Consider the following 144,179-nt stretch of genomic DNA (forward strand, 5'->3'; position numbering starts at 1 on the left):
CCCTCACAGATCAGGTACACAGTGAGCAGCCGTGCAAGCTTCCGTCCCTCACAGATCAGGTACACAGTGGGCAGAAGTGCAAGCGTCCATCCCTCACAGACCAGGTACGCAGTGGGCAGCAGCAGTGCAAGCGTCCATCCCTCACAGATCAGGTACACAATGGGCAGCAGCAGTGCAAGCGTCCGTCCCTCACAGATCAGGTACACAGTGAGCAGCAGTGCAAGCGTCCGTCCCTCACAGATCAGGTACACAGTGAGCAGCAGCAGTGCAAGCGTCCGTCCCTCACAGATCAGGTACACAGTGAGCAGCAGTGCAAGCGTCCATCCCTCACAGATCACGTACACAGTGAGCAGCAGCAGCAGTGCAAGTGTCCGTATCTCACAGATCAGGTACACAGTGAGCAGCAGTGCAAGCGTCCGTCCCTCACAGATCAGGTACACAGTGAGCAGCAGTGCAAGCGTCCGTCCCTTACAGACCAGGTACACACTGGGCAGCAGTGCAAGCATCTGTCCCTCACAGATCAGGTACACAGTGAGCAGCCGTGCAAGCATCCGTCCCTCACAGATCAGGTACACGGTGGGCAGAAGTGCAAACATCTATCCCTCACAGATAAGGTACACAGTGGGCAGCAGTGCAAGCGTCCGTCACTAACTGATGAGGTACACCGTGTGCAGCAGCAGTGCAAGTGTCCGTCCCTCACAGATCAGGTACACAGTGGTTAGCTTTGCAAGCATCTGTCCCTCACAGATCAGGTACACAGTGGGCAGCAGTGCAAGCATCCGTCCCTCACAGATCAGGTACACAGTGGGCAGCGGTGCAAGCGTCTGTCCCTCAAAGATCAGGTACACAGTGAGCAGCAGTGCAAGTGTCAGTCCCTCACAGATCAGGTACACAGTGGGCAGCAGTGCAAGCATCCGTCCCTCACAGATCAGGTACACAGTGAGCAGCAGCAATGCAAGCGTCCGTCCCTCACAGATCACGTACACAGTGAGCAGCAGCAGCAGTGCAAGCGTCCGTCCCTCACAGATCTCGTACACAGTGAGCAGCAGCAGCAGTGCAAGCGTCCGTCCCTCACAGATCAGGTACACAGTGAGCAGCAGTGCAGGCGTCTGTCCCTCACAAAGCAGGCACACAGTGGGCAGCAGTGCAAGCGTCTGTCCCTCACAGATCAGGTACACAGTGGCAGCAGTGCAAGCGTCCGTCCCTCACAGAGCAGGTACACAGTGAGCAGCAGTGCAAGCCTCCGTCCCTCACAGATCAGGTACGCAGTGAGCAGCAGCAGTGCAAGCGTCCGTCCCTCACAGATCAGGCACACAGTGGGCAGCAGTGCAAGCGTCCGTCCCTCACAGATCACGTACGCAGTGAGCAGCAGCAGTGCAAGCGTCCGTCCCTCACAGATCAGGCACACAGTGGGCAGCAGTGCAAGCGTCCGTCCCTCACAGATCAGGTACACAGTGAGCAGCAGTGCAGGCGTCTGTCCCTCACAGAGCAGGCACACAGTGGGCAGCAGTGCAAACGTCCGTCCCTCACAGAACAGGTACACAGTGACCAGCAGTGCAGGCATCTGTCCCTCACAGAGCAGGCACACAGTGGGCAGCAGTGCAAGCGTCTGTCCCTCACAGATCAGGTACACAGTGAGCAGCAGTGCCGGTGTCCTTCCCTCACAGAGCAGGCACACAGTGGGCAGCAGTGCAAGCATCCGTCCCTCACAGATCAGGTACACAGTGAGCAGCAGTGCAAGCGTCCGTCCCTCACAGAGCAGGTACACAGTGAGCAGCAGTGCAAGCGTCCGTCCCTCACAGAGCAGGTACACAGTGAGCAGCAGTGCAAGCATTCGTCCCTCACAGATCAGGTACGCAGTGAGCAGCAGCAGTGCAAGCGTCCATCCATCACAGATCAGGCACACAGTGGGCAGCAGTGCAAGCGTCCATCCCTCACAGATCAGGTACACAGTGGGCAGCAGTGCAAGTGTCTGTCCCTCACAGACCAGGTACACAGTGAGCAGCAGTGAAAGCGTCCGTCCCTCACAGATCAGGTACACAGTGGGCAGCAGTGCAAGCGTCCGTCCCTCACAGATCAGGGAAGCAGTGGGCAGCAGTTCAAGTGCCCGTCCCTCACAGACCAGGTACACATTGAGCAGCAGTGCAAGCGTCCATCGCTCACAGATCAGGTGCACAGTGAGCAGCAGTGCAAGCGTCCATCCCTCACAGATCAGGTACACAGTGAGCAGCAGTGCAAGCGTCCCAGATCAGGTACACAGTGAGCAACAGTGCAAGCGTCCGTCCCTCACAGATCAGGTACACAGTGGGCAGCAGTGCAAGCGTCCGTCCCTCACAGATCAGGTACACAGTGAGCAGCAGTGCAAGCGTCCGTCCCTCACAGATCAGGTACACAGTGGGCAGCAGCAGTGCAAGCATCCGTCCCTCACAGATCAGGTACACAGTGGGCAGCAGCAGTGCAAGCGTCCGTCCCTCACAGATCAGGTACACAGTGGGCAGCAGTGCAAGCGTCCGTCCCTCGCTGACCAGGTACACATTGAGCAACAGTGCAAGCGTCCGTCCCTCACAGATCAGGTACACAGTGAGCAGCAGTGCAAGCGTCTGTCCCTCACAGATCAGGTACAGAGTGGGCAGCAGTGCAAGCGTCCATCCCTCACAGATGAGGTACACAGTGGGCAGCAGTGAAAGCGTCCGTCCCTCACAGATCAGGTACACAGTGAGCAGCAGTGCAAGCGTCTGTCCCTCACAGACCAGGTACACAGTGAGCAGCAGTGCAAGAGTACATCCCTCACAGATCAGGTACACAGTGAGCAGCAGTGCAAGCGTCCGTCCCTCACAGACCAGGTAGACAGTGGGCAGCAGTGCAAGCGTCCGTCCCTCACAGATCAGGCACACAGTGGGCAGCAGTGCAAGCGTCCGTCCCTCACAGATCAGGTACGCAGTGAGCAGCAGCAGTGCAAGCGTCCATCCATCACAGATCAGGCACACAGTGGGCAGCAGTGCAAGCGTCCATCCCTCACAGATCAGGTACACAGTGAGCAGCAGTGCAAGCGTCCTTCCCTCACAGACCAGGTACACAGTGGGCAGCAGCAGTGCAAGTGTCTGTCCCTCACAGAGCAGGTACACAGTGAGCAGCAGTGCAAGCATCCGTCCCTCACAGATCAGGTACACAGTGAGCAGCAGTGCAAGTGTCCTTCCCTCACAGACCAGGTACACAGTGGGCAGCAGCAGTGCAAGTGTCCGTCCCTCACAGATCAGGTACACAGTGAGCAGCCGTGGAAGCGTCTGTGCCTCACAGAGCAGGTACACAGTGAGCAGCAGTGCAGGCGTCTGTCCCTCACAGATCAGGTACACAGTGAGCAGCAGTGCAAGCGTCCTTCCCTCACAGACCAGGTACACATTGAGCAGCATTGCAAGAGTCCATCGCTCACAGATCAGGTACACAGTGAGCAGCAGTGCAAGCGTCCGTCCCTCAAAGACCAGGTAGACAGTGGGCAGCAGTGCAAGCGTCCTTCCCTCACAGACCAGGTACACAGTGGGCAGCAGCCGTGCAAGCGTCCGTCCCTCACAGATCAGGTACACAGTGAGCTGCAGTACAAGCGTCCATCCCTCACAGATGAGGTACACAGTGGGCAGCAGTGCAAGCGTCCGTCCCTCACAGATCAGGTACACAGTGAGCAGCAGTGCAAGCGTCTGTCCCTCACAGACCAGGTACACAGTGAGCAGCAGTGCAAGAGTACATCCCTCACAGATCAGGTACACAGTGAGCAGCAGTGCAAGCGTCCGTCCCTCACAGACCAGGTAGACAGTGGGCAGCAGTGCAAGCGTCCGTCCCTCACAGATCAGGTACACAGTGAGCAGCAGTACAAGCGTCCGTCCCTCACAGTTCAGGTACACAGTGGGCAGCAGTGCAAGTGTCCGTACCTCACAGATCAGGTACACAGTGAGCAGCAGTGCAAGCGTCCGTCCCTTACAGGTCAGGTACACAGTGAGCAGCAGTGCAAGCGTCCGTCCCTCACACGTCAGGTACACAGTGGGCAGCAGTGCAAGTTTCCGTCCCTTACAGGTCAGGTACACAGTGAGCAGCAGTGCAAGCGTCCTTCCCTCACAGATCAGGTACACAGTGAGTAGCAGTAGCACTGCAAGCATCTGTCCCTCACAGATCAGGTACACAGTGGGCAGCAGTGCAAGTGTCTGTCCCTCACAGACCAGGTACACAGTGAGCAGCAGTGCAAGCGTCCGTCCCTCACAGATCAGGTACACAGAGGGCAGCAGTTCAAGTGCCCGTCCCTCACAGACCAGGTACACATTGAGCAGCAGTGCAAGCGTCCATCGCTCACAGATCAGGTGCACAGTGAGCAGCAATCCAAGCGTCCATCCCTCACAGATCAGGTACACAGTGAGCAGCAGTGCAAGCGTCCCAGATCAGGTACACAGTGAGCAACAGTGCAAGCGTCCGTCCCTCACAGATCAGGTACACAGTGGGCAGCAGTGCAAGCGTCCGTCCCTCACAGATCAGGTACACAGTGAGCAGCAGTGCAAGCGTCCGTCCCTCACAGATCAGGTACACAGTGGGCAGCAGCAGTGCAAGCGTCCGTCCCTCACAGATCAGGTACACAGTGGGCAGCAGCAGTGCAAGCGTCCGTCCCTCACAGATCAGGTACACAGTGGGCAGCAGTGCAAGCGTCCGTCCCTCGCTGACCAGGTACACATTGAGCAACAGTGCAAGGGTCTGTCCCTCACAGATCAGGTACACAGTGAGCAGCAGTGCAAGCGTCTGTCCCTCACAGATCAGGTACAGAGTGGGCAGCAGTGCAAGCGTCCATCCCTCACAGATGAGGTACACAGTGGGCAGCAGTGAAAGCGTCCGTCCCTCACAGATCAGGTACACAGTGAGCAGTAGTGCAAGCGTCTGTCCCTCACAGACCAGGTACACAGTGAGCAGCAGTGCAAGAGTACATCCCTCACAGATCAGGTACACAGTGAGCAGCAGTGCAAGCGTCCGTCCCTCACAGACCAGGTAGACAGTGGGCAGCAGTGCAAGCGTCCGTCCCTCACAGATCAGGTACACAGTGAGCAGCAGTACAAGCGTCCGTCCCTCACAGTTCAGGTACACAGTGGGCAGCAGTGCAAGTGTCCGTCCCTCACAGATCAGGTACACAGTGAGCAGCAGTGCAAGCGTCCGTCCCTTACAGGTCATGTACACAGTGAGCAGCAGTGCAAGCGTCCGTCCCTTACAGGTCAGGTACACAGTGGGCAGCAGTGCAAGTGTCCGCCCCTTACAGGTCAGGTACACAGTGAGCAGCAGTGCAAGCGTCCTTCCCTCACAGATCAGGTACACAGTGAGTAGCAGCAGCACTGCAAGCATCTGTCCCTCACAGATCAGGTACACAGTGGGCAGCAGTGCAAGTGTCTGTCCCTCACAGACCAGGTACACAGTGAGCAGCAGTGAAAGCGTCCGTCCCTCACAGATCAGGTACACAGTGGGCAGCAGTGCAAGCGTCCGTCCCTCACAGATCAGGGAAGCAGTGGGCAGCAGTTCAAGTGCCCGTCCCTCACAGACCAGGTACACATTAAGCAGCAGTGCAAGCGTCCATCGCTCACAGATCAGGTGCACAGTTAGCAGCAGTGCAAGCGTCCATCCCTCACAGATCAGGTACACAGTGAGCAGCAGTGCAAGCGTCCCAGATCAGGTACACAGTGAGCAACAGTGCAAGCGTCCGTCCCTCACAGATCAGGTACACAGTGGGCAGCAGTGGAAGCGTCCGTCCCTCACAGATCAGGTACACAGTGAGCAGCAGTGCAAGCGTCCGTCCCTCACAGATCAGGTACACAGTGGACAGCAGCAGTGCAAGCGTCCGTCCCTCACAGATCAGGTACACAGTGGGCAGCAGCAGTGCAAGCGTCCGTCCCTCACAGATCAGGTACACAGTGGGCAGCAGTGCAAGCGTCCGTCCCTCGCTGACCAGGTACACATTGAGCAGCAGTGCAAGCGTCCATCCCTCACAGATCAGGTACACAGTGAGCAGCAGTGCAAGCGTCCGTCCCTCACAGATCAGGTACACAGTGGGCAGCAGCAGTGCAAGCGTCCGTCCCTCACAGATCAGGTACACAGTGGGCAGCAGCAGTGCAAGCGTCCGTCCCTCACAGATCAGGTACACAGTGGGCAGCAGTGCAAGCGTCCGTCCCTCGCTGACCAGGTACACATTGAGCAACAGTGCAAGCGTCCGTCCCTCACAGATCAGGTACACAGTGAGCAGCAGTGCAAGCGTCTGTCCCTCACAGATCAGGTACAGAGTGGGCAGCAGTGCAAGCGTCCATCCCTCACAGATGAGGTACACAGTGGGCAGCAGTGAAAGCGTCCGTCCCTCACAGATCAGGTACACAGTGAGCAGCAGTGCAAGCGTCTGTCCCTCACAGACCAGGTACACAGTGAGCAGCAGTGCAAGAGTACATCCCTCACAGATCAGGTACACAGTGAGCAGCAGTGCAAGCGTCCGTCCCTCACAGACCAGGTAGACAGTGGGCAGCAGTGCAAGCGTCCGTCCCTCACAGATCAGGTACACAGTGAGCAGCAGTACAAGCGTCCGTCCCTCACAGTTCAGGTACACAGTGGGCAGCAGTGCAAGTGTCCGTCCCTCACAGATCAGGTACACAGTGAGCAGCAGTGCAAGCGTCCGTCCCTTACAGGTCAGGTACACAGTGAGCAGCAGTGCAAGCGTCCGTCCCTCACAGGTCAGGTACACAGTGGGCAGCAGTGCAAGTGTCCGTCCCTTACAGGTCAGGTACACAGTGAGCAGCAGTGCAAGCGTCCTTCCCTCACAGATCAGGTACACAGTGAGTAGCAGCAGCACTGCAAGCATCTGTCCCTCACAGATCAGGTACACAGTGGGCAGCAGTGCAAGTGTCTGTCCCTCACAGACCAGGTACACAGTGAGCAGCAGTGAAAGCGTCCGTCCCTCACAGATCAGGTACACAGTGGGCAGCAGTGCAAGCGTCCGTCCCTCACAGATCAGGGAAGCAGTGGGCAGCAGTTCAAGTGCCCGTCCTCACAGACCAGGTACACATTGAGCAGCAGTGCAAGCGTCCATCGCTCACAGATCAGGTGCACAGTGAGCAGCCGTGCAAGCGTCCATCCCTCACAGATCAGGTACACAGTGAGCAGCAGTGCAAGCGTCCCAGATCAGGTACACAGTGAGCAACAGTGCAAGCGTCCGTCCCTCACAGATCAGGTACACAGTGGGCAGCAGTGGAAGCGTCCGTCCCTCACAGATCAGGTACACAGTGAGCAGCAGTGCAAGCGTCCGTCCCTCACAGATCAGGTACACAGTGGACAGCAGCAGTGCAAGCGTCCGTCCCTCACAGATCAGGTACACAGTGGGCAGCAGCAGTGCAAGCGTCCGTCCCTCACAGATCAGGTACACAGTGGGCAGCAGTGCAAGCGTCCGTCCCTCGCTGACCAGGTACACATTGAGCAGCAGTGCAAGCGTCCGTCCCTCACAGATCAGGTACACAGTGAGCAGCAGTGCAAGCGTCCGTCCCTCACAGATCAGGTACAGAGTGGGCAGCAGTGCAAGCGTCCATCCCTCACAGATCAGGTGCACAGTGAGCAGCAGTGCAAGCATCCGTCCCTCAGAGATCAGGTACACAGTGGGTAGCAGTGCAAGCGTCCGTCCCTCACAGATCAGGTACACAGTGAGCAGCAGTGCAAGCGTCCGTCCCTCACAGATCAGGTACACAGTGAGCAGCAGCAGTGCAAGCGTCCGTCCCTCACAGATCAGGTACACAGTGAGCAGCAGTGCAAGCGTCCATCCCTCACAGATCACGTACACAGTGAGCAGCAGCAGCAGTGCAAGTGTCCGTATCTTACAGATCAGGTACACAGTGAGCAGCAGTGCAAGCGTCCGTCCCTCACAGACCAGGTACACAGTGAGCAGCAGTGCAAGCGTCCGTCCCTTACAGACCAGGTACACACTGGGCAGCAGTGCAAGCATCTGTCCCTCACAGATCAGGTACACAGTGAGCAGCCGTGCAAGCATCCGTCCCTCACAGATCAGGTACACTGTGGGCAGAAGTGCAAACATCTATCCCTCACAGATAAGGTACACAGTGGGCAGCAGTGCAAGCGTCCATCACTAACTGATGAGGTACACCGTGTGCAGCAGCAGTGCAAGTGTCCGTCCCTCACAGATCAGGTACACAGTGGTTAGCTTTGCAAGCATCTGTCCCTCACAGATCAGGTACACAGTGGGCAGCAGTGCAAGCATCCGTCCCTCACAGATCAGGTACACGGTGGGCAGAAGTGCAAGCGTCTATCCCTCAAAGACCAGGTACACAGTGGGCAGCAGTGCAAGCGTCCGTCCCTCACAGATCAGGTACACAGTGGGCAGCGGTGCAAGCGTCTGTCCCTCAAAGATCAGGTACACAGTGAGCAGCAGTGAAAGTGTCAGTCCCTCACAGATCAGGTACACAGTGGGCAGCAGTGCAAGCATCCGTCCCTCACAGATCAGGTACACAGTGAGCAGCAACAATGCAAGCGTCCGTCCCTCACAGATCACGTACACAGTGAGCAGCAGCAGCAGTGCAAGCGTCCGTCCCTCACAGATCTCGTACACAGTGAGCAGCAGCAGCAGTGCAAGCGTCCGTCCCTCACAGATCAGGTACACAGTGAGCAGCAGTGCAGGCGTCTGTCCCTCACAAAGCAGGCACACAGTGGGCAGCAGTGCAAGCGTCTGTCCCTCACAGATCAGGTACACAGTGGGCAGCAGTGCAAGCGTCCGTCCCTCACAGAGCAGGTACACAGTGAGCAGCAGTGCAAGCGTCCGTCCCTCACAGATCAGGTACGCAGTGAGCAGCAGCAGTGCAAGCGTCCGTCCCTCACAGATCAGGCACACAGTGGGCAGCAGTGCAAGCGTCCGTCCCTCACTGATCACGTACGCAGTGAGCAGCAGCAGTGCAAGCGTCCGTCCCTCACAGATCAGGCACACAGTGGGCAGCAGTGCAAGCGTCCGTCCATCACAGATCAGGTACACAGTGAGCAGCAGTGCAGGCGTCTGTCCCTCACAGAGCAGGCACACAGTGGGCAGCAGTGCAAACGTCCGTCCCTCACAGATCAGGTACACAGTGAGCAGCAGTGCAGGCATCTGTCCCTCACAGAGCAGGCACACAGTGGGCAGCAGTGCAAGCGTCCATCCCTCACAGATCAGGTGCACAGTGAGCAGCAGTGCAAGCATCCGTCCCTCAGAGATCAGGTACACAGTGGGTAGCAGTGCAAGCGTCCGTCCCTCACAGATCAGGTACACAGTGAGCAGCAGTGCAAGCGTCCGTCCCTCACAGATCAGGTACACAGTGAGCAGCAGCAGTGCAAGCGTCCGTCCCTCACAGATCAGGTACACAGTGAGCAGCAGTGCAAGCGTCCATCCCTCACAGATCACGTACACAGTGAGCAGCAGCAGCAGTGCAAGTGTCCGTATCTTACAGATCAGGTACACAGTGAGCAGCAGTGCAAGCGTCCGTCCCTCACAGACCAGGTACACAGTGAGCAGCAGTGCAAGCGTCCGTCCCTTACAGACCAGGTACACACTGGGCAGCAGTGCAAGCATCTGTCCCTCACAGATCAGGTACACAGTGAGCAGCCGTGCAAGCATCCGTCCCTCACAGATCAGGTACACTGTGGGCAGAAGTGCAAACATCTATCCCTCACAGATAAGGTACACAGTGGGCAGCAGTGCAAGCGTCCATCACTAACTGATGAGGTACACCGTGTGCAGCAGCAGTGCAAGTGTCCGTCCCTCACAGATCAGGTACACAGTGGTTAGCTTTGCAAGCATCTGTCCCTCACAGATCAGGTACACAGTGGGCAGCAGTGCAAGCATCCGTCCCTCACAGATCAGGTACACGGTGGGCAGAAGTGCAAGCGTCTATCCCTCAAAGACCAGGTACACAGTGGGCAGCAGTGCAAGCGTCCGTCCCTCACAGATCAGGTACACAGTGGGCAGCGGTGCAAGCGTCTGTCCCTCAAAGATCAGGTACACAGTGAGCAGCAGTGCAAGTGTCAGTCCCTCACAGATCAGGTACACAGTGGGCAGCAGTGCAAGCATCCGTCCCTCACAGATCAGGTACACAGTGAGCAGCAACAATGCAAGCGTCCGTCCCTCACAGATCACGTACACAGTGAGCAGCAGCAGCAGTGCAAGCGTCCGTCCCTCACAGATCTCGTACACAGTGAGCAGCAGCAGCAGTGCAAGCGTCCGTCCCTCACAGATCAGGTACACAGTGAGCAGCAGTGCAGGCGTCTGTCCCTCACAAAGCAGGCACACAGTGGGCAGCAGTGCAAGCGTCTGTCCCTCACAGATCAGGTACACAGTGGGCAGCAGTGCAAGCGTCCGTCCCTCACAGAGCAGGTACACAGTGAGCAGCAGTGCAAGCGTCCGTCCCTCACAGATCAGGTACGCAGTGAGCAGCAGCAGTGCAAGCGTCCGTCCCTCACAGATCAGGCACACAGTGGGCAGCAGTGCAAGCGTCCGTCCCTCACTGATCACATACGCAGTGAGCAGCAGCAGTGCAAGCGTCCGTCCCTCACAGATCAGGCACACAGTGGGCAGCAGTGCATGCGTCCGTCCATCACAGATCAGGTACACAGTGAGCAGCAGTGCAGGCGTCTGTCCCTCACAGAGCAGGCACACAGTGGGCAGCAGCGCAAACGTCCGTCCCTCACAGATCAGGTACACAGTGAGCAGCAGTGCAGGCATCTCTCCCTCACAGAGCAGGCACACAGTGGGCAGCAGTGCAAGCGTCTGTCCCTCACAGATCAGGTACACAGTGAGCAGCAGTGCAGGCGTCCTTCCCTCACAGAGCAGGCACACAGTGGGCAGCAGTGCAAGCGTCCGTCCCTCACAGATCAGGTACACAGTGAGCAGCAGTGCAAGCGTCCGTCCCTCACAGAGCAGGTACACAGTGAGCAGCAGTGCAAGCGTCCGTCCCTCACAGAGCAGGTACACAGTGAGCAGCAGTGCAAGCATTCGTCCCTCACAGAGCAGGTACACAGTGAGCAGCAGCAGTGCAAGCGTCCGTCCCTCACAGATCAGGCACACAGTGGGCAGCAGTGCAAGCGTCCGTCCCTCACAGATCAGGTACGCAGTGAGCAGCAGCAGTGCAAGCGTCCATCCATCACAGATCAGGCACACAGTGGGCAGCAGTGCAAGCGTCCATCCCTCACAGATAAGGTACACAGTGAGCAGCAGTGCAAGCGTCCTTCCCTCACAGACCAGGTACACAGTGGGCAGCAGCAGTGCAAGTGTCTGTCCCTCACAGAGCAGGTACACAGTGAGCAGCAGTGCAAGCGTCCGTCCCTCACAGATCAGGTACACAGTGAGCAGCAGTGCAAGTGTCCTTCCCTCACAGACCAGGTACACAGTGGGCAGCAGCAGTGCAAGTGTCCGTCCCTCACAGATCAGGTACACAGTGAGCAGCCGTGGAAGCGTCTGTGCCTCACAGAGCAGGTACACAGTGAGCAGCAGTGCAGGCGTCTGTCCCTCACAGATCAGGTACACAGTGAGCAGCAGTGCAAGCGTCCTTCCCTCACAGACCAGGTACACATTGAGCAGCATTGCAAGAGTCCATCCCTCACAGATCAGGTACACAGTGAGCAGCAGTGCAAGCGTCCGTCCCTCAAAGACCAGGTACACAGTGGGCAGCAGTGCAAGCGTCCGTCCCTCACAGAGCAGGTACACAGTGAGCAGCAGTGCAAGCGTCCGTCCCTCACAGATCAGGTACGCAGTGAGCAGCAGCAGTGCAAGCGTCCATCCCTCACAGATCAGGCACACAGTGGGCAGCAGTGCAAGCGTCCGTCCCTCACAGATCACGTACGCAGTGAGCAGCAGCAGTGCAAGCGTCCGTCCCTCACAGATCAGGCACACAGTGGGCAGCAGTGCAAGCGTCCGTCCCTCACAGATCAGGTACACAGTGAGCAGCAGTGCAGGCGTCTGTCCCTCACAGAGCAGGCACACAGTGGGCAGCAGTGCAAACGTCCGTCCCTCACAGATCAGGTACACAGTGAGCAGCAGTGCAGGCATCTGTCCCTCACAGAGTAGGCACACAGTGGGCAGCAGTGCAAGCGTCTGTCCCTCACAGATCAGGTACACAGTGAGCAGCAGTGCAGGCGTCCTTCCCTCACAGAGCAGGCACACAGTGGGCAGCAGTGCAAGCGTCCGTCCCTCACAGATCAGGTACACAGTGAGCAGCAGTGCAAGCGTCCGTCCCTCACAGAGCAGGTACACAGTGAGCAGCTGTGCAAGCGTCCGTCCCTCACAGAGCAGGTACACAGTGAGCAGCAGTGCAAGCATTCGTCCCTCACAGAGCAGGTACACAGTGAGCAGCAGCAGTGCAAGCGTCCGTCCCTCACAGATCAGGCACACAGTGGGCAGCAGTGCAAGCGTCCGTCCCTCACAGATCAGGTACGCAGTGAGCAGCAGCAGTGCAAGCGTCCATCCATCTCAGATCAGGCACACAGTGGGCAGCAGTGCTAGCGTCCATCCCTCACACATCAGGTACACAGTGAGCAGCAGTGCAAGCGTCCTTCCCTCACAGACCAGGTACACAGTGGGCAGCAGCAGTGCAAGTGTCTGTCCCTCACAGAGCAGGTACACAGTGAGCAGCAGTGCAAGCGTCCGTCCCTCACAGATCAGGTACACAGTGAGCAGCAGTGCAAGTGTCCTTCCCTCACAGACCAGGTACACAGTGGGCAGCAGCAGTGCAAGTGTCCGTCCCTCACAGATCAGGTACACAGTGAGCAGCCGTGGAAGCGTCTGTGCCTCACAGAGCAGGTACACAGTGAGCAGCAGTGCAGGCGTCTGTCCCTCACAGATCAGGTACACAGTGAGCAGCAGTGCAAGCGTCCTTCCTTCACAGACCAGGTACACATTGAGCAGCATTGCAAGAGTCCATCGCTCACAGATCAGGTACACAGTGAGCAGCAGTGCAAGCGTCCGTCCCTCAAAGACCAGGTACACAGTGGGCAGCAGTGCAAGCGTCCTTCCCTCACAGACCAGGTACACAGTGGGCAGCAGCCGTGCAAGCGTCCGTCCCTCACAGATCAGGTACACAGTGAGCTGCAGTACAAGCGTCCGTCCCTCACAGATGAGGTACACAGTGGGCAGCAGTGCAAGCGTCCGTCCCTCACAGATCAGGTACACAGTGAGCAGCACTGCAAGCGTCTGTCCCTCACAGACCAGGTACACAGTGAGCAGCAGTGCAAGAGTACATCCCTCACAGATCAGGTACACAGTGAGCAGCAGTGCAAGCGTCTGTCCCTCACAGACCAGGTAGACAGTGGGCAGCAGTGCAAGCGTCCGTCCCTCACAGATCAGGTACACAGTGAGCAGCAGTACAAGCGTCCGTCCCTCACAGTTCAGGTACACAGTGGGCAGCAGTGCAAGTGTCCGTCCCTCACAGATCAGGTACACAGTGAGCAGCAGTGCAAGCGTCCGTCCCTTACAGGTCAAGTACACAGTGAGCAGCAGTGCAAGCGTCCGTCCCTCACAGGTCAGGTACACAGTGGGCAGCAGTGCAAGTGTCCGTCCCTTACAGGTCAGGTACACAGTGAGCAGCAGTGCAAGCGTCCTTCCCTCACAGATCAGGTACACAGTGAGTAGCAGTAGCACTGCAAGCATCTGTCCCTCACAGATCAGGTACACAGTGGGCAGCAGTGCAAGTGTCTGTCCCTCACAGACCAGGTACACAGTGAGCAGCAGTGAAAGCGTCCGTCCCTCACAGATCAGGTACACAGTGGGCAGCAGTGCAAGCGTCCGTCCCTCACAGATCAGGGAAGCAGTGGGCAGCAGTTCAAGTGCCCGTCCCTCACAGACCAGGTACACATTGAGCAGCAGTGCAAGCGTCCATCGCTCACAGATCAGGTGCACAGTGAGCAGCAGTGCAAGCGTCCATCCCTCACAGATCAGGTACACAGTGAGCAGCAGTGCAAGCGTCCCAGATCAGGTACACAGTGAGCAACAGTGCAAGCGTCCGTCCCTCACAGATCAGGTACACAGTGGGCAGCAGTGCAAGCGTCCGTCCCTCACAGATCAGGTACACAGTGAGCAGCAGTGCAAGCGTCCGTCCCTCACAGATCAGGTACATAGTGGGCAGCAGCAGTGCAAGTGTCCGTCCCTCACAGGTCAGGTACACAGTGGGCAGCAGCAGTGCAAGCGTCCGTTCCTCACAGATCAGGTACACAGTGGGCAGCAGTGCAAGCGTCCGTCCCTCGCTGACCAGGTACACATTGAGCAACAGTGCAAGCGTCCGTCCCTCACAGATCAGGTACACAGTGAGCAGCAGTGCAAGCGTCCGTCCCTCACAGATCAGGTACAGAGTGGGCAGCAGTGCAAGCGTCCATCCCTCACAGATGAGGTACACAGTGGGCAGCAGTGCAAGCATCCGTCCCTCACAGATCAGGTACACAGTGAGCAGCAGTGCAAGCGTCTGTCCCTCACAGACCAGGTACACAGTGAGCAGCAGTGCAAGAGTACATCCCTCACAGATCAGGTACACAGTGAGCAGCAGTGCAAGCGTCCGTCCCTCACAGACCAGGTAGACAGTGGGCAGCAGTGCAAGCATCCGTCCCTCACAGATCAGGTACACAGTGAGCAGCAGTACAAGCGTCCGTCCCTCACAGTTCAGGTACACAGTGGGCAGCAGTGCAAGTGTCCGTCCCTCACAGATCAGGTACACAGTGAGCAGCAGTGCAAGCGTCCGTCCCTTACAGGTCAGGTACACAGTGAGCAGCAGTGCAAGCGTCCGTCCCTCACAGGTCAGGTACACAGTGGGCAGCAGTGCAAGTGTCCGTCCCTTACAGGTCAGGTACACAGTGAGCAGCAGTGCAAGCGTCCTTCCCTCACAGATCAGGTACACAGTGAGTAGCAGCAGCACTGCAAGCATCTGTCCCTCACAGATCAGGTACACAGTGGGCCGCAGTGCAAGTGTCTGTCCCTCATAGACCAGGTACACAGTGAGCAGCAGTGAAAGCGTCCGTCCCTCACAGGTCAGGTACACAGTGGGCAGCAGTGCAAGTGTCCGTCCCTTACAGGTCAGGTACACAGTGAGCAGCAGTGCAAGCGTCCTTCCCTCACAGATCAGGTACACATTGAGCAGCAGTGCAAGCGTCCATCGCTCACAGATCAGGTGCACAGTGAGCAGCAGTGCAAGCGTCCATCCCTCACAGATCAGGTACACAGTGAGCAGCAGTGCAGGCGTCTGTCCCTCACAGAGCAGGCACACAGTGGGCAGCAGCGCAAACGTCCGTCCCTCACAGATCAGGTACACAGTGAGCAGCAGTGCAGGCATCTGTCCCTCACAGAGCAGGCACACAGTGGGCAGCAGTGCAAGCGTCTGTCCCTCACAGATCAGGTACACAGTGAGCAGCAGTGCAGGCGTCCTTCCCTCACAGAGCAGGCACACAGTGGGCAGCAGTGCAAGCGTCCGTCCCTCACAGATCAGGTACACAGTGAGCAGCAGTGCAAGCGTCCGTCCCTCACAGAGCAGGTACACAGTGAGCAGCAGTGCAAGCGTCCGTCCCTCACAGAGCAGGTACACAGTGAGCAGCAGTGCAAGCATTCGTCCCTCACAGAGCAGGTACACAGTGAGCAGCAGCAGTGCAAGCGTCCGTCCCTCACAGATCAGGCACACAGTGGGCAGCAGTGCAAGCGTCCGTCCCTCACAGATCAGGTACGCAGTGAGCAGCAGCAGTGCAAGCGTCCATCCATCACAGATCAGGCACACAGTGGGCAGCAGTGCAAGCGTCCATCCCTCACAGATAAGGTACACAGTGAGCAGCAGTGCAAGCGTCCTTCCCTCACAGACCAGGTACACAGTGGGCAGCAGCAGTGCAAGTGTCTGTCCCTCACAGAGCAGGTACACAGTGAGCAGCAGTGCAAGCGTCCGTCCCTCACAGATCAGGTACACAGTGAGCAGCAGTGCAAGTGTCCTTCCCTCACAGACCAGGTACACAGTGGGCAGCAGCAGTGCAAGTGTCCGTCCCTCACAGATCAGGTACACAGTGAGCAGCCGTGGAAGCGTCTGTGCCTCACAGAGCAGGTACACAGTGAGCAGCAGTGCAGGCGTCTGTCCCTCACAGATCAGGTACACAGTGAGCAGCAGTGCAAGCGTCCTTCCCTCACAGACCAGGTACACATTGAGCAGCATTGCAAGAGTCCATCCCTCACAGATCAGGTACACAGTGAGCAGCAGTGCAAGCGTCCGTCCCTCAAAGACCAGGTACACAGTGGGCAGCAGTGCAAGCGTCCGTCCCTCACAGAGCAGGTACACAGTGAGCAGCAGTGCAAGCGTCCGTCCCTCACAGATCAGGTACGCAGTGAGCAGCAGCAGTGCAAGCGTCCATCCCTCACAGATCAGGCACACAGTGGGCAGCAGTGCAAGCGTCCGTCCCTCACAGATCACGTACGCAGTGAGCAGCAGCAGTGCAAGCGTCCGTCCCTCACAGATCAGGCACACAGTGGGCAGCAGTGCAAGCGTCCGTCCCTCACAATTCAGGTACACAGTGAGCAGCAGTGCAGGCGTCTGTCCCTCACAGAGCAGGCACACAGTGGGCAGCAGTGCAAACGTCCGTCCCTCACAGATCAGGTACACAGTGAGCAGCAGTGCAGGCATCTGTCCCTCACAGAGTAGGCACACAGTGGGCAGCAGTGCAAGCGTCTGTCCCTCACAGATCAGGTACACAGTGAGCAGCAGTGCAGGCGTCCTTCCCTCACAGAGCAGGCACACAGTGGGCAGCAGTGCAAGCGTCCGTCCCTCACAGATCAGGTACACAGTGAGCAGCAGTGCAAGCGTCCGTCCCTCACAGAGCAGGTACACAGTGAGCAGCAGTGCAAGCGTCCGTCCCTCACAGAGCAGGTACACAGTGAGCAGCAGTGCAAGCATTCGTCCCTCACAGAGCAGGTACACAGTGAGCAGCAGCAGTGCAAGCGTCCGTCCCTCACAGATCAGGCACACAGTGGGCAGCAGTGCAAGCGTCCGTCCCTCACAGATCAGGTACGCAGTGAGCAGCAGCAGTGCAAGCGTCCATCCATCTCAGATCAGGCACACAGTGGGCAGCAGTGCTAGCGTCCATCCCTCACACATCAGGTACACAGTGAGCAGCAGTGCAAGCGTCCTTCCCTCACAGACCAGGTACACAGTGGGCAGCAGCAGTGCAAGTGTCTGTCCCTCACAGAGCAGGTACACAGTGAGCAGCAGTGCAAGCGTCCGTCCCTCACAGATCAGGTACACAGTGAGCAGCAGTGCAAGTGTCCTTCCCTCACAGACCAGGTACACAGTGGGCAGCAGCAGTGCAAGTGTCCGTCCCTCACAGATCAGGTACACAGTGAGCAGCCGTGGAAGCGTCTGTGCCTCACAGAGCAGGTACACAGTGAGCAGCAGTGCAGGCGTCTGTCCCTCACAGATCAGGTACACAGTGAGCAGCAGTGCAAGCGTCCTTCCCTCACAGACCAGGTACACATTGAGCAGCATTGCAAGAGTCCATCGCTCACAGATCAGGTACACAGTGAGCAGCAGTGCAAGCGTCCGTCCCTCAAAGACCAGGTACACAGTGGGCAGCAGTGCAAGCGTCCTTCCCTCACAGACCAGGTACACAGTGGGCAGCAGCCGTGCAAGCGTCCGTCCCTCACAGATCAGGTACACAGTGAGCTGCAGTACAAGCGTCCGTCCCTCACAGATGAGGTACACAGTGGGCAGCAGTGCAAGCGTCCGTCCCTCACAGATCAGGTACACAGTGAGCAGCACTGCAAGCGTCTGTCCCTCACAGACCAGGTACACAGTGAGCAGCAGTGCAAGAGTACATCCCTCACAGATCAGGTACACAGTGAGCAGCAGTGCAAGCGTCTGTCCCTCACAGACCAGGTAGACAGTGGGCAGCAGTGCAAGCGTCCGTCCCTCACAGATCAGGTACACAGTGAGCAGCAGTACAAGCGTCCGTCCCTCACAGTTCAGGTACACAGTGGGCAGCAGTGCAAGTGTCCGTCCCTCACAGATCAGGTACACAGTGAGCAGCAGTGCAAGCGTCCGTCCCTTACAGGTCAAGTACACAGTGAGCAGCAGTGCAAGCGTCCGTCCCTCACAGGTCAGGTACACAGTGGGCAGCAGTGCAAGTGTCCGTCCCTTACAGGTCAGGTACACAGTGAGCAGCAGTGCAAGCGTCCTTCCCTCACAGATCAGGTACACAGTGAGTAGCAGTAGCACTGCAAGCATCTGTCCCTCACAGATCAGGTACACAGTGGGCAGCAGTGCAAGTGTCTGTCCCTCACAGACCAGGTACACAGTGAGCAGCAGTGAAAGCGTCCGTCCCTCACAGATCAGGTACACAGTGGGCAGCAGTGCAAGCGTCCGTCCCTCACAGATCAGGGAAGCAGTGGGCAGCAGTTCAAGTGCCCGTCCCTCACAGACCAGGTACACATTGAGCAGCAGTGCAAGCGTCCATCGCTCACAGATCAGGTGCACAGTGAGCAGCAGTGCAAGCGTCCATCCCTCACAGATCAGGTACACAGTGAGCAGCAGTGCAAGCGTCCCAGATCAGGTACACAGTGAGCAACAGTGCAAGCGTCCGTCCCTCACAGATCAGGTACACAGTGAGCAGCAGTGCAAGCGTCCGTCCCTCACAGATCAGGTACACAGTGAGCAGCAGTGCAAGCGTCCGTCCCTCACAGATCAGGTACATAGTGGGCAGCAGCAGTGCAAGTGTCCGTCCCTCACAGGTCAGGTACACAGTGGGCAGCAGCAGTGCAAGCGTCCGTTCCTCACAGATCAGGTACACAGTGGGCAGCAGTGCAAGCGTCCGTCCCTCGCTGACCAGGTACACATTGAGCAACAGTGCAAGCGTCCGTCCCTCACAGATCAGGTACACAGTGAGCAGCAGTGCAAGCGTCCGTCCCTCACAGATCAGGTACAGAGTGGGCAGCAGTGCAAGCGTCCATCCCTCACAGATGAGGTACACAGTGGGCAGCAGTGCAAGCATCCGTCCCTCACAGATCAGGTACACAGTGAGCAGCAGTGCAAGCGTCTGTCCCTCACAGACCAGGTACACAGTGAGCAGCAGTGCAAGAGTACATCCCTCACAGATCAGGTACACAGTGAGCAGCAGTGCAAGCGTCCGTCCCTCACAGACCAGGTAGACAGTGGGCAGCAGTGCAAGCATCCGTCCCTCACAGATCAGGTACACAGTGAGCAGCAGTACAAGCGTCCGTCCCTCACAGTTCAGGTACACAGTGGGCAGCAGTGCAAGTGTCCGTCCCTCACAGATCAGGTACACAGTGAGCAGCAGTGCAAGCGTCCGTCCCTTACAGGTCAGGTACACAGTGAGCAGCAGTGCAAGCGTCCGTCCCTTACAGGTCAGGTACACAGTGGGCAGCAGTGCAAGTGTCCGTCCCTTACAGGTCAGGTACACAGTGAGCAGCAGTGCAAGCGTCCTTCCCTCACAGATCAGGTACACAGTGAGTAGCAGCAGCACTGCAAGCATCTGTCCCTCACAGATCAGGTACACAGTGTGCCGCAGTGCAAGTGTCTGTCCCTCATAGACCAGGTACACAGTGAGCAGCAGTGAAAGCGTCCGTCCCTCACAGGTCAGGTACACAGTGGGCAGCAGTGCAAGTGTCCGTCCCTTACAGGTCAGGTACACAGTGAGCAGCAGTGCAAGCGTCCTTCCCTCACAGATCAGGTACACATTGAGCAGCAGTGCAAGCGTCCATCGCTCACAGATCAGGTGCACAGTGAGCAGCAGTGCAAGCGTCCATCCCTCACAGATCAGGTACACAGTGAGCAGCAGTGCAAGCGTCCCAGATCAGGTACACAGTGAGCAACAGTGCAAGCGTCCGTCCCTCACAGATCAGGTACACAGTGGGCAGCAGTGCAAGCGTCCGTCCCTCACAGATCAGGTACACAGTGAGCAGCAGTGCAAGCGTCCGTCCCTCACAGATCAGGTACACAGTGGGCAGCAGCAGTGCAAGCGTCCGTCCCTCACAGATCAGGTACACAGTGGGCAGCAGCAGTGCAAGCGTCCGTCCCTCACAGATCAGGTACACAGTGGGCAGCAGTGCAAGCGTCCGTCCCTCGCTGACCAGGTACACATTGAGCAGCAGTGCAAGCGTCCGTCCCTCACAGATCAGGTACACAGTGAGCAGCAGTGCAAGCGTCCGTCCCTCACAGATCAGGTACAGAGTGGGCAGCAGTGCAAGCATCCATCCCTCACAGATCAGGTGCACAGTGAGCAGCAGTGCAAGCGTCCGTCCCTCACAGATCAGGTACACAGTGGGTAGCAGCGCAAGCGTCCGTCCCTCACAGATCAGGTACACAGTGAGCAGCAGTGCAAGCGTCCATCCCTCACAGATCAGGTACACAGTGAGCAGCAGTGCAAGCGTCCGTCCCTTACAGACCAGGTACACACTGGGCAGCAGTGCAAGCATCTGTCCCTCACAGATCAGGTACACAGTGAGCAGCCGTGCAAGCATCCGTCCCTCAAAGATCAGGTACACGGTGGGCAGAAGTGCAAACATCTATCCCTCACAGATAAGGTACACAGTGGGCAGCAGTGCAAGCATCCGTCCCTCACAGATCAGGTACACGGTGGGCAGAAGTGCAAGCGTCTATCCCTCAAAGACCAGGTACACAGTGGGCAGCAGTGCAAGCGTCCGTCCCTCACAGATCAGGTACACAGTGGGCAGCGGTGCAAGCGTCTGTCCCTCAAAGATCAGGTACACAGTGAGCAGCAGTGCAAGTGTCTGTCCCTCACAGATCAGGTACACAGTGGGCAGCAGTGCAAGCGTCCGTCCCTCTAAGATCACGTACACAGTGAGCAGCAGCAGCAGTGCAAGCGTCCGTCCCTCACAGATCTCGTACACAGTGAGCAGCAGCAGCAGTGCAAGCGTCCGTCCCTCACAGATCAGGTACACAGTGAGCAGCAGTGCAGGCGTCTGTCCCTCACAAAGCAGGCACACAGTGGGCAGCAGTGCAAGCGTCTGTCCCTCACAGATCAGGTACACAGTGGGCAGCAGTGCAAGCGTCCGTCCCTCACAGAGCACGTACACAGTGAGTAGCAGTGCAAGCGTCCGTCCCTCACAGATCAGGTACGCAGTGAGCAGCAGCAGTGCAAGCGTCCGTCCCTCACAGATCAGGCACACAGTGGGCAGCAGTGCAAGCGTCCCTCCCTCACAGATCACGTACGCAGTGAGCAGCAGCAGTGCAAGCGTCCGTCCCTCACAGATCAGGCACACAGTGGGGAGCAGTGCAAGCGTCCGTCCCTCACAGATCAGGTACACAGTGAGCAGCAGTGCAGGCGTCTGTCCCTCACAGAGCAGGTACACAGTGAGCAGCAGTGCAGGCATCTGTCCCTCACAGAGCAGGCACACAGTGGGCAGCAGTGCAAGCGTCTGTCCCTCACAGATCAGGTACACAGTGAGCAGCAGTGCAGGCGTCCTTCCCTCACAGAGCAGGCACACAGTGGGCAGCAGTGCAAGCGTCCGTCCCTCACAGATCAGGTACACAGTGAGCAGCAGTGCAAGCATCCGTCCCTCACAGAGCAGGTACACAGTGAGCAGCAGTGCAAGCGTCCGTCCCTCACAGAGCAGGTAGACAGTGAGCAGCAGTGCAAGCATTCGTCCCTCACAGAGCAGGTACACAGTGAGCAGCAGCAGTGCAAGCGTCCGTCCCTCACAGATCAGGCACACAGTGGGCAGCAGTGCAAGCGTCCGTCCCTCACAGATCAGGTACGCAGTGAGCAGCAGCAGTGCAAGCGTCCATCCATCACAGATCAGGCACACATTGGGCAGCAGTGCAAGAGTCCATCCCTCACACATCAGGTACACAGTGAGCAGCAGTGCAAGCGTCCTTCGCTCACAGACCAGGTACACAGTGGGCAGCAGCAGTGCAAGTGTCTGTCCCTCACAGAGCAGGTACACAGTGAGCAGCAGTGCAAGCATCCGTTCCTCACAGATCAGGTACACAGTGAGCAGCAGTGCAAGTGTCCTTCCCTCACAGACCAGGTACACAGTGGGCAGCAGCAGTGCAAGTGTCCGTCCCTCACAGATCAGGTACACAGTGAGCAGCCGTGGAAGCGTCTGTGCCTCACAGAGCAGGTACACAGTGAGCAGCCGTGGAAGCGTCTGTGCCTCACAGAGCAGGTACACAGTGAGCAGCAGTGCAGGCGTCTGTCCCTCACAGATCAGGTACACAGTGAGCAGCAGTGCAAGCGTCCTTCCCTCACAGACCAGGTACACATTGAGCAGCATTGCAAGAGTCCATCCCTCACAGATCAGGTACACAGTGAGCAGCAGTGCAAGCGTCCGTCCCTCAAAGACCAGGTACACAGTGGGCAGCAGTGCAAGCGTCCGTCCCTCACAGATCAGGTACACAGTGAGCAGCAGTGCAAGCGTCCTTCCCTCACAGACCAGGTACACAGTGGGCAGCAGCCATGCAAGCGTCCGTCCCTCACAGATCAGGTACACAGTGAGCTGCAGTACAAGCGTCCGTCCCTCACAGATGAGGTAGACAGTGGGCAGCAGTGCAAGCGTCCGTCCCTCACAGATCAGGTCCACAGTGAGCAGCAGTGCAAGCGTCTGTCCCTCACAGACCAGGTACACAGTGAGCAGCAGTGCAAGAGTACATCCCTCACAGATCAGGTACACAGTGAGCAGCAGTGCAAGCGTCCGTCCCTCACAGACCAGGTAGACAGTGGGCAGCAGTGCAAGCGTCCGTCCCTCACAGATCAGGTACACAGTGAGCAGCAGTGCAAGCATCCGTCCCTCACAGAGCAGGTACACAGTGAGCAGCAGTGCAAGCGTCCGTCCCTCACAGAGCAGGTAGACAGTGAGCAGCAGTGCAAGCATTCGTCCCTCACAGAGCAGGTACACAGTGAGCAGCAGCAGTGCAAGCGTCCGTCCCTCACAGATCAGGCACACAGTGGGCAGCAGTGCAAGCGTCCGTCCCTCACAGATCAGGTACGCAGTGAGCAGCAGCAGTGCAAGCGTCCATCCATCACAGATCAGGCACACATTGGGCAGCAGTGCAAGAGTCCATCCCTCACACATCAGGTACACAGTGAGCAGCAGTGCAAGCGTCCTTCCCTCACAGACCAGGTACACAGTGGGCAGCAGCAGTGCAAGTGTCTGTCCCTCACAGAGCAGGTACACAGTGAGCAGCAGTGCAAGCATCCGTCCCTCACAGATCAGATACACAGTGAGCAGCAGTGCAAGTGTCCTTCCCTCACAGACCAGGTACACAGTGGGCAGCAGCAGTGCAAGTGTCCGTGCCTCACAGAGCAGGTACACAGTGAGCAGCCGTGGAAGCGTCTGTGCCTCACAGAGCAGGTACACAGTGAGCAGCAGTGCAGGCGTCTGTCCCTCACAGATCAGGTACACAGTGAGCAGCAGTGCAAGCGTCCTTCCCTCACAGACCAGGTACACATTGAGCAGCATTGCAAGAGTCCATCCCTCACAGATCAGGTACACAGTGAGCAGCAGTGCAAGCGTCCGTCCCTCAAAGACCAGGTACACAGTGGGCAGCAGTGCAAGCGTCCGTCCCTCACAGATCAGGTACACAGTGAGCAGCAGTGCAAGCGTCCTTCCCTCACAGACCAGGTACACAGTGGGCAGCAGCCATGCAAGCGTCCGTCCCTCACAGATCAGGTACACAGTGAGCTGCAGTACAAGCGTCCGTCCCTCACAGATGAGGTACACAGTGGGCAGCAGTGCAAGCGTCCGTCCCTCACAGATCAGGTACACAGTGAGCAGCAGTGCAAGCGTCTGTCCCTCACAGACCAGGTACACAGTGAGCAGCAGTGCAAGAGTACATCCCTCACAGATCAGGTACACAGTGAGCAGCAGTGCAAGCGTCCGTCCCTCACAGACCAGGTAGACAGTGGGCAGCAGTGCAAGCGTCCGTCCCTCACAGATCAGGTACACAGTGAGCAGCAGTACAAGCGTCCGTCCCTCACAGTTCAGGTACACAGTGGGCAGCAGTGCAAGTGTCCGTCCCTCACAGATCAGGTACACAGTGAGCAGCAGTGCAAGCGTCCGTCCCTTACAGGTAAGGTACACAGTGAGCAGCAGTGCAAGCGTCCGTCCCTCACAGGTCAGGTACACAGTGGGCAGCAGTGCAAGTGTCCGTCCTTTACAGGTCAGGTACACAGTGAGCAGCAGTGCAAGCGTCCTTCCCTCACAGATCAGGTACACAGTGAGTAGCAGCAGCACTGCAAGCATCTGTCCCTCACAGATCAGATACACAGTGGGCAGCAGTGCAAGTGTCTGTCCCTCACAGACCAGGTACACAGTGAGCAGCAGTGAAAGCGTCCGTCCCTCACAGATCAGGTACACAGTGGGCAGCAGTGCAAGCATCCGTCCCTCACAGATCAGGTACACAGTGAGCAGCAGTGCAAGTGTCCTTCCCTCACAGACCAGGTACACAGTGGGCAGCAGCAGTGCAAGTGTCCGTCCCTCACAGATCAGGTACACAGTGAGCAGCCGTGGAAGCGTCTGTGCCTCACAGAGCAGGTACACAGTGAGCAGCCGTGGAAGCGTCTGTGCCTCACAGAGCAGGTACACAGTGAGCAGCAGTGCAGGCGTCTGTCCCTCACAGATCAGGTACACAGTGAGCAGCAGTGCAAGCGTCCTTCCCTCACAGACCAGGTACACATTGAGCAGCATTGCAAGAGTCCATCCCTCACAGATCAGGTACACAGTGAGCAGCAGTGCAAGCGTCCGTCCCTCAAAGACCAGGTACACAGTGGGCAGCAGTGCAAGCGTCCGTCCCTCACAGATCAGGTACACAGTGAGCAGCAGTGCAAGCGTCCTTACCCTCACAGACCAGGTACACAGTGGGCAGCAGCCATGCAAGCGTCCGTCCCTCACAGATCAGGTACACAGTGAGCTGCAGTACAAGCGTCCGTCCCTCACAGATGAGGTACACAGTGGGCAGCAGTGCAAGCGTCCGTCCCTCACAGATCAGGTACACAGTGAGCAGCAGTGCAAGCGTCTGTCCCTCACAGACCAGGTACACAGTGAGCAGCAGTGCAAGAGTACATCCCTCACAGATCAGGTACACAGTGAGCAGCAGTGCAAGCGTCCGTCCCTCACAGACCAGGTAGACAGTGGGCAGCAGTGCAAGCGTCCGTCCCTCACAGATCAGGTACACAGTGAGCAGCAGTACAAGCGTCCGTCCCTCACAGTTCAGGTACACAGTGGGCAGCAGTGCAAGTGTCCGTCCCTCACAGATCAGGTACACAGTGAGCAGCAGTGCAAGCGTCCGTCCCTTACAGGTAAGGTACACAGTGAGCAGCAGTGCAAGCGTCCGTCCCTCACAGGTCAGGTACACAGTGGGCAGCAGTGCAAGTGTCCGTCCTTTACAGGTCAGGTACACAGTGAGCAGCAGTGCAAGCGTCCTTCCCTCACAGATCAGGTACACAGTGAGTAGCAGCAGCACTGCAAGCATCTGTCCCTCACAGATCAGATACACAGTGGGCAGCAGTGCAAGTGTCTGTCCCTCACAGACCAGGTACACAGTGAGCAGCAGTGAAAGCGTCCGTCCCTCACAGATCAGGTACACAGTGGGCAGCAGTGCAAGCATCCGTCCCTCACAGATCAGGTACACAGTGAGCAGCAGTGCAAGTGTCCTTCCCTCACAGACCAGGTACACAGTGGGCAGCAGCAGTGCAAGTGTCCGTCCCTCACAGATCAGGTACACAGTGAGCAGCCGTGGAAGCGTCTGTGCCTCACAGAGCAGGTACACAGTGAGCAGCCGTGGAAGCGTCTGTGCCTCACAGAGCAGGTACACAGTGAGCAGCAGTGCAGGCGTCTGTCCCTCACAGATCAGGTACACAGTGAGCAGCAGTGCAAGCGTCCTTCCCTCACAGACCAGGTACACATTGAGCAGCATTGCAAGAGTCCATCCCTCACAGATCAGGTACACAGTGAGCAGCAGTGCAAGCGTCCGTCCCTCAAAGACCAGGTACACAGTGGGCAGCAGTGCAAGCGTCCGTCCCTCACAGATCAGGTACACAGTGAGCAGCAGTGCAAGCGTCCTTACCCTCACAGACCAGGTACACAGTGGGCAGCAGCCATGCAAGCGTCCGTCCCTCACAGATCAGGTACACAGTGAGCTGCAGTACAAGCGTCCGTCCCTCACAGATGAGGTACACAGTGGGCAGCAGTGCAAGCGTCCGTCCCTCACAGATCAGGTACACAGTGAGCAGCAGTGCAAGCGTCTGTCCCTCACAGACCAGGTACACAGTGAGCAGCAGTGCAAGAGTACATCCCTCACAGATCAGGTACACAGTGAGCAGCAGTGCAAGCGTCCGTCCCTCACAGACCAGGTAGACAGTGGGCAGCAGTGCAAGCGTCCGTCCCTCACAGACCAGGTACACAGTGGGCAGCAGCCATGCAAGCGTCCGTCCCTCACAGATCAGGTACACAGTGAGCTGCAGTACAAGCGTCCGTCCCTCACAGATGAGGTACACAGTGGGCAGCAGTGCAAGCGTCCGTCCCTCACAGATCAGGTACACAGTGAGCAGCAGTACAAGCGTCCGTCCCTCACAGTTCAGGTACACAGTGGGCAGCAGTGCAAGTGTCCGTCCCTCACAGATCAGGTACACAGTGAGCAGCAGTGCAAGCGTCCGTCCCTTACAGGTAAGGTACACAGTGAGCAGCAGTGCAAGCGTCCGTCCCTCACAGGTCAGGTACACAGTGGGCAGCAGTGCAAGTGTCCGTCCTTTACAGGTCAGGTACACAGTGAGCAGCAGTGCAAGCGTCCTTCCCTCACAGATCAGGTACACAGTGAGTAGCAGCAGCACTGCAAGCATCTGTCCCTCACAGATCAGATACACAGTGGGCAGCAGTGCAAGTGTCTGTCCCTCACAGACCAGGTACACAGTGAGCAGCAGTGAAAGCGTCCGTCCCTCACAGATCAGGTACACAGTGGGCAGCAGTGCAAGCATCCGTCCCTCACAGATCAGGGAAGCAGTGGGCAGCAGTTCAAGTGCCCGTCCTTCACAGACCAGGTACACATTGAGCAGCAGTGCAAGCTTCCATCGCTCACAGATCAGGTGCACAGTGAGCAGCAGTGCAAGCATCCATCCCTCACAGATCAGGTACACAGTGAGCAGCAGTGCAAGCGTCCCAGATCAGGTACACAGTGAGCAACAGTGCAAGCGTCCGTCCCTCACAGATCAGGTACACAGTGGGCAGCAGTGCAAGCGTCCGTCCCTCACAGATCAGGTACACAGTGAGCAGCAGTGCAATCGTCCGTCCCTCACAGATCAGGTACACAGTGGTCAGCAGCAGTGCAAGCGTCCGTCCCTCACAGATCAGGTACACAGTGGGCAGCAGCAGTGCAAGCGTCCGTCCCTCACAGATCAGGTACACAGTGGGCAGCAGTGCAAGCGTCCGTCCCTCGCTGACCAGGTACACATTGAGCAGCAGTGCAAGTGTCCGTCCCTCACAGATCAGGTACACAGTGAGCAGCAGTGCAAGCGTCCGTCCCTTACAGGTAAGGTACACAGTGAGCAGCAGTGCAAGCGTCCGTCCCTCACAGGTCAGGTACACAGTGGGCAGCAGTGCAAGTGTCCGTCCTTTACAGGTCAGGTACACAGTGAGCAGCAGTGCAAGCGTCCTTCCCTCACAGATCAGGTACACAGTGAGTAGCAGCAGCACTGCAAGCATCTGTCCCTCACAGATCAGATACACAGTGGGCAGCAGTGCAAGTGTCTGTCCCTCACAGACCAGGTACACAGTGAGCAGCAGTGAAAGCGTCCGTCCCTCACAGATCAGGTACACAGTGGGCAGCAGTGCAAGCATCCGTCCCTCACAGATCAGGGAAGCAGTGGGCAGCAGTTCAAGTGCCCGTCCTTCACAGACCAGGTACACATTGAGCAGCAGTGCAAGCTTCCATCGCTCACAGATCAGGTGCACAGTGAGCAGCAGTGCAAGCGTCCATCCCTCACAGATCAGGTACACAGTGAGCAGCAGTGCAAGCGTCCCAGATCAGGTACACAGTGAGCAACAGTGCAAGCGTCCGTCCCTCACAGATCAGGTACACAGTGGGCAGCAGTGCAAGCGTCCGTCCCTCACAGATCAGGTACACAGTGAGCAGCAGTGCAAGCGTCCGTCCCTCGCTGACCAGGTACACATTGAGCAGCAGTGCAAGCGTCCGTCCCTCACAGATCAGGTACACAGTGGGCAGCAGTGCAAGCGTCCGTCCCTCACAGATCAGGTACACAGTGGGCAGCAGTGCAAGCGTCCGTCCCTCGCTGACCAGGTACACATTGAGCAGCAGTGCAAGCGTCCGTCCCTCACAGATCAGGTACACAGTGAGCAGCAGTGCAAGCGTCCGTCCCTCACAGATCAGGTACAGAGTGGGCAGCAGTGCAAGCGTCCATCCCTCACAGATCAGGTGCACAGTGAGCAGCAGTGCAAGCGTCCGTCCCTCACAGATCAGGTACACAGTGGGTAGCAGTGCAAGCGTCCGTCCCTCACAGATCAGGTACACAGTGAGCAGCAGTGCAAGCGTCCGTCCCTCACAGAGCAGGTACACAGTGAGCAGCAGTGCAAGCGTCCGTCCCTCACAGAGCAGGTACACAGTGGGCAGCAGTGCAAGCGTCCGTCCCTCACAGATCAGGTACACAGTGAGCAGCAGTGCAAGCGTCCGTCCCTCACAGAGCAGGTACACAGTGGGCAGCAGTGCAAGCGTCAGTCCCTCACAGATCAGGTACACAGTGGGCAGCTGCAGTGCAAGCGTCCGTCCCACACAGATCAGGTACACATTGAGCAGCAGTGCAAGCATCCATCCCTCACAGATCAGGTACACGGTGGGCAGAAGTGCAAGCGTCTATCCCTCACAGACCAGGTACACATTGAGCAGCAGTGCAAGCGTCCGTCCCTCACAGATCAGGTACACAGTGGGCAGCAGTGCAAGCGTCCGTCCCTCACAGATCAGGTACACAGTGGGCAGCAGTGCAAGCGTCCGTCCCTCGCAGACCAGGTACACATTGAGCAGCAGTGCAAGCGTCCGTCCCTCACAGATCAGGTACACAGTGAGCAGCAGTGCAAGCGTCCGTCCCTCACAGATCAGGTACAGAGTGGGCAGCAGTGCAAGCGTCCGTCCCTCACAGATCAGGTGCACAGTGAGCAGCAGTGCAAGCGTCCGTCCCTCACAGATCAGGTACACAGTGGGCAGCAGCAGTGGAAGCGTCCGTCCCTCACAGATCAGGTACACAGTGAGCAGCAGTGCAAGCGTCCGTCCCTCACAGATCAGGTACACAGTGAGCAGCAGCAGTGCAAGCGTCCGTCCCTCACAGAGCAGGTTTACAGTGGGCAGCAGTGCAAGCGTCCCTCACAGATCAGGTACACAGTGGGCAGCAGTGCAAGCGTCTGGTCCTCACAGATCAGGTACACTGTGAGCAGCAGTGCAAGCGTCCCTCCCTCACAGAACAGGTACACAGTGGTCAGCAGTGCAAGCGTCTGTCCCTCACAGATCAGGTACACAGTGAGCAGCAGTGCAAGAGTCTGTCCCTCACAGATGAGGTACACAGTGGGCAGCAGTGCAAGTGTCCTTCCCTCACAGACCAGGTACACAGTGGGCAGCAGTGCAAGCGTCCGTCCCTCACAGATCAGGTACACAGTGGGCAGCAGTGCAAGCGTCCATCCCTCACAGATCAGGTACACAGTGAGCAGCAGAGCAAGCGTCCGTCCCTCACAGAACAGGTACACAGTGGGCAGCAGTGCAAGCGTCCTTCCCTCACAGATCAGGTACACAGTTGGCAGCAGTGCAAGCGTCCTTCCCTCACAGATCAGGTACACGGTGGGCAGCAGTGCAAGCGTCCGTCCCTCACAGATCAGGTACACAGTGGGCAGCAGTGCAAGCGTCCGTCCCTCACAGAGCACGTACACAGTGAGTAGCAGTGCAAGCGTCCGTCCCTCACAGATCAGGTACGCAGTGAGCAGCAGCAGTGCAAGCGTCCGTCCCTCACAGATCAGGCACACAGTGGGCAGCAGTGCAAGCGTCCCTCCCTCACAGATCACGTACGCAGTGAGCAGCAGCAGTGCAAGTGTCCGTCCCTCACAGATCAGGCACACAGTGGGCAGCAGTGCAAGCGTCCGTCCCTCACAGATCAGGTACACAGTGAGCAGCAGTGCAGGCGTCTGTCCCTCACAGAGCAGGTACACAGTGAGCAGCAGTGCAGGCATCTGTCCCTCACAGAGCAGGCACACAGTGGGCAGCAGTGCAAGCGTCTGTCCCTCACAGATCAGGTACACAGTGAGCAGCAGTGCAGGCGTCCTTCCCTCACAGAGCAGGCACACAGTGGGCAGCAGTGCAAGCGTCCGTCCCTCACAGATCAGGTACACAGTGAGCAGCAGTGCAAGCATCCGTCCCTCACAGAGCAGGTACACAGTGAGCAGCAGTGCAAGCGTCCGTCCCTCACAGAGCAGGTAGACAGTGAGCAGCAGTGCAAGCATTCGTCCCTCACAGAGCAGGTACACAGTGAGCAGCAGCAGTGCAAGCGTCCGTCCCTCACAGATCAGGCACACAGTGGGCAGCAGTGCAAGCGTCCGTCCCTCACAGATCAGGTACGCAGTGAGCAGCAGCAGTGCAAGCGTCCATCCATCACAGATCAGGCACACATTGGGCAGCAGTGCAAGAGTCCATCCCTCACACATCAGGTACACAGTGAGCAGCAGTGCAAGCGTCCTTCGCTCACAGACCAGGTACACAGTGGGCAGCAGCAGTGCAAGTGTCTGTCCCTCACAGAGCAGGTACACAGTGAGCAGCAGTGCAAGCATCCGTTCCTCACAGATCAGGTACACAGTGAGCAGCAGTGCAAGTGTCCTTCCCTCACAGACCAGGTACACAGTGGGCAGCAGCAGTGCAAGTGTCCGTCCCTCACAGATCAGGTACACAGTGAGCAGCCGTGGAAGCGTCTGTGCCTCACAGAGCAGGTACACAGTGAGCAGCCGTGGAAGCGTCTGTGCCTCACAGAGCAGGTACACAGTGAGCAGCAGTGCAGGCGTCTGTCCCTCACAGATCAGGTACACAGTGAGCAGCAGTGCAAGCGTCCTTCCCTCACAGACCAGGTACACATTGAGCAGCATTGCAAGAGTCCATCCCTCACAGATCAGGTACACAGTGAGCAGCAGTGCAAGCGTCCGTCCCTCAAAGACCAGGTACACAGTGGGCAGCAGTGCAAGCGTCCGTCCCTCACAGATCAGGTACACAGTGAGCAGCAGTGCAAGCGTCCTTCCCTCACAGACCAGGTACACAGTGGGCAGCAGCCATGCAAGCGTCCGTCCCTCACAGATCAGGTACACAGTGAGCTGCAGTACAAGCGTCCGTCCCTCACAGATGAGGTAGACAGTGGGCAGCAGTGCAAGCGTCCGTCCCTCACAGATCAGGTCCACAGTGAGCAGCAGTGCAAGCGTCTGTCCCTCACAGACCAGGTACACAGTGAGCAGCAGTGCAAGAGTACATCCCTCACAGATCAGGTACACAGTGAGCAGCAGTGCAAGCGTCCGTCCCTCACAGACCAGGTAGACAGTGGGCAGCAGTGCAAGCGTCCGTCCCTCACAGATCAGGTACACAGTGAGCAGCAGTGCAAGCATCCGTCCCTCACAGAGCAGGTACACAGTGAGCAGCAGTGCAAGCGTCCGTCCCTCACAGAGCAGGTAGACAGTGAGCAGCAGTGCAAGCATTCGTCCCTCACAGAGCAGGTACACAGTGAGCAGCAGCAGTGCAAGCGTCCGTCCCTCACAGATCAGGCACACAGTGGGCAGCAGTGCAAGCGTCCGTCCCTCACAGATCAGGTACGCAGTGAGCAGCAGCAGTGCAAGCGTCCATCCATCACAGATCAGGCACACATTGGGCAGCAGTGCAAGAGTACATCCCTCACACATCAGGTACACAGTGAGCAGCAGTGCAAGCGTCCTTCCCTCACAGACCAGGTACACAGTGGGCAGCAGCAGTGCAAGTGTCTGTCCCTCACAGAGCAGGTACACAGTGAGCAGCAGTGCAAGCATCCGTCCCTCACAGATCAGATACACAGTGAGCAGCAGTGCAAGTGTCCTTCCCTCACAGACCAGGTACACAGTGGGCAGCAGCAGTGCAAGTGTCCGTGCCTCACAGAGCAGGTACACAGTGAGCAGCCGTGGAAGCGTCTGTGCCTCACAGAGCAGGTACACAGTGAGCAGCAGTGCAGGCGTCTGTCCCTCACAGATCAGGTACACAGTGAGCAGCAGTGCAAGCGTCCTTCCCTCACAGACCAGGTACACATTGAGCAGCATTGCAAGAGTCCATCCCTCACAGATCAGGTACACAGTGAGCAGCAGTGCAAGCGTCCGTCCCTCAAAGACCAGGTACACAGTGGGCAGCAGTGCAAGCGTCCGTCCCTCACAGATCAGGTACACAGTGAGCAGCAGTGCAAGCGTCCTTCCCTCACAGACCAGGTACACAGTGGGCAGCAGCCATGCAAGCGTCCGTCCCTCACAGATCAGGTACACAGTGAGCTGCAGTACAAGCGTCCGTCCCTCACAGATGAGGTACACAGTGGGCAGCAGTGCAAGCGTCCGTCCCTCACAGATCAGGTACACAGTGAGCAGCAGTGCAAGCGTCTGTCCCTCACAGACCAGGTACACAGTGAGCAGCAGTGCAAGAGTACATCCCTCACAGATCAGGTACACAGTGAGCAGCAGTGCAAGCGTCCGTCCCTCACAGACCAGGTAGACAGTGGGCAGCAGTGCAAGCGTCCGTCCCTCACAGATCAGGTACACAGTGAGCAGCAGTACAAGCGTCCGTCCCTCACAGTTCAGGTACACAGTGGGCAGCAGTGCAAGTGTCCGTCCCTCACAGATCAGGTACACAGTGAGCAGCAGTGCAAGCGTCCGTCCCTTACAGGTAAGGTACACAGTGAGCAGCAGTGCAAGCGTCCGTCCCTCACAGGTCAGGTACACAGTGGGCAGCAGTGCAAGTGTCCGTCCTTTACAGGTCAGGTACACAGTGAGCAGCAGTGCAAGCGTCCTTCCCTCACAGATCAGGTACACAGTGAGTAGCAGCAGCACTGCAAGCATCTGTCCCTCACAGATCAGATACACAGTGGGCAGCAGTGCAAGTGTCTGTCCCTCACAGACCAGGTACACAGTGAGCAGCAGTGAAAGCGTCCGTCCCTCACAGATCAGGTACACAGTGGGCAGCAGTGCAAGCATCCGTCCCTCACAGATCAGGTACACAGTGAGCAGCAGTGCAAGTGTCCTTCCCTCACAGACCAGGTACACAGTGGGCAGCAGCAGTGCAAGTGTCCGTCCCTCACAGATCAGGTACACAGTGAGCAGCCGTGGAAGCGTCTGTGCCTCACAGAGCAGGTACACAGTGAGCAGCCGTGGAAGCGTCTGTGCCTCACAGAGCAGGTACACAGTGAGCAGCAGTGCAGGCGTCTGTCCCTCACAGATCAGGTACACAGTGAGCAGCAGTGCAAGCGTCCTTCCCTCACAGACCAGGTACACATTGAGCAGCATTGCAAGAGTCCATCCCTCACAGATCAGGTACACAGTGAGCAGCAGTGCAAGCGTCCGTCCCTCAAAGACCAGGTACACAGTGGGCAGCAGTGCAAGCGTCCGTCCCTCACAGATCAGGTACACAGTGAGCAGCAGTGCAAGCGTCCTTACCCTCACAGACCAGGTACACAGTGGGCAGCAGCCATGCAAGCGTCCGTCCCTCACAGATCAGGTACACAGTGAGCTGCAGTACAAGCGTCCGTCCCTCACAGATGAGGTACACAGTGGGCAGCAGTGCAAGCGTCCGTCCCTCACAGATGAGGTACACAGTGAGCAGCAGTGCAAGCGTCTGTCCCTCACAGACCAGGTACACAGTGAGCAGCAGTGCAAGAGTACATCCCTCACAGATCAGGTACACAGTGAGCAGCAGTGCAAGCGTCCGTCCCTCACAGACCAGGTAGACAGTGGGCAGCAGTGCAAGCGTCCGTCCCTCACAGATCAGGTACACAGTGAGCAGCAGTACAAGCGTCCGTCCCTCACAGTTCAGGTACACAGTGGGCAGCAGTGCAAGTGTCCGTCCCTCACAGATCAGGTACACAGTGAGCAGCAGTGCAAGCGTCCGTCCCTTACAGGTAAGGTACACAGTGAGCAGCAGTGCAAGCGTCCGTCCCTCACAGGTCAGGTACACAGTGGGCAGCAGTGCAAGTGTCCGTCCTTTACAGGTCAGGTACACAGTGAGCAGCAGTGCAAGCGTCCTTCCCTCACAGATCAGGTACACAGTGAGTAGCAGCAGCACTGCAAGCATCTGTCCCTCACAGATCAGATACACAGTGGGCAGCAGTGCAAGTGTCTGTCCCTCACAGACCAGGTACACAGTGAGCAGCAGTGAAAGCGTCCGTCCCTCACAGATCAGGTACACAGTGGGCAGCAGTGCAAGCATCCGTCCCTCACAGATCAGGGAAGCAGTGGGCAGCAGTTCAAGTGCCCGTCCTTCACAGACCAGGTACACATTGAGCAGCAGTGCAAGCTTCCATCGCTCACAGATCAGGTGCACAGTGAGCAGCAGTGCAAGCATCCATCCCTCACAGATCAGGTACACAGTGAGCAGCAGTGCAAGCGTCCCAGATCAGGTACACAGTGAGCAACAGTGCAAGCGTCCGTCCCTCACAGATCAGGTACACAGTGGGCAGCAGTGCAAGCGTCCGTCCCTCACAGATCAGGTACACAGTGAGCAGCAGTGCAATCGTCCGTCCCTCACAGATCAGGTACACAGTGGTCAGCAGCAGTGCAAGCGTCCGTCCCTCACAGATCAGGTACACAGTGGGCAGCAGCAGTGCAAGCGTCCGTCCCTCACAGATCAGGTACACAGTGGGCAGCAGTGCAAGCGTCCGTCCCTCGCTGACCAGGTACACATTGAGCAGCAGTGATAGGTGTCCGTCCCTCACAGATCAGGTACACAGTGAGCAGCAGTGCAAGCGTCCGTCCCTTACAGGTAAGGTACACAGTGAGCAGCAGTGCAAGCGTCCGTCCCTCACAGGTCAGGTACACAGTGGGCAGCAGTGCAAGTGTCCGTCCTTTACAGGTCAGGTACACAGTGAGCAGCAGTGCAAGCGTCCTTCCCTCACAGATCAGGTACACAGTGAGTAGCAGCAGCACTGCAAGCATCTGTCCCTCACAGATCAGATACACAGTGGGCAGCAGTGCAAGTGTCTGTCCCTCACAGACCAGGTACACAGTGAGCAGCAGTGAAAGCGTCCGTCCCTCACAGATCAGGTACACAGTGGGCAGCAGTGCAAGCATCCGTCCCTCACAGATCAGGGAAGCAGTGGGCAGCAGTTCAAGTGCCCGTCCTTCACAGACCAGGTACACATTGAGCAGCAGTGCAAGCTTCCATCGCTCACAGATCAGGTGCACAGTGAGCAGCAGTGCAAGCGTCCATCCCTCACAGATCAGGTACACAGTGAGCAGCAGTGCAAGCGTCCCAGATCAGGTACACAGTGAGCAACAGTGCAAGCGTCCGTCCCTCACAGATCAGGTACACAGTGGGCAGCAGTGCAAGCGTCCGTCCCTCACAGATCAGGTACACAGTGAGCAGCAGTGCAAGCGTCCGTCCCTCACAGATCAGGTACACAGTGGGCAGCAGCAGTGCAAGCGTCCGTCCCTCACAGATCAGGTACACAGTGGGCAGTAGCAGTGCAAGCGTCCGTCCCTCACAGATCAGGTACACAGTGGGCAGCAGTGCAAGCGTCCATCCCTCGCTGACCAGGTACACATTGAGCAGCAGTGCAAGCGTCCGTCCCTCACAGATCAGGTACACAGTGAGCAGCAGTGCAAGCGTCCGTCCCTCACAGATCAGGTACAGAGTGGGCAGCAGTGCAAGCGTCCATCCCTCACAGATCAGGTGCACAGTGAGCAGCAGTGCAAGCGTCCGTCCCTCACAGATCAGGTACACAGTGGGTAGCAGTGCAAGCGTCCGTCCCTCACAGATCAGGTACACAGTGAGCAGCAGTGCAAGCGTCCGTCCCTCACAGAGCAGGTACACAGTGAGCAGCAGTGCAAGCGTCCGTCCCTCACAGAGCAGGTACACAGTGGGCAGCAGTGCAAGCGTCCGTCCCTCACAGATCAGGTACACAGTGAGCAGCAGTGCAAGCGTCCGTCCCTCACAGAGCAGGTACACAGTGGGCAGCAGTGCAAGCGTCAGTCCCTCACAGATCAGGTACACAGTGGGCAGCTGCAGTGCAAGCGTCCGTCCCACACAGATCAGGTACACATTGAGCAGCAGTGCAAGCATCCATCCCTCACAGATCAGGTACACGGTGGGCAGAAGTGCAAGCGTCTATCCCTCACAGACCAGGTACACATTGAGCAGCAGTGCAAGCGTCCGTCCCTCACAGATCAGGTACACAGTGGGCAGCAGTGCAAGCGTCCGTCCCTCACAGATCAGGTACACAGTGGGCAGCAGTGCAAGCGTCCGTCCCTCGCAGACCAGGTACACATTGAGCAGCAGTGCAAGCGTCCGTCCCTCACAGATCAGGTACACAGTGAGCAGCAGTGCAAGCGTCCGTCCCTCACAGATCAGGTACAGAGTGGGCAGCAGTGCAAGCGTCCGTCCCTCACAGATCAGGTGCACAGTGAGCAGCAGTGCAAGCGTCCGTCCCTCACAGATCAGGTACACAGTGGGCAGCAGCAGTGGAAGCGTCCGTCCCTCACAGATCAGGTACACAGTGAGCAGCAGTGCAAGCGTCCGTCCCTCACAGATCAGGTACACAGTGAGCAGCAGCAGTGCAAGCGTCCGTCCCTCACAGAGCAGGTTTACAGTGGGCAGCAGTGCAAGCGTCCCTCACAGATCAGGTACACAGTGGGCAGCAGTGCAAGCGTCTGGTCCTCACAGATCAGGTACACTGTGAGCAGCAGTGCAAGCGTCCCTCCCTCACAGAACAGGTACACAGTGGTCAGCAGTGCAAGCGTCTGTCCCTCACAGATCAGGTACACAGTGAGCAGCAGTGCAAGAGTCTGTCCCTCACAGATGAGGTACACAGTGGGCAGCAGTGCAAGTGTCCTTCCCTCACAGACCAGGTACACAGTGGGCAGCAGTGCAAGCGTCCGTCCCTCACAGATCAGGTACACAGTGGGCAGCAGTGCAAGCGTCCATCCCTCACAGATCAGGTACACAGTGAGCAGCAGAGCAAGCGTCCGTCCCTCACAGAACAGGTACACAGTGGGCAGCAGTGCAAGCGTCCTTCCCTCACAGATCAGGTACACAGTTGGCAGCAGTGCAAGCGTCCTTCCCTCACAGATCAGGTACACGGTGGGCAGCAGTGCAAGCGTCCGTCCCTCACAGATCAGGTACACAGTGGGCAGCAGTGCAAGCGTCCGTCCCTCACAGAGCACGTACACAGTGAGTAGCAGTGCAAGCGTCCGTCCCTCACAGATCAGGTACGCAGTGAGCAGCAGCAGTGCAAGCGTCCGTCCCTCACAGATCAGGCACACAGTGGGCAGCAGTGCAAGCGTCCCTCCCTCACAGATCACGTACGCAGTGAGCAGCAGCAGTGCAAGCGTCCGTCCCTCACAGATCAGGCACACAGTGGGCAGCAGTGCAAGCGTCCGTCCCTCACAGATCAGGTACACAGTGAGCAGCAGTGCAGGCGTCTGTCCCTCACAGAGCAGGTACACAGTGAGCAGCAGTGCAGGCATCTGTCCCTCACAGAGCAGGCACACAGTGGGCAGCAGTGCAAGCGTCTGTCCCTCACAGATCAGGTACACAGTGAGCAGCAGTGCAGGCGTCCTTCCCTCACAGAGCAGGCACACAGTGGGCAGCAGTGCAAGCGTCCGTCCCTCACAGATCAGGTACACAGTGAGCAGCAGTGCAAGCATCCGTCCCTCACAGAGCAGGTACACAGTGAGCAGCAGTGCAAGCGTCCGTCCCTCACAGAGCAGGTAGACAGTGAGCAGCAGTGCAAGCATTCGTCCCTCACAGAGCAGGTACACAGTGAGCAGCAGCAGTGCAAGCGTCCGTCCCTCACAGATCAGGCACACAGTGGGCAGCAGTGCAAGCGTCCGTCCCTCACAGATCAGGTACGCAGTGAGCAGCAGCAGTGCAAGCGTCCATCCATCACAGATCAGGCACACATTGGGCAGCAGTGCAAGAGTCCATCCCTCACACATCAGGTACACAGTGAGCAGCAGTGCAAGCGTCCTTCGCTCACAGACCAGGTACACAGTGGGCAGCAGCAGTGCAAGTGTCTGTCCCTCACAGAGCAGGTACACAGTGAGCAGCAGTGCAAGCATCCGTTCCTCACAGATCAGGTACACAGTGAGCAGCAGTGCAAGTGTCCTTCCCTCACAGACCAGGTACACAGTGGGCAGCAGCAGTGCAAGTGTCCGTCCCTCACAGATCAGGTACACAGTGAGCAGCCGTGGAAGCGTCTGTGCCTCACAGAGCAGGTACACAGTGAGCAGCCGTGGAAGCGTCTGTGCCTCACAGAGCAGGTACACAGTGAGCAGCAGTGCAGGCGTCTGTCCCTCACAGATCAGGTACACAGTGAGCAGCAGTGCAAGCGTCCTTCCCTCACAGACCAGGTACACATTGAGCAGCATTGCAAGAGTCCATCCCTCACAGATCAGGTACACAGTGAGCAGCAGTGCAAGCGTCCGTCCCTCAAAGACCAGGTACACAGTGGGCAGCAGTGCAAGCGTCCGTCCCTCACAGATCAGGTACACAGTGAGCAGCAGTGCAAGCGTCCTTCCCTCACAGACCAGGTACACAGTGGGCAGCAGCCATGCAAGCGTCCGTCCCTCACAGATCAGGTACACAGTGAGCTGCAGTACAAGCGTCCGTCCCTCACAGATGAGGTAGACAGTGGGCAGCAGTGCAAGCGTCCGTCCCTCACAGATCAGGTCCACAGTGAGCAGCAGTGCAAGCGTCTGTCCCTCACAGACCAGGTACACAGTGAGCAGCAGTGCAAGAGTACATCCCTCACAGATCAGGTACACAGTGAGCAGCAGTGCAAGCGTCCGTCCCTCACAGACCAGGTAGACAGTGGGCAGCAGTGCAAGCGTCCGTCCCTCACAGATCAGGTACACAGTGAGCAGCAGTGCAAGCATCCGTCCCTCACAGAGCAGGTACACAGTGAGCAGCAGTGCAAGCGTCCGTCCCTCACAGAGCAGGTAGACAGTGAGCAGCAGTGCAAGCATTCGTCCCTCACAGAGCAGGTACACAGTGAGCAGCAGCAGTGCAAGCGTCCGTCCCTCACAGATCAGGCACACAGTGGGCAGCAGTGCAAGCGTCCGTCCCTCACAGATCAGGTACGCAGTGAGCAGCAGCAGTGCAAGCGTCCATCCATCACAGATCAGGCACACATTGGGCAGCAGTGCAAGAGTCCATCCCTCACACATCAGGTACACAGTGAGCAGCAGTGCAAGCGTCCTTCCCTCACAGACCAGGTACACAGTGGGCAGCAGCAGTGCAAGTGTCTGTCCCTCACAGAGCAGGTACACAGTGAGCAGCAGTGCAAGCATCCGTCCCTCACAGATCAGATACACAGTGAGCAGCAGTGCAAGTGTCCTTCCCTCACAGACCAGGTACACAGTGGGCAGCAGCAGTGCAAGTGTCCGTGCCTCACAGAGCAGGTACACAGTGAGCAGCCGTGGAAGCGTCTGTGCCTCACAGAGCAGGTACACAGTGAGCAGCAGTGCAGGTGTCTGTCCCTCACAGATCAGGTACACAGTGAGCAGCAGTGCAAGCGTCCTTCCCTCACAGACCAGGTACACATTGAGCAGCATTGCAAGAGTCCATCCCTCACAGATCAGGTACACAGTGAGCAGCAGTGCAAGCGTCCGTCCCTCAAAGACCAGGTACACAGTGGGCAGCAGTGCAAGCGTCCGTCCCTCACAGATCAGGTACACAGTGAGCAGCAGTGCAAGCGTCCTTCCCTCACAGACCAGGTACACAGTGGGCAGCAGCCATGCAAGCGTCCGTCCCTCACAGATCAGGTACACAGTGAGCTGCAGTACAAGCGTCCGTCCCTCACAGATGAGGTACACAGTGGGCAGCAGTGCAAGCGTCCGTCCCTCACAGATCAGGTACACAGTGAGCAGCAGTGCAAGCGTCTGTCCCTCACAGACCAGGTACACAGTGAGCAGCAGTGCAAGAGTACATCCCTCACAGATCAGGTACACAGTGAGCAGCAGTGCAAGCGTCCGTCCCTCACAGACCAGGTAGACAGTGGGCAGCAGTGTAAGCGTCCGTCCCTCACAGATCAGGTACACAGTGAGCAGCAGTACAAGCGTCCGTCCCTCACAGTTCAGGTACACAGTGGGCAGCAGTGCAAGTGTCCGTCCCTCACAGATCAGGTACACAGTGAGCAGCAGTGCAAGCGTCCGTCCCTTACAGGTAAGGTACACAGTGAGCAGCAGTGCAAGCGTCCGTCCCTCACAGGTCAGGTACACAGTGGGCAGCAGTGCAAGTGTCCGTCCTTTACAGGTCAGGTACACAGTGAGCAGCAGTGCAAGCGTCCTTCCCTCACAGATCAGGTACACAGTGAGTAGCAGCAGCACTGCAAGCATCTGTCCCTCACAGATCAGATACACAGTGGGCAGCAGTGCAAGTGTCTGTCCCTCACAGACCAGGTACACAGTGAGCAGCAGTGAAAGCGTCCGTCCCTCACAGATCAGGTACACAGTGGGCAGCAGTGCAAGCATCCGTCCCTCACAGATCAGGTACACAGTGAGCAGCAGTGCAAGTGTCCTTCCCTCACAGACCAGGTACACAGTGGGCAGCAGCAGTGCAAGTGTCCGTCCCTCACAGATCAGGTACACAGTGAGAAGCCGTGGAAGCGTCTGTGCCTCACAGAGCAGGTACACAGTGAGCAGCCGTGGAAGCGTCTGTGCCTCACAGAGCAGGTACACAGTGAGCAGCAGTGCAGGCGTCTGTCCCTCACAGATCAGGTACACAGTGAGCAGCAGTGCAAGCGTCCTTCCCTCACAGACCAGGTACACATTGAGCAGCATTGCAAGAGTCCATCCCTCACAGATCAGGTACACAGTGAGCAGCAGTGCAAGCGTCCGTCCCTCAAAGACCAGGTACACAGTGGGCAGCAGTGCAAGCGTCCGTCCCTCACAGATCAGGTACACAGTGAGCAGCAGTGCAAGCGTCCTTACCCTCACAGACCAGGTACACAGTGGGCAGCAGCCATGCAAGCGTCCGTCCCTCACAGATCAGGTACACAGTGAGCTGCAGTACAAGCGTCCGTCCCTCACAGATGAGGTACACAGTGGGCAGCAGTGCAAGCGTCCGTCCCTCACAGATCAGGTACACAGTGAGCAGCAGTGCAAGCGTCTGTCCCTCACAGACCAGGTACACAGTGAGCAGCAGTGCAAGAGTACATCCCTCACAGATCAGGTACACAGTGAGCAGCAGTGCAAGCGTCCGTCCCTCACAGACCAGGTAGACAGTGGGCAGCAGTGCAAGCGTCCGTCCCTCACAGATCAGGTACACAGTGAGCAGCAGTACAAGCGTCCGTCCCTCACAGTTCAGGTACACAGTGGGCAGCAGTGCAAGTGTCCGTCCCTCACAGATCAGGTACACAGTGAGCAGCAGTGCAAGCGTCCGTCCCTTACAGGTAAGGTACACAGTGAGCAGCAGTGCAAGCGTCCGTCCCTCACAGGTCAGGTACACAGTGGGCAGCAGTGCAAGTGTCCGTCCTTTACAGGTCAGGTACACAGTGAGCAGCAGTGCAAGCGTCCTTCCCTCACAGATCAGGTACACAGTGAGTAGCAGCAGCACTGCAAGCATCTGTCCCTCACAGATCAGATACACAGTGGGCAGCAGTGCAAGTGTCTGTCCCTCACAGACCAGGTACACAGTGAGCAGCAGTGAAAGCGTCCGTCCCTCACAGATCAGGTACACAGTGGGCAGCAGTGCAAGCATCCGTCCCTCACAGATCAGGGAAGCAGTGGGCAGCAGTTCAAGTGCCCGTCCTTCACAGACCAGGTACACATTGAGCAGCAGTGCAAGCTTCCATCGCTCACAGATCAGGTGCACAGTGAGCAGCAGTGCAAGCATCCATCCCTCACAGATCAGGTACACAGTGAGCAGCAGTGCAAGCGTCCCAGATCAGGTACACAGTGAGCAACAGTGCAAGCGTCCGTCCCTCACAGATCAGGTACACAGTGGGCAGCAGTGCAAGCGTCCGTCCCTCACAGATCAGGTACACAGTGAGCAGCAGTGCAATCGTCCGTCCCTCACAGATCAGGTACACAGTGGTCAGCAGCAGTGCAAGCGTCCGTCCCTCACAGATCAGGTACACAGTGGGCAGCAGCAGTGCAAGCGTCCGTCCCTCACAGATCAGGTACACAGTGGGCAGCAGTGCAAGCGTCCGTCCCTCGCTGACCAGGTACACATTGAGCAGCAGTGCAAGTGTCCGTCCCTCACAGATCAGGTACACAGTGAGCAGCAGTGCAAGCGTCCGTCCCTTACAGGTAAGGTACACAGTGAGCAGCAGTGCAAGCGTCCGTCCCTCACAGGTCAGGTACACAGTGGGCAGCAGTGCAAGTGTCCGTCCTTTACAGGTCAGGTACACAGTGAGCAGCAGTGCAAGCGTCCTTCCCTCACAGATCAGGTACACAGTGAGTAGCAGCAGCACTGCAAGCATCTGTCCCTCACAGATCAGATACACAGTGGGCAGCAGTGCAAGTGTCTGTCCCTCACAGACCAGGTACACAGTGAGCAGCAGTGAAAGCGTCCGTCCCTCACAGATCAGGTACACAGTGGGCAGCAGTGCAAGCATCCGTCCCTCACAGATCAGGGAAGCAGTGGGCAGCAGTTCAAGTGCCCGTCCTTCACAGACCAGGTACACATTGAGCAGCAGTGCAAGCTTCCATCGCTCACAGATCAGGTGCACAGTGAGCAGCAGTGCAAGCGTCCATCCCTCACAGATCAGGTACACAGTGAGCAGCAGTGCAAGCGTCCCAGATCAGGTACACAGTGAGCAACAGTGCAAGCGTCCGTCCCTCACAGATCAGGTACACAGTGGGCAGCAGTGCAAGCGTCCGTCCCTCACAGATCAGGTACACAGTGAGCAGCAGTGCAAGCGTCCGTCCCTCACAGATCAGGTACACAGTGGGCAGCAGCAGTGCAAGCGTCCGTCCCTCACAGATCAGGTACACAGTGGGCAGCAGCAGTGCAAGCGTCCGTCCCTCACAGATCAGGTACACAGTGGGCAGCAGTGCAAGCGTCCGTCCCTCGCTGACCAGGTACACATTGAGCAGCAGTGCAAGCGTCCGTCCCTCACAGATCAGGTACACAGTGAGCAGCAGTGCAAGCGTCCGTCCCTCACAGATCAGGTACAGAGTGGGCAGCAGTGCAAGCGTCCATCCCTCACAGATCAGGTGCACAGTGAGCAGCAGTGCAAGCGTCCGTCCCTCACAGATCAGGTACACAGTGGGTAGCAGTGCAAGCGTCCGTCCCTCACAGATCAGGTACACAGTGAGCAGCAGTGCAAGCGTCCGTCCCTCACAGAGCAGGTACACAGTGAGCAGCAGTGCAAGCGTCCGTCCCTCACAGAGCAGGTACACAGTGGGCAGCAGTGCAAGCGTCCGTCCCTCACAGATCAGGTACACAGTGAGCAGCAGTGCAAGCGTCCGTCCCTCACAGAGCAGGTACACAGTGGGCAGCAGTGCAAGCGTCAGTCCCTCACAGATCAGGTACACAGTGGGCAGCTGCAGTGCAAGCGTCCGTCCCACACAGATCAGGTACACATTGAGCAGCAGTGCAAGCATCCATCCCTCACAGATCAAGTACACGGTGGGCAGAAGTGCAAGCGTCTATCCCTCACAGACCAGGTACACATTGAGCAGCAGTGCAAGCGTCCGTCCCTCACAGATCAGGTACACAGTGGGCAGCAGTGCAAGCGTCCGTCCCTCACAGATCAGGTACACAGTGGGCAGCAGTGCAAGCGTCCGTCCCTCGCAGACCAGGTACACATTGAGCAGCAGTGCAAGCGTCCGTCCCTCACAGATCAGGTACACAGTGAGCAGCAGTGCAAGCGTCCGTCCCTCACAGATCAGGTACAGAGTGGGCAGCAGTGCAAGCGTCCGTCCCTCACAGATCAGGTGCACAGTGAGCAGCAGTGCAAGCGTCCGTCCCTCACAGATCAGGTACACAGTGGGCAGCAGCAGTGGAAGCGTCCGTCCCTCACAGATCAGGTACACAGTGAGCAGCAGTGCAAGCGTCCGTCCCTCACAGATCAGGTACACAGTGAGCAGCAGCAGTGCAAGCGTCCGTCCCTCACAGAGCAGGTTTACAGTGGGCAGCAGTGCAAGCGTCCCTCACAGATCAGGTACACAGTGGGCAGCAGTGCAAGCGTCTGGTCCTCACAGATCAGGTACACTGTGAGCAGCAGTGCAAGCGTCCCTCCCTCACAGAACAGGTACACAGTGGTCAGCAGTGCAAGCGTCTGTCCCTCACAGATCAGGTACACAGTGAGCAGCAGTGCAAGAGTCTGTCCCTCACAGATGAGGTACACAGTGGGCAGCAGTGCAAGTGTCCTTCCCTCACAGACCAGGTACACAGTGGGCAGCAGTGCAAGCGTCCGTCCCTCACAGATCAGGTACACAGTGGGCAGCAGTGCAAGCGTCCATCCCTCACAGATCAGGTACACAGTGAGCAGCAGAGCAAGCGTCCGTCCCTCACAGAACAGGTACACAGTGGGCAGCAGTGCAAGCGTCCTTCCCTCACAGATCAGGTACACAGTTGGCAGCAGTGCAAGCGTCCTTCCCTCACAGATCAGGTACACGGTGGGCAGCAGTGCAAGCGTCCGTCCCTCACAGATCAGGTACACAGTGGGCAGCAGTGCAAGCGTCCGTCCCTCACAGAGCACGTACACAGTGAGTAGCAGTGCAAGCGTCCGTCCCTCACAGATCAGGTACGCAGTGAGCAGCAGCAGTGCAAGCGTCCGTCCCTCACAGATCAGGCACACAGTGGGCAGCAGTGCAAGCGTCCCTCCCTCACAGATCACGTACGCAGTGAGCAGCAGCAGTGCAAGCGTCCGTCCCTCACAGATCAGGCACACAGTGGGCAGCAGTGCAAGCGTCCGTCCCTCACAGATCAGGTACACAGTGAGCAGCAGTGCAGGCGTCTGTCCCTCACAGAGCAGGTACACAGTGAGCAGCAGTGCAGGCATCTGTCCCTCACAGAGCAGGCACACAGTGGGCAGCAGTGCAAGCGTCTGTCCCTCACAGATCAGGTACACAGTGAGCAGCAGTGCAGGCGTCCTTCCCTCACAGAGCAGGCACACAGTGGGCAGCAGTGCAAGCGTCCGTCCCTCACAGATCAGGTACACAGTGAGCAGCAGTGCAAGCATCCGTCCCTCACAGAGCAGGTACACAGTGAGCAGCAGTGCAAGCGTCCGTCCCTCACAGAGCAGGTAGACAGTGAGCAGCAGTGCAAGCATTCGTCCCTCACAGAGCAGGTACACAGTGAGCAGCAGCAGTGCAAGCGTCCGTCCCTCACAGATCAGGCACACAGTGGGCAGCAGTGCAAGCGTCCGTCCCTCACAGATCAGGTACGCAGTGAGCAGCAGCAGTGCAAGCGTCCATCCATCACAGATCAGGCACACATTGGGCAGCAGTGCAAGAGTCCATCCCTCACACATCAGGTACACAGTGAGCAGCAGTGCAAGCGTCCTTCGCTCACAGACCAGGTACACAGTGGGCAGCAGCAGTGCAAGTGTCTGTCCCTCACAGAGCAGGTACACAGTGAGTAGCAGTGCAAGCATCCGTTCCTCACAGATCAGGTACACAGTGAGCAGCAGTGCAAGTGTCCTTCCCTCACAGACCAGGTACACAGTGGGCAGCAGCAGTGCAAGTGTCCGTCCCTCACAGATCAGGTACACAGTGAGCAGCCGTGGAAGCGTCTGTGCCTCACAGAGCAGGTACACAGTGAGCAGCCGTGGAAGCGTCTGTGCCTCACAGAGCAGGTACACAGTGAGCAGCAGTGCAGGCGTCTGTCCCTCACAGATCAGGTACACAGTGAGCAGCAGTGCAAGCGTCCTTCCCTCACAGACCAGGTACACATTGAGCAGCATTGCAAGAGTCCATCCCTCACAGATCAGGTACACAGTGAGCAGCAGTGCAAGCGTCCGTCCCTCAAAGACCAGGTACACAGTGGGCAGCAGTGCAAGCGTCCGTCCCTCACAGATCAGGTACACAGTGAGCAGCAGTGCAAGCGTCCTTCCCTCACAGACCAGGTACACAGTGGGCAGCAGCCATGCAAGCGTCCGTCCCTCACAGATCAGGTACACAGTGAGCTGCAGTACAAGCGTCCGTCCCTCACAGATGAGGTAGACAGTGGGCAGCAGTGCAAGCGTCCGTCCCTCACAGATCAGGTCCACAGTGAGCAGCAGTGCAAGCGTCTGTCCCTCACAGACCAGGTACACAGTGAGCAGCAGTGCAAGAGTACATCCCTCACAGATCAGGTACACAGTGAGCAGCAGTGCAAGCGTCCGTCCCTCACAGACCAGGTAGACAGTGGGCAGCAGTGCAAGCGTCCGTCCCTCACAGATCAGGTACACAGTGAGCAGCAGTGCAAGCATCCGTCCCTCACAGAGCAGGTACACAGTGAGCAGCAGTGCAAGCGTCCGTCCCTCACAGAGCAGGTAGACAGTGAGCAGCAGTGCAAGCATTCGTCCCTCACAGAGCAGGTACACAGTGAGCAGCAGCAGTGCAAGCGTCCGTCCCTCACAGATCAGGCACACAGTGGGCAGCAGTGCAAGCGTCCGTCCCTCACAGATCAGGTACGCAGTGAGCAGCAGCAGTGCAAGCGTCCATCCATCACAGATCAGGCACACATTGGGCAGCAGTGCAAGAGTCCATCCCTCACACATCAGGTACACAGTGAGCAGCAGTGCAAGCGTCCTTCCCTCACAGACCAGGTACACAGTGGGCAGCAGCAGTGCAAGTGTCTGTCCCTCACAGAGCAGGTACACAGTGAGCAGCAGTGCAAGCATCCGTCCCTCACAGATCAGATACACAGTGAGCAGCAGTGCAAGTGTCCTTCCCTCACAGGCCAGGTACACAGTGGGCAGCAGCAGTGCAAGTGTCCGTGCCTCACAGAGCAGGTACACAGTGAGCAGCCGTGGAAGCGTCTGTGCCTCACAGAGCAGGTACACAGTGAGCAGCAGTGCAGGCGTCTGTCCCTCACAGATCAGGTACACAGTGAGCAGCAGTGCAAGCGTCCTTCCCTCACAGACCAGGTACACATTGAGCAGCATTGCAAGAGTCCATCCCTCACAGATCAGGTACACAGTGAGCAGCAGTGCAAGCGTCCGTCCCTCAAAGACCAGGTACACAGTGGGCAGCAGTGCAAGCGTCCGTCCCTCACAGATCAGGTACACAGTGAGCAGCAGTGCAAGCGTCCTTCCCTCACAGACCAGGTACACAGTGGGCAGCAGCCATGCAAGCGTCCGTCCCTCACAGATCAGGTACACAGTGAGCTGCAGTACAAGCGTCCGTCCCTCACAGATGAGGTACACAGTGGGCAGCAGTGCAAGCGTCCGTCCCTCACAGATCAGGTACACAGTGAGCAGCAGTGCAAGCGTCTGTCCCTCACAGACCAGGTACACAGTGAGCAGCAGTGCAAGAGTACATCCCTCACAGATCAGGTACACAGTGAGCAGCAGTGCAAGCGTCCGTCCCTCACAGACCAGGTAGACAGTGGGCAGCAGTGCAAGCGTCCGTCCCTCACAGATCAGGTACACAGTGAGCAGCAGTACAAGCGTCCGTCCCTCACAGTTCAGGTACACAGTGGGCAGCAGTGCAAGTGTCCGTCCCTCACAGATCAGGTACACAGTGAGCAGCAGTGCAAGCGTCCGTCCCTTACAGGTAAGGTACACAGTGAGCAGCAGTGCAAGCGTCCGTCCCTCACAGGTCAGGTACACAGTGGGCAGCAGTGCAAGTGTCCGTCCTTTACAGGTCAGGTACACAGTGAGCAGCAGTGCAAGCGTCCTTCCCTCACAGATCAGGTACACAGTGAGTAGCAGCAGCACTGCAAGCATCTGTCCCTCACAGATCAGATACACAGTGGGCAGCAGTGCAAGTGTCTGTCCCTCACAGACCAGGTACACAGTGAGCAGCAGTGAAAGAGTCCGTCCCTCACAGATCAGGTACACAGTGGGCAGCAGTGCAAGCATCCGTCCCTCACAGATCAGGTACACAGTGAGCAGCAGTGCAAGTGTCCTTCCCTCACAGACCAGGTACACAGTGGGCAGCAGCAGTGCAAGTGTCCGTCCCTCACAGATCAGGTACACAGTGAGCAGCCGTGGAAGCGTCTGTGCCTCACAGAGCAGATACACAGTGAGCAGCCGTGGAAGCGTCTGTGCCTCACAGAGCAGGTACACAGTGAGCAGCAGTGCAGGCGTCTGTCCCTCACAGATCAGGTACACAGTGAGCAGCAGTGCAAGCGTCCTTCCCTCACAGACCAGGTACACATTGAGCAGCATTGCAAGAGTCCATCCCTCACAGATCAGGTACACAGTGAGCAGCAGTGCAAGCGTCCGTCCCTCAAAGACCAGGTACACAGTGGGCAGCAGTGCAAGCGTCCGTCCCTCACAGATCAGGTACACAGTGAGCAGCAGTGCAAGCGTCCTTACCCTCACAGACCAGGTACACAGTGGGCAGCAGCCATGCAAGCGTCCGTCCCTCACAGATCAGGTACACAGTGAGCTGCAGTACAAGCGTCCGTCCCTCACAGATGAGGTACACAGTGGGCAGCAGTGCAAGCGTCCGTCCCTCACAGATCAGGTACACAGTGAGCAGCAGTGCAAGCGTCTGTCCCTCACAGACCAGGTACACAGTGAGCAGCAGTGCAAGAGTACATCCCTCACAGATCAGGTACACAGTGAGCAGCAGTGCAAGCGTCCGTCCCTCACAGACCAGGTAGACAGTGGGCAGCAGTGCAAGCGTCCGTCCCTCACAGATCAGGTACACAGTGAGCAGCAGTACAAGCGTCCGTCCCTCACAGTTCAGGTACACAGTGGGCAGCAGTGCAAGTGTCCGTCCCTCACAGATCAGGTACACAGTGAGCAGCAGTGCAAGCGTCCGTCCCTTACAGGTAAGGTACACAGTGAGCAGCAGTGCAAGCATCCGTCCCTCACAGGTCAGGTACACAGTGGGCAGCAGTGCAAGTGTCCGTCCTTTACAGGTCAGGTACACAGTGAGCAGCAGTGCAAGCGTCCTTCCTTCACAGATCAGGTACACAGTGAGTAGCAGCAGCACTGCAAGCATCTGTCCCTCACAGATCAGATACACAGTGGGCAGCAGTGCAAGTGTCTGTCCCTCACAGACCAGGTACACAGTGAGCAGCAGTGAAAGCGTCCGTCCCTCACAGATCAGGTACACAGTGGGCAGCAGTGCAAGCATCCGTCCCTCACAGATCAGGGAAGCAGTGGGCAGCAGTTCAAGTGCCCGTCCTTCACAGACCAGGTACACATTGGGCAGCAGTGCAAGCTTCCATCGCTCACAGATCAGGTGCACAGTGAGCAGCAGTGCAAGCATCCATCCCTCACAGATCAGGTACACAGTGAGCAGCAGTGCAAGCGTCCCAGATCAGGTACACAGTGAGCAACAGTGCAAGCGTCCGTCCCTCACAGATCAGGTACACAGTGGGCAGCAGTGCAAGCGTCCGTCCCTCACAGATCAGGTACACAGTGAGCAGCAGTGCAATCGTCCGTCCCTCACAGATCAGGTACACAGTGGTCAGCAGCAGTGCAAGCGTCCGTCCCTCACAGATCAGGTACACAGTGGGCAGCAGCAGTGCAAGCGTCCGTCCCTCACAGATCAGGTACACAGTGGGCAGCAGTGCAAGCGTCCGTCCCTCGCTGACCAGGTACACATTGAGCAGCAGTGCAAGTGTCCGTCCCTCACAGATCAGGTACACAGTGAGCAGCAGTGCAAGCGTCCGTCCCTTACAGGTAAGGTACACAGTGAGCAGCAGTGCAAGCGTCCGTCCCTCACAGGTCAGGTACACAGTGGGCAGCAGTGCAAGTGTCCGTCCTTTACAGGTCAGGTACACAGTGAGCAGCAGTGCAAGCGTCCTTCCCTCACAGATCAGGTACACAGTGAGTAGCAGCAGCACTGCAAGCATCTGTCCCTCACAGATCAGATACACAGTGGGCAGCAGTGCAAGTGTCTGTCCCTCACAGTCCAGGTACACAGTGAGCAGCAGTGAAAGCGTCCGTCCCTCACAGATCAGGTACACAGTGGGCAGCAGTGCAAGCATCCGTCCCTCACAGATCAGGGAAGCAGTGGGCAGCAGTTCAAGTGCCCGTCCTTCACAGACCAGGTACACATTGAGCAGCAGTGCAAGCTTCCATCGCTCACAGATCAGGTGCACAGTGAGCAGCAGTGCAAGCGTCCATCCCTCACAGATCAGGTACACAGTGAGCAGCAGTGCAAGCGTCCCAGATCAGGTACACAGTGAGCAACAGTGCAAGCGTCCGTCCCTCACAGATCAGGTACACAGTGGGCAGCAGTGCAAGCGTCCGTCCCTCACAGATCAGGTACACAGTGAGCAGCAGTGCAAGCGTCCGTCCCTCACAGATCAGGTACACAGTGGGCAGCAGCAGTGCAAGCGTCCGTCCCTCACAGATCAGGTACACAGTGGGCAGCAGCAGTGCAAGCGTCCGTCCCTCACAGATCAGGTACACAGTGGGCAGCAGTGCAAGCGTCCGTCCCTCGCTGACCAGGTACACATTGAGCAGCAGTGCAAGCGTCCGTCCCTCACAGATCAGGTACACAGTGAGCAGCAGTGCAAGCGTCCGTCCCTCACAGATCAGGTACAGAGTGGGCAGCAGTGCAAGCGTCCATCCCTCACAGATCAGGTGCACAGTGAGCAGCAGTGCAAGCGTCCGTCCCTCACAGATCAGGTACACAGTGGGTAGCAGTGCAAGCGTCCGTCCCTCACAGATCAGGTACACAGTGAGCAGCAGTGCAAGCGTCCGTCCCTCACAGAGCAGGTACACAGTGAGCAGCAGTGCAAGCGTCCGTCCCTCACAGAGCAGGTACACAGTGGGCAGCAGTGCAAGCGTCCGTTCCTTCACAGATCAGGTACACAGTGAGCAGCAGTGCAAGCGTCCGTCCCTCACAGAGCAGGTACACAGTGGGCAGCAGTGCAAGCGTCAGTCCCTCACAGATCAGGTACACAGTGGGCAGCTGCAGTGCAAGCGTCCGTCCCACACAGATCAGGTACACATTGAGCAGCAGTGCAAGCATCCATCCCTCACAGATCAGGTACACGGTGGGCAGAAGTGCAAGCGTCTATCCCTCACAGACCAGGTACACATTGAGCAGCAGTGCAAGCGTCCGTCCCTCACAGATCAGGTACACAGTGGGCAGCAGTGCAAGCGTCCGTCCCTCACAGATCAGGTACACAGTGGGCAGCAGTGCAAGCGTCCGTCCCTCGCAGACCAGGTACACATTGAGCAGCAGTGCGAGCGTCCGTCCCTCACAGATCAGGTACACAGTGAGCAGCAGTGCAAGCGTCCGTCCCTCACAGATCAGGTACAGAGTGGGCAGCAGTGCAAGCGTCCGTCCCTCACAGATCAGGTGCACAGTGAGCAGCAGTGCAAGCGTCCGTCCCTCACAGATCAGGTACACAGTGGGCAGCAGCAGTGGAAGCGTCCGTCCCTCACAGATCAGGTACACAGTGAGCAGCAGTGCAAGCGTCCGTCCCTCACAGATCAGGTACACAGTGAGCAGCAGCAGTGCAAGCGTCCGTCCCTCACAGAGCAGGTTTACAGTGGGCAGCAGTGCAAGCGTCCCTCACAGATCAGGTACACAGTGGGCAGCAGTGCAAGCGTCTGGTCCTCACAGATCAGGTACACTGTGAGCAGCAGTGCAAGCGTCCCTCCCTCACAGAACAGGTACACAGTGGTCAGCAGTGCAAGCGTCTGTCCCTCACAGATCAGGTACACAGTGAGCAGCAGTGCAAGAGTCTGTCCCTCACAGATGAGGTACACAGTGGGCAGCAGTGCAAGTGTCCTTCCCTCACAGACCAGGTACACAGTGGGCAGCAGTGCAAGCGTCCGTCCCTCACAGATCAGGTACACAGTGGGCAGCAGTGCAAGCGTCCATCCCTCACAGATCAGGTACACAGTGAGCAGCAGAGCAAGCGTCCGTCCCTCACAGAACAGGTACACAGTGGGCAGCAGTGCAAGCGTCCTTCCCTCACAGATCAGGTACACAGTTGGCAGCAGTGCAAGCGTCCTTCCCTCACAGATCAGGTACACGGTGGGCAGCAGTGCAAGCGTCCGTCCCTCACAGATCAGGTACTCAGAGAGCAGCAGTGCAAGCGTCCGTCCCTCACAGATCAGGTACACAGTGAGCAGCAGTGCAAGAGTCTGTGCCTCACAGATGAGGTACACAGTGAGCAGCAGAGCAAGCGTCCCAGATCAGGTACACAGTGAGCAGCAGTGCAAGCGTCCGTCCCTCACAGATCAGGTACAGAGTGGGCAGCAGTGCAAGCGTCTGTCCCTCACAGATCAGGTACACAGTGAGCAGCAGTGCAAGCGTCCGTCCCTCACAGATCAGGTATACAGTGAGCAGCAGTGCAAGCGTCCGTCCCTCACAGATCAGGTACACAGTGAGCAGCAGTGCAAGCGTCCGTCCCTCACAGATCAGGTATACAGTGAGCAGCAGTGCAAGCGTCTGTCCCTCAAAGATCAGGTACACAGTGGGCAGCAGTGCAAGCGTCTGTCCCTCACAGAACAGGTACACAGTGGTCAGCAGTGCAAGCGTCTGTCCCTCACAGATCAGGTACACAGTGAGCAGCAGTGCAAGAGTCTGTCCCTCACAGATGAGGTACACAGTGGGCAGCAGTGCAAGTGTCCTTCCCTCACAGACCAGGTACACAGTGGGCAGCAGTGCAAGCGTCCGTCCCTCACAGATCAGGTACACAGTGGGCAGCAGTGCAAGCGTCCATCCCTCACAGATCAGGTACACAGTGAGCAGCAGAGCAAGCGTCCGTCCCTCACAGAACAGGTACACAGTGGGCAGCAGTGCAAGCGTCCTTCCCTCACAGATCAGGTACACAGTTGGCAGCAGTGCAAGCGTCCTTCCCTCACAGATCAGGTACACGGTGGGCAGCAGTGCAAGCGTCCGTCCCTCACAGATCAGGTACTCAGAGAGCAGCAGTGCAAGCGTCCGTCCCTCACAGATCAGGTACACAGTGAGCAGCAGTGCAAGAGTCTGTGCCTCACAGATGAGGTACACAGTGAGCAGCAGAGCAAGCGTCCCAGATCAGGTACACAGTGAGCAGCAGTGCAAGCGTCCGTCCCTCACAGATCAGGTACAGAGTGGGCAGCAGTGCAAGCGTCTGTCCCTCATAGATCAGGTACACAGTGAGCAGCAGTGCAAGCGTCCGTCCCTCACAGATCAGGTATACAGTGAGCAGCAGTGCAAGCGTCCGTCCCTCACAGATCAGGTACACAGTGAGCAGCAGTGCAAGCGTCCGTCCCTCACAGATCAGGTATACAGTGAGCAGCAGTGCAAGCGTCTGTCCCTCAAAGATCAGGTACACAGTGGGCAGCAGTGCAAGCGTCTGTCCCTCAAAGATCAGGTACACAGTGGGCAGCAGTGCAAGCGTCTGTCCCACACAGATCAGGTACACAGTCAGTAGCAGTGCAAGCGTCCGTCCCTCACAGATCAGGTACACAGTGAGCAGCAGAGCAAGCGTCCGTCCCTCACATAACAGGTACACAGTGAGCAGCAGTGCAAGGGTCTGTCCCTCACAGATCAGGTTCACAGTGAGCAGCAGTGCAAGGGTCTGTCCCTCACAGATCAGGTACACAGTGAGCAGCAGAGCAAGCATCCGTCCCTCACAGAACAAGTACACAGTGGGCAGCAGTGCAAGCGTCCTTCCCTCACAGATCAGGTACACGGTGGGCAGCAGTGCAAGCGTCCGTCCCTCACAGATCAGGTACTCAGAGAGCAGCAGTGCAAGCGTCCGTCCCTCACAGATCAGGTACACAGTGAGCAGCAGTGCAAGAGTCTGTGCCTCACAGATGAGGTACACAGTGAGCAGCAGAGCAAGCGTCCCAGATCAGGTACACAGTGAGCAGCAGTGCAAGCGTCCGTCCCTCACAGATCAGGTACAGAGTGGGCAGCAGTGCAAGCGTCCGTCCCTCACAGATCAGGTACACAGTGAGCAGCAGTGCAAGCGTCCGTCCCTCACAGATCAGGTATACAGTGAGCAGCAGTGCAAGCGTCCGTCCCTCACAGATCAGGTACACAGTGAGCAGCAGTGCAAGCGTCCGTCCCTCACAGATCAGGTATACAGTGAGCAGCAGTGCAAGCGTCTGTCCCTCAAAGATCAGGTACACAGTGGGCAGCAGTGCAAGCGTCTGTCCCTCAAAGATCAGGTACACAGTGGGCAGCAGTGCAAGCGTCTGTCCCACACAGATCAGGTACACAGTCAGTAGCAGTGCAAGCGTCCGTCCCTCACAGATCAGGTACACAGTGAGCAGCAGAGCAAGCGTCCGTCCCTCACAGAACAGGTACACAGTGGGCAGCAGTGCAAGCGCCTGTCCCTCACATAACAGGTACACAGTGAGCAGCAGTGCAAGGGTCTGTCCCTCACAGATCAGGTACACAGTGAGCAGCAGAGCAAGCGTCTGTCCCTCACATAACAGGTACACAGTGAGCAGCCGTGCAAGCGTCCGTCCCTCACAGAACATGTACACAGTGGGCAGCAGTGCAAGCGCCCCTCCCTCACAGAGCAAGTCATACAGTGAGCGCTAGAAGCACCACGATGGACTGAGCCAGTGGTAGATCAAGATTTAACCAGGGGAGAAGTCAGGGTACACGTGGGTGGACGCCGTCCACCTACTAATTTCACAGGGGGCGCCGCCCACCCTGCTCAAAGGCTAGTCACTCTAGCGAGAGTGCACCCCGCGTCCGCTCCATTTTAGATGGATCCTGACATTGCTCGGAGAGGCAGTCACCACGCCCCCTGCACATAGCTCCTCGAGGTGGCGTTGCCTGGCCCACCCTCAGCCCCCCTACAGGGCTGCCACAGTCCATCTTGTGTGGTGCACGAAAGCGCTGCCATAAGATCCAGGCCTCGCCCTTTGAACGGCCCCCGCTGCCCCCGGGACCTCGCCCGCTGGTGCCAGTAAACGCCCTGAGACTGTGGGCAGTCGGTGGTCCCTGCTGGGGGCGTGTGTGCGCCTCTGTACTCCTGCCCCCCTGCTCTTTACTCCCTTCCTTCTGAGGTCTGTGACCTGACCCCGATGTCCCTGGGCCTCCTCCCGTGAGAAACAGGTGTGTTGCCCACCCTCGCCTCTGCCCGTCATGCCATCCGAGTGATAGCGCCGGGGGGTGTACAGTGGGGGGTGCAGTGGTAACCCTCGCTGCCCAGAACCCCCTCACCCAACCCCCGGGCTGGGCTCTCTTGCTAAAACAACGAACTATAGCTCCTCGAGTGCAGCGCTGCAAACAGAGGCGCTACACCTGCGCTGCCAGCTAGGAGCTGGAGAACCAGGCTTTGCTGCCAGTGTCGCCTTCACGTCCTGTGATTCTGGGCATGTGGGTAGGAAAGACTGCTCCGATCTTGTGTTGTAACTGCTGGCACCTCGCCAGCCGGGCTCACCTGGGCACTTTTAAAATGGGTGAACAGAACTTCCAAAGTGGTAGTTTCTGTTCATTAAGTGCCTTTCCTTGATTAAACTGTGACCATAAGAGCCCCCCGCCTGGGTATATGAGGGGAGCCAAGGCGGCTGCTTGAGGAACACAAGAGGGTTGCGGACCCCTCAGACAGGTTTGGAAACGGTGTGGGGCGCAACCTTATGCAGAAGGTTTCTGTGCCAGGGAGGTGCAGCGGGGTCTCCTGAACCCGTCCTGCAGGGGGCAGCTGTATACCTGCCCCCCGCCCTGTTGACATGTTACCGGGAGCAGTGGGGAGCATCTCTGTGCCCTGAGCGTCGCATGTACCCGAGGTTCGCTCTGTCATCTCCTCACTGACCTGGAAGTGCGCGCACGCTGGAGTGCTCAGTCCCTGCACGTCAGTCAGTCATGTCAGCCCATTGCGTGCAGCGCACAGCTGGACGAACGGGATCTGTGGCTTCGCTGCTGACCAGCTCTGCACCTCATGTGAGCAACATCCATTCTTGATGGCGGAGGTGGGCAGATCACTGACAGCTCGAGCCAGACGACTGGCTTCGGCTCATCTGGAGCGCCTGGGATGAGTTCCGGCTTTCCTGCATAACTAATCTGTGTGATCTTAGGCAAACATTGTACTTCACTTTACTTTCCTTATCGTCATTATCGCACATAAGGGCATCTTCTCATACATGAGATTAGAATGTGTGATGTGCAAGGTCCTTTTTAGGTCCAGGCTCAAGGCTTCGACCTGTTATAATGTATCTGTGGGCTTTTAACCACGCCCACCGCACGCCCATCACTATCTCTCATTCATGTGGTTGCCTTTCAAAAATCCTTTGTTATCATTGGTGAATGATTTAGGTTAGTCCTTGGGGCGGTTTCGTTACCGCCTTAGCCATTGACCCTGTACATGGATAATTGCACATTCGCCCATATGTTTGACTGTGAGAGAACTCTTTTTCCTTTTGTGTCTCTCCTTCGCGCTCATGGCGGTCATGGCGCTTTGAATTGACTCAACTGTTTTACTTTTCGTTTTCAATTTATGTGGCAAGAAAAGTCCAGTTAGGAATTTTACAACGCTAACAGCTCTAAGTGGAGCAAACGTGAGACCCATTGCATTGCAAATGCTTGTTGCTGTTTGGTTTAATAACCTACGAATTTGCCACGTGCATTTAAAGAATCCAGTCCAGGCGCTTGGTAGGCATGCCGAGGGATTTACCTCTTAGTTCATTAGAGGCATTCTTAGCAGGAGAGCACGGAGGCTTCTAAGCTCATGTTTACAAATGATCACTCTTACTAGGCCTCAACGCAGGGATATCTGACGGTGAAGGGTGAGAGGGTTTGACAAGTTACAGAAATGCATTTGTTTCGCATTTTTAAAGATGCTTTGCCGTGTGTGTGGATGATGACCCAGCCGGCCCGCTGGCTTGGGCCTAGCTGTGCTCCCCTGTTGATTTGTTGGCTCGGGGACCTTTGTTAATACCTCCTTCATTGGTAGTGGTGTGAGGAGTCTGTAGTGAGGCACTTCCAACACCCCCTCCGCTCCAAGAAGGACAGGACACTGATGCCATGGCCCCCCTGCTGGTGAGGAGAGGCCCTGGCTCCCTATGAGGCTTCTTTTCCTCCCAATAAGAAGCACATCCAAGCACTGACAATATCCGCTCTTGGGCTCCAGTTTAAGGCTGGGTTCAGCATTTCAGAAGCTCTTTAGGAGTGGAGCCTCCTGCAGAAGGGCTGTGCTTGGAACTCCTCGGTGGCGCAGTGCGGGCCCCGGGCCTTGGAGTGCACAAGGTGGTTTTCTGGCCTCCCCTAAGGATGCTCTTGAGATGCTGCCTCCCTCCTACAGCTCACATGCTTTGTACCACCTGGAGATCAGCATTAACCCTGGGCTCAGCAGATACCATGTGCCAGGTGGAGCTATTTAATGATGGAACTTGCATGAGGAAGTTGGGGACCCGGTACTTAGATGGTTTTTGCCCTTGATTAGCACAACGTACAGTAAGTACTGTTTGGGGATTGATGCAAAGGGCTGTTTTAAATGAACTCATTTTAAAAAGAAATGAACTCCAAGCTGCTCTTCATCCTGTATCTGCCCTCAGTCTGTGCACCATTTTCCTTAGAAATTACAAACATTTCCCAAGTGGTTGCCTTACTTTGGGAGGGCGAAAGGGGTTGCTTAATTTGAGCCGGAGGCTGCAGGCGGGGCTCTCTGACCCTCATTTTTGGCAACCAGCACTTTTCCCTCAACCGACTTTAATCCAGAAGAAAACCAGAGAAAAACACAAAAGGGGAAAGAAGGATGAAATGAAAGACGGAAAAACAGCGAAAAGGGACCCGGATGAATGAAATAAAGAGGCGGGGAGAGTCGGTGGTGGGTGGAAGAGGCGCGGTGGGCAGGAGCAGGCGGCCTCCACAGCTCCGGCCGCGGCTTCTGGGCAGAACTTTAAGCGCCAGCACTGATTGTTTCACAAATTAGGCACCGGCGAAGGGTGAACAGTACGCAGGGGGGGGGCATCCTTACCGAGCACTGGGCATGATCTTCCTGTGTGTAACTGAGAACCCCTGACACACTCATCCTCTTCTGACACACCACACAAGTGCGCCCCAACATACACAGGCACACATGCACACACCATGATATATATCTATTTCCTCTTTCTTGGTGGTGGCACTGTTTGACTTAGGTTCCCACCCCCTGGCATACACAGCGGTGCTGCTGTCTGGGTTGCACATGCCTTCTTCGAGAGAGTGGGGCCATTCATCTGGGGATGTAGACATGTTACAATCCATGAGGTTAACACGATCATACATGGGCACAGCACAGGGTACAGGCCCTGGGTGATGCTGGTCTGTGTGGCAGGTGGCATGGGCACAGCACAGGGTAGGTGGTCTGTGTGACAGCTGATGAGGTTAACACGATCAAACATGGGCACAGCACAGGGTAGGTGATCTGTGTGACAGCTGGCGAGGTTAACAAGATCACACATGGGCACAGCACAGGGTACAGGCCCTGGGTGATGCTGCTCTGTGTGGCAGGTGGCATGGGCACAGCACAGGGTAGGTGGTCTGTGTGACAGCTGATGAGGTTAACACGATCAAACATGGGCACAGCACAGGGTAGGTGATCTGTGTGACATCTGGCGAGGTTAACAAGATCACACATGGGCACAGCACAGGGTAGGTGGTCTGTGTGACAGCTGATGAGGTTAACACAATCATACATGCGCACAGCACAGGGTACAGGTCCTGGGTGATGCTGCTCTGTGTGACACCTGGCAAGGTTAACAAGACCACACATGGACACAGCACATGGTAGCAAGCCTTGGGTGATGCTGGTCTGTGTGGCAGGTGGCATGGGTTCAGCACTGGGTAGGTGGTCTGTGTGACAGCTGGCGAGGTTAACAAGATCACACATGGGCACAGCACAGGGCACAGGTCCTGGGTGATGCTGTTCTGTGTGACAATTGGCGAGGTTAACAAGATCACACATGGGCACAGCACAGGGTACAGGCCCTGGGTGATGCTGGTCTGTGTGGCAGGTGGCATGGGCGAAGCACAGGGTAGGTGGTCTGTGTGACAGCTGATGAGGTTAACAAGATCACACATGGGCACAGCACAGGGTACAGGTCCTGGGCGATGCTGCTCTGTGTGACAGCTGATGAGGTTAACAAGATCACACATGGGCACAGCACAGGGTACAGGCCCTGGGTGATGCTGATCTGTGTGACAGCTGGCAAGGTTAACAAGATCACACATGGGCACATCTCAGGGTACAGGCCCTGGGTGATGCTGGTCTGTGTGACAGCTGGCAAGGTGAACAAGATCACACATGGGCACATCTCAGGGTACAAGCCCCGGGTGATGCTGGTCTGTGTGACAGCTGGTTGTCATTCCTTCCATTGGCCTCAGTGGTAAACAGACTGAGTCAATCTGCGGCTACACATAGGTCTCTACAGCAGCAGACTTGTAATCAGCTAGTTCAATCATCAGTTCGTCACTCTGTTCAATATTTTATTTATAAATATTAGGATTATAGGGATTTAGAGATCCCCCAATGTTTTCTACGTCTTCCTTACTGATGCTACCTAGTCCATTATTGGATGCAGAGATGCGCTCTGTGTTTTCTGTATCAAAGCTCCTCCTGGCAGTGCAAGGTGCTGGGTGAAAGCTTCAGGGACCGGGTGTACTTGCTGCTCAGGTTATATCTGTCCTTCATGCAGCAGTGCCATCCTGGAAGGTCCCTCAGACAAATGAACAAGAGAGTCATTTCGAGTGGCTATACTTTGCGGTTGTTTACAAACTTATTTAGATGACATGGAAGGTTTGTGCAAAGCCTTGTTCTTGGTTGTGTGGGGGAGTGTGGCATTAATATGTTCATTCCTTTGGACACGAACCTCAAGTAACAGGATTAACTGCAGAGTGGCTTTCAACTGTAAACTTTCATAATACACTCAAACGATAAACCTGCTGAACACGTGATGTCACTTCATGTGATGTCACTTCTTGTGATGTCACATGCCATGATGTCACGTGTCATGATGTCGCTTGCTTTATACCTACCTTGGTGAGTCCCCCCACTTCCTTTTTAGGGTCAAGGTGCAAGCGCTCTAGCCTGCTGTAATCTCTGTGGTCCTTAACCACGCCCATGTCACGCCCATCAGTTTCATTGGTTCCTGGGCTTGCCTTTTAAAATTCGCTTGATTTCATTTCTGAAAGGCATGCATAGATCATGGCTTTTCCAGTGTTTAGCCCTCCTGGAGAGCACCGGTAAACTATTGAAAACATACCAGGCTCCAGGTTTTCAGCATGGCTCCTGGACTCCTTTTTATTTATTTCCTACAGAGCGCGATCTTGCTGGCCAGTAGTGGAGCACTTTGCATGACATTGACCCTGTTGCATGGATAATTGTACTTTTGCGATATGTTTGACTGCAAGAGAACTTCTGTTTCCTTTTGTATGATCCTACATGCTCATGGCGGCCATTGGGTCGATTATGAAATGGTATTACTTTTCATTTTCAGTTTATGTGGCAAGAAAAGTCCGGTTTGGAGTTTACAAGGCTAATAGCTCTAACTCGAGCAAATGCGAGACCCATTGCATTGCAAATGCTTGTTTAAGACTTGTGCCCTGGATTTAACCCGTACTCTGCTTGACTGCATACGAGTTGAAGTAAAACGTGTTGAATTATTCATTAAAGCATTAATAATTAAAGCACTAGACTATATAGACAAAACAATGCACAGAATCTTTTTAAATTGGAAGTCGACGGAGACCCGGAAGCGTTACATGTGGCTTATTCACCTCAAGCACTTCCGCCTCCGGCTGCTATTGCGACAGGGGACTGGCTGCCACACTCTGTCGAGCTCTGTCGGCCTTTCAGAGGCCCTGTCCTGACAGGTGAAGACCCAGCCCCAGTCTTTAACCATAAGAGACACTGGCCTAGCAGGTGACTGACCAGCGCCAACCAACCCTCAGCAGCAGTCTGTGACACGTGGGTGCCCAGGCCTCGATCCAGAGTGAGGGAGCCCTGACATGTGAGTGCCCTCTGCCTCGATCCAGAGTGAGGGAGCCCCGACATGTCAGTGCCCTCTGCCTCGATCCGGAGTGAGGGAGCCATGACATGTCAGTGTCCTCTGCCTCAATCCGGAGTGAGGGAGCCATGACATGACAGTGTCCTCTGCCTCGATCCGGAGTGAGGGAGCCATGACATGTCAGTGCCCTCTGCCTCGATCCGGAGTGAGGGAGCCATGACATGACAGTGTCCTCTGCCTCGATCCGGAGTGAGGGAGCCCTGACATGTCAGTGTCCTCTGCCTCGATCCAGAGTGAGGGAGCCCTGACATGTCAGTGTCCTCTGTCTCAGTCCAGAGTGAGGGAGCCCTGACATGTCAGTGCCCTCTGCCTCGATCCGGAGTGAGGGAGCCCTGACATGAGTGCCCTCTGCCTCGGTCCTGATGGAGCCCTGACATGTGAGTGCCCTCTGTCTCGGTCCTGATGGAGCCCTGACATGTGAGTGTCCTCTGTCTCAGTCCTGATGGAGCCCTGACATGTGAGTGCCCTCTGCCTTAATCCAGAGTGAGGGAGCCCTGACATGTCAGTGCCCTCTGCCTCGATCCAGAGTGAGGGAGCCCTGACATGTCAGTGCCCTCTGCCTCGATCCGGAGTGAGGGAGCCCTGACATGAGTGCCCTCTGCCTCGGTCCTGATGGAGCCCTGACATGTGATTGCCCTCTGTCTCAGTCCTGAGGGAGTCTTGACATGTGAGTGCACTCTGACTCATTCCTGAGGGGGCCCTGACATGTGAGTGCCCTCTGAGTCGGTCCTGAGGGAGCCCTGACATGTCAGTGTCCCCTGATTCGGTCCTGATGGAGCCCTGACATGGGTGCCCTCTGCCTCGGTCCTGATGGAGCCCTGGCATGTGAGTGCCCTCTGACTCGGTCCTGATGGAGCCCTGACATGAGTGCCCTCTGACTCAGTCCTGAGGGGGCCCTGACACGTCATTGTCCCCTGACTCGGTCCTGATGGAGCCCTGACATGAGTGCCCTCTGACTCGGTCCTGAGGGGGCACTGACATGTCAGTGTCCCCTGATTCGGTCCTGATGGAGCCCTGACATGGGTGCCCTCTGCCTCGGTCCTGATGGAGCCCTGGCATGTGAGTGCCCTCTGACTCGGTCCTGATGGAGCCCTGACATGAGTGCCCTCTGACTCAGTCCTGAGGGGGCCCTGACACGTCATTGTCCCCTGACTCGGTCCTGATGGAGCCCTGACATGAGTGCCCTCTGACTCGGTCCTGAGGGGGCCCTGACATGTCAGTGCCCTCTGCCTCGATCCGGAGTGAGGGGGCCCTGACATGTCAGTGTCCCCTGATTCGGTCCTGATGGAGCCCTGACATGTGATTGCCCTCTGACTCGGTCCTGAGGGAGCCCTGACATGTCAGTGTCCCCTGACTCGGTCCTGAGGGAGCCCTGACATGTCAGTGCCTTCTGACTCGGTCCTGAGGGAGCCCTGACATGTCAGTGTCCCCTCACTCGGTCCTGAGGGAGCCCTGACATGTCACTGTCCCCTGACATATGATTGCACTAGGTCCTGTCCTAAGTAACACTGAGGCGCAGAGTCCGCTGGGAGCGCTCCGGGTCCCCGGGGGCCACCCCTCTGCCCAGGCCGGGCCCCTGCACGCCCGCCATATTGCAGGCAGGCCGGAGTGTGCTGGGGCCCGGAGGCGCGTGCTGTTGGTAATTACTGTGTACAACTATTCTCAGCAGCAGCCTGGCAGCAGGCAGCTTGTGCTGCTCGGAGGAGATGAAAGCCTTTCCTTGCAGTAGCTGCAGGCGATGGACTCCTCTCTGTCCCAGCAGACCGGCCCCACCTCCTGCCCCGGGCCCCGGCAGATGAGGGGCGCAGGCCGCGCGCAGGCAGGAGGGCCCCGCCCGCTGCCAGCTGTCTGCCAGGCCTGAGGGATGGGCTCTGCGGTTACCTGCCTGGCACAGCCCCGCACGTTCAGTAGGAGGGCACCGGGCATGAACCGTGGAGAGGGCACCGGAGGCAGGACAGGCGGAGTGCACCAGAGGGGAGACAGACAGATGCCACCAGAGGGGAGACAAGCAGGGGGGCACCAGAGGGGAGGCAGGGAGACGGCACAAGAAGCAGGGCATGGCGAGGGCACCAGAGGCAGTGTATGGAGAGGGCACCAGAGGGGAGACAGGCAGGGGGGCACCGGGGGCAGGGCACGGAGGTGAGACAAGCAGCGGGCACCAGAGGCAGGACATGGAGGAGAGACAGGCAGAGGGCACCCGAGGCAGGGCAAGAAGGGGCACCAAAGAGGAGATAGGCAGAGGGCACCACAGGGGGTTCATGCAGAGGGCACCTGAGGCAGGACATGGAGAGGGCACCAGAAGGGAGACAGACAGAGGCCACCAGAGGGCAGACAGTCAGATGGTACCAGAGGGGAGACGGGTAGAGGGCACCGGAGGCAGGACATGGAGGGGGCACCGCAGGCAGGGCATGGAGGGGGCACCACAGGCAGGGAGGGGGCACCACAGGCATGGAGAGGGCACCACAGGCAGGGCATGGAGGGGGAACCGGAGGGAAGACAGGCAGAGGGCACCGGAGGTAGGACAGGCAGAGGGCGCCAGAGGGGAGACAGGCAGAGGGCACCCGATGGAAGGCAGGCAGAGGACACCCGAGGAGAGACAGGCAGAGGGCACCAGAGGGGAGGCAGGGAGAGGGCACCAGAAGCAGGGCATGGCGAGGGCACCAGATGCAGGGTATGGAGAGGGCACCAGAGGGGAGACAGGCAGAGGGCACCAGAGGGGAGACAGGCAGAGGGTACCAGAGAGGAGTCAGGCAGAGGGCACCAGAGACGAAACAGGCAGAGGACACCAGGGTAAAGACTGGCATAGGGCATCAGATACGAGATATGGAGGGGGCACCAGAAGGGAGACAGGCAGAGAGCACCAGAGGGGTGACAGGCAGTAGGTACCAGAGGCATGGCAAGAAGGGGCACCAAAGAGGAGATAGGCAGAGGGCACCAGAGGGGGATCATGCCGAGGGTACCTGAGGCAGGACATGGAGAGGGCACCAGAGGGGACATACACAGAGGGCACCATAGGCAGGGCGTTGAGGGAAGACGAGCAGAGGGTACCAGAGGCGGGACATGGAGGAGAGACAGGCAGAGGGCACCAGAGGCGAGACAGGCAGAGGGCACTAGAGGGGAGGCAGGGAGAGGGCACCAGAAGCAGGGCATGGCGAGGGCACCAGAGGCAGGGTATGGAGAGGGCACCAGAGGGGAGACAGGCAGTAGGTACCAGAGGCATGGCAAGAAGGGGCACCAAAGAGGAGCTAGGCAGAGGGTACCAGAGGGGGATCATGTCGATGGTACCTGAGGCAGTACATGGAGAGGGCACCAGAGGCGAGACAGGCAGAGGGCACCAGAGGGGAGACAGGCAGAGGGCACCAGAGAGAAGACAGGCAGAGGGCACTAGAGGCTGGACATGGAGGGGAGACAGGCAGAGGGCACCAGAGACGAAACGGGCAGAGACACCAGGGTAAAGACTGGCATAGGGCATCAGATGCGATATATGGAGGGGGCACCAGAAGGGAGACAGGCAGAGGGCACCAGAGGGGTGACAGGCAGTAGGTACCAGAGGCATGGCAAGAAGGGGCACCAAAGAGGAGCTAGGCAGAGGGTACCAGACGGGGATCATGTCGATGGTACCTGAGGCAGGACATGGAGAGGGCACCAGAGGGGACATACACAGAGGGCACCAGAGGCAGGGCGTTGATGGAAGACGAGCAGAGGGTACCAGAGGCAGGACATTGAGGAGGCACCAAAGGGGAGAGATGAAGAGGGTACCAGAGGGGAGACAGGCAGAGGGTACCAGAGGGGAGACAGGCAGAGGGCACCAGAGGATGACATGGAGAACCGACAGGCAGAGGGCACCGGAGGCGAGACAGATAGAGTGTACCAGACGGGAGACAGGCAGAGTGTACCAGAGGGGAGACAGGCAGAGGGCTCCAGAGGATGACATGGAGGAGAGACAGGCAGAGGGCACCGGAGGCGAGACAGATAGAGTGTACCAGAGGGGAGACGGCAGAGGGTACCAGAGGGGAGACAGGCAGAGGGCACCAGAGGATGACATGGAGAAGAGACAGGCAGAGGGCACCGGAGGCGAGACAGATAGAGTGTACCAGAGGGGAGACAGGCAGAGGGTACCAGAGGGGAGACAGGCAGAGGGCACCGGAGGCGAGACAGATAGAGTGTACCAGAGGGGAGACAGGCAGAGGGCACCAGAGGATGACATGGAGGGGACACCGTGGAGAAGGAAGGCTAAGAGCAGTCTAAGTCCAGCTGTCCTCTCAGAAGACACCCAAAGCCCTCTTCACATCCTATTCCAGCGACCTTTCTGTATCTTTGGTCAAGGTCACGGTATAACCCGGAAGTGATGCTAAGGGAAGCTGGAGTGAACCAGCACTCTACTGCCAGGAGATGTAAACCAAGTGCGGTAGATTGTAAATGTTATCCATAAAGCGCCTTTTGCATCTTATTGCCACCTCAAGGCACCAGGGAAAAACAAGCTGAAGGTGAGGAGTAGGCGAACTCCGCGAGCATTCATTACCAGGATGGCCGAAGCTGATGACATCATCTCCCCCCCCCACTCACATGTGCAGGAGAGGGCTTGGATGGCCATGTACCCATCATTTAAGGTGAATTGCACACAACCCATGCAGCAGGTCATTGCTCTCACATCTAACCAACAGAGCTGGACCAGAACAAGGTTTATGTTGGTGCCAGGTCTGAAAAGGCAGTTGTCTGAGAATTCTTGCAGCCTCTGTAGGTGACCCTGTGTCTGATGTGTAACCTCACCCCATGGTTCACAGCCTGGACCTCCTTCAGTCACTTCTGCACATCACCTCCTGCCTGTGGCCTCAGCCACATATAATCCTGCCTCCGACATGCCAAACCTTGCCTCCTCCAGACCTAACCCTGCCCACCGGGTACTGGGTGTCTTGTCAGTGAGGGAGAGAATGACCTGTACATCATCAGTGCCTGTGCCTCCTCCAGACCTAACCCTGCCGAGCGGGTACTGGGTGTCTTGTCAGTGAGGGAGAGAATGACTTGTACATCATCAGTATCTGTGCCTCCTCCACACCTAACCCTGCCCACCGGGCACTGGGTGTCTTGTCAGTGAGGGAGAGAATGACCTGTACATCATCAGTGCCTGTGCCTCCTCCAGACCTAACCCTGCCCACCGGGCACTGGGTGTCTTGTCAGTGAGGGAGAGAATGACCTGTACATCATCAGTGCCTGTGCCTCCTCCATACCTAACCCTGCCCACCGGGTACTGGGTGTCTTGTCAGTGAGGGAGAGAATGACCTGTACATCATCAGTGCCTGTGCCTCCTCCATACCTAACCCTGCCCACCGGGTACTGTGAGGGAGAGAATGACCTGTACATCATCAGTGCCTGTGCCTCCACCATACCTAACCCTGCCGACCGGGTACTGGGTGTCTTGTCAGTGAGGGAGAGAATGACCTGTACATCATCAGTGCCTGTGCCTCCTCCAGACCTAACCCTGCCCACCGGGCACTGGGTGTCTTGTCAGTGAGGGAGAGAATGACTTGTACATCATCAGTGCCTGTGCCTCCTCCAGACCTAACTCTGCCCACCGGGCAATGGGTGTCTTGTCAGTGAGGGAGAGAATGACCTGTACATCATCAGTGCCTGTGCCTCCTCCACACCTAACCCTGCCGACCGGGTACTGGGTGTCTTGTCAGTGAGGGAGAGAATGACTTGTACATCATCAGTTTGTGTGCCTCATCCACACCTAACCCTGCTTCCTCCACACTTGATCACTCTGGGCTCACTGCTGCCCGTCAGCACCTGTGATGCATAATTGTTCAGTGGCACTGAGCTTGGGGACGTGGGGGCTGAACACACCTGTTAGATAATCATTGTGGACCTGGCTGTGTGGGACGCACCACATGTCAAAGTCTTCCAGCCCCTCTCCTCTGCTCCTCCTCATACACTTCCACTGCCCCCACATACATCTCCAAAGAGAGAATTCAGACTCCTACTCCTCCACTGATCCTCATCCACTGATCCATATACACATCCAAACAAAGTCTTCACAGCCCCTCTCCTCTGCTGCTCCTCATCAACTGGTCCATATACATCTCCGAAAAAAGTCTTCACCGCCCCTCTCCTCTGCTGCTCCTCATTGAGTGGTCCATATACATCTCCAAACAAAGTCTTCACAGTCCCTCCAAACAAAGTCTTCACAGTCCCTCTCCTCCACTACTCCTCATCCACTGATCCATATACATCTCCAAACAAAGTCTTCACAGTCCCTCTCCTCCACTGCTCCTCATCCACTGGTCCATATACATCTCCAAACAAAGTCTTCACAGTCCCTCTCCTCCACTGCTCCTCATCCACTGGCCCATATACACCTCCAAACAAAGTCTTCACAGTCCCTCTCCTCTGCTGCTCCTCCTCAGTGGTGGCTGCCTCTCAGTGGGATCAGGTGGGGGTGGAATAAAAAATAAAAAGTAAAAAAACAAAACGCTTACATTCGGTGAGATGGGTTCATCTCCCCATCGTCCTCTTCCTCTTTCCGGCTGCACACAGGCTACCAGCCAATCATGACGCTGCTGTCACCAACACAACAGCCGCATCGTTGGTTGGTCTCAGCAGCCTGCTTCGCCGCTCAGACTGGGAGTGGAAGCCTGGGCATGTTCTCCACTCAGCTGTGCAATACAGCCGGGTAGAGAAATGCAAAGTGTGCATGTCTGGTTGGCCAGGCCAACACAGCCGGCCAAACAGAGGTGCACACTTTGTGCTGCCAAACCCCTCTTACAGCCCTCCTCCGGCCCCCTCCCTCCAGCCCAGCCCCACCTCTTACTGCCAAGAAAAATAAAATGATAATAACATCACATTATTATCATTTTATTTTCCTTCCCCCACAATCCAATGGAGAGATGCTCCTCTGCCTTAGTGTAGGAGCCACCGCTGCTCCTCATCCACATGGTTCATATATACCTCCCAAAAAAGTCTCCACAGTCCCTCTCCTCTGATGCTCCTCATTCACTGGTCCATTTATATCGCCAAAGAAAGTCTCCACAGTCACTCTCCTCTGATGCTCCTCACCCACTGGCCCATATATATCTCCAAACAAAGTCTCCACAGTCCTTCTCCTCTGATGCTCCTCATCCACTGGCCCATATACATCTTCAAACAAAGTCTTCTTAGTCCTTCTCCTCTGATGCTCCTCACCCACTGACCCATATACATTGCCAAACAAAGTCTCCACAGTCCCTCTCCTCTGATGCTCCTCACCCACTGACCCATATACATCTCCAAAGTCTCCACAGTCCCTCTCCTCTGATGCTTCTCACCCACTGACCCATATACATCTCCAAACAAAGTCTTCATAGTCCCTCTCCTTCACTGCTCCTCATCCTCTGGTCCATATACATCCTCCACCACCCTCCGAAAAAAAATACACTTGTCAAAGGAGGACTAATAAAAAAAAAACACTAAAGAAAGCAAAACAATGTGATCCCCAAAACACCCCCTCATGGTTTGTTATTAGAAATGTATAAAGAGAATCTACCTTCAGTATTGAAAACTGGAGACTCCGCCTCCACACTCTTTCAGCGTCATCAATAGAATATCTTACACTCACGAGAGATCTACACATAATATCTTCCCTTATGAATATTTGTTTATTCAGATTCTGTTGGTCATGTTTCCTTTATTTAATCATTTCAAAAAGAAAGGAGACATATTGAACTTCTATGTATATTCTAATTAACCTCTTGGGCCAAACACTCCTGACCATCCACATGTTCAGAGCCCTTCAGTGATGCTCGGACAGTGTCAGTTTTAGCATGCCAGTAAGGACAGTGGAGAAATGGGTAACATAGCACCAAAATAGTCTTGTGCTCTCGGGCCCATATTTATGGATTTTGCCTCAAAACTGCGCTAACACAGTTTTGCAGCAAAATCCATTGCGCCAGGCAGGCACCATATTAATGGAAGGACGATCAGTGGCACATAGGACAGGAGAGCGTCTAAAGAAAAGACGCTAGCCTGGGGGGATGGGGAGAGGGAAAAAGGCGTTAGTGGGTCAGAAATGACGCTAGGCTGGTTAGCAGCAATAAATATGCTGCTAACCAGCCTAGCGTCATGTTCTGACGCACTACCACCCAAGCATGACTCCTGTCTAAGTAAAGACAGGAGTCATGCCCACCACCCCAATGGCCAGCACAGGCCAGTGTCCCCTGGGCAAGGCCATAAGACCCAGTGGCAGGCAGGGGCCCCCAATGGCACAGAAAAAATAATAATACTTACCAATACTTACCCAGGATGGGGTCCCCAATCCTATGGCATCCCTCTGGTGTGGGTGGGGTGTTCCTGGGGCTTGGGGTGGGCATCTGTCTGCCCATTCCATGGTGTTTGGCCATGGAAATGGTTCCATAGGTACCCTAACGCCTGGTCTGACCCAGGCATAAAATAATGGTGCTAAGCACCATTATTTGGGTCTGCCTACTCCCTGTGTGTTGTTTCTTTGCTGGAGTGTAAATATGGCAGTAGCGGGTTAGCGTCATGCTGTGGACAGGAATGTCTACCTTGCATCTAATAGCGCAAGGTACTTTGCTGCATCCTCAACATGACGCTAACTCCAATATTTTGATGCTGGTTGGGTCTAGCATCAAAATATAAATATGGAGGTAAGTTTGCTTCATTTTAGCGTAAAAAAGGAGCTGAAACGGTGCAAGCAAAGTATAAATATGCACCTTGGCGTTTAGAAACACTCTTCCAACTGCCCACAACTTAGAACACAGGCAAGTAGCCAAAACAAAACATAATCTGTGTCTAACATGTCTCATTACTGAGAAACAATAGATACTTGAGTATAAAAACGTAAATGTTGCACATACTATATGACTAGCGAGTGGTAGTTTCCACCCTCAATGGGTAACAATGGAGCTGATGGCCAGGCCAGGTGCTAGGCTCCCTGAACAACACCGGTGTTAACCTTTCAAAGGATCAGAAGACATTTGATGAGGTGTCCCTGTCACAGACATCACTGGGTTCATCCTAGACCTCTGCCTCTTAAATGAATCCTTCATGACACCGTACTGAATCAATGGAATCTGCACATAACGCCGCGACACGTGTTTCGCTGCAACCTACACTTTCTCAAGGAGGTAACAGTTACACACATATGATGGATCAGTAATATTGAAGGATGTACATTAAATAGCAAAGCGATTGCTCCCTATAGCTGGTATACATATCAGAAAATACATTATGTACTTATTCACCAAACAAGCCTTTATGTACCCTAATATAATCAACTCCTTGTATAGTTCACAAATAGGTGGTATTTACTATATATATATATATATATATATATATATATATATATATATATATATATATATATATATAGTATATAGAGCTGAAGTGAGGAGACAGGGCAAGGAGTAAAGCGTCCTTATACAACAATGTGTATTTACATTCTTGGTAATTCCATCCAGTGACAGACGTCCCAGGTGAACTACCTGGTCCAGAATGCATTGCTGCTGAAACCCCTGATCCGATACTCTACACCCCCCTGCTGGTCTCCACTTGGGCACTGAATGAGTCATTATAGATACAACTCTGTCACTTGTCCTTGCACTCATATATCCATTCATCCGCCCTCTGGTTCAGTCTTACATTCACTCTAACACAGATGCACAAACTCAACAAACATGTGCAAGGCAAATAAAAAAAAAATAACAGTGACAGGGGCGGCTCATGACGAGTGTTTGGCAAAAGAAGGGGGAAAGAAATTAAAACTGATTTATAAACGCAAAAAAGGAAAGCTTTAACGCTGGGCACTAGTTTACACAACGAAACATCGCTCATGTTCAGGAGGAAGTGCACATGTGAGGAGGAAGAGTGCTGTCACTCATAGGGCAGTGCAGCCAATGGTGGAAGAGGGCTGAGCCAGTACCCCATGCAGTGAGCTGCCATTGGACACACAGAGGAGTGCTGACCCAACGACCTTCAATGTGCCTATGTAGAGTTTTTTGATTTTTTTAAATGTATGTTTTTATTACAAGGTCCTGGTAGACACCTACACCTGCCAGGCCGTACTAGGAGGGTTTACTAAGGATTACCCAGGTGCAAACCTTCAACCCGCAGGGTTTGTCAAACGTCCTTGCCTGCCACAGTGTCCTGAGAGGTCCTTGCCTGCCACAGTGTCCTGAGAGGTTCGCATAGCCTTCAGCACAGTGTAATGACAGTCCACTCTTAATAGCCTATGACCAGCGCCACTGGAATTATGCGGCCGTGGCAATTTTCATATGAATAAAGATTTGTTCCATTTGGCATGTAATCCATCATCTGTCACATAATCTGCAGATTTTAGCAAATATTTTGTTTCTCGCTCAGACGGTTCAAAAGTTACTAAAAATGCAGCAACACTTTTTGTGCAGTGTGAGGCCCTTTGCAAAGCTGGACTGGTCACCTTTCTGTCCCACTATATTTGGGCGGTAAACTTGTTCTAATGCATGCAGGAAATACCCAAACAGTGGTACCAAGTTTAACAAGCATTTACAATGCATCGGGTCTCGCGTTTGCTCATGTTAGAGCTGATCGCGTTGTAAACTCCTAACCTGACTTTTCACCTATCGGGCAAAAGTGCATTTATGCACGAAACCCGAAAAAGTGAAATCAAGTAGGTAAAGCGCTCGACTTCTGCCAAGCGAGATCGGGCTCGTAAATTAGAGAAAAAAAAGTCCCCGAGCCCGATGGAAAACAGCGAGCCTCGCATGTTTTCTGTACTTGGTCGCTGCCCTCGAGGAGGGCTAGCCACCGGAAAAGGCATGACGTATGCATGCCTTCGACTAATGAAAGCAAGCAGATTTTATTAGGGAAGCCCACGAACCACTAAAAAACACTGATGTGAAGTTGAAAGTGCTCCGAGCCCTTTTATAAATACAAAAGAGTCTCCCTGCGAAACGCATGCGCTAGCGCATGCAACGCAGGCTCGACCCTAAAAATGACGAAATAATGAATTAATACTATCACAAAATGTGCTGTATTAAACTGCATAATTTGCCTTTTCTTGCCACATATTTTACTCAACTCTGTCACAGAATTTGGCCCTCTCCTGATGCATAATTCTAGTGGTCCCGTCTATGAGTCTCAGAATTACTAAGTCAGGCCTACTCCCTTTATTGCCATTATTAATCATAAACAGATCAGACCTAGGGCACCTGATGTAACCTGTCCTAGAGAACCAATAATCTGCTTTAACCTTAATTTGCCCTAATCATAGCGCCAGCCCATGAACTACAAACCTGGCCCAGGGGACCTGAAACAGGCAATAACCCGTGCCACGCACTGACTTCTCAAACTAACCCATAGACACTGTCCCGGTGCCCCACAGGACAGTCCGTCCTGTCCATCCCTCTCTCTGAGACAGGCTGTGCCACGGAATTACTGCCCCACCGGACAGTCCGTCCCTGTCCACCCCTCTCTATGGCAGGGTGTGGCACGGACCCACATGACAGCCCGTCCCTTTCCACCTCTCTCTCTATGGCAGGTTGTGACACCCCCTCCCCCCACAGGACAGTCCGTCTCTGTCCACCTCTCTCTCTACGGCAGGTTGTGCCCTCCACCCCCCCCCCACACACACAGGACAGTCCATCCCTGTCCACCCATCTCTCTATGGCAGGTTGGGGCTCCCCCCTCCCCCCCCACGGGACAGTCCGTCCCTGTCCACCCCTCTCTATGGCAGGCTGTGGCACTGCCCCACAGGATAGTCCGTCCCTGTCCACCCCTCTCTCTATGGCAGGTTGTGCCCCCCACAACAGGACAGTCCGTCCCTGCCCACCACTCTCTCTATGGCAGGTTGTGGTACCCCCACTCCCCCCACAGGACAGTCCGTCCCTGTCCACCCCCTCTAAGGACAGGTTGTCCAGCCTGGACCCTCCCTGGTTTGAGTGTCGGTCGTGTCTCCGTCTCTAGGTGCGGGGACGGGGGTCTGCAATGCCCACAGCAAGTGACAGGGAACCCCCTCCTTCTGTACTGTCTACCGGCCCTGGCCCTTATGCAACCCCCAGTGGGTGGAGGACGAGGCACGATCCCCCCTCTGCCCCCACCCACCACAGGCTGCATCGGACTCAGTCACCCTTTATAGTCAGTCCTGGGGGGGCTGTCTGCCCGGGGGTAGAGGGAGTGGGGGAGCTCCGAGCCCCATTAGTGGCCACAGTGAACTGCGCCCCCGCCGCGTCGGAGCCGGGTTTATGAGGGCCTGCTCGGGGGCTCCCCGTGGCTTTACACCCCATAATGTCCACGCTCCTTTATTCTGCAGACCGGGGTCATCTGTTCCCTGCCTGGTAAAATGTCACGCTCTGTCCACCTCAGAAATCAATTGGAGTCTAAATGGGGGCCATATGGTGCGCCCAGAGACCCCCTACGACCCTGGAAGACCACTCTGTTCGAGCGATCTGCTGCGAGGCCCGGAGGCGCCGTGTGAGCGCGGGGAGAGGGAAGCGGGAGCTACGGAGACTTAGGGGCCACTGATACTATGAGGGTCCCCTGGGCCTGGAGGAGTCCCGGGGAGAGCCAAGAGGTGGGGACACTGCAACGTAGGGCGACTGGAAGCCAACCTGAAACTATTGGCAGTCTGGAGTCCACTTGAAACTACAGGCAGTCTGGGGACCACCTGAAACTATAGGCAGTCTGGAGTCCACTTGAAACTACAGGAAGTCTGGGGACCACCTGAAACTATAGGCAGTCTAGAGTCCACCTGAAACTACAGGCAGTCTGGAGCCCACCTGAAATTACGGGCAGTCTGAGGCCCACCTGAAACTATAGGCAGTCTGGAGCCCACCTGAAACTATAGGCAGTCTGGAGCCCACCTGAAACTACGGGCAGTCTGGAGCCCACCTGAAACTATGGGCAGTCTGAAGCCCACCTGAAACTATAGGCAGTCTGGAGCCCACCTAAAACTATAGGCAGTCTGGGGACCACCTGAAAATATAGGCAGTCTGGGGACCACCTGAAACTATGGGCAGTCTGGAGCCCACCTGAAGCTACAGGCAGTCTGTAGCTCACATGAAACTATGGGCAGTCTGGAACTATAGGCAGTCTGGAGCCCACCTGAAACTATAGGCAGTCTGGAGCCCACCTGAAACTATGTGCCGTCTGAAGCCCACATGAAACTATAGGCAATCTGAGGACCACCTGAAACTATAGGCAGTCTGGGGCCCACCTGAAACTACAGGCAGTCTGGGGACCATCTGAAACTATAGGCAGTCTGGAGTCCACCTGAAACTATAGGCAGTCTGGAGCCCACCTGAAACTACGGGCAGTCTGAAGCCCACCTGAAACTATAGGCAGTCTGGATCCCACCTAAAACTATAGGCAGTCTGGGGACCACCTGAAACTATAGGCAGTCTGGAGCCCACCTGAAACTACCTACGGGCAGTCTGGAGCTCACTTAAACTATAGGCAATCTGAGGACCACCTGAAACTATAGGAAGTCTGGAGCCCACCTGAAACTATGGGAAGTCTGGAACTATAGGCAGTCTGGAGCCCACCTGAAACTATGGGCAGTCTGGGGCCAACCTGAAACTATAGGCAGTCTGGAGCCCACCGGAAACTATAGGTAGTCTGGGGCCCACCTGAAGCTATAGGTAGTCTGGGGCCCACCTGAAACTACAGGCAGTCTGGGGACCACCTGAAACTACAGGGCAGTCTGGAGCCCATCTCAAACTACGGGCAGTCTAGAGCCCATCTGAAACTACGGGCAGTCTAGAGCCCAACTGAAACTACGGGCAGTCTAGAGCCCAACTGAAACTACGGGCAGTCTGGAGCCCACCTGGAACTACAGACAGTCTGGAGCCCACCTGAAACTACGGGCAGTCTGGAGCCCACCTGAAACTATAGGCAGTCTGGAGTCCACCTGAAACTAAAGGCAGTCTGGAGCCCACCTGAAACTATAGGCAGTCTGGGGACCACCTGAAACTATAGGCAGTCTGGAACTATGGGCAGTCTGGAGCCCACCTGAAACTATGGGCAGTCTGGAACTATAGGCAGTCTGGAGCCCACATGAAACTATGGGCACGTCTGGGGACAACCTGAAACTATAGGCAGTCTGGAACGCACCTGAAACTATAGATAGTCTGGGGCCCACCTGAAACTATGGTTAGTCTGGATATATGGGCAGTCTGGAGCCCACCTGAAACTATGGGCAGTCTGGAGCCCACCTGAAACTACAGGAAGTCTGGAGCCCACCTGAAACTATAGGCAACCTGGAGCCCACCTGAAGCTATAGGCAGTCTGCAGCCCACCTGAAACTACAGGCAGTCTGGGGCCCACCTGAAACTACAAGCAGTCTGGGGGCCACCTGAAACTATAGGCAGTCTGGAACTATGGGCAGTCTGGAGCCCACCTGAAACTATGGGCAGTCTGGAACTATAGGCAGTCTGGAGCCCACCTGAAACTATGGACAGTCTGGGGGCAACCTGAAACTATAGATAGTCTGGAGCCCACCTGAAACTGTATGCAGTCTGGAGCCCACCTGAAACTACAGGCAGTCTGGGGCCCACCTGAAACTACAGGCAGTCTGGGGACCACCTGAAACTACGGGCAGTCTAGAGCCCTCCTGAAACTACAGGCAGTATGGAGCCCAACTGAAACTATGGGCAGTCTGGAGCCCACCTGCAACTACGGGCAGTCTGGAGCCCACCTGAAACTATGGGGAGTCTGGAGCCCACCTGAAACTATGGACAGTCTGGAACTATGGGCAGTCTGGAGCCCACCTGAAACTATAGGCAGTCTGGGGACCATCTGAAAATATAGGCAATCTGGAGCCCACCTGAAACTATAAGCAGTCTGGGGCCAACCTGAAACTATAGGCAGTCTGGAGCCCACCTGAAACTATAGGTTGGCTGGGGCCTACCGGAAACTATAGGTAGTCTGGGGCCCATCTGAAACTACAGGCATTCTGGGGACCAACTGAAACTATGGGCAGTCTCGAGCCCACCTGAAACTACGGGCAGTCTGGAGCCCACCTGAAACTAGAGGTAGTCTGGGGCCCACCTGAAACTATGGGCAGTCTGGAACTATGGGCAGTCTGGGGCCCACCTGAAACTATAGGCAGTCTGGAACTATAGGCAGTCTGGAGCCCACCTGAAACTATGGGCAGTCTGGGGCCCACCTGAAACTATAGGAAGTCTGGAACTATAGGCAGTCTGGAGCCCACCTGAAACTATAGGCAGTCTGGAACTATAGGCAGTCTGGAGCCCACCTGAAGCTATAGGCATTCTGGAGCCCACCTGCAATTATAGGCAGTCTGGAGCCCACCTGAAACCATAGGCAGTCTGGAGCCCACCTGAAACTACGGGCAGTCTAGAGCCCACCTGAAACTACGGGCAGTCTGAAGCCCACCTGAAACTATAGGCAGTCTGGAGCCCACCTGAAACTGTAGGCAGTCTGGGGACCACCTGAAACTATAGGCAGTCAGGGACCACCTGAAACTATAGGCAGTCTGGGGACCACCTGAAACTATGGGCAGTCTGGAGCCCACCTGAAGCTACGGGCACTCTGGAGCTCACATGAATCTATGGGCAGTCTGGAACTATAGGCAGTCTGGAGCCCACCTGAAACTATAGGCAGTCTGGAGCCCACCTGAAACTACGGGCAGTCTGAAGCCCACCTGAAACTATAGGCAGTCTGGATCCCACCTAAAACTATAGGCAGTCTGGAGACCACCTGAAACTATAGGCAGTCTGGAGCCCACCTGAAACTACGGGCAGTCTGGAGCTCACTTAAACTATAGGCAATCTGAGGACCACCTGAAACTATAGGCAGTCTGGAGCCCACCTGAAACTATGGGCAGTCTGGAACTATAGGCAGTCTGGACCCCACCTGAAACTATGGGCAGTCCGGGGCCAACCTGAAACTATAGGCAGTCTGGAGCCCACCGGAAACTATAGGTAGTCTGGGGCCCACCTGAAGCTATAGGTAGTCTGGGGCCCACCTGAAACTACAGGCAGTCTGGGGACCACCTGAAACTACAGGGCAGTCTGGAGCCCATCTGAAACTATGGACAGTCTGGAGTCCACCTGAAACTACAGGCAGTCTGGAGCCCAACTGAAACTATGGGCAGTCTGGAGCCCACCTGAAACTATAGGCAGTCTGGAGCCCAACTGAAACTAAAGGCAGTCTGGAGCCCACCTCAAACTACGGGCAGTCTGAAGCCCACCTGAAACTATAGGCAGTCTGGAGCCCACCTGAAACTATAGGCAGTCTGAAGCCCACCTGAAACTAAAGACAGTCTGGAGCCCACCTGAAACTATGGGTAGTCTGGGGCCAACCTGAGACTATAGGCAGTCTGGAGCACACCTGAAACTATAGGTAGTCTGGGGCCCACCTGAAGCTATAGGTAGTCTGGGCCCACCTGAAACTACAGGCAGTCTGGGGACCACCTGTGAAATTACAGGCAGTCTGGAGCCCATCTGAAACTACGGGCAGTCTAGAGCCCAACTGAAACTACGGGCAGTCTAGAGCCCACCTGAAACTATGGGCAGTCTGGGGCCAACCTGAAACTATAGGCAGTCTGGAGCCCACCTGAAACTATAGGTAGTCTGGGGGCCACCTGAAACTATAGGCAGTCTGGAACTATGGGCAGTCTGGAGCCCACCTGAAACTATGGGCAGTCTGGAACTATAGGCAGTCTGGAGCCCACCTGAAACTATGGACAGTCTGGGGCCAACCTGAAACTATAGACAGTCTGGAGCCCACCTGAAACTATAGGCAGTCTAGAGCCCTCCTGAAACTACAGGCAGTCTGGAGCCCAACTGAAGCTATGGGCAGTCTGGAGCCCACCTGCAACTACGGGCAGTCTGGAGCCCACCTGAAACTATGGGCAGTCTGGAGCCCACCTGAAACTATGGGCAGTCAGGAACTATGGGCAATCTGGAGCCCACCTGAAGCTACGGGCAGTCTGGAGCTCACATGAAACTATGGGCAGTCTGGAACTATAGGCAGTCTGGAGCCCACCTGAAACTATAGGCAGTCTGGAGCCCACCTGAAACTATAGGCAGTCCGGAGCCCACCTGAAACTATAGGCCGTCTGGAGCCCACCTGAAACTATAGGCAGTCTGGGGACCATCTGAAACTATAGGCAGTCTGGAGCCCACCTGAAACTATGAGCAGTCTGGGGCCAACCTGAAACTATAGGCAGTCTGGAGCCCACCTGAAACTATAGGTAGGCTGGGGCCTACCGGAAACTATAGGTAGTCTGGGGCCCATCTGAAACTACAGGCAGTCTGGGGACCAACTGAAACTATGGGCAGTCTGGAGCCCACCTGAAACTACGGGCAGTCTGGAGCCCACCTGAAACTAGAGGTAGTCTGGGGCCCACCTGAAACTATGGGCAGTCTGGAACTATGGGCAGTCAGGAGCCCACCTGAAACTATGGGCAGTCTGGAACTATGGGCAGTCTGGGGCCCACCTGAAACTACGTGCAGTCTGGAGCCCACCTGAAACTAGAGGTAGTCTGGGGCCCACCTGAAACTATGGGCAGTCTGGAACTATAGGCAGTCTGGAGCCCACCTGAAACTATGGGCAGTCTGGGGCCCACCTGAAACTATAGGCAGTCTGGAACTATAGGCAGTCTGGAGCCCACCTGAAACTGTAGGCAGTCTGGAACTATAGGCAGTCTGGAGCCCACCTGAAGGTATAGGCATTCTGGAGCCCACCTGCAATTATAGGCAGTCTGGAGCCCACCTGAAACTACGTGCAGTCTGGAGCTCACTTAAACTATAGGCAATCTGAGGACCACCTGAAACTATAGGCAGTCAGGAGCCCACCTGAAACTATGGGCAGTCTGGAACTATAGGCAGTCTGGAGCCCACCTGAAACTATGGGCAGTCCGGGGCCAACCTGAAACTATAGGCAGTCTGGAGCCCACCGGAAACTATAGGTAGTCTGGGGCTCACCTGAAGCTATAGGTAGTCTGGGGCCCACCTGAAACTACAGGCAGTCTGGGGACCACCTGAAACTACAGGGCAGTCTGGAGCCCATCTGAAACTATGGACAGTCTGGAGTCCACCTGAAACTACAGGCAGTCTGGAGCCCAACTGAAACTATGGGCAGTCTGGAGCCCACCTGAAACTATAGGCAGTCTGGAGCCCAACTGAATCTAAAGGCAGTCTGGAGCCCACCTCAAACTACGGGCAGTCTGAAGCCCACCTGAAACTATAGGCAGTCTGGAGCCTACCTGAAACTATAGGCAGTCTGAAGCCCACCTGAAACTTAAGGCAGTCTGAAGCCCACCTGAAACTATGGGCAGTCCGGGGCCAACCTGAAACTATAGGCATTCTGGAGCCCACCTGAAACTATAGGTAGTCTGGGGCCCACCTGAAGCTATAGGTAGTCTGGGGCCCACCTGAAACTACAGGCAGTCTGGGGACCACCTGTGAAATTACAGGCACTCTGGAGCCCATCTGAAACTACGGGCAGTCTAGAGCCCAACTGAAACTACGGGCAGTGTAGAGCCCAACTGAAACTACGGGCAGTCTGGAGCCCACCTGGAACTAGAGGCAGTCTGGAGCCCACCTGAAACTACGGGCAGTCTGGAGCCCACCTGAAACTATAGGCAGTCTGGAGTCCACCTGAAACTAAAGGCAGTCTGGAGCCCACCTGAAACTATAGGCAGTCTGGGGACCACCTGAAACTATAGGCAGTCTGGAACTATGGGCAGTCTGGAGCCCACCTGAAACTATGGGCAGTCTGGAACTATAGGCAGTCTGGAGCCCACATGAAACAACGGGCAGTCTGGGGACAACCTGAAACTATAGGCAGTCTGGAACCCACCTGAAACTATAGATAGTCTGGGGCCGACCTGAAACTATGGTTAGTCTGGATATATGGGCAGTCTGGAGCCCACCTGAAACTATGGGCAGTCTGGAGCCCACCTGAAACTACGGGAAGTCTGGAGCCCACCTGAAACTATAGGCAGCCTGGAGCCCACCTGAAGCTATAGGCAGTCTGGAGCCCACCTGAAACTACAGGCAGTCTGGGGCCCACCTGAAACTACAAGCAGTCTGGGGGCCACCTTTACTATAGGCAGTCTGGAACTATGGGCAGTCTGGAGCCCACCTGAAACTATGGGCAGTCTGGAACTATAGGCAGTCTGGAGCCCACCTGAAACTATGGACAGTCTGGGGCCAACCTGAAACTATAGACAGTCTGGAGCCCACCTGAAACTATAGGCAGTCTGGACCCCACCTGAAACTACAGGCAGTCTGGGGCCTACCTGAAACTACAGGCAGTCTGGGGACCACCTGAAACTACGGGCAGTCTAGAGCCCTCCTGAAACTACAGGCAGTCTGGAGCCCAACTGAAACTATAGGCAGTCTGGAGCCCACCTGCAACTACGGGCAGTCTGGAGCCCACCTGAAACTATGGGCAGTCTGGAGCCCACCTGAAACTATGGGCAGTCTGGAACTATGGGCAGTCTGGAGCCCACCTGAAGCTACGGGCAGTCTGGAGCTCACATGAAACTATGGGCAGTCTGGAACTATAGGCAGTCTGGAGCCCACCTGAAACTATAGGCAGTCTGGAGACCACCTGAAACTACAGGCAGTCTGGAGCCCACCTGAAACTATAGGCAGTCCGGAGCCCACCTGAAACTATAAGCAGTCTGGAGCCCACCTGAAACTATAGGCAGTCTGGGAACCATCTGAAACTATAGGCAGTCTGGTGCCCACCTGAAACTATGAGCAGTCTAGGGCCAACCTGAAACTATAGGCAGTCTGGAGCCCACCTGAAACTATAGGTAGGCTGGGGCCTACCGGAAACCATAGGTAGTCTGGGGCCCATCTGAAACTACAGGCAGTCTGGGGACCAACTGAAACTATGGGCAGTCTGGAGCCCACCTGAAACTACGGTTAGTCTGGAGCCCACCTGAAACTAGAAGTAGTCTGGGGCCCACCTGAAACTATGGGCAGTCTGGAACTATGGGCAGTCTGGAGCCCACCTGAAACTATGGGCAGTCTGGAACTATGGGCAGTCTGGGGCCCACCTGAAACTATTGGCAGTCTGGAACTATAGGCAGTCTGGAGCCCACCTGAAACTATGGCAGTCTGGGGCCCACCTGAAACTATAGGCAGTCTGGAACTATAGGCAGTCTGGAGCCCACCTGAAACTATAGGCAGTCTGGAAATATAGGCAGTCTGGAGCCCACCTGAAGCTATAGGCATTCTGGAGCCCACCTGCAATTATAGACAGTCTAGAGCCCACCTGAAACTATAGGCAGTCTGGAGCCCACCTGAAACTACGGGCAGTCTAGAGCCCACCTGAAACTACGGGCAGTCTGAAGCCCACCTAAAACTATAGGCAGTCTGGAGCCCACCTGAAACTGTAGGCAGTCTGGGGACCACCTGAAAATATAGGCAGTCGTGGACCACCTGAAACTATAGGCAGTCTGGGGACCACCTGAAACTATGGGCAGTCTGGAGCCCACCTGAAGCTACGGGCAGTCTGGAGCTCACATGAAACTATGGGCAGTCTGGAACTATAGGCAGTCTGGAGCCCACCTGAAACTATAGGCAGTCTGGAGCCCACCTGAAACTATGGGCAGTCTGGAACCCACCTGAAACTATAGGCAATCTGAGTACCACCTGAAACTATAGGCAGTCAGGGGCCCACCTGAAACTACAGGCAGTTTGGGGACCACCTGAAACTATAGGCAGTCTGGAGCCCACCTGAAACTATGGGCAGTCTGGAGCCCACCTGAAACTACGGGCAGTCTGAAGCCCACCTGAAACTATAGGCAGTCTGGGGCCCACCTGAAACTATGGGCAGTCTGGAACTATAGGCAGTCTGGAGCCCACCTGAAACTATAGGCAGTATGGAGCCCACCTGAAACTACAGGCAGTCTGGAGCCCACCTGAAACTATAGGCAGTCCGGAGCCCACCTGAAACTATAGGCAGTCTGGATCCCACCTGAAACTATAGGCAGTCTGGGGACCATCTGAAACTATAGGCAGTCTGGAGCCCACCTGAAACTATGAGCAGTCTGGGGCCAACCTGAAACTATAGGCTGTCTGGAGCCCACCTGAAACTATAGGTAGGCTGGGGCCTACCGGAAACTATAGGTAGTCTGGGGCCCATCTGAAACTACAGGCAGTCTTGGGACCAACTGAAACTATGGGCAGTCTGGAGCCAACCTGAAACTACGGTTAGTCTGGAGCCCACCTGAAACTAGAAGTAGTCTGGGGCCCACCTGAAACTATGGGCAGTCTGGAACTATGGGCAGTCTGGAGCCCTCCTGAAACTATGGGCAGTCTGGAACTATGGGCAGTCTGGGGCCCACCTGAAACTATAGGCAGTCTGGAACTATAGGCAGTCTGGAGCCCACCTGAAACTATGGGCAGTCTGGGGCCCACCTGAAACTATAGGCAGTCTGGAACTATAGGCAGTCTGGAGCCCACCTGAAACTATAGGCAGTCTTGAACTATAGGCAGTCTGGAGCCCACCTGAAGCTATAGGCATTCTGGAGCCCACCTGCAATTATAGACAGTCTGGAGCCCACCTGAAACTATAGGCAGTCTGGAGCCCACCTGAAACTACGGGCAGTGTAGAGCCCACCTGAAACTACGGGCAGTCTGAAGCCCACCTAAAACTATAGGCAGTCTGGAGCCCACCTGAAATTGTAGGCAGTCTGGGGACCACCTGAAAATATAGGCAGTCGGGGACCACCTGAAACTATAGGCAGTCTGGGGACCACCTGAAACTATGGGCCGTCTGGAGCCCACCTGAAGCTACGGGCAGTCTGGAGCTCACATGAAACTATGGGCAGTCTGGAACTATAGGCAGTCTGGAGCCCACCTGAAACTATAGGCAGTCTGGAGCCCACCTGAAACTATGGGCAGTCTGGAACCCACCTGAAACTATAGGCAATCTGAGGACCACCTGAAACTATAGGCAGTCAGGGGCCCTCCTGAAACTACAGGCAGTCTGGGGACCAACTGAAACTATGGGCAGTCTGGAGCCAACCTGAAACTACGGTTAGTCTGGAGCCCACCTGAAACTAGAAGTAGTCTGGGGCCCACCTGAAACTATGGGCAGTCTGGAACTATGGGCAGTCTGGAGCCCTCCTGAAACTATGGGCAGTCTGGGGCCCACCTGAAACTATAGGCAGTCTGGAACTATAAGCAGTCTGGAGCCCACCTGAAACTATGGGCAGTCTGGGGCCCACCTGAAACTATAGGCAGTCTGGAACTATAGGCAGTCTGGAGCCCACCTGAAACTATAGGCAGTCTTGAACTATAGGCAGTCTGGAGCCCACCTGAAGCTATAGGCATTCTGGAGCCCACCTGCAATTATAGACAGTCTGGAGCCCACCTGAAACTATAGGCAGTCTGGAGGCCACCTGAAACTACGGGCAGTGTAGAGCCCACCTGAAACTACGGGCAGTCTGAAGCCCACCTAAAACTATAGGCAGTCTGGAGCCCACCTGAAATTGTAGGCAGTCTGGGGACCACCTGAAAATATAGGCAGTCGGGGACCACCTGAAACTATAGGCAGTCTGGGGACCACCTGAAACTATGGGCCGTCTGGAGCCCACCTGAAGCTACGGGCAGTCTGGAGCTCACATGAAACTATGGGCAGTCTGGAACTATAGGCAGTCTGGAGCCCACCTGAAACTATAGGCAGTCTGGAGCCCACCTGAAACTATGGGCAGTCTGGAACCCACCTGAAACTATAGGCAATCTGAGAACCACCTGAAACTATAGGCAGTCAGGGGCCCTCCTGAAACTACAGGCAGTCTGGGGACCACCTGAAACTATAGGCAGTCTGGAGCACACCTGAAACTATGGGCAGTCTGGAGCCCACCTGAAACTACGGGCAGTCTGAAGCCCACCTGAAACTATAGGCAGTCTGGGGCCCACCTGAAACTATAGGCAGTCTGGGGACCACCTGAAACTATAGGCAGTCTGGGGACCACCTGAAACTATGGAGAGTCTGGAGCCCACCTGAAACTACAGGCAGTCTGGAGCCCAACTGAAACTATCTGCAGTCTGGAGCCCACTTCAAACTACGGGCAGTCTGAAGCCCACCTGAAACTATAGGCAGTCTGGAGCCCACCTGAAACTATAGGCAGTCTGAAGCCCACCTGAAACTAAAGGCAGTCTGGAGCCCACCTGAAACTATGGGCAGTCTGGGGACCACCTGAAACTATAGGCATTCTGGAGCCCACCTGAAACTATGGGCAGTCTGGAGCCCACCTGAAACTACGGGCAGTCTGAAGCCCACCTGAAACTATAGGCAGTCTGGGGCCCACCTGAAACTATAGGCAGTCTGGAGCCCAACTGAAACTATCTGCAGTCTGGAGCCCACCTCAAACTACGGGCAGTCTGAAGCCCACCTCAAACTATAGGCAGTCTGGAGCCCACCTGAAACTATAGGCAGTCTGAAGCCCACCTGAAACTATAGGCAGTCAGGGGCCCACTTGAAACTACAGGCAGTCTGGGGACCACCTGAAACTATAGGCAGTCTGGAGCCCACCTGAAACTATGGGCAGTCTGGAGCCCACCTGAAACTACGGGCAGTCTGAAGCCCACCTGAAACTATAGGCAGTCTGGGGCCCACCTGAAACTATAGGCAGTCTTGGGACCACCTGAAACTATAGGCAGTCTGGGGACCACCTGAAACTATGGAGAGTCTGGAGCCCACCTGAAACTATAGGCAGTCTGGAGCCCACCTGAAACTAAAGGCAGTCTGGAGCCCACCTCAAACTACGGGCAGTCTGAAGCCCACCTGAAACTATAGGCAGTCTGGAGCCCACCTGAAACTATAGGCAGTCTGAAGCCCACCTGAAACTAAAGGCAGTCTGGAGCCCACCTGAAACTATGGGCAGTCTGGGGCCAACCAGAAACTATAGGCAGTCTGGAGCCCACCTGAAACTATAGGTAGTCTGGGGCCCACCTGAAGCTATAGGTAGTCTGGGGCCCACCTGAAACTACAGGCAGTCTGGGGACCACCTGTGAAATTACAGGCAGTCTGGAGCCCATCTGAAACTACGGGCAGTCTAGAGCCCACATGAAACCACGGGCAGTCTAGAGTCCTACTGAAACTACGGGCAGTCTGGAGCCCACCTGGAACTAGAGGCAGTCTGGAGCCCACCTGAAACTATAGGCAGTCTGGAGTCCACCTGAAACTATAGGCAGTCTGGAGCCCACCTGAAACTATAGGCAGTCTGGAGACCACCTGAAACTATAGGCAGTCTGGAACTATGGGCAGTCTGGAGCCCAACTGAAACTATGGGCAGTCTAGAACTATAGGCAGTCTGGAGCCCACATGAAACTATGGGCAGTCTGGGGACAACCTGAAACTATAGGCAGTCTGGAGCCCACCTGAAACTATAGATAGTCTGGGGCCCACCTGAAACTATGGTTAGTCTGGATATATGGGCAGTCTGGAGCCCACCTGAAACTATGGGCAGTCTGGAGCCCACCTGAAACTATAGATAGTCTGGGGCCCACCTGAAACTATGGTTAGTCTGGATATATGGGCAGTCTGGAGCCCACCTGAAACTATGGGCAGTCTGGAGCCCACCTGAAACTACTGGAAGTCTGGAGCCCACCTGAAACTATAGGCAGCCAGGATCCCACCTGAAGCTATAGGCAGTCTGGAGCCCACCTGAAACTACAGGCAGTCTGGGGCCCACCTGAAACTACAAGCAGTCTGGGGGCCACCTGAAACTATAGGCAGTCTGGAACTATGGGCAGTCAGGAGCCCACCTGAAACTATGGGCAGTCTGGAACTATAGGCAGTCTGGAGCCCACCTGAAACTATGGACAGTCTGGGGCCAACCTGAAACTATAGACAGTCTGGAGCACACCTGAAACTATAGGCAGTCTGGAGCCACCTGAAACTACAGGCAGTCTGGAGCCCAACTGAAACTACGGGCAGTGTGAAGCCCACCAGAAACTATAGGCAGTCTGGAGCCCACCTGAAACTGTAGGCAGTCTGGGTACCACCTGAAACCATAGGCAGTCGGGGACCACCTGAAACTATAGGCAGTCTGGGGACCACCTGAAACTATGGGCAGTCTGGAGCCCACCTGAAGCTACGGGCAGTCTGGAGCTCACATGAAACTATGGGCAGTATGGAGCCCACCTGAAACTATGGGCAGTCTGGAACTATGGGCAATCTGGAGCCCACCTGAAGCTATGGGCAGTCTGGAGCTCACATGAAACTATGGGCAGTCTGGAACTATAGGCAGTCTGGAGCCCACCTGAAACTATAGGCAGTCTGGAGCCCACCTGAAACTATGGGCAGTCTGGAGCCCACCTGAAACTATAGGCAATCTGAGGACCACCTGAAACTATAGGCAGTCTTGGGCCCACCTGAAACTACAGGCAGTCTGGGGACCACCTGAAACTATAGGCAATCTGGAGTCCACCTGAAACTATAGATAGTCTGGGGCCCACCTGAAACTATGGTTAGTCTGGATATATGGGCAGTCTGGAGCCCACCTGAAACTATGGGCAGTCTGGAGCCCACCTGAAACTATAGATAGTCTGGGGCCCACCTGAAACTATGGTTAGTCTGGATATATGGGCAGTCTGGAGCCCACCTGAAACTATGGGCAGTCTGGAGCCCACCTGAAACTACGGGAAGTCTGGAGCCCACCTGAAACTATAGGCAGCCAGGATCCCACCTGAAGCTATAGGCAGTCTGGAGCCCACCTGAAACTACAGGCAGTCTGGGGCCCACCTGAAACTACAAGCAGTCTGGGGGCCACCTGAAACTATAGGCAGTCTGGAACTATGGGCAGTCAGGAGCCCACCTGAAACTATGGGCAGTCTGGAACTATAGGCAGTCTGGAGCCCACCTGAAACTATGGACAGTCTGGGGCCAACCTGAAACTATAGACAGTCTGGAGCCCACCTGAAACTATAGGCAGTCTGGAGCCACCTGAAACTACAGGCAGTCTGGAGCCCAACTGAAACTACGGGCAGTGTGAAGCCCACCAGAAACTATAGGCAGTCTGGAGCCCACCTGAAACTGTAGGCAGTCTGGGGACCACCTGAAACCATAGGCAGTCGGGGACCACCTGAAACTATAGGCAGTCTGGGGACCACCTGAAACTATGGGCAGTCTGGAGCCCACCTGAAGCTACGGGCAGTCTGGAGCTCACATGAAACTATGGGCAGTATGGAGCCCACCTGAAACTATGGGCAGTCTGGAACTATGGGCAATCTGGAGCCCACCTGAAGCTACGGGCAGTCTGGAGCTCACATGAAACTATGGGCAGTCTGGAACTATAGGCAGTCTGGAGCCCACCTGAAACTATAGGCAGTCTGGAGCCCACCTGAAACTATGGGCAGTCTGGAGCCCACCTGAAACTATAGGCAATCTGAGGACCACCTGAAACTATAGGCAGTCTTGGGCCCACCTGAAACTACAGGCAGTCTGGGGACCACCTGAAACTATAGGCAATCTGGAGTCCACCTGAAACTATAGGCAGTCTGGAGCCCACCTGAAACTACGGGCAGTCTGGAGCCCACCTGAAACTACGGGCAGTCTGAAGCCCACCTGAAACTATAGGCAGTCTGGGGCCCACCTGAAACTATAGGCAGTCTGGGGACCACCTGAAACTATAGGCAGTGTGGGGACCACCTGAAACTATGGAGAGTCTGGAGCCCACCTGAAACTACAGGCAGTCTGGAGCCCAACTGAAACTATGGGCAGTCTGGAGCCCACCTGAAACTATAGGCAGTCTGGAGCCCACCTGAAACTAAAGGCAGTCTGGAGCCCACCTCAAACTACGGGCAGTCTGAAGCCCACCTGAAACTATAGGCAGTCTGGAGCCCACCTGAAACTATAGGCAGTCTGAAGCCCACCTGAAACTAAAGGCAGTCTGGAGCCCACCTGAAACTATGGGCAGTCTGGGGCCAACCTGAAACTATAGGCAGTCTGGAGCCCACCTGAAACTATAGATAGTCTGGGGCCCACCTGAAGCTATAGGTAGTCTGGGGCCCACCTGAAACTACAGGCAGTCTGGGGACCACCTGTGAAATTACAGGCAGTCTGGAGCCCATCTGAAACTACGGGCAGTCTAGAGCCCACCTGAAACTACGGGCAGTCTAGAGTCCAACTGAAACTACAGGCAGTCTGGAGCCTACCTGGAACTAGAGGCAGTCTGGAGCCCACCTGAAACTACTGGCAGTCTGGAGCCCACCTGAAACTATAGGCAGTCTGGAGTCCACCTGAAACTATAGGCAGTCTGGAGCCCACCTGAAACTATAGATAGTCTGGGGCCCACCTGAAACTATGGTTAGTCTGGATATATGGGCAGTCTGGAGCCCACCTGAAACTATGGGCAGTCTGGAGCCCACCTGAAACTATAGATAGTCTGGGGCCCACCTGAAACTATGGTTAGTCTGGATATATGGGCAGTCTGGAGCCCACCTGAAACTATGGGCAGTCTGGAGCCCACCTGAAACTACGGGAAGTCTGGAGCCCACCTGAAACTATAGGCAGCCAGGATCCCACCTGAAGCTATAGGCAGTCTGGAGCCCACCTGAAACTACAGGCAGTCTGGGGCCCACCTGAAACTACAAGCAGTCTGGGGGCCACCTGAAACTATAGGCAGTCTGGAACTATGGGCAGTCTGGAGCCCACCTGAAACTATGGGCAGTCTGGAACTATAGGCAGTCTGGAGCCCACCTGAAACTATGGACAGTCTGGGGCCAACCTGAAACTATAGACAGTCTGGAGCCCACCTGAAACTATAGGCAGTCTGGAGCCACCTGAATCTACAGGCAGTCTGGAGCCAAACTGAAACTACGGGCACTCTGAAGCACACCTGAAACTATAGGCAGTCTGGAGCCCACCTGAAACTGTAGGCAGTCTGGGGACCACCTGAAACTATAGGAAGTCGGGGACCACCTGAAACTATAGGCAGTCTGGGGACCACCTGAAACTATGGGCAGTCTGGAGCCCACCTGAAGCTACGGGCAGTCTGGAGCTCACATGAAACTATGGGCAGTCTGGAGCCCACCTGAAACTATGGGCAGTCTGGAACTATGGGCAATCTGGAGCCCACCTGAAGCTACGGGCAGTCTGGAGCTCACATGAAACTATGGGCAGTCTGGAACTATAGGCAGTCTGGAGCCCACCTGAAACTATAGGCAGCCAGGATCCCACCTGAAGCTATAGGCAGTCTGGAGCCCACCTGAAACTACAGGCAGTCTGGGGCCCACCTGAAACTACAAGCAGTCTGGGGGCCACCTGAAACTATAGGCAGTCTGGAACTATGGGCAGTCTGGAGCCCACCTGAAACTATGGGCAGTCTGGAACTATAGGCAGTCTGGAGCCCACCTGAAACTATGGACAGTCTGGGGCCAACCTGAAACTATAGACAGTCTGGAGCCCACCTGAAACTATAGGCAGTCTGGAGCCACCTGAAACTACAGGCAGTCTGGAGCCCAACTGAAACTACGGGCAGTCTGAAGCCCACCTGAAACTATAGGCAGTCTGGAGCCCACCTGAAACTGTAGGCAGTCTGGGGACCACCTGAAACTATAGGCAGTCGGGGACCACCTGAAACTATAGGCAGTCTGGGGACCACCTGAAACTATGGGCATTCTGGAGCCCACCTGAAGCTACGGGCAGTCTGGAGCTCACATGAAACTATGGGCAGTCTGGAGCCCACCTGAAACTATGGGCAGTCTGGAACTATGGGCAATCTGGAGCCCACCTGAAGCTACGGGCAGTCTGGAGCTCACATGAAACTATGGGCAGTCTGGAACTATAGGCAGTCTGGAGCCCACCTGAAACTATAGGCCGTCTGGAGCCCACCTGAAACTATGGGCAGTCTGGAGCCCACCTGAAACTATAGGCAATCTGAGGACCACCTGAAACTATAGGCAGTCTTGGGCCCACCTGAAACTACAGGCAGTCTGGGGACCACCTGAAACTATAGGCAGTCTGGAGTCCACCTGAAACTATAGGCAGTCTGGAGCCCACCTGAAACTACGGGCAGTCTGGAGCCCGCCTGAAACTACGGGCAGTCTGAAGCCCACCTGAAACTATAGGCAGTCTGGGGCCCACCTGAAACTATAGGCAGTCTGGGGACCACCTGAAACTATAGGCAGTCTGGGGACCACCTGAAACTATGAAGAGTCTGGAGCCCACCTGAAACTACAGGCAGTCTGGAGCCCAACTGAAACTATGGGCAGTCTGGAGCCCACCTGAAACTATAGGCAGTCTGGAGCCCACCTGAAACTAAAGGCAGTCTGGAGCCCACCTCAAACTACGGGCAGTCTGAAGCCCACCTGAAACTATAGGCAGTCTGGAGCCAACCTGAAACTATAGGCAGTCTGAAGCCCACCTGAAACTAAAGGCAGTCTGGAGCCCACCTGAAACTATGGGCAGTCTGGGGCCAACCTGAAACTATAGGCAGTCTGGAGCCCACCTGAAACTATAGATAGTCTGGGGCCCACCTGAAGCTATAGGTAGTCTGGGGCCCACCTGAAACTACAGGCAGTCTGGGGACCACCTGTGAAATTACAGGCAGTCTGGAGCCCATCTGAAACTACGGGCAGTCTAGAGCCCACCTGAAACTACGGGCAGTCTAGAGTCCAACTGAAACTACGGGCAGTCTGGAGCCCACCTGGAACTAGAGGCAGTCTGGAGCCCACCTGAAACTACTGGCAGTCTGGAGCCCACCTGAAACTATAGGCAGTCTGGAGTCCACCTGAAACTATAGGCAGTCTGGAGCCCACCTGAAACTATAGGCAATCTGGGGACCACCTGAAACCATAGGCAGTCTGGAACTATGGGCAGTCTGGAGCCCACCTGAAACTATGGGCAGTCTGGAACTATAGGCAGTCTGGAGCCCACATGAAACTATGGGCAGTCTGGGGACAACCTGAAACTATAGGCAGTCTGGAGCCCACCTGAAACTATAGATAGTCTGGGGCCCACCGAAAACTATGGGCAGTCTGGATATATGGGCAGTCTGGAGCCCACCTGAGACTATGGGCAGTCTGGAGCCCACCTGAATCTACGGGCAGTCTGGAGCCTACCTGAAACTAGAGGCAGCCTGGAGCCCACCTGAAGCTATAGGCAGTCTGGAGCCCACCTGAAACTACAGGCAGTCTGGGGCCCACCTGAAACTACAGGCAGTCTAAGGGCCAACTGAAACTATAGGCAGTCTGGAACTATGGGCAGTCTGGAGCCCACCTGAAACTATGGGCAGTCTGGAACTATAGGCAGTCTGGAGCCCACCTGAAACTATGGACAGTCTGGGGCCAACCTGAAACTATAGACAGTCTGGAGCCCACCTGAAACTATAGGCAGTCTGGATCCCACCTGAAACTACAATGCAGTCTGGGGACCACCTGAAACTACAGGCAGTCTGGGGACCACCTGAAACTACGGGCAGTCTAGAGCCCTCCTGAAACTACAGGCAGTCTGGAGCCCAACTGAAACTATGGGCAGTCTGGAGCCCACCTGCAACTACGGGCAGTCTGGAGCCCACCTGAAACTATGGGCAGTCTGGAGCCCACCTGAAACTATAGATAGTCTGGGGCCCACCTGAAACTATGGTTAGTCTGGATATATGGGCAGTCTGGAGCCCACCTGAAACTATGGGCAGTCTGGAGCCCACCTGAAACTACGGGAAGTCTGGAGCCCACCTGAAACTATAGGCAGCCAGGATCCCACCTGAAGCTATAGGCAGTCTGGAGCCCACCTGAAACTACAGGCAGTCTGGGGCCCACCTGAAACTACAAGCAGTCTGGGGGCCACCTGAAACTATAGGCAGTCTGGAACTATAGGCAGTCTGGAGCCCACCTGAAACTATGGACAGTCTGGGGCCAACCTGAAACTATAGACAGTCTGGAGCCCACCTGAAACTATAGGCAGTCTGGAGCCACCTGAAACTACAGGCAGTCTGGAGCCCAACTGAAACTACAGGAAGTCTGAAGCCCACCTGAAACTATAGGCAGTCTGGAGCCCACCTGAAACTGTAGGCAGTCTGGGGTCCACCTGAAACTATAGGCAGTTGGGGACCACCTGAAACTATAGGCAGTCTGGGGACCACCTGAAACTATGGGCAGTCTGGAGCCCACCTGAAGCTACGGGCAGTCTGGAGCTCACATGAAACTATGGGTAGTCTGGAGCCCACCTGAAACTATGGGCAGTCTGGAACTATGGGCAATCTGGAGCCCACCTGAAGCTACGGGCAGTCTGGAGCTCACATGAAACTATGGGCAGTCTGGAACTATAGGCAGTCTGGAGCCCACCTGAAACTATAGGCAGTCTGGAGCCCACCTGAAACTATGGGCAGTCTGGAGCCCACCTGAAACTATAGGCAATCTGAGGACCACCTGAAACTATAGGCAGTCTTGGGCCCACCTGAAACTACAGGCAGTCTGGGGACCACCTGAAACTATAGGCAGTCTGGAGTCCACCTGAAACTATAGGCAGTCTGGAGCCCACCTGAAACTACGGCAGTCTGGAGCCCACCTGAAACTACGGGCAGTCTGAAGCCCACCTGAAACTATAGGCAGTCTGGAGCCCACCTGAAACTATAGGCAGTCTGGAGCCACCTGAAACTACAGGCAGTCTGGAGCCCAACTGAAACTACGGGCAGTCTGAAGCCCACCTGAAACTATAGGCAGTCTGGAGCCCACCTGAAACTGTAGGCAGTTTGGGGACCACCTGAAACTATAGGCAGTCGGGGACCACCTGAAACTATAGGCAGTCTGGGGACCACCTGAAACTATGGGCAGTCTGGAGCCCACCTGAAGCTACGGGCAGTCTGGAGCTCACATGAAACTATGGGCAGTCTGGAGCCCACCTGAAACTATGGGCAGTCTGGAACTATGGGCAATCTGGAGCCCACCTGAAGCTACGGGCAGTCTGGAGCTCACATGAAACTATGGGCAGTCTGGAACTATAGGCAGTCTGGAGCCCACCTGAAACTATAGGCAGTCTGGAGCCCACCTTAAACTATGGGCAGTCTGAAGCCCACCTGAAACTATAGGCAATCTGAGGACCACCTGAAACTATAGGCAGTCTTGGGCCCACCTGAAACTACAGGCAGTCTGGGGACCACCTGAAACTATAGGCAGTCTGGAGTCCACCTGAAACTATAGGCAGTCTGGAGCCCACCTGAAACTACGGGCAGTCTGGAGCCCACCTGAAACTACGGGCAGTCTGAAGCCCACCTGAAACTATAGGCAGTCTGGGGCCCACCTGAAACTATAGGCAGTCTGGGGACCACCTGAAACTATAGGCAGTCTGGGGACCACCTGAAACTATGGAGAGTCTGGAGCCCACCTGAAACTACAGGCAGTCTGGAGCCCAACTGAAACTATGGGCAGTCTGGAGCCCACCTGAAACTATAGGCAGTCTGGAGCCCACCTGAAACTAAAGGCAGTCTGGAGCCCACCTCAAACTACGGGCAGTCTGAAGTCCACCTGAAACTATAGGCAGTCTGGAGCCCACCTGAAACTATAGGCAGTCTGAAGCCCACCTGAAACTAAAGGCAGTCTGGAGCCCACCTGAAACTATGGGCAGTCTGGGGCCAACCTGAAACTATAGGCAGTCTGGAGCCCACCTGAAACTATAGATAGTCTGGGGCCCACCTGAAGCTATAGGTAGTCTGGGGCCCACCTGAAACTACAGGCAGTCTGGGGACCACCTGTGAAATTACAGGCAGTCTGGAGCCCATCTGAAACTACGGGCAGTCTAGAGCCCACCTGAAACTACGGGCAGTCTAGAGTCCAACTGAAACTACGGGCAGTCTGGAGCCCACCTGGAACTAGAGGCAGTCTGGAGCCCACCTGAAACTACTGGCAGTCTGGAGCCCACCTGAAACTATAGGCAGTCTGGAGTCCACCTGAAACTATAGGCAGTCTGGAGCCCACCTGAAACTATAGGCAATCTGGGGACCACCTGAAACCATAGGCAGTCTGGAACTATGGGCAGTCTGGAGCCCACCTGAAACTATGGGCAGTCTGGAACTATAGGCAGTCTGGAGCCCACATGAAACTATGGGCAGTCTGGGGACAACCTGAAACTATAGGCAGTCTGGAGCCCACCTGAAACTATAGATAGTCTGGGGCCCACCGAAAACTATGGGCAGTCTGGATATATGGGCAGTCTGGAGCCCACCTGAGACTATGGGCAGTCTGGAGCCCACCTGAATATACGGGCAGTCTGGAGCCTACCTGAAACTAGAGGCAGCCTGGAGCCCACCTGAAGCTATAGGCAGTCTGGAGCCCACCTGAAACTACAGGCAGTCTGGGGCCCACCTGAAACTACAGGCAGTCTAAGGGCCAACTGAAACTATAGGCAGTCTGGAACTATGGGCAGTCTGGAGCCCACCTGAAACTATGGGCAGTCTGAAACTATAGGCAGTCTGGAGCCCACCTGAAACTATGGACAGTCTGGGGCCAACCTGAAACTATAGACAGTCTGGAGCCCACCTGAAACTATAGGCAGTCTGGAGCCCACCTGAAACTAAAGGCAGTCTGGGGACCACCTGAAACTACAGGCAGTCTGGGGACCACCTGAAACTACGGGCAGTCTAGAGCCCTCCTGAAACTACAGGCAGTCTGGAGCCCAACTGAAACTATGGGCAGTCTGGAGCCCACCTGCAACTACGGGCAGTCTGGAGCCCACCTGAAACTATGGGCAGTCTGGAGCCCACCTGAAACTATAGATAGTCTGGGGCCCACCTGAAACTATGGTTAGTCTGGATATATGGGCAGTCTGGAGCCCACCTGAAACTATGGGCAGTCTGGAGCCCACCTGAAACTACGGGAAGTCTGGAGCCCACCTGAAACTATAGGCAGCCAGGATCCCACCTGAAGCTATAGGCAGTCTGGAGCCCACCTGAAACTACAGGCAGTCTGGGGCCCACCTGAAACTACAAGCAGTCTGGGGGCCACCTGAAACTATAGGCAGTCTGGAACTATGGGCAGTCTGGAGCCCACCTGAAACTATGGGCAGTCTGGAACTATAGGCAGTCTGGAGCCCACCTGAAACTATGGACAGTCTGGGGCCAACTGAAACTATAGGCAGTCTGGAACTATGGGCAGTCTGGAGCCCACCTGAAACTATGGGCAGTCTGAAACTATAGGCAGTCTGGAGCCCACCTGAAACTATGGACAGTCTGGGGCCAACCTGAAACTATAGACAGTCTGGAGCCCACCTGAAACTATAGGCAGTCTGGAGCCACCTGAAACTACAGGCAGTCTGGAGCCCAACTGAAACTACGGGCAGTCTGAAGCCCACCTGAAACTATAGGCAGTCTGGAGCCCACCTGAAACTGTAGGCAGTCTGGGGACCACCTGAAACTATAGGCAGTCGGGGACCACCTGAAACTATAGGCAGTCTGGGGACCACCTGAAACTATGGGCAGTCTGGAGCCCACCTGAAGCTACGGGCAGTCTGGAGCTCACATGAAACTATGGGCAGTCTGGAGCCCACCTGAAACTATGGGCAGTCTGGAACTATGGGCAATCTGGAGCCCACCTGAAGCTACGGGCAGTCTGGAGCTCACATGAAACTATGGGCAGTCTGGAACTATAGGCAGTCTGGAGCCCACCTGAAACTATAGGCAGTCTGGAGCCCACCTGAAACTATGGGCAGTCTGGAGCCCACCTGAAACTATAGGCAATCTGAGGACCACCTGAAACTATAGGCAGTCTTGGGCCCACCTGAAACTACAGGCAGTCTGGGGACCACCTGAAACTATAGGCAGTCTGGAGTCCACCTGAAACTATAGGCAGTCTGGAGCCCACCTGAAACTACGGGCAGTCTGGAGCCCACCTGAAACTACGGGCAGTCTGAAGCCCACCTGAAACTATAGGCAGTCTGGGGCCCACCTGAAACTATAGGCAGTCTGGAGCCCACCTGAAACTACAGGCAGTCTGGGGACCACCTGAAACTACAGGCAGTCTGGGGACCACCTGAAACTACGGGCAGTCTAGAGCCCTCCTGAAACTACAGGCAGTCTGGAGCCCAACTGAAACTATGGGCAGTCTGGAGCCCACCTGCAACTACGGGCAGTCTGGAGCCCACCTGAAACTATGGGCAGTCTGGAGCCCACCTGAAACTATAGATAGTCTGGGGCCCACCTGAAACTATGGTTAGTCTGGATATATGGGCAGTCTGGAGCCCACCTGAAACTATGGGCAGTCTGGAGCCCACCTGAAACTACGGGAAGTATGGAGCCCACCTGAAACTATAGGCAGCCAGGATCCCACCTGAAGCTATAGGCAGTCTGGAGCCCACCTGAAACTACAGGCAGTCTGGGGCCCACCTGAAACTACAAGCAGTCTGGGGGCCACCTGAAACTATAGGCAGTCTGGAACTATGGGCAGTCTGGAGCCCACCTAAAACTATGGGCAGTCTGGAACTATAGGCAGTCTGGAGCCCACCTGAAACTATGGACAGTCTGGGGCCAACCTGAAACTATAGACAGTCTGGAGCCCACCTGAAACTATAGGCAGTCTGGAGCCACCTGAAACTACAGGCAGTCTGGAGCCCAACTGAAACTACGGGCAGTCTGAAGCCCACCTGAAACTATAGGCAGTCTGGAGCCCACCTGAAACTGTAGGCAGTTTGGGGACCACCTGAAACTATAGGCAGTCGGGGACCACCTGAAACTATAGGCAGTCTGGGGACCACCTGAAACTATGGGCAGTCTGGAGCCCACCTGAAGCTACGGGCAGTCTGGAGCTCACATGAAACTATGGGCAGTCTGGAGCCCACCTGAAACTATGGGCAGTCTGGAACTATGGGCAATCTGGAGCCCACCTGAAGCTACGGGCAGTCTGGAGCTCACATGAAACTATGGGCAGTCTGGAACTATAGGCAGTCTGGAGCCCACCTGAAACTATAGGCAGTCTGGAGCCCACCTGAAACTATGGGCAGTCTGGAGCCCACCTGAAACTATAGGCAATCTGAGGACCACCTGAAACTATAGGCAGTCTTGGGCCCACCTGAAACTACAGGCAGTCTGGGGACCACCTGAAACTATAGGCAGTCTGGAGTCCACCTGAAACTATAGGCAGTCTGGAGCCCACCTGAAACTACGGGCAGTCTGGAGCCCACCTGAAACTACGGGCAGTCTGAAGCCCACCTGAAACTATAGGCAGTCTGGGGCCCACCTGAAACTATAGGCAGTCTGGGGACCACCTGAAACTATAGGCAGTCTGGGGACCACCTGAAACTATGAAGAGTCTGGAGCCCACCTGAAACTACAGGCAGTCTGGAGCCCAACTGAAACTATGGGCAGTCTGGAGCCCACCTGAAACTATAGGCAGTCTGGAGCCCACCTGAAACTAAAGGCAGTCTGGAGCCCACCTCAAACTACGGGCAGTCTGAAGCCCACCTGAAACTATAGGCAGTCTGGAGCCAACCTGAAACTATAGGCAGTCTGAAGCCCACCTGAAACTAAAGGCAGTCTGGAGCCCACCTGAAACTATGGGCAGTCTGGGGCCAACCTGAAACTATAGGCAGTCTGGAGCCCACCTGAAACTATAGATAGTCTGGGGCCCACCTGAAGCTATAGGTAGTCTGGGGCCCACCTGAAACTATAGGCAGTCTGGGGACCACCTGTGAAATTACAGGCAGTCTGGAGCCCATCTGAAACTACGGGCAGTCTAGAGCCCACCTGAAACTACGGGCAGTCTAGAGTCCAACTGAAACTACGGGCAGTCTGGAGCCCACCTGGAACTAGAGGCAGTCTGGAGCCCACCTGAAACTACTGGCAGTCTGGAGCCCACCTGAAACTATAGGCAGTCTGGAGTCCACCTGAAACTATAGGCAGTCTGGAGCCCACCTGAAACTATAGGCAGTCTGGGGACCACCTGAAACCATAGGCAGTCTGGAGCCCACCTGAAACTATGGGCAGTCTGGAACTATAGGCAGTCTGGAGCCCACATGAAACTATGGGCAGTCTGGGGACAACCTGAAACTATAGGCAGTCTGGAGCCCACCTGAAACTATAGATAGTCTGGGGCCCACCTAAAACTATGGGCAGTCTGGATATATGGGCAGTCTGGAGCCCACCTGAGACTATGGGCAGTCTGGAGCCCACCTGAATCTACGGGCAGTCTGGAGCCTACCTGAAACTAGAGGCAGCCTGGAGCCCACCTGAAGCTATAGGCAGTCTGGAGCCCACCTGAAACTACAGGCAGTCTGGGGCCCACCTGAAACTACAGGCAGTCTAAGGGCCAACTGAAACTATAGGCAGTCTGGAACTATGGGCAGTCTGGAGCCCATCTGAAATTATGGGCAGTCTGGAACTATAGGCAGTCTGGAGCCCACCTGAAACTATGGACAGTCTGGGGCCAACCTGAAACTATAGACAGTCTGGAGCCCACCTGAAACTATAGGCAGTCTGGAGCCCACCTGAAACTACAGGCAGTCTGGGGACCACCTGAAACTACAGGCAGTCTGGGGACCACCTGAAACTACGGGCAGTCTAGAGCCCTCCTGAAACTACAGGCAGTCTGGAGCCCAACTGAAACTATGGGCAGTCTGGAGCCCACCTGCAACTACGGGCAGTCTGGAGCCCACCTGAAACTATGGGCAGTCTGGAGCCCACCTGAAACTATAGATAGTCTGGGGCCCACCTGAAACTATGGTTAGTCTGGATATATGGGCAGTCTGGAGCCCACCTGAAACTATGGGCAGTCTGGAGCCCACCTGAAACTACGGGAAGTATGGAGCCCACCTGAAACTATAGGCAGCCAGGATCCCACCTGAAGCTATAGGCAGTCTGGAGCCCACCTGAAACTACAGGCAGTCTGGGGCCCACCTGAAACTACAAGCAGTCTGGGGGCCACCTGAAACTATAGGCAGTCTGGAACTATGGGCAGTCTGGAGCCCACCTGAAACTATGGGCAGTCTGGAACTATAGGCAGTCTGGAGCCCACCTGAAACTATGGACAGTCTGGGGCCAACCTGAAACTATAGACAGTCTGGAGCCCACCTGAAACTATAGGCAGTCTGGAGCCACCTGAAACTACAGGCAGTCTGGAGCCCAACTGAAACTACGGGCAGTCTGAAGCCCACCTGAAACTATAGGCAGTCTGGAGCCCACCTGAAACTGTAGGCAGTTTGGGGACCACCTGAAACTATAGGCAGTCAGGGACCACCTGAAACTATAGGCAGTCTGGGGACCACCTGAAACTATGGGCAGTCTGGAGCCCACCTGAAGCTACGGGCAGTCTGGAGCTCACATGAAACTATGGGCAGTCTGGAGCCCACCTGAAACTATGGGCAGTCTGGAACTATGGGCAATCTGGAGCCCACCTGAAGCTACGGGCATTTTGGAGCTCACATGAAACTATGGGCAGTCTGGAACTATAGGCAGTCTGGAGCCCACCTGAAACTATAGGCAGTCTGGAGCCCACCTGAAACTATGGGCAGTCTGGAGCCCACCTGAAACTATAGGCAATCTGAGGACCACCTGAAACTATAGGCAGTCTTGGGCCCACCTGCAACTACAGGCAGTCTGGGGACCACCTGAAACTATAGGCAGTCTGGAGTCCACCTGAAACTATAGGCAGTCTGGAGCCCACCTGAAACTACGGGCAGTCTGGAGCCCACCTGAAACTACGGGCAGTCTGAAGCCCACCTGAAACTATAGGCAGTCTGGGGCCCACCTGAAACTATAGGCAGTCTGGGGACCACCTGAAACTATAGGCAGTCTGGGGACCACCTGGAACTATGGAGAGTCTGGAGCCCACCTGAAACTACAGGCAGTCTGGAGCCCAACTGAAACTATGGGCAGTCTGGAGCCCACCTGAAACTATAGGCAGTCTGGAGCCCACCTGAAATGAAAGGCAGTCTGGAGCCCACCTCAAACTACGGGCAGTCTGAAGCCCACCTGAAACTATAGGCAGTCTGGAGCCCACCTGAAACTATAGGCAGTCTGAAGCCCACCTGAAACTAAAGGCAGTCTGGAGCCCACCTGAAACTATGGGCAGTCTGGGGCCAACCTGAAACTATAGGCAGTCTGGAGCCCACCTGAAACTATAGATAGTCTGGGGCCCACCTGAAGCTATAGGTAGTCTGGGGCCCACCTGAAACTACAGGCAGTCTGGGGACCACCTGTGAAATTACAGGCAGTCTGGAGCCCATCTGAAACTACGGGCAGTCTAGAGCCCACCTGAAACTACGGGCAGTCTAGAGTCCAACTGAAACTACGGGCAGTCTGGAGCCCACCTGGAACTAGAGGCAGTCTGGAGCCCACCTGAAACTACTGGCAGTCTGGAGCCCACCTGAAACTATAGGCAGTCTGGAGTCCACCTGAAACTATAGGCAGTCTGGAGCCCACCTGAAACTATAGGCAGTCTGGGGACCACCTGAAACCATAGGCAGTCTGGAACTATGGGCAGTCTGGAGCCCACCTGAAACTATGGGCAGTCTGGAACTATAGGCAGTATGGAGCCCACATGAAACTATGGGCAGTCTGGGGACAACCTGAAACTATAGGCAGTCTGGAGCCCACCTGAAACTATAGATAGTCTGGGGCCCACCTAAAACTATGGGCAGTCTGGATATATGGGCAGTCTGGAGCCCACCTGAGACTATAGTCAGTCTGGAGCCCACCTGAAACTATGGGCAGTCTGGAGCCCACCTGAAACTATAGGCAGTCTGGAGCCCACCTGAAACTATGGGCAGTCTGGAGCCCACCTGAAACTATAGGCAATCTGAGGACCACCTGAAACTATAGGCAGTCTTGGGCCCACCTGAAACTACAGGCAGTCTGGGGACCACCTGAAACTATAGGCAGTCTGGAGTCCACCTGAAACTATAGGCAGTCTGGAGCCCACCTGAAACTACGGGCAGTCTGGAGCCCACCTGAAACTACGGGCAGTCTGAAGCCCACCTGAAACTATAGGCAGTCTGGGGCCCACCTGAAACTATAGGCAGTCTGGGGACCACCTGAAACTATAGGCAGTCTGGGGACCACCTGAAACTATGAAGAGTCTGGAGCCCACCTGAAACTACAGGCAGTCTGGAGCCCAACTGAAACTATGGGCAGTCTGGAGCCCACCTGAAACTAAAGGCAGTCTGGAGCCCACCTGAAACTATGGGCAGTCTGGGGCCAACCTAAAACTATAGGCAGTCTGGAGCCCACCTGAAACTATAGATAGTCTGGGGCCCACCTGAAGCTATAGGTAGTCTGGGGCCCACCTGAAACTACAGGCAGTCTGGGGACCACCTGTGAAATTACAGGCAGTCTGGAGCCCATCTGAAACTACTGGCAGTCTAGAGCCCACCTGAAACTACGGGCAGTCTAGAGTCCAACTGAAACTACGGGCAGTCTGGAGCCCACCTGAAACTATAGGCAGTCTGGAGCCCACCTGAAACTATGGGCAGTCTGGAGCCCACCTGAAACTATAGGCAATCTGAGGACCACCTGAAACTATAGGCAGTCTTGGGCCCACCTGAAACTACAGGCAGTCTGGGGACCACCTGAAACTATAGGCAGTCTGGAGTCCACCTGAAACTATAGGCAGTCTGGAGCCCACCTGAAACTACGGGCAGTCTGGAGCCCACCTGAAACTACGGGCAGTCTGAAGCCCACCTGAAACTATAGGCAGTCTGGGGCCCACCTGAAACTATAGGCAGTCTGGGGACCACCTGAAACTATAGGCAGTCTGGGGACCACCTGAAACTATGAAGAGTCTGGAGCCCACCTGAAACTACAGGCAGTCTGGAGCCCAACTGAAACTATGGGCAGTCTGGAGCCCACCTGAAACTAAAGGCAGTCTGGAGCCCACCTGAAACTATGGGCAGTCTGGGGCCAACCTAAAACTATAGGCAGTCTGGAGCCCACCTGAAACTATAGATAGTCTGGGGCCCACCTGAAGCTATAGGTAGTCTGGGGCCCACCTGAAACTACAGGCAGTCTGGGGACCACCTGTGAAATTACAGGCAGTCTGGAGCCCATCTGAAACTACTGGCAGTCTAGAGCCCACCTGAAACTACGGGCAGTCTAGAGTCCAACTGAAACTACGGGCAGTCTGGAGCCCACCTGGAACTAGAGGCAGTCTGGAGCCCACCTGAAACTACTGGCAGTCTGGAGCCCACCTGAAACTATAGGCAGTCTGGAGCCCACCTGAAACTATAGGCAGTCTGGGGACCACCTGAAACCATAGGCAGTCTGGAACTATGGGCAGTCTGGAGCCCACCTGAAACTATGGACAGTCTGGGGCCAACCTGAAACTATAGACAGTCTGGAGCCCACCTGAAACTATAGGCAGTCTGGAGCCCACCTGAAACTACAGGCAGTCTGGGGACCACCTGAAACTACAGGCAGTCTGGGGACCACCTTTAACTACGGGCAGTCTAGAGCCCTCCTGAAACTACAGGCAGTCTGGAGCCCAACTGAAACTATGGGCAGTCTGGAGCCCACCTGCAACTACGGGCAGTCTGGAGCCCACCTGAAACTATGGGCAGTCTGGAGCCCACCTGAAACTATAGATAGTCTGGGGCCCACCTGAAACTATGGTTAGTCTGGATATATGGGCAGTCTGGAGCCCTCCTGAAACTATGGGCAGTCTGGAGCCCACCTGAAACTACGGGAAGTATGGAGCCCACCTGAAACTATAGGCAGCCAGGATCCCACCTGAAGCTATAGGCAGTCTGGAGCCCACCTGAAACTACAGGCAGTCTGGGGCCCACCTGAAACTACAAGCAGTCTGGGGGCCACCTGAAACTATAGGCAGTCTGGAACTATGGGCAGTCTGGAGCCCACCTGAAACTATGGGCAGTCTGGAACTATAGGCAGTCTGGAGCCCACCTGAAACTATGGACAGTCTGGGGCCAACCTGAAACTATAGACAGTCTGGAGCCCACCTGAAACTATAGGCAGTCTGGAGCCACCTGAAACTACAGGCAGTCTGGAGCCCAACTGAAACTACGGGCAGTCTGAAGCCCACCTGAAACTATAGGCAGTCTGGAGCCCACCTGAAACTGTAGGCAGTTTGGGGACCACCTGAAACTATAGGCAGTCAGGGACCACCTGAAACTATAGGCAGTCTGGGGACCACCTGAAACTATGGGCAGTCTGGAGCCCACCTGAAGCTACGGGCAGTCTGGAGCTCACATGAAACTATGGGCAGTCTGGAGCCCACTTGAAACTATGGGCAGTCTGGAACTATGGGCAATCTGGAGCCCACCTGAAGCTACGGGCATTTTGGAGCTCACATGAAACTATGGGCAGTCTGGAACTATAGGCAGTCTGGAGCCCACCTGAAACTATAGGCAGTCTGGAGCCCACCTGAAACTATGGGCAGTCTGGAGCCCACCTGAAACTATAGGCAATCTGAGGACCACCTGAAACTATAGGCAGTCTTGGGCCCACCTGCAACTACAGGCAGTCTGGGGACCACCTGAAACTATAGGCAGTCTGGAGTCCACCTGAAACTATAGGCAGTCTGGAGCCCACCTGAAACTACGGGCAGTCTGGAGCCCACCTGAAACTACGGGCAGTCTGAAGCCCACCTGAAACTATAGGCAGTCTGGGGCCCACCTGAAACTATAGGCAGTCTGGGGACCACCTGAAACTATAGGCAGTCTGGGGACCACCTGGAACTATGGAGAGTCTGGAGCCCACCTGAAACTACAGGCAGTCTGGAGCCCAACTGAAACTATGGGCAGTCTGGAGCCCACCTGAAAGTATAGGCAGTCTGGAGCCCACCTGAAATGAAAGGCAGTCTGGAGCCCACCTCAAACTACGGGCAGTCTGAAGCCCACCTGAAACTATAGGCAGTCTGGAGCCCACCTGAAACTATAGGCAGTCTGAAGCCCACCTGAAACTAAAGGCAGTCTGGAGCCCACCTGAAACTATGGGCAGTCTGGGGCCAACCTGAAACTATAGGCAGTCTGGAGCCCACCTGAAACTATAGATAGTCTGGGGCCCACCTGAAGCTATAGGTAGTCTGGGGCCCACCTGAAACTACAGGCAGTCTGGGGACCACCTGTGAAATTACAGGCAGTCTGGAGCCCATCTGAAACTACGGGCAGTCTAGAGCCCACCTGAAACTACGGGCAGTCTAGAGTCCAACTGAAACTACGGGCAGTCTGGAGCCCACCTGAAACTATAGGCAGTCTGGAGTCCACCTGAAACTATAGGCAGTCTGGAGCCCTCCTGAAACTATAGGCAATCTGGGGACCACCTGAAACCATAGGCAGTCTGGAACTATGGGCAGTCTGGAGCCCACCTGAAACTATGGGCAGTCTGGAACTATAGGCAGTCTGGAGCCCACATGAAACTATTGGCAGTCTGGGGACAACCTGAAACTATAGGCAATCTGGAGCCCACCTGAAACTATAGATAGTCTGGGGCCCACCGAAAACTATGGGCAGTCTGGATATATGGGCAGTCTAGAGCCCACCTCAATCTACGGGCAGTCTGGAGCCTACCTGAAACTAGAGGCAGCCTGGAGCCCACCTGAAGCTATAGGCAGTCTGGAGCCCACCTGAAACTACAGGCAGTCTGGGGCCCACCTGAAACTACAGGCAGTCTAAGGGCCAACTGAAACTATAGGCAGTCTGGAACTATGGGCAGTCTGGAGCCCACCTGAAACTATGGGCAGTCTGGAACTATAGGCAGTCTGGAGCCCACCTGAAACTATGGACAGTCTGGGGCCAACCTGAAACTATAGACAGTCTGGAGCCCACCTGAAACTATAAGCAGTCTGGAGCCCACCTGAAACTACAGGCAGTCTGGGGACCACCTGAAACTACAGGCAGTCTGGGGACCACCTGAAACTACGGGCAGTCTAGAGCCCTCCTGAAACTACAGGCAGTCTGGAGCCCAACTGAAACTATGGGCAGTCTGGAGCCCACCTGCAACTACGGGCAGTCTGGAGCCCACCTGAAACTATGGGCAGTCTGGAGCCCACCTGAAACTATGGGCAGTCTGGAACTATGGGCAATCTGGAGCCCGCCTGAAGCTACGCGCAATCTGGAGCTCACATGAAACTATGGGCAGTCTGGAACTATAGGCAGTCTGGAGCCCACCTGAAACTATAGGCAGTCTGGAGCCCACCTGAAACTATAGGCAGTCCGGAGCCCACCTGAAACTATAGGCAGTCTGGAGCCCACCTGAAACTATAGGCAGTCTGGGGACCATCTGAAACTATAGGCAGTCTGGAGCCCACCTGAAACTATGAGCAGTCTGGGGCCAACCTGAAACTATAGGCAGTCTGGAGCCCACCTGAAACTATAGGTAGGCTGGGGCCTACCGGAAACTATAGGTAGTCTGGGGCCCATCTGAAACTACAGGCAGTCTGGGGATCACCTGAATCTATGGGCAGTCTGGAGCCTACCTGAAACTACGGGCAGTCTGGAGCCCACCTGAAACTAGAGGTTGTCTGGGGCCCACCTGAAACTATGGGCAGTCTGGAACTATGGGCTGTCTGGAACCCACCTGAAACTATGGCAGTCTGGAACTATGGGCAGTCTTGGGCCCACCTGAAACTATAGGCAGTCTGGAACTATAGGCAGTCTGGAGCCCACCTGAAACTATGTGCAGTCTGGAACTATGGGCAGTCTGGGGCCCACCTGAAACTATAGGCAGTCTGGAGCCCACCTGAAGCTATAGGCATTCTGGAGCCCACCTGCAATTATAGGCAGTCTGGAGCCCACCTGAAACTATAGGCAGTCTGGAGCCCACCTGAAACTACAGGCAGTCTAGAGCCCACCTGAAACTACGGGCAGTCTGAAGCCCACCTGAAACTATAGGCAGTCTGGGACCCACCTGAAACTATGGGCAGTCTGGAACTATGGGCAATCTGGAGCCCACCTGAAGCTACGGGCAGTCTGGAGCTCACATGAAACTATGGGCAGTCTGGAACTATAGGCAGTCTGGAGCCCACCTGAAACTATAGGCAGTATGGAGCCCACCTGAAACTACAGGCAGTCTGGAGCCCACCTGAAACTATAGGCAGTCCGGAGCCCACCTGAAACTATAGGCAGTCTGGAGCCCACCTGAAACTATAGGCAGTCTGGGGACCATCTGAAACTATAGGCAGTCTGGAGCCCACCTGAAACTATGAGCAGTCTGGGGCCAACCTGAAACTATAGGCAGGCTGGAGCCCACCTGAAACTATAGGTAGGCTGGGGCCTACCGGAAACTATAGGTAGTCTGGGGCCCATCTGAAACTACAGGCAGTCTGGGGACCAACTGAAACTATGGGCAGTCTGGAGCCAACCTGAAACTACGGTTAGTCTGGAGCCCACCTGAAACTAGAAGTAGCCTGGGGCCCACCTGAAACTATGGGCAGTCTGGAACTATGGGCAGTCTGGAGCCCTCCTGAAACTATGGGCAGTCTGGAACTATGGGCAGTCTGGGGCCCACCTGAAACTATAGGCAGTCTGGAACTATAGGCAGTCTGGAGCCCACCTGAAACTATGGGCAGTCTGGGGCCCACCTGAAACTATAGGCAGTCTGGAACTATAGGCAGTCTGTAGCCCTCCTGAAACTATAGGCAGTCTGGAACTATAGGCAGTCTGGAGCCCACCTGAAGCTATAGGCATTCTGGAGCCCACCTGCAATTATAGACAGTCTGGAGCCCACCTGAAACTATAGGCAGTCTGGAGCCCACCTGAAACTACAGGCAGTCTAGAGCCCACCTGAAACTACGGGCAGTCTGAAGCCCACCTAAAACTATAGGCATTCTGGAGCCCACCTGAAACTGTAGGCAGTCTGGGGACCACCTGAAAATATAGGCAGTCGGGGACCACCTGAAACTATAGGCAGTCTGGGGACCACCTGAAACTATGGGCAGTCTGGAGCCCACCTGAAGCTACGGGCAGTCTGGAGCTCACATGAAACTATGGGCAGTCTGGAACTATAGGCAGTCTGGAGCCCACCTGAAACTATAGGCAGTCTGGAGCCCACCTGAAACTATGGGCAGTCTGGAACCCACCTGAAACTATAGGCAATCTGAGGACCACCTGAAACTATAGGCAGTCAGGGGCCCACCTGAAACTACAGGCAGTCTGGGGACCACCTGAAACTATAGGCAGTCTGGAGCCCACCTGAAACTATGGGCAGTCTGGAGCCCACCTGAAACTACGGGCAGTCTGAAGCCCACCTGAAACTATAGGCAGTCTGGGGCCCAAATGAAACTATAGGCAGTCTGGGGACCACCTGAAACTATGGAGAGTCTGGAGCCCACCTGAAACTACAGGCAGTCTGGAGCCCAACTGAAACTATCTGCAGTCTGGAGCCCACCTGAAACTATAGGCAGTCTGGAGCCCACCTGAAACTAAAGGCAGTCTGGAGCCCACCTCAAACTACGGGCAGTCTGAAGCCCACCTGAAACTATAGGCAGTCTGGAGCCCACCTGAAACTATAGGCAGTCTGAAGCCCACCTGAAACTAAAGGCAGTCTGGAGCCCACCTGAAACTATGGGCAGTCTGGGGCCAACCTGAAACTATAGGCAGTCTGGAGCCCACCTGAAACTATAGGTAGTCTGGGGCCCACCTGAAGCTATAGGTAGTCTGGGGCCCACCTGAAACTACAGGCAGTCTGGGGACCACCTGTGAAATTACAGGCAGTCTGGAGCCCATCTGAAACAACGGGCAGTCTAGAGCCCACATGAAACCACGGGCAGTCTAGAGTCCTACTGAAACTACGGGCAGTCTGGAGCCCACCTGGAACTAGAGGCAGTCTGGAGCCCACCTGAAACTATAGGCAGTCTGGAGTCCACCTGAAACTATAGGCAGTCTGGAGCCCACCTGAAACTATAGGCAGTCTGGAGACCACCTGAAACTATAGGCAGTCTGGAACTATGGGCAGTCTGGAGCCCAACTGAAACTATGGGCAGTCTGGAACTATAGGCAGTCTGGAGCCCACATTAAACTATGGGCAGTCTGGGGACAACCTGAAACTATAGGCAGTCTGGAGCCCACCTGAAACTATAGATAGTCTGGGGCCCACCTGAAACTATGGTTAGTCTGGATATATGGGCAGTCTGGAGCCCACCTGAAACTATAGGCAGTCTGGGGCCCACCTGAAACTATAGGCAGTCTGGGGACCACCTGAAACTATAGGCAGTCTGGGGACCACCTGAAACTATGGAGAGTCTGGAGCCCACCTGAAACTACAGGCAGTCTGGAGCCCAACTGAAACTATGGGCAGTCTGGAGCCCACCTGAAACTATAGGCAGTCTGGAGCCCACCTGAAACGAAAGGCAGTCTGGAGCCCACCTCAAACTACGGGCAGTCTGAAGCCCACCTGAAACTATAGGCAGTCTGGAGCCCACCTGAAACTATAGGCAGTCTGAAGCCCACCTGAAACTAAAGGCAGTCTGGAGCCCACCTGAAACTATGGGCAGTCTGGGGCCAACCTGAAACTATAGGCAGTCTGGAGCCCACCTGAAACTATAGATAGTCTGGGGCCCACCTGAAGTTATAGGTAGTCTGGGGCCCACCTGAAACTACAGGCAGTCTGGGGACCACCTGTGAAATTACAGGCAGTCTGGAGCCCATCTGAAACTACGGGCAGTCTAGAGCCCACCTGAAACTACGGGCAGTCTAGAGTCCAACTGAAACTACGGGCAGTCTGGAGACCACCTGGAACTAGAGGCAGTCTGGAGCCCACCTGAAACTACTGGCAGTCTGGAGCCCACCTGAAACTATAGGCAGTCTGGAGTCCACCTGAAACTATAGGCAGTCTGGAGCCCACCTGAAACTATAGGCAATCTGGGGACCACCTGAAACCATAGGCAGTCTGGAACTATGGGCAGTCTGGAGCCCACCTGAAACTATGGGCAGTCTGGAACTATAGGCAGTCTGGAGCCCACATGAAACTATGGGCAGTCTGGTGACAACCTGAAACTATAGGCAGTCTGGAGCCCACCTGAAACTATAGATAGTCTGGGGCCCACCGAAAACTATGGGCAGTCTGGATATATGGGCAGTCTGGAGCCCACCTGAGACTATGGGCAGTCTGGAGCCCACCTCAATCTACGGGCAGTCTGGAGCCTACCTGAAACTAGAGGCAGCCTGGAGCCCACCTGAAGCTATAGGCAGTCTGGAGCCCACCTGAAACTACAGGCAGTCTGGGGCCCACCTGAAACTACAGGCAGTCTAAGGGCCAACTGAAACTATAGGCAGTCTGGAACTATGGGCAGTCTGGAGCCCACCTGAAACTATGGGCAGTCTGGAACTATAGGCAGTCTGGAGCCCACCTGAAACTATGGACAGTCTGGGGCCAACCTGAAACTATAGACAGTCTGGAGCCCACCTGAAACTATAAGCAGTCTGGAGCCCACCTGAAACTACAGGCAGTCTGGGGACCACCTGAAACTACAGGCAGTCTGGGGACCACCTGAAACTACGGGCAGTCTAGAGCCCTCCTGAAACTACAGGCAGTCTGGAGCCCAACTGAAACTATGGGCAGTCTGGAGCCCACCTGCAACTACGGGCAGTCTGGAGCCCACCTGAAACTATGGGCAGTCTGGAGCCCACCTGAAACTATGGGCAGTCTGGAACTATGGGCAATCTGGAGCCCGCCTGAAGCTACGGGCAATCTGGAGCTCACATGAAACTATGGTCAGTCTGGAACTATAGGCAGTCTGGAGCCCACCTGAAACTATAGGCAGTCTGGAGCCCACCTGAAACTATAGGCAGTCCGGAGCCCACCTGAAACTATAGGCAGTCTGGAGCCCACCTGAAACTATAGGCAGTCTGGGGACCATCTGAAAATATAGGCAGTCTGGAGCACACCTGAAACTATGAGCAGTCTGGGGCCAACCTGAAACTATAGGCAGTCTGGAGCCCACCTGAAATTATAGGTAGGCTGGGGCCTACCGGAAACTATAGGTAGTCTGGGGCCCATCTGAAACTACAGGCAGTCTGGGGATCACCTGAAACTATGGGCAGTCTGGAGCCTACCTGAAACTACGGGCAGTCTGGAGCCCACCTGAAACTAGAGGTTGTCTGGGGCCCACCTGAAACTATGGGCAGTCTGGAACTATGGGCTGTCTGGAGCCCACCTGAAACTATGGCAGTCTGGAACTATGGGCAGTCTTGGGCCCACCTGAAACTATAGGCAGTCTGGAACTATAGGCAGTCTGGAGCCCACCTGAAACTATGGGCAGTCTGGAACTATGGGCAGTCTGGGGCCCACCTGAAACTATAGGCAGTCTGGAGCCCACCTGAAGCTATAGGCATTCTGGAGCCCACCTGCAATTATAGGCAGTCTGGAGCCCACCTGAAACTATAGGCAGTCTGGAGCCCACCTGAAACTATAGGCAGTCTGGAGCCCACCTGAAACTACAGGCAGTCTAGAGCCCACCTGAAACTACGGGCAGTCTGAAGCCCACCTGAAACTATAGGCAGTCTGGGACCCACCTGAAACTATGGGCAGTCTGGAACTATGGGCAATCTGGAGCCCACCTGAAGCTACGGGCAGTCTGGAGCTCACATGAAACTATGGGCAGTCTGGAACTATAGGCAGTCTGGAGCCCACCTGAAACTATAGGCAGTATGGAGCCCACCTGAAACTACAGGCAGTCTGGAGCCCACCTGAAACTATAGGCAGTCCGGAGCCCACCTGAAACTATAGGCAGTCTGGAGCCCACCTGAAACTATAGGCAGTCTGGGGACCATCTGAAACTATAGGCAGTCTGGAGCCCACCTGAAACTATGAGCAGTCTGGGGCCAACCTGAAACTATAGGCAGGCTGGAGCCCACCTGAAACTATAGGTAGGCTGGGGCCTACCGGAAACTATAGGTAGTCTGGGGCCCATCTGAAACTACAGGCAGTCTGGGGACCAACTGAAACTATGGGCAGTCTGGAGCCAACCTGAAACTACGGTTAGTCTGGAGCCCACCTGAAACTAGAAGTAGTCTGGGGCCCACCTGAAACTATGGCCAGTCTGGAACTATGGGCAGTCTGGAGCCCTCCTGAAACTATGGGCAGTCTGGAACTATGGGCAGTCTGGGGCCCACCTGAAACTATAGGCAGTCTGGAACTATAGGCAGTCTGGAGCCCACCTGAAACTATGGGCAGTCTGGGGCCCACCTGAAACTATAGGCAGTCTGGAACTATAGGCAGTCTGTAGCCCTCCTGAAACTATAGGCAGTCTGGAACTATAGGCAGTCTGGAGCCCACCTGAAGCTATAGGCATTCTGGAGCCCACCTGCAATTATAGACAGTCTGGAGCCCACCTGAAACTATAGGCAGTCTGGAGCCCACCTGAAACTACGGGCAGTCTAGAGCCCACCTGAAACTACGGGCAGTCTGAAGCCCACCTAAAACTATAGGCATTCTGGAGCCCACCTGAAACTGTAGGCAGTCTGGGGACCACCTGAAAATATAGGCAGTCGGGGACCACCTGAAACTATAGGCAGTCTGGGGACCACCTGAAACTATGGGCAGTCTGGAGCCCACCTGAAGCTACGGGCAGTCTGGAGCTCACATGAAACTATGGGCAGTCTGGAACTATAGGCAGTCTGGAGCCCACCTGAAACTATAGGCAGTCTGGAGCCCACCTGAAACTATGGGCAGTCTGGAACCCACCTGAAACTATAGGCAATCTGAGGACCACCTGAAACTATAGGCAGTCAGGGGCCCACCTGAAACTACAGGCAGTCTGGGGACCACCTGAAACTATAGGCAGTCTGGAGCCCACCTGAAACTATGGGCAGTCTGGAGCCCACCTGAAACTACGGGCAGTCTGAAGCCCACCTGAAACTATAGGCAGTCTGGGGCCCACCTGAAACTATAGGCAGTCTGGGGACCACCTGAAACTATGGAGAGTCTGGAGCCCACCTGAAACTACAGGCAGTCTGGAGCCCAACTGAAACTATCTGCAGTCTGGAGCCCACCTGAAACTATAGGCAGTCTGGAGCCCACCTGAAACTAAAGGCAGTCTGGAGCCCACCTCAAACTACGGGCAGTCTGAAGCCCACCTGAAACTATAGGCAGTCTGGAGCCCACCTGAAACTATAGGCAGTCTGAAGCCCACCTGAAACTAAAGGCAGTCTGGAGCCCACCTGAAACTATGGGCAGTCTGGGGCCAACCTGAAACTATAGGCAGTCTGGAGCCCACCTGAAACTATAGGTAGTCTGGGGCCCACCTGAAGCTATAGGTAGTCTGGGGCCCACCTGAAACTACAGGCAGTCTGGGGACCACCTGTGAAATTACAGGCAGTCTGGAGCCCATCTGAAACAACGGGCAGTCTAGAGCCCACATGAAACCACGGGCAGTCTAGAGTCCTACTGAAACTACGGGCAGTCTGGAGCCCACCTGGAACTAGAGGCAGTCTGGAGCCCACCTGAAACTATAGGCAGTCTGGAGTCCACCTGAAACTATAGGCAGTCTGGAGCCCACCTGAAACTATAGGCAGTCTGGAGACCACCTGAAACTATAGGCAGTCTGGAACTATGGGCAGTCTGGAGCCCAACTGAAACTATGGGCAGTCTGGAACTATAGGCAGTCTGGAGCCCACATTAAACTATGGGCAGTCTGGGGACAACCTGAAACTATAGGCAGTCTGGAGCCCACCTGAAACTATAGATAGTCTGGGGCCCACCTGAAACTATGGTTAGTCTGGATATATGGGCAGTCTGGAGCCCACCTGAAACTATGGGCAGTCTGGAGCCCACCTGAAACTATAGATAGTCTGGGGCCCACCTGAAACTATGGTTAGTCTGGATATATGGGCAGTCTGGAGCCCACCTGAAACTATGGGCAGTCTGGAGCCCACCTGAAACTACGGGAAGTCTGGAGCCCACCTGAAACTATAGGCAGCCAGGATCCCACCTGAAGCTATAGGCAGTCTGGAGCCCACCTGAAACTACAGGCAGTCTGGGGCCCACCTGAAACTACAAGCAGTCTGGGGGCCACCTGAAACTATAGGCAGTCTGGAACTATGGGCAGTCTGGAGCCCACCTGAAACTATGGGCAGTCTGGAACTATAGGCAGTCTGGAGCCCACCTGAAACTATGGACAGTCTGGGGCCAACCTGAAACTATAGACAGTCTGGAGCCCACCTGAAACTATAGGCAGTCTGGAGCCACCTGAAACTACAGGCAGTCTGGAGCCCAACTGAAACTACGGGCAGTCTGAAGCCCACCTGAAACTATAGGCAGTCTGGAGCCCACCTGAAACTGTAGGCAGTCTGGGGACCACCTGAAACTATAGGCAGTCGGGGACCACCTGAAACTATAGGCAGTCTGGGGACCACCTGAAACTATGGGCAGTCTGGAGCCCACCTGAAGCTACGGGCAGTCTGGAGCTCACATGAAACTACAGGCAGTCTGGGGCCCACCTGAAACTACAGGCAGTCTAAGGGCCAACTGAAACTATAGGCAGTCTGGAACTATGGGCAGTCTGGAGCCCACCTGAAACTATGGGCAGTCTGGAACTATAGGCAGTCTGGAGCCCACCTGAAACTATGGACAGTCTGGGGCCAACCTGAAACTATAGACAGTCTGGAGCCCACCTAAAACTATAGGCAGTCTGGAGCCCACCTGAAACTACAGGCAGTCTGGGGACCACCTGAAACTACAGGCAGTCTGGGGACCACCTGAAACTACGGGCAGTCTAGAGCCCTCCTGAAACTACAGGCAGTCTGGAGCCCACCTGAAACTATGGGCAGTCTGGAGCCCACCTGAAACTATGGGCAGTTTGGAACTATGGGCAATCTGGAGCCCGCCTGAAGCTACGGGCAATCTGGAGCTCACATGAAACTATGGGCAGTCTGGAACTATAGGCAGTCTGGAGCCCACCTGAAACTATAGGCAGTCTGGAGCCCACCTGAAACTATAGGCAGTCTGGAGCCCACCTGAAACTATAGGCAGTCCGGAGCCCACCTGAAACTATAGGCAGTCTGGAGCCCACCTGAAACTATAGGCAGTCTGGGGACCATCTGAAACTATAGGCAGTCTGGAGCCCACCTGAAACTATGAGCAGTCTGGGGCCAACCTGAAACTATAGGTAGTCTGGAGCCCACCTGAAACTATAGGTAGGCTGGGGCCTACCGGAAACTATAGGTAGTCTGGGGCCCATCTGAAACTACAGGCAGTCTGGGGATCACCTGAAACTATGGGCAGTCTGGAGCCTACCTGAAACTACGGGCAGTCTGGAGCCCACCTGAAACTAGAGGTTGTCTGGGGCCCACCTGAAACTATGGGCAGTCTGGAACTATGGGCTGTCTGGAGCCCACCTGAAACTATGGCAGTCTGGAACTATGGGCAGTCTTGGGCCCACCTGAAACTATAGGCAGTCTGGAACTATAGGCAGTCTGGAGCCCACCTGAAACTATGGGCAGTCTGGAACTATGGGCAGTCTGGGGCCCACTTGAAACTATAGGCAGTCTGGAGCCCACCTGAAGCTATAGGCATTCTGGAGCCCACCTGCAATTATAGGCAGTCTGGAGCCCACCTGAAACTATAGGCAGTCTGGAGCCCACCTGAAACTACAGGCAGTCCAGAGCCCACCTGAAACTACGGGCAGTCTGAAGCCCACCTGAAACTATAGGCAGTCTGGGACCCACCTGAAACTATGGGCAGTCTGGAACTATGGGCAATCTGGAGCCCACCTGAAGCTACGGGCAGTCTGGAGCTCACATGAAACTATGGGCAGTCTGGAACTATAGGCAGTCTGGAGCCCACCTGAAACTATAGGCAGTATGGAGCCCACCTGAAACTACAGGCAGTCTGGAGCCCACCTGAAACTATAGGCAGTCCGGAGCCCACCTGAAACTATAGGCAGTCTGGATCCCACCTGAAACTATAGGCAGTCTGGGGACCATCTGAAACTATAGGCAGTCTGGAGCCCACCTGAAACTATGAGCAGTCTGGGGCCAACCTGAAACTATAGGCAGGCTGGAGCCCACCTGAAACTATAGGTAGGCTGGGGCCTACCGGAAACTATAGGTAGTCTGGGGCCATCTGAAACTACAGGCAGTCTGGGGACCAACTGAAACTATGGGCAGTCTGGAGCCAACCTGAAACTACGGTTAGTCTGGAGCCCACCTGAAACTAGAAGTAGTCTGGGGCCCACCTGAAACTATGGGCAGTCTGGAACTATGGGCAGTCTGGAGCCCTCCTGAAACTATGGGCAGTCTGGAACTATGGGCAGTCTGGGGCCCACCTGAAACTATAGGCAGTCTGGAACTATAGGCAGTCTGGAGCCCACCTGAAACTATGGGCAGTCTGGGGCCCACCTGAAACTATAGGCAGTCTGGAACTATAGGCAGTCTGTAGCCCTCCTGAAACTATAGGCAGTCTGGAACTATAGGCAGTCTGGAGCCCACCTGAAGCTATAGGCATTCTGGAGCCCACCTGCAATTATAGACAGTCTGGAGCCCACCTGAAACTATAGGCAGTCTGGAGCCCACCTGAAACTACGGGCAGTCTAGAGCCCACCTGAAACTACGGGCAGTCTGAAGCCCACCTAAAACTATAGGCATTCTGGAGCCCACCTGAAACTGTAGGCAGTCTGGGGACCACCTGAAAATATAGGCAGTCGGGGACCACCTGAAACTATAGGCAGTCTGGGGACCACCTGAAACTATGGGCAGTCTGGAGCCCACCTGAAGCTACGGGCAGTCTGGAGCTCACATGAAACTATGGGCAGTCTAGAACTATAGGCAGTCTGGAGCCCACCTGAAACTATAGGCAGTCTGGAGCCCACCTGAAACTATGGGCAGTCTGGAACCCACCTGAAACTATAGGCAATCTGAGGACCACCTGAAACTATAGGCAGTCAGGGGCCCACCTGAAACTACAGGCAGTCTGGGGACCACCTGAAACTATAGGCAGTCTGGAGCCCACCTGAAACTATGGGCAGTCTGGAGCCCACCTGAAACTACGGGCAGTCTGAAGCCCACCTGAAACTATAGGCAGTCTGGGGCCCACCTGAAACTATAGGCAGTCTGGGGACCACCTGAAACTATGGAGAGTCTGGAGCCCACCTGAAACTACAGGCAGTCTGGAGCCCAACTGAAACTATCTGCAGTCTGGAGCCCACCTGATACTATAGGCAGTCTGGAGCCCACCTGAAACTAAAGGCAGTCTGGAGCCCACCTCAAACTACGGGCAGTCTGAAGCCCACCTGAAACTATAGGCAGTCTGGAGCCCACCTGAAACTATAGGCAGTCTGAAGCCCACCTGAAACTAAAGGCAGTCTGGAGCCCACCTGAAACTATGGGCAGTCTGGGGCCAACCTGAAACTATAGGCAGTCTGGAGCCCACCTGAAACTATAGGTAGTCTGGGGCCCACCTGAAGCTATAGGTAGTCTGGGGCCCACCTGAAACTACAGGCAGTCTGGGGACCACCTGTGAAATTACAGGCAGTCTGGAGCCCATCTGAAACAACGGGCAGTCTAGAGCCCACATGAAACCACGGGCAGTCTAGAGTCCTACTGAAACTACGGGCAGTCTGGAGCCCACCTGGAACTAGAGGCAGTCTGGAGCCCACCTGAAACTATAGGCAGTCTGGAGTCCACCTGAAACTATAGGCAGTCTGGAGCCCACCTGAAACTATAGGCAGTCTGGAGACCACCTGAAACTATAGGCAGTCTGGAACTATGGGCAGTCTGGAGCCCAACTGAAACTATGGGCAGTCTGGAACTATAGGCAGTCTGGAGCCCACATTAAACTATGGGCAGTCTGGGGACAACCTGAAACTATAGGCAGTCTGGAGCCCACCTGAAACTATAGATAGTCTGGGGCCCACCTGAAACTATGGTTAGTCTGGATATATGGGCAGTCTGGAGCCCACCTGAAACTATGGGCAGTCTGGAGCCCACCTGAAACTATAGATAGTCTGGGGCCCACCTGAAACTATGGTTAGTCTGGATATATGGGCAGTCTGGAGCCCACCTGAAACTATGGGCAGTCTGGAGCCCACCTGAAACTACGGGAAGTCTGGAGCCCACCTGAAACTATAGGCAGCCAGGATCCCACCTGAAGCTATAGGCAGTCTGGAGCCCACCTGAAACTACAGGCAGTCTGGGGCCCACCTGAAACTACAAGCAGTCTGGGGGCCACCTGAAACTATAGGCAGTCTGGAACTATGGGCAGTCTGGAGCCCACCTGAAACTATGGGCAGTCTGGAACTATAGGCAGTCTGGAGCCCACCTGAAACTATGGACAGTCTGGGGCCAACCTGAAACTATAGACAGTCTGGAGCCCACCTGAAACTATAGGCAGTCTGGAGCCACCTGAAACTACAGGCAGTCTGGAGCCCAACTGAAACTACGGGCAGTCTGAAGCCCACCTGAAACTATAGGCAGTCTGGAGCCCACCTGAAACTGTAGGCAGTCTGGGGACCACCTGAAACTATAGGCAGTCGGGGACCACCTGAAACTATAGGCAGTCTGGGGACCACCTGAAACTATGGGCAGTCTGGAGCCCACCTGAAGCTACGGGCAGTCTGGAGCTCACATGAAACTATGGGCAGTCTGGAGCCCACCTGAAACTATGGGCAGTCTGGAACTATGGGCAATCTGGAGCCCACCTGAAGCTACGGGCAGTCTGGAGCTCACATGAAACTATGGGCAGTCTGGAACTATAGGCAGTCTGGAGCCCACCTGAAACTATAGGCAGTCTGGAGCCCACCTGAAACTATAGGCAATCTGAGGACCACATGAAACTATAGGCAGTCTTGGGCCCACCTGAAACTACAGGCACTCTGGGGACCACCTGAAACTATAGGCAGTCTGGAGTCCACCTGAAACTATAGGCAGTCTGGAGCCCACCTGAAACTACGGGCATTCTGGAGCCCACCTGAAACTACGGGCAGTCTGAAGCCCACCTGAAACTATAGGCAGTCTGGGGCCCACCTGAAACTATAGGCAGTCTGGGGACCACCTGAAACTATAGGCAGTCTGGGGACCACCTGAAACTATGGAGAGTCTGGAGCCCACCTGAAACTACAGGCAGTCTGGAGCCCAACTGAAACTATGGGCAGTCTGGAGCCCACCTGAAACTATAGGCAGTCTGGAGCCCACCTGAAACTAAAGGCAGTCTGGAGCCCACCTCAAACTACGGGCAGTCTGAAGCCCACCTGAAACAATAGGCAGTCTGGAGCCCACCTGAAACTATAGGCAGTCTGAAGCCCACCTGAAACTATAGGCAGTCTGGGGCCCACCTGAAACTATAGGCAGTCTGGGGACCACCTGAAACTATAGGCAGTCTGGGGACCACCTGAAACTATGAAGAGTCTGGAGCCCACCTGAAACTACAGGCAGTCTGGAGCCCAACTGAAACTATGGGCAGTCTGGAGCCCACCTGAAACTATAGGCAGTCTGGAGCCCACCTGAAACTAAAGGCAGTCTGGAGCCCACCTCAAACTACGGGCAGTCTGGAGCCCACTTGAAACTATAGGCAGTCTGGAGTCCACCTGAAACTATAGGCAGTCTGGAGCCCACCTGAAACTATAGGCAGTCTGGAACTATGGGCAGTCTGGAGCCCAACTGAAACTATGGGCAGTCTGGAACTATAGGCAGTCTGGAGCCCACATTAAACTATGGGCAGTCTGGGGACAACCTGAAACTATAGGCAGTCTGGAGCCCACCTGAAACTATAGATAGTCTGGGGCCCACCTGAAACTATGGTTAGTCTGGATATATGGGCAGTCTGGAGCCCACCTGAAACTATGGGCAGTCTGGAGCCCACCTGAAACTATAGATAGTCTGGGGCCCACCTGAAACTATGGTTAGTCTGGATATATGGGCAGTCTGGAGCCCACCTGAAACTATGGGCAGTCTGGAGCCCACCTGAAACTACGGGAAGTCTGGAGCCCACCTGAAACTATAGGCAGCCAGGATCCCACCTGAAGCTATAGGCAGTCTGGAGCCCACCTGAAACTACAGGCAGTCTGGGGCCCACCTGAAACTACAAGCAGTCTGGGGGCCACCTGAAACTATAGGCAGTCTGGAACTATGGGCAGTCTGGAGCCCACCTGAAACTATGGGCAGTCTGGAACTATAGGCAGTCTGGAGCCCACCTGAAACTATGGACAGTCTGGGGCCAACCTGAAACTATAGACAGTCTGGAGCCCACCTGAAACTATAGGCAGTCTGGAGCCACCTGAAACTACAGGCAGTCTGGAGCCCAACTGAAACTACGGGCAGTCTGAAGCCCACCTGAAACTATAGGCAGTCTGGAGCCCACCTGAAACTGTAGGCAGTCTGGGGACCACCTGAAACTATAGGCAGTCGGGGACCACCTGAAACTATAGGCAGTCTGGGGACCACCTGAAACTATGGGCAGTCTGGAGCCCACCTGAAGCTACGGGCAGTCTGGAGCTCACATGAAACTATGGGCAGTCTGGAGCCCACCTGAAACTATGGGCAGTCTGGAACTATGGGCAATCTGGAGCCCACCTGAAGCTACGGGCAGTCTGGAGCTCACATGAAACTATGGGCAGTCTGGAACTATAGGCAGTCTGGAGCCCACCTGAAACTATAGGCAATCTGAGGACCACCTGAAACTATAGGCAGTCTTGGGCCCACCTGAAACTACAGGCAGTCTGGGGACCACCTGAAACTATAGGCAGTCTGGAGTCCACCTGAAACTATAGGCAGTCTGGAGCCCACCTGAAACTACGGGCAGTCTGGAGCCCACCTGAAACTACGGGCAATCTGAAGCCCACCTGAAACTATAGGCAGTCTGGGGCCCACCTGAAACTATAGGCAGTCTGGGGACTACCTGAAACTATAGGCAGTCTGGGGACCACCTGAAACTATGGAGAGTCTGGAGCCCACCTGAAACTACAGGCAGTCTGGAGCCCAACTGAAACTATGGGCAGTCTGGAGCCCACCTGAAACTATAGGCAGTCTGGAGCCCACCTGAAACTAAAGGCAGTCTGGAGCCCACCTCAAACTACGGGCAGTCTGAAGCCCACCTGAAACAATAGGCAGTCTGGAGCCCACCTGAAACTATAGGCAGTCTGAAGCCCACCTGAAACTAAAGGCAGTCTGGAGCCCACCTGAAACTATGGGCAGTCTGGGGCCAACCTGAAACTATAGGCAGTCTGGAGCCCACCTGAAACTATAGATAGTCTGGGGCCCACCTGAAGCTATAGGTAGTCTGGGGCCCACCTGAAACTACAGGCAGTCTGGGGACCACCTGTGAAATTACAGGCAGTCTGGAGCCCATCTGAAACTACGGGCAGTCTAGAGCCCACCTGAAACTACCGGCAGTCTAGAGTCCAACTGAAACTACGGGCAGTCTGGAGCCCACCTGGAACTAGAGGCAGTCTGGAGCCCACCTGAAACTACTGGCAGTCTGGAGCCCACCTGAAACTATAGGCAGTCTGGAGTCCACCTGAAACTATAGGCAGTCTGGAGCCCACCTGAAACTATAGGCAGTCTGGGGACCACCTGAAACCATAGGCAGTCTGGAACTATGGGCAGTCTGGAGCCCACCTGAAACTATGGGCAGTCTGGAACTATAGGCAGTCTGGAGCCCACATGAAACTATGGGCAGTCTGGGGACAACCTGAAACTATAGGCAGTCTGGTGCCCACCTGAAACTATAGATAGTCTGGGGCCCACCTAAAACTATGGGCAGTCTGGATATATGGGCAGTCTGGAGCCCACCTGAGACTATGGGCAGTCTGGAGCCCACCTGAATCTACGGGCAGTCTGGAGCCTACCTGAAACTAGAGGCAGCCTGGAGCCCACCTGAAGCTATAGGCAGTCTGGAGCCCACCTGAAACTACAGGCAGTCTGGGGCCCACCTGAAACTACAGGCAGTCTAGGGGCCACCTGAAACTATAGGCAGTCTGGAACTATGGGCAGTCTGGAGCCCACCTGAAACTATGGGCAGTCTGGAACTATAGGCAGTCTGGAGCCCACCTGAAACTATGGACAGTCTGGGGCCAACCTGAAACTATAGACAGTCTGGAGCCCACCTGAAACTATAGGCAGTCTGGAGCCCACCTGAAACTACAGGCAGTCTGGGGACCACCTGAAACTACAGGCAGTCTGGGGACCACCTGAAACTACGGGCAGTCTAGAGCCCTCCTGAAACTACAGGCAGTCTGGAGCCCAACTGAAACTATGGGCAGTCTGGAGCCCACCTGCAACTACGGGCAGTCTGGAGCCCACCTGAAACTATGGGCAGTCTGGAGCCCACCTGAAACTATGGGCAGTCTGGAACTATGGGCAATCTGGAGCCCGCCTGAAGCTACGGGCAATCTGGAGCTCACATGAAACTATGGGCAGTCTGGAACTATAGGCAGTCTGGAGCCCACCTGAAACTATAGGCAGTCTGGAGCCCACCTGAAACTATAGGCAGTCTGGAGCCCACCTGAAACTATAGGCAGTCTGGAGCCCACCTGAAACTATAGGCAGTCCGGAGCCCACCTGAAACTATAGGCAGTCTGGAGCCCACCTTAAACTATAGGCAGTCTGGGGACCATCTGAAACTATAGGCAGTCTGGAGCCCACCTGAAACTATGAGCAGTCTGGGGCCAACCTGAAACTATAGGCAGTCTGGAGCCCACCTGAAACTATAGGTAGGCTGGGGCCTACCAGAAACTATAGGTAGTCTGGGGCCCATCTGAAACTACAGGCAGTCTGGGGATCACCTGAAACTATGGGCAGTCTGGAGCCTACCTGAAACTACGGGCAGTCTGGAGCCCACCTGAAACTAGAGGTTGTCTGGGGCCCACCTGTAACTATGGGCAGTCTGGAACTATGGGCAGTCTGGAGCCCACCTGAAACTATGGCAGTGTGGAACTATGGGCAGTCTGGGGCCCACCTGAAACTATAGGCAGTCTGGAACTATAGGCAGTCTGGAGCCCACCTGAAACTATGGGCAGTCTGGAACTATGGGCAGTCTGGGGCCCACCTGAAACTATAGGCAGTCTGGAACTATAGGCAGTCTGGTGCCCACCTGAAACTATAGGCAGTCTGGAACTATAGGCAGTCTGGAGCCCACCTGAAGCTATAGGCATTCTGGAGCCCACCTGCAATTATAGGCAGTCTGGAGCCCACCTGAAACTATAGGCAGTCTGGAGCCCACCTGAAACTACTGGCAGTCTAGAGCCCACCTGAAACTACGGGCAGTCTGAAGCCCACCTGAAACTATAGGCAGTCTGGAGCCCACCTGAAACTATAGGCAGTCTGGGGACCACCTGAAACTATAGGCAGTCGGGGACCACCTGAAACTATAGGCAGTCTGGGGACCACCTGAAACTATGGGCAGTCTGGAGCCCACCTGAAGCTACGGGCAGTCTGGAGCTCACATGAAACTATGGGCAGTCTGGAACTATAGGCAGTCTGGATCCCACCTGAAACTATGAGCAGTGTGGGGCCAACCTGAAACTATAGGCAGTCTGGGGCCAACCTGAAACTACAGGCAGTCTGGAGCCCATCTGAAACTATAGGCAGTCTGGGGACCATCTGAAACTATAGGCAGTCTGGAGCCCACCTGAAACTATGGGCATTCTGGAACCATAGACAGTCTGTAGCCCACCTGAAACTGTGGGCAGCCTGGGGACAACCTGAAACTATAGGCAGTCTGGAACTATAGTGAGTCTGGGGGCCGGCTAGAACTACAGTGCATCTAGGAGCCAGCTAGAACTACAGTGAGTCTGGGGGCTGGCTAGAAATATAGGCCCTCATTCCAACCCTGGCGGTCTATGTCCGCCAGGGTGGATGTCGCCGGAAGCACCGCCAACAGGCTGGCGGTGCTTCCTTTGGCATTCCGACCGCGGCTGTATAGCCGCAGTCGCCCAGCCGGGTCCGTCGGTTTCCCGCCGGATTACCCCCGGCTGGGAGAATCCTCCATGGCGGCGCTCACTGCCAGAAACAGGATGGCGGGAACGGGTGTCGTGGGGCCCCCGGGGGCCCCTGCACTGCCCATGCCACTGTCTAACAGGGCCCCATCATGATTTTCACTGTCTGCATTGCAGACAGTGAAAATCGCGACGGGTGCAACTGCACCCGTCGCACCCCTGCAACACCGCCGGCTCCATTCGGAGCCGGTTTCTGTGTTGCAGGGCCTTTCCCGCTGGGCCGGCGGGCGCTTCCTTGGCGGGCGCCCTCCGGCCCAGCTGGAAAGTCGGAATGGGCTCCGCGGTCTTCTGACCACGGAGCGGTCATTTGACGGGGTAAGTTGGAATGACCCCCATAGTGTGTGTGGGAGCCGGCTAGAACTATAGTGCGTCTGGGTGCCACTAGAACTATAGTGAGTCTGGGGTCCAGCTAGAACTATAGTGAGTCTGGGGGCCGGCTAGAAGTATAGTGAGTCTGGGGTCCGGCTAGAACTATAGTGCGTCTGGGAGCCGGCCAGAACTATATTGAGTCTGGGGTCTGACTAGAACTATAGTGAGTTTGGGAGCCGGCTAGAACTATAGTGCGTCTGGGAGCCGGCTAGAACTATAGTGAGTCTGGGGTTCGGCTAGAACTATAGTGAGTCTGGGGGCCGGCTAGAACTATAGTGCATCTGGGTGCCACTAGAACTATAGTGAGTCTGGGGTCCGGCTAGAACTATAGTGAGTCTGGGTGCTGCTAGAACTATAGTGCGTCTGGGAGCCGGCTAGAACTATAGTGAGTCTGGGGTCCGGCTAGAACTATAGTGAGTCTGGGGGCCGGCTAGAACTATAATGAGTCTGGGGTCCGGCTAGAACTATAGTGAGTCTGGGGTCCGGCTAGAACTATAGTGAGTCTGGGGTTCGGCTAGAACTATAGTGAATCTGGGGTTCGGCTAATACTATAGTGAGTCTGGGGGCCGGCTAGAACTATAGTGCGTCTAGGAGCCAGCTTGAACTATAGTGGGTCTGGGTGCCACTAGAACTATAGTGAGTCTGGGGTCCGGCTAGAACTATAGTGAGTCTGGGGGCTGGGTAGAACTATAGTGAGTCTGGGGTCCGGGTAGAACTATAGTGAGTCTGGGGTCCGGCTAGAACTACAGTGAGTCTGGGGGCCGGCTAGAATGACAGTGCGTCTGGGAGCCGGCTAGAACGACAGTGCATCTGGGAGCCGGCTAGAACTATAGTGCGTCTGGGAGCCGGCTAGAACTATAGTGAGTCTGGGTGCCGCTAGAAGTATAGTGAGTCTGGGGTCCGGCTAGAACTATAGTGAGTCGGGGGCCGGCTAGAAGTATAGTGAGTCTGGCGTCCGGCTAGAACTATAGTGCGTCTGGGAGCCGGCTAGAACTATAGTGCACCTGGGAACCGGCTAGAACTATAGTGCGTCTGGGTGCTGCTAGAACTATAATGAGTCTGGGGTCCGGCTAGAACTATAGTGAGTCTGGGGGCCGGCTAGAAGTATAGTGAGTCTGGGGTCCAGCTAGAACTATAGTGCGTCTGGGAGCCGGCTAGAACTATAGTGAGTCTGGGCGCCGGCTGGAACTATAGTGCATGTGGGAGCCGGCTAGAACTATAGTGAGTCTGGGAGCCGGCTAGAACTATAGTGCATCTGGGAGCTGGATAGAATTATAGTGAGACTGGGTGCAGCTAGAACTATAGTGAGTCTGGGAACCTGCTATAACTATAGTGAGTCTGGGGTCCGGCTAGAACTATAGTGAGTCTGGGAGCTGGCTGGAACTATAGTGAGTATGTGGGCCAGCTAGAACTATAGTGAGACTGAGGGCTGGCTAGAACTACAGTGCATCCGGGACCCGGCTAGAACTACAGTGCGTCTGGGGGCCGGCTAGAACTATAGTGCATCTGAGGGCCGGCTAGAACTATAGTGAGTCTGGGAGCTGGCTAGAACTATATTGCGTTTGGGAGCCGGCTAGAACTATAGTGAGTCTGGGGTCCAGCTAAAACTATAGTGAGTCTGGGAGCCGTCTAGAACTATAGTGCATCTGGGATCCGGCTGGAAGTATAGTGAGTCTGGGGTCCGGCTAGAACTATAGTGAGTCTGTGGGCCAGCTAGAACTATAGTTAGACTGGGGCTGGCTAGAAATATAGTGCATCTGGGAGCCAGCTAGAACTATAGTGCGTCGGGGGTCCGGCCAGAACTATAGCGCACCTGGGAGACGACTAGAACTATAGTGCGTCTGGGGGCCGACTACAACTATAGTGTGTCTGTGAGCAGGCTGGAAGTACAAGGGCCTATATTGATGGGCGTTTTGGCGTAGGGAAGCAGAACAAGTCACCCTGCTGCGCTGTGCCACAGGGAAAGGGCTGAGGTGCGCTGTATTTATCCAATACGGGGCATTCCTGTCCTCTGCTCTGACATGCTTTTGGCAGCCTAGGGCCAATGCAGACACCCTTGCACCATAGTGCAAGGGTGCCTGTGTTGTCAGCAGGTTTGTTTTTGTGCAGGAAGGGGCAAGAATTATAAGGGTGTTACAGTGTGCCAATTAGAATTGGTGAAAATGGTCACTAGCCTATAGTGACAATTTTAAAGGCAGAGAGAGCATAAGCACTGAGGTTCCGGTTAGCAGAACCTCAGTTGCACAGTTAGTCACTACACAGGTACACACATTCTGCCACAAACTATGAGCACTGGGGTCCTGGCTAGCAGGATCCTAGAGAGACAGGCAAAATCAAACTTACATGCATGTAAAAAATGGGGGTAACATGCCAGGCAAGATGGTACTTTCCTACACAACCCCCCACCCAAACGAGGGACAATAAGGGTAACCTTTCCCAGATGATTCTTCATTGTCTAATTGGAAATATCTGGAGAGTCCATCTGCATTGGAGTGGGTACTCCCAGGTATATGTTCCCTGTAGGGAGATGGACCACCTCAAAAATTTAGGGTTTTCACCTTTCATGTGTTTAAGCCATAATAGAGGTTTGTGGTCTGTCTGAACAATAAAGTGAGTACCAAACAGGTATGGTCTCAACTTTTTAAGTGCCTAGACCACAGCAAAGGCCTCCCTATCTATGGCAGACCAACGCTTTTCTCTAGGAGTCAACCTCCTGCTGATAAAAGCAACAGGTTGATCCTGGCCCTCAGTGTTAAGCTATGATAGAACTTCCCCTACCCCTAATCCAGAAGCATCAGTCTGGACTATGAATTTATTTGAGTAACAAGGGTTTTTTAGGACAGGTGCATAGCACATGGCCTGTTTGAGCTCATCAAAAGCCTTTTGACAGCTAGATGACCACAATACCTTTTTAGGCATCTTCTTGCTTGGGAGGTCATTAAGAGGGGCTGCAATAGAGCCATAGTTCTTAATGAACCTCCTAAAGTACCCTGTGAGGCCTAAGAAGGCTCTCACCTGGGTTTGAGTTGTAGGGGGAGCCCATTCCATAATGGTCTGGATCTTCCCCTGCAGTGGTGCAATCTGTTCCCCACCTACCAGGTGGCCCAGTTAAACCATTTCCCCCTGCCCTAGCTGGCATTTTGAAGCCTTGATAGTGAGGCCTGCCTTTTGCAGGGTCTCCAAAACTTTCCATAGGTGGACCAGGTGATCATCCCAGGTGGAGCTAAAGACAACTATATCATCTAGATATGCTGCATTAAAGGCTTCCAACCTTTGCAGGACTGTATTTACCAACCTCTGAAAAGTGGCAGGTGCATTTTTCAAACCAAAGGGCATAACAGTGAACTGATAGTGCCCTCCAATGGTGGAAAATGCTGTCTTAGGTTTAGCATCTTCTGACAACTTAGGTGGTCATTCTGACCTCGGCGGTAAAAGGCGCCTACCGCCGGTCAGAAATCCTCCATAATCCCGCCGCGGTCGCGGAAACCCGCCACGGTCATTCTGACCCGCAGAAGGCAAACCTCCGAAAATCCGACCGCCACAACAGACCGCCAGACCAGCGGTCGGCGGAAAAGTGGAGGTGACAAAACCTCCACCGTCACGCCAACAGAAATACGCCCATGCCATTACGACCCACGAATCCACGCGGCGGTCATTCAAACGCGGTATTCCATTGGCGGGACACACCGCCGCGGTCAGAATACACACAAACGAACAAAACTCAGCCACATTGGACGATTTGAATCCCACACACCTGATACACATACACACACCACTCCCACACACACAATACAATATAAAACACCCACCCACATCACCCACAAACCCCTACGCTAAAAAATTCTGAACGAAGGCCAGAGCGAGACACCAGCATCCACAAACTAACAGCCACAGCCACTCAACACCATCACCCACACACTATTCACACACAAAACAACACACACCACCACACTCAACTCACTTAAATACACATACTCCACCCCACACATCATACACACCACCCCATGGCACCCCAAAGACAACCCCGCTTCACAGACGAAGAACTCAGGGTCATGGTGGAGGAAATCGTTCGGGTAGAGCCCCAGCTGTTCGGCACACAGATACAATACACCAGCATTGCCCGGAGGACGGAGCTATGGCAGAGGATTGTCGACAGGGTCAACGCAGTGGGACAGCACCCCAGAAATCGGGAAGACATCAGGAAGCGATGGAACGACCTACGGGGGAAGGTGCGTTCCATGGTATCCAGGCACAACATCGCCGTGCAGAAGACTGGCGGAGGACCCCCACCTCAACCCCCACAATTCACATCATGGGAGGAGGAAGTCTTGAACATCCTGCATCCTGACGGCCTCGCGGGAGTCGGCGGAGGAATGGATACTGGTAAGTTGAAGCTTCAATACTGCTTCCCCCCCACCTGCATGCCAAATCATACCCCAACCCTCACCCCCATCCTCGAACCCCACCCTCACCCCCACCCCCACCACCATCCTCACCCCCACCACCATCCTCACCCCCACCCCCAGCACACCTATTCCCCGCCAATGTCTCACCATCACCACCCACACATCCCAAAACCTAGGCCTGCATGCGTCCACTAAGCATGGACACCCATCACCAAAGCATGCCCAATGCATATACACATCCCCCCCACAAGCCACCCTCACCAAAGCCCCCACACACGAATGCCAGCACTTGGGGACACGAGAACCCATAGATACACCCATATGCCACACATTGAAACTATAACCATACCTCTATACCCCTGCAGGACCCGACCGTCAACACACCGCGGCGGAGGGGCCAGAATTCTCCACACCCCCCACCCAAGAGGCCGTCAGCGATGACAGCAGCTCTGTCGACCTAGACACCGATGACCAGCCCGGACCATCGGGGACCTCTGGACAGTCGGTTCCCCTCACACAGGCCCAGGCCACTACAGACCCAAACCCCTCTGGGAACACCAGCACAGCTCCCACCCAGCGGGCCCATGCCTCTGTCTCCAGGGCGCGTCAATCTGCGGTGTGTCTACCACTACAGGGCACCCAGGATAACCCACCACCCCAACAACAACAGGGACCTGGGGGCAGTGGTAGTGGGCACACCGGCCAGGGGGCAGAGGCCCAGGGAAACAGGGCAACTCGGAGGGCAGCTGTGCGACAGGGGGGGGAGGAGAGGCCCAGGGAACCCACTCTCCACGAGGTCCTCACCACCATCATGGAGCATACAACCGCTCCCAGGAGACGATGGCGACGGTACTGGCCCGGTTCCAGGAGATCCAGGTACTGCAGGAGGAACACTATCGGGGGTACAGGGAGGACATCAGAGCCATCAACACCACCCTGGTTACCATGGTAGGGCTGCTGCAGGACCTCGTCAACACCAGGGCGGACACTCAACAACACCCAAGGGCCCCTGCCACTAGCCTGGACCAAGAACAGCCAACCACCTCCGCCGGCGCTAGTGGACAGGAGGCCCCCGCACAGCAGCAGCCCACCAGACCCCCACCTCCTGCAGGAGAAGAACCACCCCGCAAGAGGGCCCTGAGATCTCGCAAGAAGACAGAGTAGGATGTCAAGACCCCCACCAGCAATGGATACCACCTGATGTCATCCCACTGTCCCACATTGTCACCCTGTCCATCCTTGAACTGCCCATGCTCCATCTCTCCACAGGCCTCTGGACAATGCACCTGTGTGACTGTTACTCTGGACTCTGCCATGGACATTCCTTCACCATAGCCCCCACCCACTTGAAACCACCCATCCCATTTTGAGCACTTAAATAAACACCTATTTTGCACCAAAATATCTGGAGTCTGGCTGTGATTTCAATATATTGTAATTGACATGACAGTGCAAATATGTCCTTGTACATGGTGAAGTCAACAAACAGCTGCCACAAAGCTGTAGTCCATGGGGAAACGAAGCACAGGACTCGTAGTGGGGACCCCAGATCTGAAATAGGGAGGGAAAAGCCAAAACTCAGTCATCATACACTGGGGCAAATAGACAGGCAGCAGAGATGCAGGAGAGTAGTTAACATTTACTAAATTATCTTTGAAATGTTACCTGTGTCCTATTGGAAGTACTGTTCAATGATTCTGTCCCTGTTGTCTGTTTCAGCCCCGTCGTCTTCCTCCTCGTCACTCTCCTCAGGTTCCACCGCTGCCACAACACCACCGTCTCGACCATCCTCCTGCAGGAAAGGCACCTGGCGGCGCAAAGCCAGGTTGTGAAGCATGCAGCAGGCCACGATGATGTGACACACCTTCTTAGGTGAGTACATTAGGGATCCACCTGTCATATGCAGGCACCTAAACCTGGCCTTTAGGAGGCCAAAGGTGCGTTCGATCACCCTCCTAGTACGCCCATTGGCCTCATTGTACCGTTCCTCTGCCCTGGTCCGGGGATTCCTTACTGGGGTCAGTAGCCACGACAGGTTGGGGTACCCAGAGTCCCCCACTAGCCATACACGGTGTCTCTGTAGCTGTTCCATCACGTAAGGGATGCTGCTATTCCTGAGGATGTAGGCGTCATGCACTGACCCTGGGAATTTGGCATTTACATGCGAGATGTACTGGTCAGCCAAACACACCACCTGGATGTTCATTGAATGGTAATTTTTTCTGTTCCTGTACACCTGCTCCCTGTCTCTTGGGGGAACCAAAGCCACATGGGTCCCATCAATGGCACCAATTACGTTGGGAATATGTCCAAGGGCGTAGAAATCACCCTTCACTGTAGCCAATTCGCCCACCTCTGGGAAAATGATGTAGCTCCTCACGGATTTCATCAGGGCAGACAACACTCTGGATAACACCTTCGAAAACATGGGCTGAGACATCCCAGAAGCAATTCCCACGGTTGTCTGAAATGACCCACTTGCCAAGAAATGGAGTACTGACATGACCTGCACCAGAGGGGGAATCCCTGTGGGTTGGCGGATGGGGGACATCAGGTCGGGCTCCAGCTGGGCACACAGTTCATGGATAGTGGCACGGTTAAGACGGTAGGTCAGGATAATGTGGCGTTCTTCCATTGTCGACAGGTCCACCAGCGGTCGGTACACGGGAGGATTCATCCGTCTCCTCGCCCAACCCAGCGGACGGTGCCTAGGAAGGACAACATGGAGCACACAGTCAAGCAACCCACAGGTACGTACTCACAGCTAGCACAGTAAACCATTCTCTATGCAGTGAATGGCGTGTCTGAGTGGCTATGCAAGGCCTAGGCCTGTGTGACGCAGTTGAAATTGAGCCATGTGGGCCCTGGAAATGGCGGCTGCCTGACCTGTGAAGTGTGACAATGGGATGTGAGGTCAATGCGCTGGCGTGGCACACCGCGGCGGGCGGCGGGCGAAGACCGCGGCGCCAAGCCGCATTGGTTAACATTGAAGCCTATGGGTTTCAGGAGCCAATGGCGAAGGGCGCCGGCGGTGGCGGGACGCACCGCCGCGGTATGCACCGCCGCGGACGTGACCGCCATTTTCTATCTACTTATCCACTTGCGACTTGAACTTTCACAGGAGAGGACCTATACTGCAAGTGTTGCTGTGACCTCGGTCTGGAAGGGACAATGGCTGCTGCACCTGGGGAAAGGGCCCCTGCCTTCACTGGAGAGGAGTTGGAGAAACTTGTGGATGGGGTCCTCCCCCAGTATGCGCTACTCTACGGTCCTCCAGACCAACAAGTGAGTTTAATTCAATCTGGATTTGGGGCCACTGGCTGGCTTGGGGGCCTGGCGGGGGGCCTGGCGGGGATGGGGGGCATGTTGGGCCTGGCGGGGGGCATGGCGGGGGGCATGGCGGGGATGGGGGGCATGTTGGGCATGGCGGGGGGCCTGGCGGGGATGGGGGGCATGTTGGGCATGGCGGGGGGCATGGCGGGGGGCCTGGCGGGGATGGGGGCATGTTGGGCCTGGCGGGGGGCCTGGCGGGGATGGGGGGCATGTTGGGCCTGGCGGGGGGCATGGCGGGGGGCCTGGCGGGGATGGGGGGCATGTTGGGCATGGCGGGGGGCATGGCGGGGATAGGGGGCATGTTGGGCCTGGCGGGTGGCATGGCGGGGGGCCTGGCGGGGATGGGGGGCATGTTGGGCATGGCGGGGGCATGGCGGAGATGGGGGGCATGTTGGGCCTGGCGGGGGGCATGGCGGGGGGCCTGGCGGGGATGGGGGGCATGTTGGGCATGGCGGGGGGCATGGCGGGGGGCCTGGCGGGGATGGGGGGCGTTGGGCCACTGGGAAGGAAAATGCTGACAAACTTGAACGTGGTATTTCTCCCTCCCTGTACGTGTCACATAGGTCCGCGCCCATGAGAAGATCGGGATTTGGCGTGCCATCGCCAAGGAAGTCCGGACCCTGGGGGTCCACCATCGACGGGGCACCCACTGCCGCAAGAGGTGGGAGGACATCCGCCGCGGGACCAAGAAGACCGCCGAGTCTCTGCTGGGGATGGCCTCCCAACGTAGGCGGGGTGCCTGCCGTCAACTGAGCCCCCTGATGTTCCGGATCCTGGCGGTGGCCTACCCTGATTTGGATGGGCGCGTGAGGGCAGCACAGCAGACACAAGGGGGTGAGTACAAGCATTATCTACTCTGTTGCCGCGCAGTGGAGGTGTCTGGGTGGGGGAGGAGGGCTGGGGGTCCCCCTAGGCCAGGGCGATATCTGTAGGCTGGGCACCCCCGTAAGCCCCTGTGTCCCCAGCCACCACCCTCAGTAGTTTGTCAGTACAGCCATCCCTGGGCCGTGTCATCCATGGGTGCAGTTGTCAACTCTAGGCGTGTAGGGCATGTTCCACGGAATGCGTAGCGGACCCCAAGTGCGCAACTTAGTGCAGGGGGCATCTGTGTCTGTCATGTCCGCTAACTGTACCCGAGATCCATGTAATCAATATCCCTTTATTTCTCTCTCCCCCCCCCTTTTTGTTTGTCTTTCTGTGCTTGTGTGCATCAGCATCATCAGGCGGAGGAGAAGTGGCATCGGGGCAGGAGGGAGCTGCATCTCACATGGCCCAGGAGGGCCATGCCACAGAGTCAGACTGGACCAGTGAGACGGAGGGCGAGGGGAGCTCCACGACGGGGACGACTGGACCCTGCAGCGACACGGACACGTCCTCGGAAGGGGGCTCCCTTGCGGGGGTGGCACCATCCGTGCCCCCCGCCATTACAGGTACAGCCGCCACCCAGCGCACCATCTCCGCCCTCCCAGCAGCCCCTCAGCGTTCGCCCCGTGCCCGCTCTGCCAGGAAGCCGGGCATCTCCTTCGCCCCAGGCACCTCAGGCCCTGCCCCTGTTACCCCCGCTGCCCTCAGTGAGGAGGTCATTGACCTCCTCCGAACGCTCATTGTTGGGCAGACTACCCTTTTGAATGCCATCCAGGGGGTGGAGAGGGAGGTTCATCGCAGCAATGCGTACCTGGAGGGCATTCATTCGGGTCAGGCTGCCCATCAGCGATCGTTCCAGGCTCTGGCCTCAGCACTGACGGCAGCCATTGTCCCTGTCTCCTGCCTGCCTCTACTAACTCCCTCCTCCCAGTCTCCTGTTCCTCTGCCTGTCCCACCCACACCATCAGACCAGCCTGCACACACCTCAACACCCAAGAGAAGCTCATCCAAACATAAGCACCACAGATCACGCAGACATTCACACACGCAACATTCCGATGCAGACATGCCAACAGTCACTACCACCTCTGTGACCCCCACCTCCTCGTCTCCCTCCTCCCTCCCTGTGACGTCTACACTCACACCTCCATTCACCTCACCATCAGCCAGTGTTTCCATCACCAGCACACCCTCCACTCCAGTCCGCACACGTGCAGTCACCACCCCCACTGCCATTTACACGTCCCCTGTGTCCTCTCCCACTGTGTCTGTCACCCCCTCTTCCACACCACACAAACGCAGCCACCCACCCACCCAACAGCCATCCACCTCACGACAGCCTATCCCTCCTGCACCTGCACCCAAAGACAGCAAACGTGACTCACCTACAACCACATCCTCTCCCTCCACTCCCATTCCCACTGTACCTACCACTCTCCATTGTCCCAAGAAGCTCTTCCTCGCCACTACTAACTTCTTTCCTGACCCTGAGCCCCCCCCTCCTTCTCGTCGGGGTAAGAAGAGCACCTCAGCCACCACCAGCCCTGCAGCCCCCTTGACAAGGGTGCAGGGGTATTGGAGCCCGCCAGCCCGCATGTCTGGATCTTCGCCCAGCAGCAAGGGGACAGGCAGCCCACCCCCTGGGAAGAGGAGCAGAAGGCGGAAGGGGCGCCGCAGGAGCCCGCCTTCTACATCCCCCCCGGACACCACCCAGAGACAGTCACCAGCCACAGCTCCAAAGGGAGGAAAGGGCCACAGGCCCACGACTAAGGAGGGTAAGGGCAGCAAGTCGGAGAGGTCAGGCAGCAGGCCTGCTGCCCAGGAGGAGCCCACAACCCCCATAGCCGCTGCCCCGGGAGGAACCGGCACAGCTGCCCCGGGAGAGCCCACCACCCCCATAGCCGCTGCCCAGGGAGGACCCAGCCCAGCTGGCCAGGAGGGCCCCACCACCCACAGCCCAGGTGGGCATTGAAGGAGCACCATCCCCGCTGCCCAGGACGGCACCACCAGGCAATTAGCAGTTGGCCATAGACCGTCCGCCGTCTCAAGAACCGCTGAACTGGGCCCCGCCGTCTCAAGAACCGCTGAACTGGGCCCCGCCGTCTCAAGAACCGCTCCGCTGGGCCCCGCCGTCTCCAGAACCGCTGAACTGGGCCCTTCAAGGCAAGGAGCGCTGACCTGGGCCCCGCCGTCTCAAGAACCGCTGAACTGGGCCCCGCCGTCTCAAGAACCGCTGAACTGGGCCCCGCCGTCTCAAGAACCGCTGAACTGGGCCCCGCCGTCTCAAGAACCGCTCCGCTGGGCCCCGCCGTCTCCAGAACCGCTGAACTGGGCCCTTCAAGGCAAGTAGCGCTGACCTGGGCCCCGCCGTCTCAAGAACCGCTGAACTGGGCCCCGCCGTCTCAAGAACCGCTGAACTGGGCCCCGCCGTCTCAAGAACCGCTGAACTGGGCCCGCCGTCTCAAGAACCGCTCCGCTGGGCCCCGCCGTCTCCAGAACCGCTGAACTGGGCCCTTCAAGGCAAGTAGCGCTGACCTGGGCCCCGCCGTCTCCAGAACCGCTGAACTGGGCCCTTCAAGGCAAGTAGCGCTGACCTGGGCCCCGCCGTCTCAAGAACCGCTGAACTGGGCCCCGCCGTCTCAAGAACCGCTGAACTGGGCCCCGCCGTCTCAAGAACCGCTGAACTGGGCCCCGCTGTCTCAAGAACCTCTCCGCTGGGCCCCGCCGTCTCCAGAACCGCTGAACGGGGCCCTTCAAGGCAAGTAGCGCTGACCTGGGCCCCGCCGTCTCCAGAACCGCTGACCTGGGCCCCGCCGTCTCAAGAACCGCTGAACTGGGCCCCGCCGTCTCAAGAACCGCTCCGCTGGGCCCCGCCGTCTCAAGAACCGCTGAACTGGGCCCTTCAAGGCAAGGAGCGCTGACCTGGGCCCCGCCGTCTCAAGAACCGCTGAACTGGGCCCCGCCGTCTCAAGAACCGCTCCGCTGGGCCCCGCCGTCTCCAAAACTGCTGAACTGGGCCCTTCAAGGCAAGGAGCGCTGACCTGGGCCCCGCCGTCTCAAGAACCGCTGAACTGGGCCCCGCCGTCTCAAGAACCGCTGAACTGGGTCCCGCCGTCTCAAGAACCGCTCCGCTGGGCCCCGCCGTCTCCAGAACCGCTGAACTGGGCCCTTCAAGGCAAGTAGCGCTGACCTGGGCCCCGCCGTCTCAAGAACCGCTGAACTTTGCCCCGCCGTCTCAAGAACCGCTGAACTGGGCCCCGCCGTCTCAAGAACCGCTGAACTGGGCCCCGCCGTCTCAAGAACCGCTGAACTGGGCCCCGCTGTCTCAAGAACCTCTCCGCTGGGCCCCGCCGTCTCCAGAACCGCTGAACGGGGCCCTTCAAGGCAAGTAGCGCTGACCTGGGCCCCGCCGTCTCCAGAACCGCTGACCTGGGCCCCGCCGTCTCAAGAACCGCTGAACTGGGCCCCGCCGTCTCAAGAACCGCTCCGCTGGGCCCCGCCGTCTCAAGAACCGCTGAACTGGGCCCTTCAAGGCAAGGAGCGCTGACCTGGGCCCCGCCGTCTCAAGAACCGCTGAACTGGGCCCCGCCGTCTCAAGAACCGCTCCGCTGGGCCCCGCCGTCTCCAAAACTGCTGAACTGGGCCCTTCAAGGCAAGGAGCGCTGACCTGGGCCCCGCCGTCTCAAGAACCGCTGAACTGGGCCCCGCCGTCTCAAGAACCGCTGAACTGGGTCCCGCCGTCTCAAGAACCGCTCCGCTGGGCCCCGCCGTCTCCAGAACCGCTGAACTGGGCCCTTCAAGGCAAGTAGCGCTGACCTGGGCCCCGCCGTCTCAAGAACCGCTGAACTTTGCCCCGCCGTCTCAAGAACCGCTGAACTGGGCCCTTCAAGGCAAGGAGCGCTGACCTGGGCCCCGCCGTCTCAAGAACCGCTGAACTGGGCCCCGGCGTCTCAAGAACCGCTGAACGGGGCCCCGCCGTCTCAAGAACCGCTGAACTGGGCCCTTCAAGGCAAGGAGCGCTGAACTGGGCCCTTCAAGGCAAGAACCGCTGGCCCTTTGGCAGACGTGGCAGGGCAGGATCTATCTCGGGCAGGGCTGCAGGATGTCCTCTGGCCAACTTGCCTCCTCCAGTGGCAGTGGGGTCTGTTATGGACCCCAGGATGGCCCAGTGGGCAGGCCACCCACTGTATGGACTGTTTGGACTGTGGCTTTGCTCTCCCCAGGATGGCCCAGTGGGCAGGCCACCCACTGTATGGACTGTTTGGACTGTGGCTTTGCTCTCCCCAGGATGGCCCAGTGGGCAGGCCACCCACTGTATGGACTGTATGGACTGTGGCTTTGCTCTCCCCAGGATGGCCCAGTGGGCAGGCCACCCACTGTATGGACTGTATGGACTGTGGCTTTGCTCTCCCCAGGATGGCCCAGTGGGCAGGCCACCCACTGTATGGACTGTTTGGACTGTGGCTTTGCTCTCCCCAGGATGGCCCAGTGGGCAGGCCACCCACTGTATGGACTGTAAGGACTGTGGCTTTGCTCTCCCCAGGATGGCCCAGTGGGCAGGCCACCCACTGTATGGACTGTTTGGACTGTGGCTTTGCTCTCCCCAGGATGGCCCAGTGGGCAGGCCACCCACTGTATGGACTGTATGGACTGTGGCTTTGCTCTCCCCAGGATGGCCCAGTGGGCAGGCCACCCACTGTATGGACTGTATGGACTGTGGCTTTGCTCTCCCCAGGATGGCCCAGTGGGCAGGCCACCCACTGTATGGACTGTTTGGACTGTGGCTTTGCTCTCCCCAGGATGGCCCAGTGGGCAGGCCACCCACTGTATGGACTGTATGGACTGTGGCTTTGCTCTCCCCAGGATGGCCCAGTGGGCAGGCCACCCACTGTATGGACTGTTTGGACTGTGGCTTTGCTCTCCCCAGAATGGCCCAGTGGGCAGGCCACCCACTGTATGGACTGTATGGACTGTGGCTTTGCTCTCCACAGGATGGCCCAGTGGGCAGGCCACCCACTGTATGGACTGTATGGACTGTGGCTTTGCTCTCCCCAGGATGGCCCAGTGGGCAGGCCACCCACTGTATGGACTGTTTGGACTGTGGCTTTGCTCTCCCCAGGATGGGCCAGTGGTCATGGAGTCCCCTCGTGGATCTGGCGTCGTGTACTCAAGTGGCTGAGGTGCCCCCCCTTCCCTTCCCCCTGAGGTGCCTGTCCTATTTTCTTTCTGATGCCCCTGCAGTGTTCTCTCCGTGGAGTTCTTGTCGTGGGACTGGGCCTTGCCCCTTTGCACAGGACCCCTGTGATCCACGGACAGTGGTTGGACTACATTTAGTAGCTGTATATATTTTGTACATAGTTTATTTATTTATTGGGATTACTGGTGTACATATTTCAATATATCTGCCCGTTTATGATCTCTTCTTTTGGTCTTTGCATTATTTCGGAGGGGGGTGGTTTGTGGGTTGTGACAGTGATCTGTGGGAATGCATTGATGTGTGTGTTGTAGTGGGTGTGGGTGGGTGGGTGTGTGCCGGTAATCTTTTCCCTCCCCTGTGTCGTAGGTGCAGTACTCACCGATGTCTTCCGCGCCGCCGGGCGTGCTCCTGGTATATGAGCAGGTATAGGAGTGCGGGGATGACCTGCAACTCTGGTTCCATACTGCCGGAATCTCGCGTGGAGTGCGTAGAGGTGAGCGTTTTCCCGTTCGTAGTCTGTTTCCGCCGTGTTCTTATCGGCGGTGCTCCCGCCCCGGAAAAGGTGGCGGATTGGTGGGTCGTAATAGGGTGGGCGGTACATTGTCTGCCGCCTGGCTGTTGGCGGGAACCGCCGCGCTGTTTGTTTGTACCGCCGTGGCGGGCGGAGTGTTAAGTTGGCGGGCTGTGTTGGTGGTTCCCGCCAGGGTCAGAATTGCATATTTTAGACCGCCGGCCTGTTGGCGGCTTGGCCGCCGCTTTATCACCGACTGCCAGGGTCAGAATGAGGGCCTTAATCTGTCAATACTCGGCAGTTAAGTCAAAATGCTTAGATACTTGGCAGAAGCCAGTGTATCTATGAGCTCATCTGCCCTGGGTATAGGGTGAGCATCAGTTTTGGTTACCTGATTGAGTCCTCTATAGTCAACACAAAACCTCATTTCCTTTTTACCATCTTTAGTATGAGGTTTAGGGACAAGCACCACTTCGCTAGCCAATGGGCTTTCAGAAGGCACAATCACTCCCAGATCTAACATTTTCTGTACCTCTTATTTTATGCAATCTCTGACATGGTCTGGCTGCCTATAAATCGTACTTTTGACAGGCAAGCTGTATCCAGTGTTGATTGTGTGCTCACACCAGGTAGTTGTACCTGGTATCAGTGAGAGGAGATCAGAGAACTGATCTGGGAGATTTATGAAGTTGTCCTTCTGCTCAGCAGTAAGGCAATCAGCAAGTACAACTCCATCCACTAAGCCATCAGCTTCAGTTGTGGAGAAGAGGTCAGGGAGACGGTCACTCTCTTCCTCCTGCCCCTCATCAGTTGCCATGAGCAGGGTTAAGTCAGCCCTGTCATAATAAGGTTTTAGGCGCTTGACATGGAGCACCCTAAGGGGACTCCTGGCAGTGCCCAGGTCTACCAGATAGGTGACCTCACCTTTCTTTTCAACAATGAGATGGGGTCCACTCCATTAGTTCAGGAGTGTTCTTGGGGCCACAGGCTCCAATATCCACACCTTCTGTCCTGGGTGGTACTGAGTCAGGGCAGCCTTCTGGTCATGCGATTGCTTTTGGAGCTCTTGGCTGACCTGAAGGTTTTTACTGGCCTTTTTCATGCACACAGCCATTCTGGATATTAGGCCAAGTACATAGTCCACAATGTCTTGCTTGGGAGCTTTTAAAGGTTTTCCCAACCCTCCTTCACAAGAGCAAGGGGACCTCGTACAGGGTGTCCAAAGAGGAGTTCAAAGGGGCTAAAGCCCACTTCTTTTTGGGGCACCTCCCTGTAAGCAAAAAAGAGGCATGGTAACAGGACATCCTATCTCCTTCTGAGTTTTTCAGGGAGTCCCATTATCATACCTTTGAGAGTTTTATTAAACCTCTCAACCAGACCATTTGTTTGTGGATGAAATGGAGTAGTGAACTTTTAAGTTACACCACACTCCTTCCACATAGCTTTGAGGTATGCAGACATGAAGTTACTACCTCTGTCTGACACCACTTCCTTAGGAAAACCCACTCTGGAAAAGATTCCCAAAAGGGCTTTTGCCACTGCAGGAGCTGTAGTGGTCCTTCAGGGTATGGCGTCAGGATACCTAGTGGCATGGTCCACTACCACGAGTATAAACCTATTGCCTGAAGCTGTTGGAGGGTCAAGGGGGCCAACTATGTCAACCCCTACCCTTTCAAAGGGCACCACAACTACTGGGAGTGGAATTAAGGGGGCCTTAGGTGTGCCACCAGTCTTGCCACTTGCTTGGCAGGTCACACAGGAGCGACAAAACACCTGAGTGTCCTCTGACATGTGAGGCAAGTGAAAAAATGGAAGAAGCCTGTCCCAAGTTTTACTCTGGCCCAAATGCCCAGCCAAAGGAATATCATGTGCCAAGGTCACAAGAAACTCCCTATAATGCAAAGGGATGACTAATCTCCTGGCAACTCCAGGTTTAGGGCCCCTTGACTCAGTGTAGACGAGGTTATCTTCCCAATAGACCTTATGGCTATCAGTGATATCCCCATTCTGCTGTTTGACAGATTGCTGTCTTATACCCTCTAGTGTGGGACAGGTCTGCTGTGCCACACTCAGCTCTTCCATAGCAGGCCACCCCTGTACCCAAAAGCTCAGCAGTGTCTGCTGCCAGCTCATCTGGTGTAGGTTCTGCACAGGGAGAGGATTCCTCTTCCTCAAAAGGGGAATCTTCTGGAGAGGGAGAGATAGTGGGCAAGGATTTACCATTTCTACCTCAGCTTTTGGGAGCACTTGGTCCATTGTTCCAGGATCCAAGCTTCCCTGTCCTCTTTGGTTCTGGGCTTGAGCCCTTGTGGGAGAAAAGCTATGCCCTGGAATGCCCAGCATTGCTGCATGAGCCTCCATCTCCACTTTAGCCCAAGCTGATGTCTCCCAATCATTGCCCAGTAAGCAGTGTACAGGTGAATCAGTGGCTACCACAACTTTCTTTGGACCAGTAACCCCCCCTCCATTTGAGAGTCACAACAGCCATGGGATGGCTAAGAGTGTTGTTATGAGCATCAGTCACTTGGTACTACTGACCAAGTAGATGCTGATCAGGGTGAACCAGTTTCTCAATCACCATAGTGACACTGGCTCCTGTATCCCTGTCAGCTTCAACCTCAACACCATTTATTAGGGGAAGTTGCTTGTACTTACCCAAATTAAGGGGACAAGCAATTAAGGTGGCAAAGTCAATACCACCATCAGGCAATAAAACAGCCTCTGTGATCTCCCTAACAAGACCAACCCCAACTACATTACCAATGGTGAGCCCAGCTACACCCTTTGATTGGCTATTTGTAGTAGACTTCCCACCACCACTGCTATTACTAGGGGCACTAGAGTATGCAGTTGGGTTGTGATAGTGGGAGCCTTGGTGTTTTTCTTGGACAGGTGGAATCACTTGAACAATGGCCGTTACTCTTGCATACATAACACCATGGCTTATTTTGATTGTTACAGGATTACTATCAAGAACACTGCTGCTGCCACCATGGGGAACTAACCCCAACTTCTGTCTTTACCTCTCTACATCTAGAGATTCCCTGTCGAAGGCCAACTGCTACTGTCTCAGCTTCAGTCTGGCCTCTTTCAATCTCAGCTTTCTGAGTTCCCTGTGTAGGGTGTTATCCACAGGGTGGGAGGCTTGGGAATTCTGAGACACAGAGGTGATGTGGGAATTGGCAGAAGTGGACCGGTCTCTAAATGGCTGGACTCTAGTCACCTGGCCTTTTGGAGTGAACAGTGCCCTACTAGTGTGTGACCCCCTCCCAATACCAGCTTCACTAGATGGCCTGTTAGCTGACAGGTCTTTGGAGGAACCCTCCCCAGAATCCTCAGGGCCCTCCCCTGATTCTTCCTAGGTATCCTCCTCCTCTACCTCCTGATCCTGGGATGGGCCAGACTGGTTCTGGTCACTTTCTAGGAGAAGGCTAAGGAGAAGATATTTGGTAGGGTTCTTACCAATGCTTAAACTTCTTTCTATGTAGAGACACCTCAAACTTTTAAATTTTAAACTACCATAGGTTGCCTGAACAACTTTGGGAGTGGCCTCTACTACTGACATAGTTGCAAGAAAGAGTTTAGGACAGAGAGAAAAAAGTTCAGAAACTTTTTAAAGAAAAGAGAAAAACATTTGAAAACATTTGAAAACCTTTTAGAAACTTTATAGAAAGTTTTTAGAAAGAGAGTTAAACTGTTTAGGTTAACTGTGCAGATATGTAAGTATTTGGAAAATGTTTTTCTTATGAAAAGCACCAATGACAAAGTGGTAAAGCAGTTACAAGTACTTATCCCACCGCTGCCACCAATGTAGGAGGCTGGGCTGGCTTATACTTGGTACCTGATGGTACTTACACCTTGTGCCAGGTCAAGTTATCCATTATTAGTAGATTAGTAGTGTTCTAGCAGTTTAGGATGATAGAGGTAGCTATAGCAGAGCATCTTAGGCTGAACTAGGACACATGCAAAGCTCCTACTATACCACTTATACCATATAGCACTATATCACAAGAATCGCAATACTCAGAGTTACTAAAAATGAAGGTACTTTATTTTACTGACAATGTGCCAAAAATATCACAGAGGATATACACCCTTAGGAGGTAAGTGAAATACACAAAATATACACACAAACCAAAATCAGTTAAGTAAACAGTTAGAAAAATAGTGCAAACACTTTAGAATACAATAGGATGCAATAGGCCTAGGAGCAACACAGCCCATATACTAAGAAAGTGGAATGAGAACCACTTAGTGACCCCTGGCCTCGTGTAGTGTGTAGAGGGTCGCTGGAAGTGTAATAAAACACCAAGGGTATCCAAGATACCCCACCCCAAGACCCTAAAAAGTAAGAGAAAATTGATACTACTTCTCGAGAAACACACTAAACTCGTGATAGAGGATTCTGCAAAGACCACAATAGACTGCAAAGCGCTGAAGACGGATTCCTGGACCTGAGGACCTGCAAAGGAAGGGGACCAAGTCCAAGAGTTGTGAAAGTGTCCATGGGGGGCAGGAACCCACTAAACCCCTGATGAAGGTGCAAAATTTCTGCCTTCGGGTGGAAGAAGCTATAGATTCTGCAACAAAGAAAGGTGCCAGGAACATCTCCTTTGTGCAGAAGATGTCCTACGGAATGCTGGAGGATTTAGCATTGTTTCTTTGGAGAAAGACCGTAAACAAGCCTTGCTAGCTGCAAAGGTCACAGTTAAAACAAGCATTTGCAATGCAACGGGACTCGCGTTTGCTCATGTTAGAGCTGATCGCGTTGTAAACTCCTAACCTGACTTTTCATCTATCGGCAAAAGTGCTTTTATATACGTAACCCGAAAAAGTTAAATTAACTGTGTAAAGTGCTCGACTTCTGCCAAGCGAAATCACGCTAGGAAAATAGAGAAAAAGTAGTCCACGATCCGACAGAAAACAGCGGGCCTCGCATGTTTTCTGTACTTTGTCGCTGCGCTCGAGGAGGGCTAGCCACCGGAAAAGGCATGACGTATGCATGCCTTCCACTAATGAAAGCAAGCAGATTTTACTAGGCAAGCCCGCAAACCAATGAAACACACTGACGTGACGTCGACAGGGCTCCGAGCTCTTTTCTAATAACTAAAGCGTCTTACTGCGATACGCATGCACGAGCGCATGCAACGCAGGCTCGACCATAAAAAGGGTGCTGCCTGGGCCCAGGAAGGATCAGGAGGTCGCTACTTGGAAGAGGAGACAGAGGAGGCCCTCACCAATACAGAGAGTCCATGCACCAGAAGGCAGCACCCTCAGAAGTACTTGAACACAGGTTTAAGAAAACTGAGCATGGCAGTCATCTCAACACTACAAAAGAGGGTCCCACAAAGCCAATGGTCAACTCAGTGAGTTGAGCAACGCAGGACAGAGTGCTGGGGACCTGGGCTATGATGTGCACAAAGGATTCCTTGCAAAAGTACACAGAAGCCCTAGCAGCTGCTGTCCATGCAGTACACAGGATTAATGTCTGTCGAGGAGAGGCAAGGACTTACCTCCTCCAAATTTGGACACTTGGACCACTGGACAGTCTGAGTCACTTGGGTCCACCACCTGTGTTCCAGGGACCATGCTCGCCAGGGTGAGAGGGGTGCCAGAGTACCGGTGATGCTGAAGTTTGGTGCCTGCTGGAGCAGGGGGAAGATTCCATTGACCCACAGGAGATTTCTTCTTGGCTTCCAGTGCAGGGTGTAGGCAGACAGCCCCCAGAGCAAGCACCACAAGCAAAATGTCAAGAAAGCCATCAGGATTAGGCACTACAATGTCATTGGTAGTCTTCTTGCTACTTTGTTGCAGTTTTGCAGGTGTCCTGGAGCAGTCAGCGATCGATCCTTGGCAGAAGTCAAGGAGGGAGATGCAGAGGAACTCTAGTGAACTCTTGCTAGTCGTTATCTGAGGAAAAGCCCACAGGAGAGACTCTAAATAGCCCTCATAGGAGGATTGGCCTAGTCAGGTGATCACCTATCAGGAGGGGTCTCTGACATCACCTGCTGGCATTGGCCACTCACCTGCTGGCACTGGCCACTCAGAGCCCTCCACTGTGCCCTCACACCTCTGGATTCAAGATGCCAGAGGTCTGGGACACACTGGAGGAGCTCTGGGCCCAACCCTTGGGGTGGTGTAGACAGGGGAGTGGTCACTCCCATTTCCTTTGTCCAGTTTTGTGCCAGAGCAGGGACTGGGGGTTCCCTGAACCGGTGTAGACTGGCTTTCAAGCATGTCAAAATATATTTCAAAAGGCTGATTTCATCAGTCACATACATATTGTATTTAAAAGTAGTGACCCCCTGTACTATTTAACAGATCAACTGACATCACTTGCATGATCTACACTATTCCCCTAGAACTGACCAACAAGACTCTTACCTACTCGCACACATCTACCACAGCCTAGGTACACAAAGTAGGAGGCTACCAAATTACTCCCTATCCATGAGGACATGTCAGATAGA

The sequence above is a fragment of the Pleurodeles waltl genome, chromosome 10, assembly GCF_031143425.1.
Source record: "Pleurodeles waltl isolate 20211129_DDA chromosome 10, aPleWal1.hap1.20221129, whole genome shotgun sequence".
Classification (NCBI taxonomy): Eukaryota; Metazoa; Chordata; class Amphibia; order Caudata; family Salamandridae; genus Pleurodeles; species Pleurodeles waltl.